General features: G+C 42.8%; 1 protein-coding gene across 1 annotated transcript; it reads right to left on the bottom strand.

The window, feature by feature from the left end:
• Nucleotides 1–82,999: 82,999 nt before the first annotated feature.
• On the bottom strand, nucleotides 83,000–126,493 carry SLC25A37 (solute carrier family 25 member 37). The gene is made up of 4 exons (XM_089692484.1): nucleotides 126,226–126,493; nucleotides 94,593–94,821; nucleotides 92,685–92,741; nucleotides 83,000–89,773 (listed from the first exon to the last, which is right to left on the bottom strand). The coding sequence occupies exons 1-4, from the start codon at nucleotides 126,403–126,405 to the stop codon at nucleotides 89,277–89,279; spliced, it is 963 nt and encodes a 320-aa protein (XP_089548610.1). The 5' UTR covers nucleotides 126,406–126,493; the 3' UTR covers nucleotides 83,000–89,276.
• Nucleotides 126,494–144,179: the final 17,686 nt, after the last annotated feature.

Below are 144,179 nucleotides of genomic sequence, written 5' to 3'. Positions count from 1 at the left end.
ATACTCAGGATACAAAAATAATCCGGGGTAAAATGTTCTGTGATGACCTCGCGAAAGCCCGCATAAAGGAGTGTAAACCTACATAAGCATATGCAAGTGTACAATTATTTTTCAGGCCCTATTCAGATCTCATGTAAGGGGAATGAGCATTCACACTCTTGATTTGTTAAGCCCGATTTACACACATTCCACGTGTCACACATTCACTTCAGTTGGCTGCCCTATGCGCAGTTGTCACTCAAGAGAAGCTCCTGAGTAGTAACATCTGTAAATTCTTACGTTGGTGTGCAACTGGCCTTTGAACTCTTGCACATAGAAGTAAGAAAACGCTACTTTTTTACTGATCTCGATATAGATGCATTGTTGTCTATGGAACCAAACACACAGCTGAGTAAAGTTTAGTACTAGAGCAATGAGTACAGAGCTATAAAACAAAAATTTTAAATTTAAAGTTTCAGTGCAGTACATTTCCAAAATTCGGGACTTTTTCTGCCATGAACTTGGGCCTTTAAGTCTTTGGGGAATCTAGCCTGCCTAGGGCACTGTACTCCTTTGCTTCTCCTCTTCACAAATGAGCCATACACACAGGTTTATTGTATAGTAGCATATGCCTGTGTAAAGTCTACTACACATGGGCAGAATATCAGGCAGCTGGTCCAACAGAAGCTTCTGTCAAAGGGGCATAACCGAAAAAGGTCTGCCGATCGGCTCAGCCGCGTTGAACAAAAAAAAAAAAACCTAGTAGTCTGTACCAGGCTTAAGTGCCTTAGTTTACATAGACGAACACCCCTGCATGGGTGTACCATTCTTTTTTTGTTATTGTCCTGTATTTCTAAAAGCCTTAATAAAAAGAATTTAAAAACAAATTGAAAAGTACAGTAAGCCATTCCCATCAATTAACATTATCCTTTCAAGTTTTAAAGGACAAATTCATGTGTATTTACAAAAAATAAAAATAAACAGTTCCCATTCCCTAGCCCCTAACGTAACAAAGAAAAGCATGGCATTGGTTAATTCCTACTCTGCTAATAAAGTTTGGGCAGCCAGAAATCATTCTGCAGATCATTATTCCTGCTGACATGTAAAGTCATTTAAGCCTTCATAAGCTGAAAATTGAAAACTAGCTACACATGTAGCAAATTTGCTTAGTTATCGGGCTTGTTGTCTACCTTCCACCTGCATTCATTAATTAAAAAAACCAAAGAGACCAAAAATTGTCTTCCAAAAAGTGCCTGCTTCCAAAATATGCAGGCAATGTCCAGGTATTTTTACCACTGGTGGGGCTAAAATATAATAGACACATTGGAAGAGTCATCAATTCATGCTATGTAGCGTGATCAGAGAAATCCGTTCGTTTTTTTCTGTTCATCCCACAGGGTAAACAGAAAAAATCTGTGTGTATGGTCAGCTTTAAGATGTACTTAAGGCGGCCAGAGATGGATCGAAACTCGGCCAGTTTAGCAGAGACAAGATGAGATTCGCTCCATCTATGGGCAAGCTGATTGTACACAAGTAGATCCAACCCATGACTGACTTGGGAACAACCGGCCTGTCAGATTTTTAGCTTGTGCTATAACCGCTAGCAGAAATCATTGTGTTCTCCTGGCAGGGACGGCTCCCAGTTGGAAGAACAAAATAGCTCTGCAGGAGGGATTACCCCATTAACCACTTGCCTACCAGGCACTTATACCCCCTTCCTTACCAGGCCAATTTTCAGCTTTCAGCGCTGCCGCACTTTGATTGACAATTGCGCGGTCATGCAACATTGTACCCATATGAAATTTTGATCATTTTTTTCTCACAAATAGAGCTTTCTTTTGGTGGTATTTAATCGCCACTGGGCGCTTTACTTTTTGCGCTATAAATTAAAAAAAGTGCAAAAAATTTGAAAAAAAAAAAAGTTTATTTGTTTCTTTTATAAAATTTTTCAAACAGGTATTTTTTCTCCTTCACTGATTTGCGTTGATGAGGCGGCACTGATGGGCACTGATAGGCGGCACTGATGGGCACTGATAGGCAGCACTAAAGGGCACTGATAGGCAGTACTAATGAGGTGGCACGGATAGGCGGCACTGATAGACAGCACTAATTAGGGGTCACGGATAGGCGGCACTGATATGCAGCACTGATAGGCGGCACTGATAGGTGACACTGATGATGGGTACTGATAGACGGCACTGACTGGCATCACTTCTGGGCACTGACTGGCGGCACTGACTGGCACAACCCCTGGGCACTGACTGGTGGCACTGACTGGCAGCACTGCTGGGCTGCACTGGTGGGTGGCACTGGTGGGCAGCACTGGTGGGTGGGCACAGGTGGGTGGCACTGGTGGGCACAGGTGGGTGGCACTGGTGGGTGGGCACAGGTGGGTGGCACTGCTGGGCACATGTAGGTGGCACTTCTGGGCACAGGTAGGTGGCACTGCAGAGTGGCACAGGTGGGGGCACTGCTGGGCACAGGTGGGGGCACTGCTGGGCACAGGTGGGGGCACTGCTGGGAACGGGTGGGCGGGGCTAGTGGGCGCACTGCTGGGCGGAACTTGCGGGTGTCACTGCTGGGCACCGATCATCAGGGCACTGATCATCAGTGCCCTGATGATCGGTGCCGATCCCCGCTCTGACAACTGCCGGTTCTCGGCAGTACTTTCCTCACGATCTGACAGCGTGAGGAAAGTGCAGCCGAGAACCGGCACTTGCATTTCCCTGTGATCAGCGTGTCATTGGACACCGCTGATCACGTGGTAAAAGGCTGGTGGGATCGGCCTTTCACCACATCACGTGATCAGCTGTGTCCGTAGGACACAGCGATCACGGAGATCGCCGGGTGCGCGCCCCCTGGGGCGCGCAGGAGAGCGCGTTCTGGGAGGACGTCATATGACGTCCACTCAGAACTGGCCGGCCGCGGTGAAGCCGTCATTCGGCTATGCGCGGTCGGCAAGAAGTTAACACTGACTGTGTTGATGGAGGAACAAGCAATTTTCTTTCTTGCAACCTGTGGCTGCAGGAAAGAGAATTGCATAATCTATGGCTTGCCTTAGTCTCACAGTAATATGTAGTATATACTGTATACAGTATATGTATACAGTATATATTACTACAGGGCAGGGGTGGACTGACCATTTGGAAACTCGGGGCACTGCCTGAGGGCCCGGGGTCAGTAGGGGGCCCCATGAGATGCCCCTGGTACCTTTTTTATAGGCTTTTTTGAGTTTGGGCAAGGATACAGGGGCCCCATGATCCCCTATTGCCCGGGGGCCCCATGAGTTGTCAGTCCGCACCTGCTACAGGGTCCTCTGTGTGTAGTTCATTAAAATGGTTGAGCCACTTTGTATAAATCTATAAGACATAGGCAAGCATGACCAAATCAGTGATTATTTTCAGGATCAACATCAAAGCTATATTAATTTATTAACATACTCTGATAAGATAATTTTCTGTAAATTGATTTCTTTCATATAATTAAAAAAATACTTTAAAATAATCATGTCTGTATATTATTTTGTTAACAATCAAACTATAACTGTAAAAGTAGACTGTAGATATGCATCTTTCCTGCTGCCTGCCCTGCTAAATGTGGATCAGCTCCTGAGAATTCTTTCCACAGGGAGACCAACACTACTGGGAATGTTGATCTCTTGGGTCCACCACAGCTCTCATTGGTCCCCCGATGACTTCCAAGTCATTGTTCTCTGCTGCAGTGACATGGCGATCCACAGAAGGAACCAATGACAGCTTTGGGAGACCTAGGACATTCCTGGAAGTGCCGAATTTCCTTCAGATTTCTGAGGAGCTGAGCAGCATTTTGGCAGTATGGGAAAAGGTGATTATTCACAGTCTTCTTATACAGGTCAAGTTTGCTTTGAAAATTGTATTACAGCTACAATGTAACTTTGAAGCCCAACTGCCGTACACATGCTGTGGCTACAATGCTTTACATCATGGCATGGCAATAATTATCTCCACATAAATGGGATTGCACTGCAACTGCAAGCCAAATGTTAGATTCATGGTTGTGGTGCAGTATTGTGGAAGTTTTTTTTAAAAAAGAAGACAGGTCCAGGAAGCCACAGTATCCACCAGACTGATGCAGGTGCAGGAGTCCTTTCTGGTTTCATCAACTAACTCTGAAACTCTGTAGCAAATGATCCAAGGTATCTACCTTCATTTTAATGCACTTGCACCAATTTTACAAACCAGAATACAGACTTTTTTTCCTGAAAAGGGACTTCACTTGAACTTGACTTTGGACAGACCTACGTGCTACATGTGCTCCATTCTCAGAAGTAGCAGATTTTCCTTGGAGGCTCTGGTGGCAGGTGATGGCACCAAAGAACTCAGGCAGAGGTTACAGCAGATACCCTAGGTTCCTGCAGTGGAGCCTGAAAAAATAAATTAGTTTACTAAACTCGAAACGGGTACAAGTTTATGTTAAACAGGCTGGAAGAGGTCATTTTAGGGCTTAGGTTAAGAGATCATGTAGCTGGGAACACTGTGTGCTGAGGCACACCAAAATTCAGTGTACAGGGAGATGAGTCCAAGAAAGGTAAGTCTCATGAAACAATAAGTCCCAAGTGAATATGGGTAATTCCTGCAGCTCTTGAATCTGGATCAGGGACAGATCCACTCAAGGACATGCAAAGAAAAGACAGCACCAGAGCACAGAGGTTAGAAAGCAGCAATGTTAACACTTTATTAAAAACAGGTACACTTACATCTAAGTTTCACAGTATACAGAAAGGAATGGAGAGGGAGGTCATTACACCAGTAAGACATGTCAGGATTGTATTATCCTGGAACCCTTGTGTGCAGAGAGCCAGGCCCGCCAAGAAGCATGGAATCACCAACATTCATGGCTGAACCATCTCTGCTCTCAGGCTGTGAATGGAAGGACGTCAGAGGAACATGACAGGACGTCATGTTTACAGTGCTCTCTTTGCCAAGCCAGAGGTTGCTTTCCAAGGGGAAGTTCTAAATGAAGTGGTTTTTTTTATATTTCAAGATGTGTAACAAGATGCACAGTATGACAAAAAGAATATTTCTACATTAAACACCTGCCAATGGTGGACTCATTTCAATAAAACATCATCTGGTTATGTGTCCATGTTTTCTCCATCAGAGGTGGACATACTGCCTACTGGAGGCACACAAAAGACCCAGAGTCTGAATAGGCTCATCAAGTCTACTATTAGAGGTAAAACCCCATTGGAAACCAGGCAGTGACTAAATGATCACCAATTGATGTGGATAAAGATGTTTGGGAGGGATGTGAGCATACAACTACAAATGATATGACAAATTGAGTCCAGAGAAGATATTTCTAAAAGCCTGCAAGTAATAATTAGACAGGTATGTGACAGGACCTATTATGGGTCATAGAAGTAAGTGTAATGATGACAGATGGAAAGATACAACTGACACAAAAACATTGCACTATATATATATAACTTCACTTATGGAACATGCAAATATCTCTAGGCCTGAATAGTCCACTGTGTCCTTTCGTCTCTTTCTGTCATGATAATTGTCACACAACTGATACAATCTAAAGCAGATAATTGGATAGAGATTAGCACACACCTTTCTGTTCTTTTCACATTAAATCTAGTTTATCTGATACGTAAAGTAAGGATTGCTTATGTGTCTCAATTGGATAGAGTGAAAATGCACCCTATAGATCGGGTATGGTTCTGTAGGAGGCATCCAAAAAGTGTGGTATTAGTACCATTGGAGTAAGCACATGTTAAGGGGTCCATAAGCAAACTAATTCCACCACTGAGACTTAAGTCTTTCTGAATAACAAAAGCTGCCATGGGGTACCTGTGTCTACAGCAACCCAACTATAAGGGCTTTACGAAATTTGATTAATGACATCAATAAAAAATGGAATTATCATGAATGGTGCAGTGGTGCTAATGTCATTGAATGTGAATAATGGTTAATCCAGTGCTTTTTTGTTTTAAAGTATACATAAACTCAACCACTAAAATAATATATTAGCTTTCTTTAAGATGTTAATGTCATTTCAAAATTCTGTTTAAATATTGTTAAAGCCCAGTTCCAGGAAACCTTAATACATTCCTATTGAAGTGGGGGTGCACCTAGACTGCTACGGTTAACTGCTTATTTAAGTCTAGGGGATGGAAATGCATTATTGCTTACTTGATCCTTCACTCCCCTGGCAGGCTTCCCCATGCTCTGACAGTGGACTGTCCTTCTGCGTCCTCATATCCAGTGCAGGGCTATGTTCCTTGCCTTGGTCTTGCTGATGTCAGAGAACCTTATACCACCAAAGCATAGGGAAAGAAAGGCTGCAGGGACTGATCCAGTGGTGCAAAGGAGCCTGCAGGAGTAAAGGATTGGATAAGTCAAACTGCTAAGTCACCTTGGACAAGTAGTGAGGATGCAGCTTTAGTCAGCTTTAAATGTGCAACTTCCATTAAAAAAATACAAGGCGATCTGGCCATGAGGGTCCTTGTTCAGGCACTTCTTAGGGTCACTGTCTTTGTCTTCCAGTTGTGCACCTGGGTTGTCAACCAAAGGACTTCCAATGGAGAAGACAACTGGCCATTTCATCACACATTACAGAGGTATGGTCTGCTGACTGACAATCAGGAAATCTGCCCTGAGAAATAACATGCAGTCATCTCTGGAGAATATGCTTAAGATTAAGAAGTGTCTGTTAAAAGGCTGAGAGGGATCAGCAGTAAAACAATCTAAACATCTTCAACATTTTCAACATCCAAAACGTAAAATGTGTGTTTAGGCTTATGGTGCAGGGTGAACACAAAACATATTTTATTTTGAATCCAGTAGGCAATGATCCGTTGGATAAATTCACCACTTTATTTGTCCTGGAGATCATTATCAACGTGAAAAACGCAATGGGAAAATCCAAAATTTTGAGTTGCTACTAGAGCAGTCTGACTGAGCAGTTTTCCTTCACTTCTTCTCTGTTCCCATTGTGGATACAGGACAGCAAGGGAAGGGAAAATCATCCTGATGAGGGTTTTAACTTTTCCCTGCTCTATCCAAAATGAGAAAAAAGAAATTTTTGGCTTTAGATATACTTTAGGTTTTCATTTTCTACAACTGAAAACAGGGGCAGACTAGGACTCTGGGGGCCCACCTTGCTAACCCATCAAAATTCTCATCACAACACAACTACAGTCTTCATCTAGCAACAATTATTTCTGATGCAACTTAACATAACTGAATAGTAGTTTTAATAGTATGTATAACGCTACTCTGACACTCACACATATGCGTGTTTGATGCGTTTTTGCCATGTTTTTCATGAATTTCAATAATAAGGTGTGTTTTTGGTGCATTATTTTTACCAAACCTGGACCAAAAATGCAGCAAGTAGGATTTTACTAAATGCAGCGGACTTGCAATGGATCAGTGTGAAGAGTTCCATAGGATTACATGACCATGTGTTTTCTTCATGCATAGAATGCATGAAGATAAAAAAGACCTTGAGCCTTTAGAATCACTTTAATGCATTTTGCCCACCTTATACTTACTTGAGCCTGATCTCGATCCAGCTCTGTGCCCGAGAGCAGCGGTGTTCTCGGCTATCTCCTTCCTCAAAGGCTCAGAGACAGCAGTGGGTGCCATTGGTTCCTACTGTTGTCAATCACAGTCAGCAATGAGGGAGTGGGGATGGGGCTGAGCCATGCTATGTGTGTCTATGGACACGCAGAGCATGGCACTAGCACAAGCCGACACAAGTGCCCTCATAACAAGCAGCTTGCTATAGGGTCACTCAGTGCAGGGGAGAAGCCAGGAGCACCAGTGGGGGACTTGAGAAGAGGAGGAACGAGGCTGCTCTGTGCAAAACCACTGCACAGAGCAAGTAAGTATGGCATGTTTGTTATTTTAATAATAAAAAAAAAATTATCAAACATTCACAATCACTTTAATGACACTGCAATGCCAAACATGCTCTGCCATGCAGCACAACGAACATACTGTATAAATATATACAGTGAGGAACAGAAGTATTTGAACACCCGGCGATTTTGCAAGTTCTCCCACTTAGAAATCATGGAGGGGTCTGAAATTCACATTGTAGGTGCATTCCCACTCTGAGAGACAGAATTAAAAAGAAAAATTCAGGAAATCACATTGTATGATTTTTAAAGAATTTATTTGTCTTGCACTACTGAACATAAGTATTTGAACACTTGAGAAAATCAGTGTTAATATTTGGTACAGAAGCCTTTGTTTGCAATTACAGAGGTCAAACGTTTCCTGTAGTTCTTGACCAGGTTTGCACACACTGCAACAGGGATTTTGGCCCACTCCTCCACACAGATCTCTTGATCTGTCAGGTTTCAAAGATGTTCTATTGGATTTAGGTTTGGAGACCAGCTAGACCACTCCAGAACCTTCATATGCTTCTTATGGAGCCACTCCTTGGTTATCCTGGCTGTGTAGTTCGGGTCGTTTTCAGGTTGGAAGACCCAGCCAGGACCCATCTTCAATGCTCTGACTGAGGGAAGGAGATTGTTGCTCAAAATCTCACAATTCATCCTCTCCTTAATACAGTGCAGTCGTCCTGTCCCCTTCGCAGAAAAGCACCCCCAAAGCATGATGTTACCACCCCCATGCTTCACAGTAGGGATGGTGTTCTTGGGATGCAACTCATCCTTCTTTTTCCTCCAAACACGACGAGTGACGTTTAAACCAAAAGTTCTACAGACCAGATAGTCATTGGCAAATTCAGACGGGCCTGGACATGTGATGACTTGAGCAGAGGAACCTTCCGTGCAATGCATGATTTGAAACCATGATGGCGTAGTGTTCTACCGACAGTGACCTTTGAAACTGTGGTCCCAGCTCTCTTCATGTCATTGACCAGCTCCTCCCTTGTAGTTCTGGGCTGATTACTCACCTTTCTTATCATCAGTGATACCCCACGAGGTGAGATCTTGCATGGAGCCCCAGTCCAAGAGAGACTGACAGTCGTCTTTAGCCTCTTCCATTTTCTAACAATTGCTCCAACAGTTGATCTATTTTCACCAAGTTGCTTGGCAATTGCCCTTTCTAGCCTTGTGGAGGTCCACAGTTTTGTCTCTGGTGTCTTTTGACAGCTCTTTGGTCTTGCCCATGGTAGTAGTTGGCGTCTGACTGACTGTGGGGTGGACAGGTGTCTTTAAAGAGCTCAGACAAGTGCTACTAAGTTAGATTAATGAGTGGAGTAGAGGTGGACTTTTTAAAGGCACAGTAACAGGTCTTTGAGAGCCAGAATTCTTGCTGTTTCTTAGGTGTTCAAATACTTATGTTCAGCAGTGCAAGACAAATAAATTCTTTAAAAATCATACAATGTGATTTCCTGAGTTTTTTTTTAAATTCTGTCTCCCAGAGTGGGACTGCACCTACAATGTGAATTTCACACCTCCATGATTTCTAAGTGGGAGAACTTGCAAAATTGCAGGATGTTCAAATACTTCTGTTCCTCACTGTATATATATATATATATATATATATATATTTTTTTTTTTTTTAAACTTCTCTTGATTAAATGAAAAGTATCTGAAACATTTTTTTTTTTAAATCATACTTACCTAGGTGGATGGAGCAACGGTCCAATGCTGTATCTGTCCCCCACTGGCTCTCACCGCCGCTGTCGCCGCACTGCTGTCTGCTCTGCGCCCCCTGCGCACTCACTGGAGCACTGAGGGGGAGGGAGCTGCTGTCTCAGGCTCTCAGCCGCTTGTTGCAACTGAATTGTTTTCAATTGAGTTATTCTCACAGGTGCATAAATGTAAGCTGCTTTCATACTGATGGTCCGATTGTGTTCGCTTGTTTTTCAGGCGGACCCGATCGGACCATCCATAGCTGTCTATGGAGCGGCAGGCATCCGATCGGCATCCAATCCTTTACGCTAAGAACAGATGTATGGGGATCTGTTCCCCATCTGTCCACTGGATCGGATGACATATGTAAATAGACAAGCGGTCTGTTTCCAGTCAATCACACCATAGAGAACAACAGGATGTTTCTGTGTCTGTTCTGCATAGCGGATCGGGCACAGTCCTGATATCCGCTTGCTCATCGGGGATCAGCAAAGAGATCCCTTGCTGAGCAGGCAGATCTGCTTGACAGAGACCGCCCCATCTGAAAGGGTCCTAACACAGAATCCAGAAATCTGTGTCTAAGAACATGCGAATTACGCACTTACGCATATAAACACATGTATACACATTTGTAAGTGCGTAAATCAAGTCTAAACAACATGGAAAAATAAATGATCATTATGTACACATACTCGTCTTTACACGTTTAACCCTTTTGCTGCCAGAGCCATTTTTGCGTTTGAAAAATTATTTTATTATGAAGATTGCGTATATATCCCCAAAACATTATATATTTTCTAAAAGCAGATACCCTAGAGAATAAAATAGTGGTAGATTCAATTTTTATGTCTTGTGATATTGTTGCAAAGGTCTAGGAAATGCAAACTTTCAGTAACAAAATACACTAAGTTAATTTCAGGGCACACAAATGCAATAAATGACACTTTTTTTTGTAAAATATGAAAGATGAATTTGCGCTGTGTAAATAGATACCCAGTATGTCAAACCTAAAATTTGTGTCTGCATCTTGAAATGGCAACATACTTCATTACCCTATATTTTGTAGAGGTGATAAGTCCCTTATATGTCATCAGTTTAGTTTTACAGAGGAGGTCTGGTACTAGAAATATTGCTCTCACTCCGGTTTGTGCAGTGATATGTAACATGTATCGTAATCGATGTTTTCATATGTAGGCTCCCCTGACATGTGTATTTACATTCATACATGTGTAAATGTGTGGGTGGGAAAGGGGGCCTCAAAAAATGTTTGTCTTTGGAGGGAATTTTTTATGGTTTGGTTTAAGTCTAAGTTTAATTATTTACAATTAAAAAAAAATTATTGAACTATCCACATAGAGGATAGAAAGCCCCCTATATGCTGATTATTTGATGACAGATTCTCTTTAATGATACATTCGGAGTCTAAAAGACCCTGGATGGCTCCCCTGTGCTGCACTGAATGTAATGCAATGCAGATCTGACTGGGGAATTGAGAGGGGGACCTAGAAGTGATGTTTTATATGCCACTTTTGGGTCAGCAACAAGAAGGGGAGGAGAGCAGATGTGTGTACGCTCAACTCCTACCCCCCTAACTGACGGCACCTGCTATGATGTACGGACCTGGCAATGAAAGAGTTAAATGCATCTATATGCAAGTATTTTACTGATTATTCAATATTTCACTGTTCTCCTAGAAAACAAGTGTAATAACATCAGTAACATTCTTGCCATGTCAATGAAGCCTTATACAGTCATGTATGTACATGACATTGTGTCAAGCAACACAAGCACTCGTTTTCACATGCGTACATTTTCCAGGATGCTTGAAAATCATTGTGAAACCGATTGTTATCAGTTCCACTGTGTCTGTGAAGAGAATCTCTTCTTTACCATTTCCTTCAGATGAATTTCACACCACATTTGTTGATTGGATTTTCATGTGGATTAGTATGCATGATGGCGTATTGCACATTATCCTTGTTTTTTGTACTGTGCACTACATTATTAAAGGATAAGTAAACCCTATCACTAAAACCTCATATAAGCTCTGAAGTAACCCTGTCAGGCTTTTAAAAAATCCTGTTGACAACTCCCTGCTAAAGAATAGGTTACAAGTATTATACTCTCTATGGTGACAAAAGAGAAAAGGGATGGGGAGAGAGACTCCAAGCCACCAATAGTGTAGCAGATTCTATTGAATAAAAAAGGGTATCAAATGCAAACATTATGCACTCACAGACATCGCTGGTAATGAGCATTGGATCAAGCTTCAAATGGAGACATCAGTCCAGAGCCCAGTTCACATCAGTGCCACTGGCAGGAGCACTGTAAAGCCAAAGTAGGGATCCAAGCAAGCCGTCCAGGGAGCCCCAGCTGGAGACCAGATCTGTTGGAGAGCTGTCCAAAGAGCTGTCAAACATCCAGGGTGCTGTGGCCAATCAGAACGTGTTCTGGGGGCAGGGGCGGACTGACCATTTGGAAACTCGGGCACTGCCCGAGGGCCCGGGGTCAGTAGGAGGCCCCATGAGATGCCCCTGATACCTTTTTCATAGGCTTTTTTGAGTTTGGGCAAGGACACAGGGGCCCCATGATCCCCTATTGCCCGGAGGCCCCATGAGTTGTCAGTCCGCCCCTGTCTGGAGGCCAAATCGCACCTTCTTCATCAGCCTGCACAGAAGGCAGCCTCTCCCAGCCAGCGGTGTTAGCAACATATTAATTAATTACAATCTTACCTTATATTGTATATATATATATATATATATATATATATATATATATATATATAAACAAAAAAGTGCACCGCTATACATTCAAAAGTACTGAGAACCATAAAAAATAATACATAAAAAATTATAATGTCCAATAATGTGCAAGATAAATATATAATAATAAACAAAAAGTCTTTAGTGTAAAATTAAAATTCAAATAATTCCAGAAAAAAAATGTGATTCCAAAAAAATACACATATGCAAATTATAAAAAAGAGACTCTCTTGAGGTTCCACGATCACCAGCACCTCAAAAAATACTGCCGCTTACCAGATATATATGACCCCACAATTAAGTGACGGTCAAGAAAAGCATAGCATGGATACAGCATGACGAACTCTGTTAATGCTGACTTTGAGGGGATGCGGTGCACTCCATACACTGGATGTAAATGGATGCCAATAGGATCACTCTCACTGGATTCCCAAACCAAGGCATAAGTTCTCAAACTGATACTTCAGATAAATTGCCAAATATAGACCTAAAATAATGAATTATCCTCAAACAGGACAAAATGATCCAAAAAGCAAAATAATTATCATGGTGTAGTAGAATAAGCAGGATTTATTGCCTTACAATGTAGTATTATACGTACATCAAGATAAACCTAAAACAGCATGTCACCATACAACGAAATGTTAAGTTTCTAACCAACAAGATGGCCTCCGTGCTCCGGTACGTGCTGACGTCACACGTTCTGACTCCTCCCAATGCATTTCGTTTTTAAATCTATTTATTTATTTATTATATGTGTATATTTTGAATGTATATACCATTGCACACAAATTGTTGATGGTTTTTATTTATATGCAGTCTTGTAGATCCACATGTTGATGATGATTTCGTTATTGGAAATGACATCAAGTTTTGAATGAGATCTAGCAAGTGCAAGAGTGTTGATGTTTGCTCTTGTATTACTCTCTATGATGGCCTGTGTTTCCTACCATTCCTGTGCTGCAGCCTTGTAAGACTTGTCATCAAGGAATGTCAGTTGTCTGTGTTCCCCGCTACACATCCTCCCCGTTCCCCGTTCCATCCTCCTATCCCAACTTCACTGCAATGTGCAACCATCCGACATTTCAGGACATACTGAAAAGTCTGACAGAGGTTGCAAGGAACTTCCAACAGATTTGTTTTTAACTTCCAGTAGTGTCACTTTAACAGGTTAACTTCATTTTTAAAACTGCAGCTTTCCCTAAAATAATACTATGTGATCCTGCCATGAAGGACCTTCATAAGACACTTCCTTATAAGATGACAACTCTGTTCCTGTCTCCCAGTTGTGCTCCTGCATTGTCACAAGGGCTCCAAATGAAGATTATAAGTGGCCAGTTCAACACACATTACACAGCCATGGTCTACTGTTATCCCAATCAGGAAGCCTGTGCTGACAAATACAGCAGTGATATGTATCAAAGGATGAAAAGAGTGAAAACAAATATATCTTTTTTTAATTGCTTTTTTATTATTATTACTATTAATATTATTATCATACAGGATTTATATAGCGCCATCAGTTTGCTCAGCGCTTTACAATATAACGGGAGACAATACAGCAACAATACAGTTCAATACAAGAGGGTTAGGAGGGCCCTGCTCCTTGGAGCTTACAATCTAAGAGGGAGGGGCTAGTGGTACAAAAGATAATAACTGTGGGGGATGGACTGGTAGGAGGAAGAGAAGATTCCATTATTAGCTGAGGGCAGGATAGGCTTCCCTGAAGAGATAGGTTTTCAGAGATCGCCTAAAAGAGAGCAGAGTAGGCGATGGTCTGATAAACTTGGGGTAGAGAGTTCCAGAGGATGGGGGAGGCTCTGGAGAAGTCCTGGAGACGAGCATGGGAGGAGAAGACAAGGGAGCTAGAGAGCAGAAGGTCGTGTGAGGAGTGGAGAGTACAGTTTGTGTGATATTTGGAGACAAGATTGGTGATGTAATTTGGGGTAGAGTTATAAATGGCTTTATATGTTATTGTTAATGTCTTGAATTTTATTCGTTGGGCAATGGGAAGCCAGTGGAGGGATTGGCAGAGAGGGATGGCAGATATGGAACAGTTAGTAAGGTGGATGAGTATGGCAGCAGCATTCATGATAGACTGAAGAGGGGATAGCCTGCGATGAGGTAGGCCAATGAGGAGGGAGTTACAATAGTCAAGGCGAGAGATAACAAGGGAGTGAATAAGTTGCTTAGTGGTTTTCCGAGGTTAGGAACGGGCGTATCTTGGAGTTGTTGCAGAAGTGAAGTCTGCAAGATTTGGACAGTGATTGGATTTGGGGCTGAAAGGACAGATGGGAGTCTAGGATTACACCTAGTACCCTGGTATGAGGGGAGGGACTGATGGTTGTATTATTGATCTTGATGGAGAAGTCGGGGGGGGGGGGGCACGGGCAGGAGGGAATACTAAGAGCTCAGTTTTGGAAAGACTGAGTTTGAAGAAGTGGAGTGACATCCATGCCGATATGTCACTTAGTAGGTTAGTAATGCGAGTTAGTTTATGACACACTTATTACTTTAGCAAAGTGGGGTTTACATCTACTTTAAGAAAATGTAGCACAGATATTCCCAGGGTTATGTAGTCTTCACTCCAAAAGCTTGAACACTTCTTCATCAGAAACATGAAAAGATGTGGGTTTAGGCTTATAGAGCAGGGTGAAAGAAAATTTTTTCTTTTTTTAAATGGCAATTATAGAGGATACACAGTTTTGTAGAACAATAAATGTAATTCAGTTAGGATTTAGATCTATTTTAACTGCTTCCTGACCACCCTATAGCAGAAATACTTTTGTGATATACTGTGCTTTTGCATTACTGGGTAGGGGGCATGCGTGCCCTACCCGTGCCACCATTTGCGGTTGTCAATCACCGGGTCCCAGACGGTAATTACTCGCTGGCGCCCGGTGATTGCCGAACATCACCAATGGGGAGGAAAACTGTTTGTAAACAATTCTCCTCCCTGTCAGCTTGTGTACATATTTTGGATGGCTGTGCACGGAACAGCCATACAAAGCAGTGTGTTTACAGTGAAGCACACGGACATAGCTTATATTAAAACAGCACACAGTTAACCATTTGATCACCCCTTATGTTAACCCCTTCCTGCCCAGTGCCATTAGTACAGTGTCAGTGCTTTTTTTTTTAGCACTGATCACTGTATTGGTGTCACTGGGGATGTCAGTGACACCAAGTCAGTTCCCCCCGTGTCAGAATGCCAGTCGCAGTCCCGTTATAAGTCGCTGATCGCTGCCATTACTAGTAAAAATTAAAAAAAAAATCCCAGTATATATATTGCCATTTGCAAACGCTATAACTCTCACATAAGCCAATTAGTTTACACATATTGGTTTTTTTTTTAGCAAAGACATGTCGCAGAATACATTTTGGCCTAAATTTATGACGAAATTTGATTTCTTAAATTTTTTTACTGGACATGTTTAATAGCAAAAAGTCAAAAATAGTGTTTTTTATCAAAATTGGTGGTCTTTTTTTTATATAGCGCAAAAAATTAAAAATGCACAGGTGATCAAATACCACCAGAAGAAAGCTCTATTCGTGGGGAAAAAAAGACGTATATTTCATTATATTTCATTTGGGTGCAGCGTTACATGACCACGCAACTGTCAGTTAAAATAATGCAGCGCCGTAAGGGGGGTAAATCCTCTGAAGGGCAAGTAGAATGGATTCTTTTGCTATATCTGATCTGATTTCTTTATTAATATTGAGCAGAACTAATATCAATACTATAAGTATATATATATATATATATATGTGTGTGTGTATATATATATATATATATATATATATATATACACATACACACACACTATATTGCCAAAAGTATTGGGACACCCCTCCAAATCATTGGATTCAAATGTTCCAGTCACCTCCATGGCCAAAGGTGTATAAAATCAAGCACCTAGGCATGCAGACTGCTTCTACAAACATTTGTGAAAAAATGGGTTGCTCTCAGGAGCTCAGTGAATTAAAGAGTTGCCACCTGTGCTACAAGTCCATCTGTGAAAATTCCTTGCTACTAAATATTCCACGGTCAACGGTTAGTGGGATTATTACAAAGTGGAAGCAACTGGGAACAACAGCAACTCCGCCACAAAGTCGTAGGCCATGCAAAATGACAGAGTGGGGTCAGCTCATGCTGAAGCACACAGTGCACAGAAGTCGCCAACTGTCTGCAGAGTCAATAGCTAAAGACCTCCAAACTTTGTGTGGCCTTCAGATTAGCACAACAACAGTGTGTAGAGAGCTTCATGGAATGGGTTTCCATTGCCGAGCAGCTGCATCCAAGCCTTACATCACTAAGCGCAAGGCAAAGTGTCGGATGCAGTGGAGACGTGTTCTCTGAAGTGACGAATCACGCTTCTCTGTCTGGCAATCCTATGGCGATGTGTGGGTTTGGTGGTTGCCAGGAGAGCGCTACTTTCCAGACTGCATTGTGCCAAGTGTAAAGTTTGGTGGAGGGGGAATTATGGTGTGGGGTTGTATATCAGGGGTTGGGCTTGGCCCCTTAGTTCCAGTGAAGGGAACTCTTAAGGTGTCAGCATACCAAGACATTTTGAACAATTTCATACTCCTAACTTTGTGGGAACAATTTGGGGATGGCCCCTTCCTGCTCCAACATGACTGCGCACCAGTGCACAAAGCAAGGTCCACAAAGACATGAATGAGTGAGTTTGGGGTGGAGGAACTTGACTGGCCTGCACAGAGTCCTGACCTCAACCCAATGGAACACCTTTGGGGTGAATTAGAGCAGAAACTGCCAGCCAGGCCTTCTCATCCGACATCAGTGCCTGACCTCACAATTGCTCTTCTGGAAGAATGGTCAAACATTCCCATAGACACACTCCTAAACCTTGTGGACAGCCTTCTCAGAAGAGTTGAAGCTGGTTTAGCTGCAAAGGGTGAGCCAACTCAATATTGAACCATACGGACTAGGACTGGGATGCCATTAAAGTTCATGTGTGTTTAAAGGCAGGCGTCCCAATACTTTTGACTTTTTTTATTAAATAAGGTAATAAATATTAAATATTCCCGTTATTAGTTCATAATTACCAAGTGCAGCCAGGAAGAGTAAATACAACCCAGCATTATTTCCAAACTACCTTGGATACACCTTGCATTGATTTGGTGTTTAAATGTAAAATAATATAAAAATAATACTTTATAATTAGTTACAGAAAATAATTTTAGACTTTTTAAAATTAAAATAAAATTATCTAAACTCCATTATACTTTCCCTTTAAACAATCCAGTTGGTCTCATGAATAGGAAGGTGACTCTTCTCTATCCTCTTGTCATTAAAGGAATCCAATACTGGAAAAAATATGTAAGTTGCAATTGCTGACCCCTCCATCTGAAAAAGATAGTTGCCTGGCTGTGGCAGCTTTCAGTATATTCAGTCATTGGTCCAGCAGAAAACTGCAGATCATGAGTTCTGACTTCATTTAATGCATGCTTGTTCTGGGTGAAGCCATAGAGGGCCAGGGAACTAGCATCTTCAGTAGGAAATCAGCTACCCGTGTATTTTTCCCAGTACAGTTTCCTTATCATTCATATATCTGCTATCCTACTGATGTTTCTGGGATGCCAGTTTGAGGTTGATAAGATTAACCCATCCTATGTGTGAGTTGTCAAAAGGAAATATTATGTTAACTGGAATTTCCCTCTTGGAGTATAGCGAGCCAATATTTGCCTTCGGGTTAATATTCAAATCCTATTTAATGTACAGTTGTGCTTGGCAGCATCTGCCGACTGAGTAATTCAACCCAAGAAAGTATGAATGTGCAATTAGCAGCCACATTTACCAGAGAATGACTTACTAATCCTCGAGACAGGGGGGTCAATATTTATTCCCTGCAGGAGATGTGATGATATTTACACAGGATATGTACTTATACCCTCTAATTAGGCCCTTGTAAGGCTATTACTACAATAGGATGCCATTAAGTTAACGCGGCAGTACTACAGGTCGGTTACCCATGACATATCCTGGACTTCAGGTACAGAACATTGCATAGTGACTGGGAACCAAAGAGTGTGTTGGCTTGTATTGCTCTGATGAGAAGAACATCCCTGAACATGTGAACAGAGATACACATAGCTCCCAACTGTGCCTCATTTCAAGGGACTGTCCCTCTCTTCAAATAAAATCCCTCTGTTCCTCTTTCCTTCTCATTTGTCCAGGAGTCTATAGGTACAGACCTGATTAAACAACATATTACTTAACCACTCCAAAGCCAATTCTGACATTTCTGTCATACATGTAAAAATCAGCATTTTTTTGCTAGAAAATTACTTAGAACCTCCATACACTACATATTTTTAAGCAGAGGTCCTAGAGAATAAAATGGTGTTTTTTGCCATTTTTTTTATATCATTCGGTATTTTCACATCGGTTTTTCAAATTTAAGTTTTTTTAAAAAAATAAACGTTAATGAATTTTAGTGAACACTAAACAGAATATAATAGCCAATTTTAGGGTAAAATATAAAAGATTATGTCCAAATAAGAGAGAATTATTGCTCTCAATCTGATGTTCGCAGTGATACCTCACGTGTGGTGCAATCTCTTTTTATATATACGTGTGGGCCCAATAAGTATATTCGTCTATGTATGCGAGCACTGGGGGACAGGGGCACTTTAATTTTTATTTTCTATACTGTACTTTGATTTTTTTTTTTTTTTGGGCCAGCATCCCTTGTGATAGCATGGGCCATGGTATGGTCTCTTTATGGATAGTTCTAGTGTATTTGATACCCAAGAGCTTTCCTTTGACCTGCAAAGCAGCAGATCAAACTGTAAACAGAGCCTGCAGAAAAAGTCTGTTCACCTCATTGGACTGAACAAAAAATAAAAAACTTACTGTGTGTACACTTACTGTGTGAGCGGTAAGTGTACGCTTACTGTGTGAGCGGTCGTAGACTAAACTCCTGGAGCGCTTAGTCTACGACCGCCTAAGCGCCCACCTAACTGACAACAACCTCCTTGATCCACTACAGTCCAGCTTCCGTCCCCTACACTCCACCGAAACCGCCCTCCTCAAAATCACCAACGACCTACTAACCGCCAAAGGCGACTACTCTGTTCTCCTCCTCCTGGACCTCTCCTTCGACACAGTTGACCACCCCCTCCTCCTTAATAAAGTACTCTCCCTTGGCATCAGAGACACCGCTCTCTCCTGGTTCTCCTCTTACCTATCCGACGCTCCTTCAGCGTTTCCTACAATGGTGCCACCTCCCCTTCCCTCCCCCTCTCTGTTGGGGTCCCCCAGGGCTCTGTCCTTGGACCCCTTCTCTTCTCCATCTACACCTCCTCCCTTGGCAAACTCATACACTCCCACGGCTTCAACTACCACCTCTACGCTGATGACACTCAAATTTACCTCTCCACCCCCCACCTCACCCCCACATTCTCCGCCCGCATCACTCACCTCCTAAACGACATCTCTGACTGGATGTTGCTCCATTTCCTCAAGCTCAACCTCTCCAAAACCGAGCTTCTCGTCTTCCCTCCTGCCCGCCCCCCCCCCATCCTATCCATCACTACTAACATCACCACCATCAATCCCGCCCCGCAAGCCAAAGTCCTTGGAGTCATTCTGGACTCTAACCTCTCCTTCCAACCTCATGTCAAATCACTTACAAACACATGCAGGCTCCACCTCCGGAACATCACCAAAATACGCACCTTCCTTACCCCAGACACCACTAAACTACTCGTACACTCCCTGATTATCTCACGCCTTGACTACTGCAACTCCCTCCTCACCGGCCTACCCCGGTGCAGGCTCTCCCCGCTTCAGACCATCCTGAACTCAGCGGCCAGACTCATCCACCTCACCACCCGCTCCACCTCTGCCACCCCCCTCTGCCTATCCCTCCACTGGCTCCCTATCGCCCAACGCATCAAATTCAAACTACTCACTCTGACCTACAAAGCCCTTCACAACACTGCCCCTAACTACCTCACCAACCTGATTCCCAAGTACCACCCTACCCGTACCCTTCGCTCTTCACAGGACCTCCTTCTATCTTGCTCCCTGGTCTCCTCCTCACACGCACGTCTGCAAGACTTCTCCAGGTCCTCCCCCATCCTCTGGAACTCACTACCCCAATCCATCAGACTGTCACCTTCCCTCCTCACCTTCAGGCGCTCCCTGAAAACCCACCTCTTCAGGGAAGCCTACCCCACCCTCACCTAACTGCTGCTCTCCTTCATTCCTCCTACCACTCCATCCCCCACAGCCACTTCCTCCTGTACCACTACCCCCTCCCTCCTAGATTGTAAGCTCGAAAGAGTAGGGCCCTATAACCCCTCGTGTGCTGCTTGTAGGTGCTGTAATGTTTCATGTATTGTCTACCCCTCTATTGTACAGCGCTGAGCAAACCCTTTGGCACTATATAAACTAGATGTAATGTAAATGTAATGTAATGTACCAGTCTTTAGTGGGAAAAAAGGACTTGTTGGTTTACCCATTTATTTTCTGCTTTTTTATTCTTTATGGCCTGTGGAGCTGGGGTTTGGTAAGGGTGTGTCCTTTACCTGCATACCTAATTCTATTTGAATTTCAGATTAAATTTTTGTTCCATTATTTCGGATTCGTTTAAATTCCTTACTATTGCAATTCAAAAATTTTGGATACCTCGAACTCTCCGAATGACAAAAATTTTGTTTGAATTTCGGTTTGGAGTGAAACAAACCACACGTCCAGAGAAAACATGGATTTCAAATCCCATGACCGCTGCACCAGCTGCCTGGGCACAGGCAGCTCAGCACCAACGAAGGTAAGCACAGCTGGGATGAGGGAGAATATGTGTAAGTGTAAGTTCACCTTTTAATTTTTTTGAACTAACCTTTTAACTTCAGGCCTACTTTACAGGGATATATTGTATTGTTTCATGATGCAATACAGTAACTTGCCTCTCTCATCTTATGTGTTCTACAAATTATCAAATTGGATAACAGTCAATGTTACTAGGGGGACGAAACAATTAAAGCGTCCCCACGCTGATGCACATTACTAACTACACAGTCTCCAGCCAAGCCATCAGCAGTAATTGCACCAAGCAAATGAGAGAAATGTTCTAATCTCAGGTAAAATCCATTGGGGCAGACTATGACTTCACCACCTAAACTTGATAGTAGGTGTTGGGTACTCCCATACACTTACAGGTCCCTGTAGCATTTGAAGTTTGACTGGCAGGTTTGGAGGGATACCTGTAAAGGACCACTTGAGCAAAAAAATATTGCATTTTGGTAACTGTATTTGGTTATTGCATGTAATGAGAGTATTCCGTATACATTTTTTTATACATACCTTTATTAATACATTTCTTCACATTTCAATGTCATGCAGACCAGTGGTGTTTACAATTGACACCTTTTATGCATGTGGTTTAAACAGTTTTTTCAAAAGCAACAAAAAACTTTGAACAAATGCTTAAAAAGTAGTTAATTTAAGTTAGATTCAAATTTGTTCTTTTACTTACTTAAGGGGGAATTTTATCCCCACCGTACCAGCTACCAGTCCAGACTAAAACTGCTGTGTTAAAGTGATTGTAAACTCCTACATATACCTAATGAAGTGACTGGCCACAGATGACATACAGAGATGAAACAAATCCTTCTACATAACTTGTACCTGTCTATCTGCAGTCTTCTCTACATCCATTCAAAGTGATGAATTTATAAAGCTTGTCTCATCATTCAGAAAAAAGGGAGCAGAGAGCTGACATTACACACTGCAGAGCTCATTGAGGAGAGCTCTGAGAGCTGATTGGAGGAAAGAGACCACCCCCTCCCATACCCCCCCCCCCCCACACACACACACACATACACACACACACACACACACAGTTCAAAGGAACAAAGCTGAGGCTGTCAACCTGCTGGAACTCCCTCCCCGTCTCCGTTTTTCTCTTGGTGTCAGGAAAACTTATTAGAAATGATTCATGCTGATAGCAGGAACGAAGTAGATAGAAATTACACTCACGGGTTGACTTACTAAAACCAGAGAGTGCAAAATTTGGTGCAAATCTGCATAGAAACCAATCAGTTTCCGATTTTTTTTATGTCAAAGCTTAATTGAACAAGCTAATATTAGAATCTGATTGGATACCATGCACAACTGCCCCAGATTTTGCACTCTCCAGTCTTAGTCAATAAACCCCGTAGTGCTCTTAAAGTGTTATTAAACCCACAATAGTAAAATCAGTCTGTAAATGCAGTAACTCATGCCTGTTATACTCACTTTGGAACCTAAGGGGTTAATCCTCTGCATTGTGTAAAAATGCTGTTTGATCCTGTCTTCTCTGATTCTCCCCCTCTTTTACTGTCAGTAATCCATCTGCTGATGGAACAGAGCCTTGTGGGCGAGCTGTACATGCTCAGTTTGGTGTGTATTGCTTAAGAGTTTTTTTTTCTTGGGAGAGTGCATGTGATCAGCACAGGGCCAATCAGCACTGTCCAGACAGAGGGTTATGCAGCCTCATAGGACAATCAGTGGAGAATGCAAACTCCTGCAAGCTTTAAAGAGGTTCTCTGTTGGACACTGATAGAAGTCATAAGACTGCTCTAACTGCTGATGAGAAAAGGTATTTAGCAGTTTATATTTACTAAAATAATTGCATTTCTATGTTCTGTGTACTGTGGGAGACCAGATATAGTGAATGCAGGGTCCTGGGTTTAGTCACACTTTAACTGAGCAAAGTGCACACTATAGAGGGACACTATAGACGCCCCTGACGATGTCATAGATGATGAAAAGCATAGGGAGGGTTACGGCTTGTGACATCATCACGCACGTGGATGTGGTGGCCATCTTGTCTGTGGAAACTACACTGGCTGTATACACCATTGTGGTATTATGTTGTGCCTGTGTATTGGTTTTAAAATGTGAGTTTATTTCTTGGATTAAATCCTACTTCTATTAATTTACTACACCATGAGATGGCTTCTTTTCTTTGACCATGTACTCTGGACTATTGCTACCTATCCAGTCGGAACTGATTTATCCATTGAGAGTGGTGCCAGTGAGATCAGAGTTGGAGATTCTGCGTTGGTATTTTTACTGTGTATTTTGACTGTTCCTGATGGGCGGTCAAACCATTTGGTAAGAGACAGCTAATTTGGTGTGGTGGCAGATTTATGTCTCCCCTTTTTTTCTCTTCTGTGAACACCATTTTTTCCAAGTCTATCTATTGGGGAACCTCTAAGGATCAGTGACATTTTTTTCCATCTCTACCATCTGATTGGACTAATGTAGTTAATTTGATGGACAAGCTTTACAATTTTGGAGTTAGAGCTGCACTTTTATTTTATATAGAGGAATATGCTTTGTTCATATTTCATGTCTGATGTTCACAACCACTTTAATGCTAGTGACAGTCTGCATCATATATCATTTTTGTTTTTTCAAAAACTTCAACCTTAACATTCCACTAACCCATCAATAGTCTAAAAATGACAGTTGCCTGAGTCACTGAAGTCTAATTATTATGTGCTCCTGGAGCAACATTTTTATTTTGTACAAAAAGTATTATTTGTAATCCCACGATGGGGCCTCCCTACTCTGATCCACTATGCTCATGTCAATCCTTCTTTCACATATCCGGTGGTGATCACTTGCCATCTTGATCATTCTTTATGTCTGATTAAATGGTCTCTAGACGGGAAGAACCAAGGATACCAGGTTCCCATTAAGTGTCCAACCCATGAATCACTGCGCTGGAAAGTACCCTACAATTCTCAGTAAAAATACCTTTATTTCAATGATAAAATACATATACTGTCAAGAGACAGGCCATATCGTTCTGCCGTGAAAAAGCCTAATTCCAGCTAAGCTTTTGAAAGGTCTCTGAGTTTCTCCTCTGGGCAGCAAATCAGAGGGATAAAATGTTGTTACACAACTGCTTTCTCTAATTGCCAGGCATCTGAACCATTTTAAGGACAAGCACCTCTGTGACCTATACTTGGCTTTGCCCACACCCCAAAACTCAAGAAGATTATTGCCGAAACTTGTCACAAGGAGGATCAGTGTCCCAGAGCCCCAGGACAGAAGATTGTACATCTAGAACTGTATGGAAGGGATAAGGTTTTGTTTGTCATAAGGGTGTCTGTACAGTACACTTACATATCCCACCACTCAACCCAACTACCTGCTACCAGATGTCAGTTTCAGGACAGGAGGATGAAGTACATGTTAATCATTACTACTCAACTGGAGCTCCTAATAATTATGTTTTACTGATATTGTTTTAAAACATTATTGTCTTCTGCTTTTTGGATCCAGTAGCCTGTATTTGCTCACTAAGGCCAATCTCATGAGGACGTTCCCCCGTATGTTTACAACCAACCTAAAAAAAACACATCTTAAAGTGTTACTAAACCCAGGGCCCTGCATCCACTATATCTGGTCTCCCACAGTACACAGAACATGGAAATGCAATTATTTTAGTAAATGTAAACTGTTAAATACCTTTTCTCATCAGCAGTTAGAGCAATCTTGTGACTTCTATCGGTATCAGCGCTAAAGCTTGTAGGAGGAGTTTTCTTTCTGCTCTAGGAGGATGCAAAACCCCTGACCTCTGTCTGGACAGTGCTGATTGGCCCTGTGCTGATCACATGCATTCTACCAAGAAAAATAAAAACCTCTCTAGCAATACACACCAACCTGAGCATGTGCAAATGCCTACGGTTCAGTCTGTCTTATCAGAAGATAAGAGTTGGTCGCTTGAAAAAGGGGGAGGAACGGAGAAGAAAGGATCAAACTGGCTTTTTACACAATGCAGAGGATTAACCCCTTAGGTTCCACAGTGAGCAGAGCCCGGGGTCAGTAGGGGGCCCCATGAGATGCCCCTGGTACCTTTTTCATAGGCTTTTTTGAGTTTGGGCAAGGAGACAGGGGCCCCATGATCCCCTATTGCCGGGGGGCCCCCTGACAGTGAGTATAACAAGCATGCTTTACTGCATATACAGACTGATTTTACTGTTGCGGGTTTAGTAACACTTTAACTGTGACAGATTTAACTGATTAATCCAAAAGCGTTTTACAAATGTCTGTAGATAAATATTCTGTTACATATATATGTGTTGAGTTATGAAAAGATCATCTACTCCAGCACCACAGACAGGGACTTTTGCATTGGCATGCTGCCTCAGAGAGGTACTATGTTGCACTCCTGATCTCCTCACCTTAGGAGGCAACAACTTCACTTTCGGACTTTTACTTGGCACTTTTCCAGCTGCAACACTTTTCTCTTAAGAACTTTGGTTTTATTGCAAAAAAAAAAAAACTTTGCCAAGGCACTCCTTTTAGGCTTGGTTCACACTACTGTGACCTGAAAGTCACGTGATTTACAGTGCGACTTTGTTAGGCGACTTCCTGGCGATTTGCTGGCAACTTCATGTGCCTTGAGTACTGCTTTGATGCAACTTTGAAGCGACTTTCATGCCATGTGGCTTTGCTTGTGGACAATGAAAATGTAAAGTCCAAATCACATCAATATAGATGAGGATTCGACTTGGAGGCAACTTCCATATGGGCACAAATTGGATAGAAGTCACCTTGAGGTAGTAGAGGAGCCTTTTCTAAAGTTGGAACAACTTTAGTAGTGCTAAGACCGCTCTAATTGACTAACATGGGATTTCACATGTCATGCGATTTGGGGTCTCACAAGTCGGATCCCAAGTCGCACCAGTGTGAACCGAGCCTAAATGTGTATTGTGGTAAATGGAGCATTCAAGGTACGCAATGTCTTTAATATTAAAAGAAACTTATTTTATAAGTATAAAACACCTTTTATGTGTTTCGTACTTCTCAAGCTATTTCATCAGGTATGGTGCTTAAGGATTCCTTTGCCTCCCTTTGCATGCTACTGAAAGAAATGCAGAGAAGTCTTGACCCACAATAGCTACAAAACTTGTTGAAAGTATTTTATGCTTACAAAATAAAGCCCTTCGATATGAAAATCACCGTGTTGTCCCAAATTGTACAACATACATCGATTGAAGTGCCTCAGGAAAAGTTCTTATCAATGAAACTAAAGTTCTATGTTCAACTAAGACTGCAAAAGACAACAGACAAGGTCTTAAGGCATCCCCATACCTAGAGAATGAACCATCGTAAAAGGTCTGCATGGAGACAAACATATTGTCTATGTCCATTATTAATGGTTGCCGTACAGCAAAGGTTTGAAGCAACTATACATATGCAAATATAGATACATCCCATTTTATGAGATACAAACTTTAATATTTTGAGACAACAATACTACATCATACATCCAAAAAAAGAATGAGGAGATGGAAAGAAAAAAAGGCGAGCTGTTTTTCTCTCCGTCCCCTCATTTTCCTCTTTTTTTGGGGAAAAAAAATTGTTAGTGTCTACTCCGTAGAGACTTTTCTCCAGTATTCTCAACCCAGAAACTACTAACCTAATTTTATCTGGAAGACAACATTTTCCAGGCCTTGTCTGTTGTTACAGATTGGCTGTTTTGCCCTTAAGGACATCACTTTTGTTTTTTGTTACATTTTCACCAAGATAATTACATTGTTCATTCTAGCCACTCATGTCAGCTATGTTTTGTCCCCTGAGCCATGTATCTGTGACACTAGAGCACTGTCAGAAGAGTGACCTCATGCCAATGACATGCTAAATGCTGTGCTTTTCAGCCACAAGGACTTGCTTCAAATGCCTTTGCTTTGAATGTGAGATTTGCACATTGTTTGTCTATTTCTTATGCTAAGCTGATTAATACTCCATAAACTGCTGTCATTTCCATTGCTCCATGACCTGTCTTGAGAGAAGCTTCATTCCACAAGTCATTAGGTGACCCGTGAAAAGGTTAAAAGAGATTTAAACTGCAAGAAGTCATATTGGTTTCTCAAAGCAAATTAGGAGATTAGTAAAAAATGATGACAACCTGTGCTTGGCCTGGAATGATACTTCAGAGGTTTTAAGGTATCTGTTTACGAGAGTCAAGAATATACTTACAGGCAGAGCATCTATTGCAATTATGGAGCCTATGGAAAAGAGAGTCCAACACGTGTTAAACTCAATTTATAAGATTTTATTTAAACATAAAATAGAAATACAATTTTAAAAAATGTAAATTGTTATTTAATTTTTTTAAAGTGTATGTCAGAGCAAAAAATATATGCAGTATAATTCTGCAGTGCATGCACATTTTCCATTGTTTTATCCCTTTACAATTGTAGCAAGTAAGAAAACATACTTGTTGATCTACCAGAAATCCAGTTAGCTAATACCTTCCTGTTTGCTGACAACACAGTACTATTGCTGCACTGAAATCCCAGCTGGTGTTGTCAGCTCTGCTCACTGGACTACAGAACTCAGCCTATAGAAACAAGTTGAACAGTGCTGCAACCTCTGCTACAATCTAAAAACGTGAGCCATGATTGAGACCTGAATGACCGACACGCGTTGGCATTTTTATGTCTGTATTTCACCTGTACACTATATTGCCAAAAGTATTGGGTGCCTTTACACACACATGAACTTTAAAGCGGAGTTTCAGCCATTTTTGTGTTTATTACAAGTCAGCAGCTACAGAAACTGTAGCTGCTGACTTTTAATAAACACACACTTACCTGTCCCAGGGTCCAGTGATGTACTCCCCTGCACTGTCCCTTCTCTCCTCTCTTCCACGGTGCCAGCATCTCAACTATGGGCACCAGGCTGTGACAGCCTGCGGCTTCATGGCCTGGTGCTCACTGCGCTATGCCTCTTGATTGGTCCAGCAGTCTTCTGGGACCTGTGAATTCATGAATTCTAATTCATCCCAAAGATGTTCAGGTCAGGACTCTGCAGGTCAGTCATGTTTCTCCACCCCAAACTCGCTCATCCATGTTTTTATGGACCTTGCTTTGTGCACTGGTGCGCAGTCATGTTGGAACAGGAAGGGGCCATCCCCAAACTGTTCCCACAAAGTTGGGAGCATGAAATTGTCCAAAATGTCTTGGTATGCTGACGCCTTAAGAGTTCCCTTCACTGGAACTAAGAGGCCAAGTCCAACCCATGAAAAACAAGCCCACACCATAACCCCCCCTCCTCCAAACTTTAAACTTGGCACAATGCAGTCAGGCAAGTACCGTTCTCCTGGCAACCGCCGAACCCAGACATGCCCATTGGATTGCCAGACAGAGAAGCGTGATTTGTCACTTCAGAGAACATGTCTCCACTGCTCTAGAGTCTAGTGGCGGCGTGCTTTACACCACTGCATCCAAAGCTTTGCATTGCACTTTATTATGTAAGGCTTGGATCCAGCTGCTCAGCCATGGAAACCCATTCCATGAAGCTCTCTATGCACCGTTGTTTTGCTAATCTGATGGCCACATCAAGTTTGGAGGTCTTTAGCTATTGACTGTGCACTTTAGCATGCACTGACCTCGCTCTGTCATTCTACGTGGCCTACCACTTCGTGACTGAGTTGCTGTTGTTCCCAGTTGCTTCCACTTTGTTATAATACCACTAACAGTTGACTGTGGAATATTTAGTAGCAAGATGGACATATTGCACAGGTGGCAACCTATCATGGTACCACGCTTGAATTCATTGAACTCCTGAGAGTGACCCATTCTTTTAAAAATGTTTGTAGAAGCAGTATGCATACCTAGGTGCTTGTTTTTATACACCTGTGGCCATGGAGTTGATTGGAACACCTGAATCCAATGATTTGGAGGGGTGTTCCAATACTTTTGGCAATATAGTGTATATAAAAGGATAACTTGCAGATTTGCACCAATGTGCTGGCTTTTCTCCATAGAACTCAACCTATCCCAGCTCTCTATTTCTCTCCTCATAGATACATTGATTTCTTTTTCAGCAAAAAATTATGTTATCTTCAACCTGTGAGACCTCTCCCAAGCTCCCTGTCAGCCCCACTTCTCCAGGAGCAGGTGCAATCACCAGCCCCTGCCTATGCCCACAAACCAGGGGTGGACTGACCATTTGGAAACTCGGGCACTGCCCGAGGGCCCGGGGTCAGTAGGGGGCCCCATGAGATACCCCTGGTACCTTTTTACATAGGCTTTTTTGAGTTTGGGCAAGGAAACAGGGGCCCCACGATTCCTTATTGCCCAGGGGCCCCATGAGTTGTCAGTCCGCCCCTGCCACAAACACATTGGTGTATTCCAAAAGAAGTGTCAAACTACGCTATTTCCACAATTCTTCCAAACTTCCAAGCAGAGGGAACACTCTGCTCCACTCCCTAATCCCACTGTTGCATTTCACCCCTCTTACTGGGGTACATATAGGGAGATGGGTGGCCAGAGTTTAAATACATTTATCTGAATCATAACAGTCAAAATTACCACATTTCAGGGAATAGGCGTATGGTGCCACATCCCAATGTTCTGAAGCCAAAAAAAAAGAGGGGAAAATCTTAAATTTTAAGGGGACTTTTAAGGCACTGTACTAAATACACAGCACATATAAATAAAAAAAAACTACATATTTAATAATTTACATTAACATTGGTGGGACATTACATACCCACCATGTGAAATTGTAAAATACAAATGTAAACTACATTGATGTACACATCAACCTTCATAAGACCATACAAATACATAGCTGGTATCGTGTCTGGTTGATACAGGCCGACACGTTTTGCAGTTCACAGCTGCTTCATCAGGGACATCACGGGACTGTTTAAAGAGTTGAACAAATATTTCACAATACAAATAACATTTTCATTAACAATATTACACAAATCAACATGATTTTAATTTACAGCTTACCGTAGTGCTAGTCAACAACTCAATTGCCACTGAGTTCTGAGAGGGTGCTATATTCGTTGTTTAAAGAATCCTTCTCCAAAGGTGGAAATAGGGGAGGGCCTGACAGACACTGGGTCAGATAGAGGGGAGGCAGGCAAGAGCCGTTACTGGCTGTACAATCTCAACTATAACAGAAAAAACAAACAAAATATACCTACAAGCCAGTCCGAAGATGGCAAGAAGAGAGAAGTATTTCAGTAAAATATGATGCAATAAGAAAGGGAGAGGAATAAAAGGAAGCATTCAAATCTAAAAGCAATATGGACCACAAGCTGGGAAATTGCATCTGCTCAAAAAACTTGTTCCTGACTATTGTATGCTCAAGAACAGGGGCCAACGCCTACATCCCTGTATCAGTAACAAGAGGGGATCCCACAGCCCTCCAGCCATTCCACAAAAAAACAAGGGCATGGCACTCAGTACAACCACTAAATTGCCAGCAAGCAGACAATACACATGTATAAGGAGGGCTTGTGTCTATCCTTGTATAATAGTAAAGTCAACGAGGGAGGCTGAAAAAAATCAACCCATCAGTTATATCACAACCAGAGCATCAAGATACACCCGCCATAACCTCCCATTGTCTCCACACAATACCAACCGCATCTTAAATTGTTTCAACTTAAGGTGAGGTTGCAGAAGTGGGGGCAGAGAAGCAGCAGTACACTGATCTTCCCAGTGAATGGTTGTGCAGCGAGGTGTGTCAGCACACTGACCACACTGGGATGCATGTGCTTCTATGGTTAGCATGGTCAGTTTTAAATAGAAGATCAGGGGGACTGGTAGGAGTTTTTTTTTTTACACAAAGGAAGCAACACTAAAAGAATTGGATACTTTTTCATATACCGTAAGTACATAGGACAGCAGGCACATATCAGTTTAGTGCTACCCCCTTAAGAGCCACTGAGTATTTTGGGTCCTCTGTTCACTCTGAGCCTGATTTGGAGCACAACCTCTGCTGACACCAATGTATACCCTTGACCAGGAGAACCCCATGGCTGTGAAACAAAATAATTACATAGTTTAAGGTGAACCAATGCTCTGATTGTATTGAGGTTAGATTAATATGATAGCAAGCACAAAAGAAACAATAGGAGGTGTGTACAAAAGATAATTACTCTGGAAAACGTAGTCAAAAGGAACATGCACAGTACCACTTTAAATAGACCCAATTGTCCTGTAGGACCAGAGTTTAAACATTAATTCCAGAACTGAGATGTTTTCTTTCCAAAAGTGAGCTGAAATAGAGTATAATGAAAAGTCAGGCTAACTCACTTGTGGGTTCTCAATGACTAGAAACAGGTTTAACTCTCAAGATGAATTCGTATGTAACAACATCCCCACTAACATTACTCCTATGTATAGATATAGACTCTTTTGCCTGCTTGATGGGTCCCTAGTTGGTGCACATTAGAGTTGAAGCCCTCTTAGGTGAGAACGTGATCTCCTAAAAAGGGTACGGTAGTAAAAGAAACTTTCCCTAGACTGATGGTAAAAAAAATAAATGAGGAAAGATCCCTTTAACAAAGTTAATGAATGCAAAAACTGTCAAAGTTGAGATAGGAGCAAAAGTAGACTCCAGTAGAATTGAATCCCTACAGCTGGTGAATTATCCTGATGGAGAAAGTTCCTTTGCAGCTGGAGGAGGTTTGAGATGAATTACTAACAGTATTTCTGCCTGCAGTGACACATGTGCAGTACAGTCCTGCAACCAAAGGAATGGGAAGACACAAAAACAGTAGGCCACAGCAGTGGCATCCCGAGGCAGGTGCGGGGGGTGCAGTCCGCACCAGGTGACACCGACCGCATGGGGTGACACCGCACCCGCTCCACAAAAAAGTAAGTTGTAAAGCAAGCCGACGATCCTCGTCAGCATGCAACCTATACGGGGTGACACCAGACCCACTCCAAGAAAAGGTAAGTTGTAAAGAAAGCTGATGATCCCCGCAGGATGCATCGGATCTGCGGATTGAGCATAATGGATCGGAGTCCGATCCATTATGCTCAATCCGCAGATCCGATCCATTCTGCGGAGATCGTCGGAGGGTGTGTCACCAAGTGTTACCACACCGGGTGACACCTATCCTAGGGACGCCTCTGGGCCACAGTACTGAATCGGCTAGGAAGTCTGTCTCTTGAGGGGCAAACTTGCGAAATGTGTACTGAAAAAATGGAATTGCTTGTAACTTTACAGTCTGGGTTATGGAACCCTCTCACCCTGGTCTGTAATCTTGGCAGGATGGTCTCACGGTTGAGGGGCTCCCTTGTTCTCTCGATCCCTCTGAGGAAGAAGTGATGCCAATGATGATACCACAATCCGCCTGCCTGCAGAGTCAACTCTCCTGCTTGTCACCTGCAATCTGTAGTCCATCTTTTCGGCTCTTTGGTGTGACCAAGTCCCGTAAAAGCTTCTCACACATGTCCTTACCCTCTCTCAGTCTCCTTCCTTCCTGTCCAGGCTTTTGAATGTATAGGCTCCCTCCCCTTTGCCAGCTCTTCTGGGAAATGTAGTCTGTTCCAGCTTGTCCAGGTACAGGAGTCCTGCTATCAGCACACAAGTTCAACAATGCATTGCTTTGCTGTATTAAAGTCTGTAATAACTAAACTGCACAACACTGCCATCTTGTGGTTAATTAACATCCTGCAATCAGTAACAGTGCAGCGTGTTACATCAGAAATGTGAAATGTTGGGGTAACATACTCTTTAACCTTGATAAACATCTGTAACATAGCAAATTTTCACTTTTTGAGTTCAGGTATGCTTTTAAGCAAAATATTGATATATTGCACATGTCAAATAGTTATATCGTTAGGTTGCAAAAAGACACACGTTCATCTAGTTCAAATAGTATAAAAAAACCTGCGTTCACAAAACCCAGAACCCACAGTGTATTCACAGGAGGGCTAAAAACACTTATAAAATGTGGTCCAATCTGCACCAACAGGGAAAACCCTTTCCTGGTCGCCACAGGATGCTGGATACTCTTTGGATCAACAATATCCAGCGTTTCTACTTATCACTATAGATAGCCAGTTAGATTCTGTGTATTTCAAAACACAGGCAGCCATTTTTTTTAAACAAAACTACAGAGCTGGCTAGAAGTAGCGCCTATGGAAATCAGTTCCACATTTTCACCGCTCTTACTGTAAAGAAGCCAGTTCATGTTTACCTTTATTGGAATTTTTTATTGGGTTTTAATAATATTAATGCAACTGAATCTAAAAATGTGAGAACTGCTGATTTTAAAGGGTACCTAAAACTAGAACATTTTCTTTTAGTTTCATATTGATTTGTGAGGAGTTATAACCCTTTTTAGGGTTTTAATTGATGTCTGTGCCCTCCTGGGGAAATTCTCACTCTCTATGTGTCCTGGTAACCATTATCACTTTAACAGAAAGTGAAGGAGAATCCAAAGTTTTTAGTTGTCACCTAAACAAGAATAAAAGGGAAATCTTACAATGGAGACCATTAGTCTGGTGACAGCCAAGAGGTCATTTCCTGCTCTGCCTACAGAACACGAAGCAAAGGGAAAACCCTGCAATGAGACAAAGATGGCAATGGTTTTACCATTCCCTGTTAAATCCAAAACTAAAAAAATTGTGGCTTTAGATGTACTATATTATACATACTATAGCTTAACAATCCTTGGATGTGGTGGTTGCGTTGTTTTTTTTCAGGACCTTGTTGATCTTGCCAGTAAGTCTGTTATTTTTCACCTTTCTCTAACAGACAAAGCTTTCCAGGAAAAGTGTCAGCTAGCGGGTTGAGACAAATCATTGACGGGTGCTTACAATGGTCAGTTTGTATTTAATTATGTAAAACCTTTATCCCAAAGGGAAAAAAAATGTTATTGTAACCCATTAAAAGTATTAAAGTATTATTGTCTAAAGTTGGCTATAGATGGGTCAGCTCTAGGCCTAACCCCCCCGTGGCCCGACCACCAACATTCCCCAGGGCCCACCCGTTCCACCAAATCTGGGCCCACCCGTTCCACCAAATCTGGGCCCACCTGTCCCACCAAATCTGCCCATAATATACACTGTTTTGGGTAGCAGTATACATTTTGGACTACATTTATGAAGAAAGATTTATTGGCAAAATGTTATAATGAGAACAAAAAAAAACGTGTTTTTTCCCCAAATTTTTCAACTTTTTCCATTTATTTAGCAAAGAATAATAAAAAAAAAGCCAGTGATGAGTAAATACCACGAAAGAAAAGCTCTATTTATGTGAAAAACATGGTGTAATGTTAATTTGTGTACAGCATTGCATGATCGCATTTGTCATTCAAAGTGTGACAGCCCTGAAAGCTGATAATTGGCCAGGGCAGGAAGGCGGTGAAAGTGTCTGGTACTGAAGTGGTTAATTTTTAAGGAACATAACTATACACTCATATATACATATTTATATACCATTTCATTGGGGAGGAGAGGGAGGATGATATGGCCATGTGAAGGAGGGAGTGGGGGAAATGAAATGGGCATGTAAAGGAAGGTAGGGTGAAATCCCCCCCCTCCCTCCCCTCCCCCGCCCTCCTTGTCCATGCCCATTTTATCTCTCTGTAATGAACCTAGTGGTGAAGCCTGACTTGTGGAGGTAGGCTTCTCTTACACCTCCGGCTCAGGAACCCTGGTAAAGTGACAGGAACGCCTGAGTACAGCCTGACTGGTCTTCCGTTGTGGGATGCTGGAAAGCAGTGCATGTGTTGCCGAGGAGCAGGCTGTGTGTTGCTGAAGAGCAGGCGGTATGTTGCCGAGGAGCAGGCAGTGCTTTGCTGAAGAGCAGGCTGTGCGGTGCCAAAGAGCAGGCTGTGCGGGTGGTAGACTGACACAGGAGGTAGGCATAGGTCAGCAGGTTCTGATGCAGGAGAGCTGGATCAGGCAGCCCAGGTAACTGAAGGGCGGATCAAGGTACAATGCAACAGGCAGAAGAATAGTCAATGTCGGGCTAGGGTCGGTAACAGTAGGCAGATGAGCGGATAAGCAGAAGGAGCAGGCAGAAATGAAATCCAAGGGCAAGCCAGGGGTCGGTACAGCCAGCATTCAGGCAGGGTCAAGAGCAGTCGGTAACAGGAAGTCAACACAGGAACAGGTATCAGATACCTCAGGAAATGGCAAGGACCTCAGTCCATAGTGCAGTTTAAATAGCCCGTCTGGTGTTTGTGCGCACTCCTGCAGCCGTTCCTGCTCTCACACACTCCAGCATGTTCCCGTGCACCCGTTCGCACACGAGCATGCGCACTTGTGAGCTGGCTGCAAATCAATGTTCTGTGCACCAAACTGCGCCTTTCCTGGCACTCTGTTTCACAGTGAAATGGGCATATAAAGGAAAGGTGGGGGATGAAATGGGCATGTAAAGGAAAGGGGAGGGGGTACAATTTTCACCCTACCATCTATTACATGCCCATTTCATTCCCCCCACTTCTTCCTTCACATGGCCATTTCATTACAATCCAGCAAAGAGATGGCCCAATCCAGCAAAGAGACATCCCCATCTAGTGAAGAGACAGCCTAAAACAGCCTAAAGAGGCAGTCCCAATCCAACAGACATCCCCATAAATCCAGCAAAGAGACTCCCCATGCAGCGAAGAGACAGTCCCACCCAGCAAAGAGATGGCCTAATCCAGCAAAGAAACGGTCTAATCCAGCAAAGAGTCCCAATTTAGCAGAGAAATGGCCTAATCCAGCAAACAGTCCCAATCCAGCAAAGAAACATCCCCATCCAGCAAAGAGACAGTCTCAATCAAGTAAAGAGGCATCCCCATCTACCAAAGAGACAGCTCCATCCAGCAAAAATACAGTCCCAATCCAGCAAAGAGATGGCCAAATCCAGCAAAGAGACAGTCCCAATCCAGAAAAGAGACATTCCCATCCAGCAAAGACACAGTCCCAATCCAGCAAAGAGACATCCCATCTAGCAAAGAGACAGCCCCATCCAGCAAAGAGATGGCCTAATCCAGCAAAGATATGGTCTAATCCAGCAAAGGGACAGTCTAATCCAGCAAAAAGACAGTCCCAATCCAGCAAAGAGACATTCCCATCCAGCAAAGACACAGTCTCAATCCAGCAAAGACACAGTCTCAATCCAGCAAAGACACAGTCCCAATCCAGCATAGAGACAGCCACATCCAGCAAAGAAATGGTCTAATCCAGCAAAAAGACAGTTCCAATCCAGCAAAGAGATGGGCTAAATTCAGCAAAGAGACAGTCCCAAACCAGCAAAGAGATGGCCTAATCCAGCAAAGATACAGTCCCATTCAACACCAGCAAAGAGACAGCCCAATCCAGCAAAGAGACATCTGCATCCAGCAAAGAGACAGTCCAAATCCAGCAAAGAGACAACTCCATCCATCAAAGAGACAGTCTCATTCCAGCAAAGAGACATCCCAATCCAGCAAAGATACAGTCTAATCCAGCAGAGACAGTCCCAATCCAGCAAAGAGATGGCCTAATCCAGAAAAGAGACAGCACCAATCTAGCATCAGCAAAGAGACAGCCCCATACAGCACAGAGATAGTCACAGGCAGGCTGGCAACACAGACCCACATCCACACATTTAGACCCTCAGCATACCTATAATTCCAGTCTGCAGGAATGTCAGCCTCTTTCTCTTCACCACCACGGCACCACCAACTAAGCTTCCTGAACCCACACTACTGCTCTGCTACTCTGCTTGCCTCTCTGTCTTTCTCTTCTGGTCTTATTTTGAGTGTACTGCACTCTCTTCCACTGGTCACTTGAGGACTGCCGCCCCACCCATCCGCCGACATGTATCCAAACCCAGCAAAGAAACATCCCCATCCAGCAAAGAGACAGTCCCAATCAAGCAAAGAGACATCCCAGTCTAGCAAAGAAACAGCCTCATCCAGCAAAAAGACAGTCCCAACCTAGCAAAGAGATGGTCTAATCCAGCAAAAGAGACAGTCCCAAATCAGCAAAGAGATGGCCTAATCCAGCAAAGATACAGTATCAGTATCCAGCACCAGCAAAGAGACGGTGCCATCCAGCAAGGAGACAATCCTGATCCAGCAAAGAGACATCCCCATCCAGCAAAGAGACAGTCCCAATCCAGCAAAGAGACATCCGCATCCATCAAAAAGACAGTTCTAATTCAGCAAAGAGACATCCCCATCCAGCAAAGAGACAGTCTAAACCAGCAAAGAGATAGTCCCAATCCAGCAAAGAGACGGCCTAATCCAGAAAAGAGACATCCCCATCAAGCAAAGAGATGGCCTAATCCAGAAAAGAGACAGTCCCAATCTAGCACCAGCAAAGAGACAGCCCATCCAGCAAATAGACAGTCACAGGCAGGCTGGAAGCACCGACCCACATCCACACATTTAGACCCTCAGCATCTCTATAATTCCAGTCTGCAGGAATGTCAGCTCAGCTAAAGGAATTGTGCAGCTGCAAGTACCTACATTCAATGGGCAGGCCACCTGTCCATGACAGCTCCCCCAGACCCCCCTTCCTCTTCACCACCACGGCGCCACCAACTAAGCTGCCTAAACACACTCTACCACTCTGCTTGCCTCTCTGTCTTTCTCTTCTGGTCTCATTTTGAGTGTACCGCGCTCTCTTCCACTGGTCACATGACCACTGCTGCCCGGCCCATCCACCATCAAAGAAAGGCATGTATGTCCACGGAGCTAAATTATCCCCTCTGAAACAAAACACAGCAGAGGGGGCAGCTCAGAAGGCTTGGCCATGGGCTTGGCTGCAGCCCAGGCGGCGGGTTCCCTGGGATTGCTGGCCCATCGGGATACCTGGGCCCTCTACGTGTGTATGGGCTGCCCCCCCTGATGGCGGCCCTGGCCACAGTGCCCATACATGGTTTGATATTCAACCGGTCACTGCTGAACCAGCCAAATTTTAATCCTTCTATGGACAGCTTAAATTTGCTAGCCAAACACTACCCTTACCCCAGATTGGCAATGCCAATTCAAAGCTGTCTCCATTGCTCCTCCATCCAGAGTGGAGACACCTTAACATAGAAAGTATGTTACTATCAAGATTACCAGATGAAAATAAAGGAAAAAAACATGAAAAGAAAATTAATTCAGTCATCAAATTAAAGCACTGTAAGCGGCAATATTTTACATTTCTGTTCTTGGGTTTATTATCACTTTAAATCTGATGCTAATAAATAATTTTTAATTTTAAAGTGATTGTAAACCCTTTTCTTGTAAAACAACCCAGTTTCAAATAGAAATGAAAGGCAAAACATTTGTGTATAGATATAAAAAACATGTACACAATTTTTCCCTTTTTTATAAGTGATCACATTCCCTCTGTTCTCAGCTGCAGAAGTGCTGGAGGAAAAAACAACAGTACACTGAACTTCCAAGTGAATGGCTGTGTAGTGGGGGAGTGCATGTCAGGACAAGTCTGATCATTGGAGGAGAGCAGACTGAGCTCACAGCTAGAGAACTGACCACGCTGTGCTCTTATGCTTAGTGTGGTCGGTTTTTAATAAGAAAGCAGAGGAACTAGCAGGAACACCAGGGATTTCATGCAAAGGAAGCAATACAAAAACAACAGGCTACTTTTTTATACAAGCACATGGTACAGCAGGAACATATCAGGAATATGAAATGTTGGATTTACATATTCTTTAGGGTGAACTAAAATCGCTCAGTCAACAATAACCATGTTTAATCATTATGCTGCTATATGCTATCATTAGTAAATAGATGAGAAGGTATGTTATATTTATTTGTTTTAAAACTGTTTTTACATTTCTTCATTTGCTTCCTGGTTTCTGGCCTAGGCCAAAATAATACCATACACCCCAGGAGTCTTGAGGGTCTTTTTTGTTTTTTTCATCGGGAGAAGGGCCTTTTTCTCAGCTACTACACCTTCCTGCATGCATGCCTGAGCTAAGGGCAGATGGATTCTGAGAAATAAATGATACATGAATCATCTGCTCTTCTTCAAGCTGGTTGTGACTAGAAATGCTATGGGTATTTTTCAAAGTGATTTCTCAACAAAATAAAGCATGGAGACATGGATGGATAGGTGAGTTTTCTTTGAATATTAAAAATAAATGAAACATGTTGGGGAGCTGGGGGAGAAATAACAGCACACTGAACTTCCAAGTCAATGGCTGTGTAGTGAGGGAGCCTGCATCAGGACAAGTCTGATCATTGGAGGAGAGCAGGCTGAGCTCCCAGCACAGCTAGAGAATTGACCACACTGTGTTCTTATGCTTAGTGTGGTCAGTTTTTAATAGGAAAGCAGAGGGACTGGCAGGAACACCAGGAATTGCACACAAACAAAGCAATACAAAGAGAACAGGAGACTTTCTCATACAAGTACATAGTACAGCAGGCACATATCAGGAATATGAAATGTTGGGTTTACATATTCTTTATTGTCCTTGTTTTGCATACAGCATGTGTGTTCTGTTTGGTGAACATTGATTTAGTTTTGCTTTTGGTTAATTAGAAGCAGAAGCGTCTGTCCTAATATTATTAGTTACCATCATTTTCTCTTTCATTTAAGCGTGTGCTGCACAAAAACCTTCTGATTGGGAGGAAGAGGGCAATTCACCCCGAGGGGGATGTTTATATTCCGAGAAGTGTTACTGTGATACAGCATCATTAAAATCTCCCCATCATAAACAAGTACTGTTTATTTACTTTTTGCCTGCCTGATGCCTAATTCCCAGCAATACGGAAAAAAAATCCCGTTATTTCTGTTAGCTGACAGGGCATGTGCCAAGTTGTACGTGGGGAAACTAATAGAAGACAAGAGTTTCCGGAAGATAAATTCAATGGTTCCAGCAATGAGCATTGCAGCAGAAGGAGGTTTTAGATTTCAGCACAATGCACCTGTAAAATTGCACGTCCCCTGCTATATGATCTCCATATGAGAGATGATATTATAGAACAGATCATATCTGCTGTAAATGGTTTGCTGTGATTAGGCTCTTCTTTTGTGTGTAAAACGGTTGATGGATATCAAAACATAAACAATAACGTTCTCCGCTGGTGGATCAAAGTTCAGACTGGCTGAGGTTCTTCTACAGCGGAGGTCATTTGACCTAAGGCCTAGACCAGTGGTTTCCAAACTGCGGCCCTTTGCATGCCTCTATCCAGCCCTTGGCGTACTATTCCTCCCATTGCAACCTCCCACTGACACCAATGATGGGGCACTATTCCTCCCACCAACACCAATCATGGGGCACTATTCCTCCCACCAACACCAATGATGGGGCACTATTCCTCCCACCGACACCAATCATGAGGCACTATTCCTCCTACTAACACCAATGATGGGGCACTATTCCTCCCACTGACACCAATGATGGGGCACTATTCCTCCTACTAACACCAAGGATGGGGCACTATTCCTCCCACTGCCACCAATAATGAGGCACTATTCCTCCCACTGACACCAATGATGGGGCACTATTCCTCCCACCAATGATGGGGCACTATTCCTTCCACGAATACCAATGATGGGGCACTATTCATCCTAGTAATACCAATGATAGGGTGCTGTTCCTCCAACTATTACCAATGATGGGGCACTTTCCTCCTAGTCATATCAATGATGGGGCATTGTTCCTCCCACTAATACTAATGATGGGGTGCTATTCCTCCTAGTAATACCAATGATGGGGCACTATTCCTCCCACTAATACCAATGATGGGGCACTATTCCTCCTAGTAATACCAATGATGGAGCACTATTCCTCCTAGTAATACCAATGATGGGGCACTATTCCTCCCACTAATACCAATGATGGGGCACTATTCCTCCTAGTAATACCAATGATGGGGCACTATTCCTCCCACTAATACCAATGATGGGGCACTATTCCTCCCACTAATAGCAATGATGGGGCACTATTCCTCCCACTAATACCAATGATGGGGCACTATTCCTCCTAGTAATACCAATGATGGGGCACTATTCCTCCTAGTAATACCAATGATGGGGCACTATTCCTCCTAGTAATACCAATGATGGGGCACTATTCCTCCTAGTAATACCAATGATGGGACACTATTCCTCCTAATAATACCAATGATGGGGCACTATTCCTCCCACTGATACCAATGATGGGGCACTATTCCTCCCACTGATACCAATGATGGGGCACTATTCCTCCCACTAATAGCAATGATGGGGCACTATTCCTCCCACAAATACCAATGACAGGCCACTATTCCTCTTTCCACTGACTACAAGCACTATCTCATATTTTTTACTCCTACTGACGCTGGGACATTTTCTACTCCCACTGGGCACTCCAGTCTCCCTACAGTCTGAAGGACAGTAAACTGGCCCTTTGTTTAGAAAGTTTGGAGACCCCTGGCCTAGACCTTCACATATGACTAAAAGTAGACTGGAGCAGCATTTTCTTCATGTAAAGGTACCGGTATATATTTTAGCACTTTTGCTATTCTTTATTCATCCAAGCAAATCTGTCAAAGTGGAGCTCAACTGTATCTGAGCACCACAAACCGAAAATGTGATTAATTTATTTTTAATATTCAAAGCAAACTCACCCATCTATCCATGTCTCCATGCTTTATTATGTTGAGAAATCACTTTGAAAAAAAAACCCTAGCATTTCTAGTCACGACCATTTTGAAGAAGAGCAGATGATTCATGTAGCATTTATCTCCCAGAATCCATCTGCCCTTAGCTCAGGCATGCAGACAGAAAGGTGTGGTTAGCTCAGGCATGCAGGCAGGAAGGTATAGTTAGCTGTGAAAGGCCCTTTTCCCGATTAAAGAAAAAAAAAAAGACTGGAAAGACTCCTGGGGTGTATGGCATTATTTTGGTCTAGGCCAGAAACCAGGAAGCAACAGAAGAAATGTAAAAAAAAGTTTTAAAACAAGTAAATATAACATACCTTCTCATCTATTTACTAATGATAGCAGCATAATGAGTAAACATGGTTATTGTTGACTGTGCGAGTTTAGTTCACTTTAAAAAATATGTAAAACCAACATTTCATATTCCTGATATGTGCCTGCTATACCATGTACCAATGATCAGACTTGTCTTGACATGGGCTCCCTCACTGACACCACCCCCTCCCCGCACAGCCGTTCACTGGGAAGATCAGTGTGCTGCCGTTTCTCCTCCCCCCAGCTCTTTTGCAGGTGAGAATAAAGGGAATGTGATCATTTACTGTATAAAAAGGGAGAAACAAAACTTTTATATAATGTTTTTAATATCTATACACAAATGTTCAGTGGCATTGCTATGGGGGTGTGGGGGTGTGCAAGCTGCACCCAGGTGACACCCAGCAGAAGGGTGAAACCAGGGCTTCTTTTCTGCTGGAACTCCCTGGTCACTTGCTCGCTGCTCAGCACTGTCACTGCACTGCTTCTGAATTTACAAGTGACAGCGCTCCTCTCCTGGTGAAAGCTCAGAACCTCCCTGCCCTGCTCATCTTTATATGAGAGGAGAGGAACAGCAGAACATCTATACAGCTGCTGTTATTATCACGATCACGGTGAAAGCTTTACCTGAAGCCTGGCAGCAGCCTGCACTAGCCTTTCTCCTTTTGTAAGTCATTGCTGCTTTTATGCAGCAGTCCCTCTCTCTGGTGCTTTCCAGGTTGGTGAGAGACAATTTTGGGGGGGAGGCGAGCCCTCTAATGGATGGGGAAAGGGGCTTGAGCTATATACTGGAATCTGGAGGGGAAAGAATTGTACTGGGGGGGGGGGCTTGGGGGTACACAGCACACCTCTCAACTCTGCACTCTGTACACAGCGCACCCCTCAACCCTGCACTCTGTACACAGGGCACCCCTCAACCATGCACTCTGTACACAGGGCACCCCTCAACCCTGCACTCTGTATGTAGTGCACCCCTCAACCCTCACTCTGTACACAGGGCACCCCTCATCCCTGCACTCTGTACACAGGGCACCCCTCAACCCTGCACTCTGTACATAACAAAATCTTCAATCCTGCACACTGTACGTAGCGCACTCTTCAACTTAGCACTCTGCACGTAGCACACTTCTGAACACCTGGTATGTAACAACACCCAGGGGCGGACTGACCCTTTGGGAACTCGGGCACTGTCCGAGGGCCCGGGGTCAGTAGGGGGCCCCATGAGATGCCCCTGGTAACTCTCATAGGCTTTTTTGGGTGTGATTTGAGTGTGGGCAAGGACACAGGGGCCCCATGATCCCCTATTGCCCGGGGGCCCCATGAGTTGTCAGTCCGCCCCTGACAACAACCCACTGTTAGTGCAATCCAGTCACACCCACACCCACAATTTGATGTAGAAGGATGGCCGTACTCAGCCCCCCCTACCCTGCAGAGTAGGGGGAGGTTGTGTTCCTGCACCTTTTCTCTGAGAAAGAAGTCCTGGGTGGCACCATCATGTAGCACTGTGGCAGACTAGGACGGGAGAGCCGCACCAATGCTCTAGCCTGCTCAGTGCCCTACTGCCTGTTCTGCTGATACTCCGCAGAGGCAGGACAGAGCACTGTAGTAGGCTTGGGGGGGGGGGGGTGACACCTGTTTTACCGCACCAGGTGCCACTAACCCTAGTGACACCACTGCAAATGTTTTGCCTTTCATTTCCATTTTAAGCTAAATGGGCTATTTTACAAGGTGAGGGTTTACAATCACTTTAACGTAGTTATCCAGCCCTTACGCTGCCAGGTCCATATATCGTACGGACCTGACAGCGGGGCATTTTACACACAATCCAGTGGCAGCAGCCACCGGAATTGTGTCTAAAACTGCCAGGCAGACTCCTGCCTATCAGGTGGAAGCAGTCGAGTGGCTCCGCTACCGCCCAAACCCTTCCACTTGCCCATCTGCAGGCCCGGGGCTCACATGCCGGGTGCTGGCAGATAGAGGGGAGAGAGGAGAGTGGACAAATGTCCTCCCGTTCTTACTGTGACCCAGAAAGCGATGTGTATCACGTCACTTCCAGGTCACCGCTATCACTTTCCCTAGCTAGAATAGCTAGAGAGAGATGTATTGAAATGCAATATGCCCAAAGGAGACATGCAGGGTCTAAAAGAGATCATTAAAGAGAACCTGTCATCTAAAAATGTGTGTCCTCTATGTGATAAAAAAAAAACTTAAGTGAAAAAAAAAAATGTTATTGCTAAAAAATAAAGTTACACCCAAGCACAAAACATCCGCCAGAAAAAAATGTTGAGTCCCTCCCCCCCCCACCCCCACGTATATGCACTTATGAATGTAAATGCACTTCTTGGAGTGAGATGTAATAATCCTAGCACAAGACCTCCTCTATAACACTAAACTGATGACTTGTAGGGGCTTTTGAAGCGTTTCCTATAGGAAATATAAGGCACTGAAGTTTGTCACCATTTCACAGGTGCACACAAATTTAAGGTTTGACATTTTGGGTATCTATTTACTTGGTGCAACCTCATCTTTTATAATTTATCACAAATTTGGGTAACTTATTGTGTTTGTTTGCCCTAAAATTCACTGTAGTGTGTTTTTTTACTGAAATGCTGTGTTTCCAAAATTGGAAATACCAATATTTTATTCTCTAGGGTATATGCTTTCATAAAATTTATACTGTTTGGGGGTTTTGTGTAATCCTCAGGCCTAAAATGATTTTTAAACACATGTGCAAAAAATTTAAAAATGGCTCTGGCAGCAATTAAACAATATCATTATTCTCCAAAAATAATTCATATACTGTACATCAGCTACATAATGGCCCTGTAATCCATTTTACATGAAATTGTTATTTTTGTTTTTCTACCTCCTTGTAATGTCCTCTTTGAGACCCTGAACCTCTCCTTTCCCCCACTCACTCATATTTGTTTGGAGCGAGAAGTGCATATTAGTTGCATTCAAGTGCACTGCTCTATGCAAACTACATATCCCATAGCCTGTAGTATCTAGTCCATCTCCAAGGAGTAGACAGAGGGTAGTCACATTCCTACACTCAGTGGGACCATGGAGAACAAATGTAGCCACCCTCGGGAAGTCAGATCACAGCATCAGCGAATTAAAAAAAAAAAAGAATTTGGAAACTTGAGAGGCTGAGAGCAATAAAAGGTACTTCACTGAGCTAGGAATACATACTTAACCACTTTACACCCCCCCCCCCCTCCTGACCAGTCCATTTTTTGTGTTACGGCACTGCATTACTTTAACTGACAATTGCGCGGTCATGCAACACTGAACCCAAATGAAATGTCTATGAACCATGTCCGGCATAAATGTAGGCCAAAATGTATTCTGCTACATGTCTTTGCTAAATAAAAACCCAATACGTGTAAATTAATTGGTTTACGTGAAAGTTATAGCGTTTATAAATGGTGGTATATATACTGGGATTTTTTTTTTTACTAGTAATGGCGGCGATCCACGACTTATAGCGGGACTGCAGCAGGCATTCTGACACTGGGGGAAACTGACTTGGTGTCACTGATATCCCCAGTGACACCAATACTGTGATCAGTGCTAATAAAAAGCACTGCCACTGTACTAATGAGACTGGGCAGGCAGGGGTTAACATGTGGGGCAATCAAAGGGTTAACTGTGTGTTGTGTGCTTTTTCACATTATGTGTTGTGTGTGTGCTTCACTGTAATCACACTGCTTTGTATGGCTCCGCTATGCCTCGAGTGCCGGTGAGTAATCACCGGCCGGGACCCGGTGATTGACAGCCGAGGCCGTGAATGGCGATGCAGGTAGGGCACGTGTGTGCCCCCTACCTGGAACTGCAAAATCATGTATATATATACGTGATTTTGAGCACCCGTGCTGCCCTGTAGCACTATTTCTGCTATAGAGCAGCACAGAACTGGTTAAATTTATTTTTTTTAAGTCACTTTATAGTCATAGCACAGTACTGGCATTTTAGAACATACAAGGAATGTGGTCGGTTTCCTGATGACCTATAGAAGATGTTTTTTTCACCCAATATGTACATTTATTATTAGCACATGTCAAAATTGTGTTTTAGAACTCAAGAGGTTCTCAGTTGCAGTTAATGTTATGCTATGTAGGATATTGCAACTTGAATACAGCTATTACAGGTTACTAGGTCAAAAGGCTAAATGGGACCCACACAGTTCTCTACACTAGTAATATTAAATGCAGGTAAAAGGTTGGCGCTCGGAGAACGGGCCACCAGACAAGAGAGGAAGGTACCTTAGCACATCATCTGTCATTCTACTTTGGCTAAAGTGATGTCATTGCTCCTGGACCCATAGCCATGCAACTAAACACTGCTGAGGGTAACCACCGAACAGGCTACATTGTATGGCCCACCATGGTGATGTTGGGTCAAATTGTTTCTGCAGTGATGCAACATCTTCTGGAATCTGGACCTATAACCACACAACAGAAGAGGAGCACACCATGACAATGTCATAAAACTGTGGCTGCAGTAATGTTATTGCTCCTGGACCCATAGCCACACAACAGAAAACACTGCACTGTGGGCCACCACTGCACAGGCTACACTGAGGGGACCACCATGGTGATATCATCACACTGTGGCTCCTGGACCTATAGCTACACACCAGAAGTAGCTACAATGAGCAGCACACCCTGATGATGTCACAGTACAATCATTTTATGGTTCATGGACCCACATCCAACAATGCACCCTCTATACTGACTGAAAAATTTTTATTTTTTATCTACCTGTATTATGTTCTGTACATGGCACTTACTGAAAATAAATCATAAAAACCTAAAGAACTGTAGCAGGAGAACCAAGCCACCCAAATGTAAATGCAGAATATGAATAGAAGCCCAGCAATCCCTACAGCTGAAAAAGAATAATAGCTAACAATGCAGATTCAGCAGCCTATATATGCCTGCATGTCCTATCTGTCTTCATGGGCTTTCCACCGGAATTGACAAAATTTTAGTACAATTTTTTTTTTTAAATTGAGACTAGATTTATCTAAATTAGTTACTCAAAATACATTATTTTAGAACCTTGATATATGTTATGGTTCCTTCTTAGTATGCTTAATAAGCTGGAAAATAAAACGTATTTTTTTAAATGTTGAAGCAAAACTTCAGGCAAAAACCTCTTTACATGTCCTTGTTGCTGATTTCCTACCTTCACTGAAAATGTCATGGATCTTCACTCACCATGGATGGTTCACTCATTAGTTGCTCTGAAATAGCCTATTAATTTTCAATCAAACTGGTAATTATCTTTGGTTTCCTATTTGTAAGACCACTGGCTGCTATGCCTCCTATTCGCCCAGTCACTGGCCTTGGCACATCCCTTCTGTAGTTCTTTCTCTAGGAAACAGATGCAATTCAGCCCCACTTGCAGTGGTGGGCAGAGCAAGACTCTCAGACACATTTAACATCTACAGGCCTAGTGTACCCACCTACATTCACCCTGTGGTTGATGGGAACTGTAGTTTCCTTTTACTGCAGAGAGAGAGGAGAGGATATGATGTAATCCCTGCTGTTACACCTCCTCCTTGGTACAGCAGATGCTGTTATCTTTTATATTACAGAGATGAGGTAATGAAAATTCAATTAGACTTTTCTCATAAATGGTAAGGATTTTCAAACTTGTATTAACTGTATGGTGTTTTGTGTAGGGGGTATACTAATAGGTGATTATTTTGCCTACACCGGAGTTCTTTAAGTAACCCTGTTTAAAAAAAAAACCCACATGAGAAAAATGACATTGTAACAGTGTAATCTAGACTGCCCACTCAGCTATATACAGTGAAATATGTAAAATCCCTAACTGAATTGTCTTCTGTAGCAATGCTTTTGAGAAGCTGCTGAACTGATAAAGCAGTGGTGAGAATTCCCAGCATGCTGGCAGTGCAATGTATGATGTCATCATTCCCTCTCCTCCCCGATCAGTTATGTCACATCACCAGATGAAAATAAAAGAAGGATAACCCTTAAAAGAAAACTAATACAGCCATCACATCTAAGAAACTGTAAGCTGCAATATAATAAATGAATGCTTTTGGGTTCAATACTGGTTTAACAAGACAAATGTCTAGAAGCTGGAAGCTGGGGCTATTATGACAAATTAAGTACAGTAGGCCATTATGATTCCCACACTGAACAAAGAGCAGATAGATCACTTACCACAAGAAAGCACCAGTGGGCCCATCAGAAACAAATTTTGTTTTTGTTATTATCTTTAGTATTATATGTTTTTAGGAGAGGAGTTGGAAATGTATGGAAGACAAGACTGAATTGAAGAGTACCTTTCTACTTCATCTTCCCATAGGAAGACAGCTAGAAAGGAGTGAAGTGTCAGGGAATAGCAGCACTGCCTTGGTAGGAGATCCATTACTGCATGTTGTGCAATGTAAACACAGAACAACGGGTGATGAGAGAATCCTGTTCATTGTTCTGCCAAGCATAAAATGAGAACAATGATCTAATCAGTGGTGTCACTCATCCAGATGGATTCTGAAAACCTGCCAGCTGCACAGCCTGTGAAGTTCAGCCCTTAGACTAAATATTCTTAGAAATAATACAGATGGAACACATGTTATTTCCAACCGTAATAATTGTCTGGGTCTAATAGGAAATCAGAGAGATCAACAATGGAAATACTCTGCAGTGAAACCCATGGAAACCAATCACATTGATGCAGAGTGCAGTCAGAACTACAATGCAAATGGAGAAGCAGCACGTAATAGCTAGGGGTGTGATATAAACATTCTCAGCCTGCAGAGAAATTTTCCATCTGGCTGGACAACAATCTTAGCAGCAGCATACTGAGGGTAGCTGTCACTCGGGTAGGTCAACTGAGCAACTGTTTTAACAGAAACAGCACCATTCACTAGGATTGCCCCAATACTGGTATCAGTGCCAATACTAAGCATTTGCACGAGTATCGGTACTCGTACAAATGCTGCAGTACCTAAAACCAGTACCTTCAGACTCGGCTTAGGGAATCCCTCTTACAGCTGAAATTTAAATTTTGAAAAATCTGTCAAAAACAAAAAAAAAACACTGGTTGTTAAGAAGCAGGACTGCTGAGTCCTTAATAACCGATGACTCATTCAACTGTCAGCAGGGTTCCCCTGCTGACAGCTGAATTGTAAACAAGTGCAGTCAATAGGACCTGTGAAAAAAAGCAACCTGACCATGTTTATTTTCAACACTGCTCAAAGAAACATTGTTCCATTTTATGTCTTTCTGTTTATTCATCTACAGATCAAAGGGACTACATCTACATCTGCAGATGAAGTCAGTTAAACACAACCTGTCAAGTAAAAAAAAATTTTTTTTCCTTGGTTGTTTTTTTTTTTAAATTAAATGTTCCCCTGTTTAATACCTTATTAACCCTTATTTTACTCTAATCAGCCCTAATTAACTCCTTATTCTCCTCCATTTAATTATGGTTTTCCTGCTGATGTTTTTTGTTCATTTCTATTTTATAAACTATAAATAATTAAACCTTTTTTTTTTTGTTTGTTTTGTTTGTTTATATTTATACACCTTTCGCATATATTTACACGTTTCACATTGAAAAACAGCACAAAATTGAAAAAAAAATTATTCAACGGTAACTTTTCAATGCTTTGGACCAGAATCATAATTTTAGTGTTATTTTAAAGAGAACAAAATACAGAATAAAATATACACTTTTATGTGCAGTAACACTATTTGATTTTAAACTAACACTGTTCAAAAAAAAAAAAAAAGTGTGTTTTTTAGCTTTGTTACATTTAATTGCCTAAGAAATGTATAAAAAAAAGTATCATTGTTGCAGGACAATATTCACAAAAAGAAAGCCTTGTATTTTCTTTAAAAAAAAGTATTGGCACTCGTACTCTCTGTAATAAACTGGTATTGGTGCAATCCTACCATTTACAGCATCCAGTTTTACTATTCTGACCTTTAAAAATGTCTATATCAGTTTCTGCCATGTCCAGACAGGAATGCACCACATTTTACATTAGAGTAGCTTCTTCAGTCCCTTAACCCCTTAACGCCAACCTCCCGGTCCTTTAAAGGGGTTTCTGATGTTGGGATCACTGTGATATTTGCTGTCTTACAAGTCTACATTCCTTGTGACAGCAATAAAAGTGAATAAAAAAAATTAAAGTGACAGTGTAAAAAGAAAAATTAAAGTTCCCCTGCTCCTCCAACCCCCGTGCTCGTGCGCAAAGGCGAATGCACGTGTTGGTCCTGCATGCACACAAACAGCTATAGCCCCACACATGTGATGTATCGCCACAAATGTCAGATCATGGGCAGTAATTCTAGCACTAGATCTCCTCTATAAGGGCTAGTTCACACCAGATGCAGTCCAGTGCATTTTCTTCTTCATTAAAAATGCATGCACAGTGTTTTCCATGTATTCCAATGGCCCTAGTTCACACCACTACAGTCAATTCCAGTCAGTTTCCAGTGAAGAAAAAAAGTAAAACATTCTGCATTTTTTCTGCAAAGAACTGTACTGGAACACAGCAAAACGCACCAGAATGGAATGTGGTGTGAACTGTAAGCATAAACTCATACGGAACACATCCAAAGTGTGTTTTTGTGGTGTGAACTGGCCCTAAACCTAAAGTGGTAACCTGTAAAGCATTGCCCGTGAATAGTAAAATTTATGCCGTTTGTCATTGTTGTACGGGCACGCACAATTTTAAAGCGTGACATGTTTGGTATCTATTTACTTGGCGTAACATCATCTTTTATATTTTACAAAAAATGGGTTATGTATTGTGTTTTTTTGCAATAAAATTCAAAAAAGTGTATTTTGTTTCCCAAAAATTGCGTTTGAAAAACTGCTGCGTAAATATCGTGTGACATAAAAAATGCAAAACCACCAATTTATTCACTATGGCCTCTGCTTTAAAAAAATATATATAATGTTTGGGGTTCTAAGACATTTTCTAGCATAAAAATTGGATTTTAAAATGTAACAAAAAATGGCTTGTTTAAAGCATTTCAGATAATCAACTTTTGACGATTTTTTAATACTATTTAATGAAAATAAATGATAAGTGATGCTAGAGATATTTACTGAAAGGATATTACAAAAATACCTAGCACCAAAAAAAAAAAAAAATAAACATTAAAAGTAAAAAGTACTTAAAGCTGAAGTTTAGGTATAAATATTTTTGAATGGTTACATGGACAAAATTGGACCATTGTAAGTATGCATGTTCCATACCTGCGGGATCCTTGTGGAAACTGAAGATCACTAAAGAAGGCGCCACTACTAGTGATCGTCGCTAGCTTCTGAGTCCCATGCCGAGTAACTACCCTGCTGGTTAGTGAGCTTAGGAGGTCAGTGGTTACCATTTTCTCAAGAATGTAAATAATTCTCTGATTGGATGAGATGAAGAGGCCAAACAAGCAACCTCCTTTGTTCACCAAGCAGCAGGGCAGCAGCAGTTTAGCACAAGACCCAGAAACTAGTGGAGATCACTGGAGTAGTGTCGCCTTCTACAGTGATTTCCATCTTCCATGCGGATTAACCATGTATGGCACATACATACTCATATTGGTTCAAGTTGGACCAATGTAACAATGCAAAAAGAGCCATACCGAAACATCAGCTGTAAACAGAGCACATCTGGTCTTTAGTACCAGGCTTCATATCACTGAAGATTGAAGCTAATGTGATGGTGAAAGAGTCATTAGTCCTCATAAAGTGATTCTCAGCAATCTCTGGCAGTTTTGTTGGTCAAACAAAAAGCCCAACTACTCGTGCAGCATTCTTTGCTTGTTGCCTGGGCAGTGTGATGCAGAGTTTTCCCACCCTATCAAAAGGTTTGTGGGGGGGTGTTGTAGGTTGCTAGAGTGTTTGATTTTGCCCAGTGAAACCCCCTCCTTAAAGTTTATTTTCACTTTTCCAGTCAAGTTTAAGAAAACTCCACTATATGTTTTTTTATGTGTTCCCATTCACACACCATATCTAAAAATAATTTTAAAAAAAATTACCTTTCTAGATGTTTGTTGAGAGCAGGCGTGGAGCAGACTAAAAGCTACTCCAAAAAGTGGAGGTGAGAGGAGACTCAGTCTGTCCCCAATGACAAAGAGGGACACATGAAGTTTCCCCTCGCTAAAATATGATGCAGAAGGCTAACTTCAGAGCCTTTGCATGTTGTTAGGACAGACAGTGTTCAAATCTAGTTTACAATGGATAATGAGATCTGCCAACACAGGGCAAGCATTGTTAATTATGGTACACATTAACTCTCCAGCGTGGAGGAAAATTTTAGTTTGAGTTTTCATAAAAAAACACGCAAAATGTAAGCAGCAAATTTTAATTATCTTAAGTTATGCGAATGAGATGTAAAGCAAAATAAAGTGTGTTATCCCACTTCGGTGGGAAAAGTGAAACTACCCTTTAATTCTAATTATCTTGGGTAAGTTTATACTTCCATAGGACAAGGCTTCACCATCTGTAAACAAGCACATAATTTATCAGAACGAAATTATGAGTTGCTAGAAACCAAACATGATGTGTGGAGTAAATTATGTGTGTTTCTCCTAAAAGGTCTAACATGTCTTACTAGCCTTCTAAACCTTGTAATATAGTCATATTTTGTGTCCAACTGAACTGTATCTTCTTCATTAATGTAACCACTTTTTAGGAAAGTAATTCCATTGCAGTAAAAAAAGATGGCATATGTATGAAAGTTGACTCTGGGGAGTCCAGTTATGCCAACAATACCCTATCCTCACATTTGTGCATTCTTAAACTGTACATCATACTCATTAGAAGTCATTTGAAGATGACTCTATATTCCTTTGCATGCTATGTGTAAAATGTGCTGACTTCCATGGCTGCACATAACTGAATTCCAGGAGTTACTGTATTTGTATTGTATATTTATAGTACATTGGTACAGTATAGGTATTTTTCTCTTATACCTGAGGGCCTGCTGGGGAAAGCTGACAATCACTGTAGTATTTGGCACTATTGTAGTGATAGGCGCAATTTTCTCTGTCCTGCTCAGATACTGCGTGAGCGGCTTTTCCTCTGTACATTGGACTTTTGAGGTTCGGTCACTTGGCCACTCAAATAATTCCTAGTATTTTTTTCCAAGAATACAAGGGATTCTCTAATCAGACACAGTTCTATAAATGGTGGCAGTGCCTAGAGATCGACTTCCCTGTTTAGTATGCGGAGGGGACCTGGAAGATCGTAGATATCACTGGAGTGGCACCGACTACTACAATGATTTCCAGCTGCCCCAGCAGTCCCTCAGGTATGACATATGTATACTTACATTAGACCAAGCTGGACAATGTAAGCTTGCAATACAAATAATTCCTGAAGTTCGGCTTTAAGCACAGACAGAAGATTTTAATCTGACTGTCTTGTTACTGACTTTTGGCTAGTGAAGTCTGAACTTCCATCCTACATATTTGTTCCAGTTCCACGACTTGCTCGATAGTAGAAGCCAGTAGATGATGGTCCCAGAGCATGGGTCTTTAAAATCATGTCAGCAATGGCAGCAACTATATTTCTAGCTGCACTGGTTTACCCAAACTGTTTAAATTAGTTATTGCATGAAGAAACCAGCACTAGTTGGGAGGGAGATGACCCTTTTTGGTGACAGCTACTGAAGACATCAGTTTTGGATTTAATTATCTGCCTTCTTCCTAAAACATTTGGAACTGCTCTCTTCTATGGTCCTTGTTTGGTCCCCTCCTCAATGCCTTTCTCAGACTACCTTCTAAGGAATGTTGAGAGCACATTTCCCCCCAATCCAGGCTGAGAATATCAATGCTCATCATATGCTCCAAGTGAGGACATAATCTTGAGGGAACTGCCACCAGGATGCACAAAAACTGGAGAATAGAGGACTTGCGTACTTTAAGCACCCCCATGAGTTCATATAAGACATATGGAGATACTGTTATTTAGTTATCTTTGTTGGAGCATCACAGTTCTACAGAAACATTTGTTTCAGCTTTCAAAAATATTACATAGATGCTAATGCATGGGTGCTAAGAAGTGACATTGCTTCTTTGCTATTTTATTTGGTCCAGGGGGCCTTACACTATTCCCTGGGAACATGATGTAAAATGTAATTGGTTTCAAAAGACTCAGGAGTATCCTTTGTGCAGAAAAAGTTCTGAAGCACAAGGGAAGGGAAGGGAAGCCAAGTATTAGAGATGAGTGAATCGAACATGGCGAAGTGGAATTAGTTTCGAAGATCAGGAAAAATTCGATTCGCGCCGAATCCGAAAATTAGCAAACTTCGGATGCACGAATCGAATTTTCCCAAAAATGGCGGTGACATGTGTGGCGACGGAGCGGGGATCTCTGGGAAGGCGCGCAGACAAGGCGCGCTGACCCATAATGCATTCATTCATGACATGTGATCGCATTAGCCAATCAGCAGCCAGCCAGCCAGCACTGTGTAATGGTGGAGCTATAAATTGCGGCCATCTTACAATTCTCCATTAGCCTCCGGTCATTCAAGAGAGACAGACCTGTCTGTATTAGGGACAGAGTTAGGGCCACAGAGACTTTAGGGCCACAGAATCGTTACTTAGGGACACAGAATCGTTACTCAGGGACACAGAATCGTTACTCAGGGACACAGAATTGTTACTCAGGGACACAGAATTGTTACTCAGGGACACAGAATCGTTACTCAGGGACAGACACAGAATTGTTACTCAGGGACACAGAATTGTTACTCATGGACACAGAATTGTTACTCAGGGACACAGAATTGTTACTCAGGGACACAGAATCGTTATTGAGGGACACAGAATCGTTATTGAGGGACACAGAATCGTTACTGAGGGACACAGAATCGTTACTCAGGGACACAGAATCGTTACTCAGGGACACAGAATTGTTACTCAGGGACACAGAATCGTTACTCAGGGACAGACACAGAATTGTTACTCAGGGACACAGAATTGTTACTCAGGGACACAGAATCGTTACTCAGGGACACAGAATCGTTACTCAGGGACACAGAATCGTTACTCAGGGACACAGAATCGTTACTCAGGGACACAGAATCGTTACTGAGGGACACAGAATCGTTACTGAGGGACACAGAATCGTTACTCAGGGACACAGAATTGTTACTCAGGCACACAGAATCGTTACTCAGGGACACAGAATCGTTACTGAGGGACACAGAATCGTTACTGAGGGACACAGAATCGTTACTCAGGGACACATAATCGTTACTCAGGGACACAGAATCGTTACTCAGGGACACAGAATTGTTACTCAGGGACACAGAATCGTTACTCAGGGACACAGAATCGTTACTCAGGGACACAGAATTGTTACTCAGGGACACAGAATTGTTACTCAGGGACACAGAATCGTTACTGAGGGACACAGAATCGTTACTCGGGGACACAGAATTGTTACTCAGGGACACAGAATCGTTACTCAGGGACACAGAATCGTTACTGAGGGACACAGAATCGTTACTCGGGGACACAGAATCGTTACTCAGAGACACAGAATTGTTACTCAGGGACACAGAATTGTTACTCGGGGACACAGAATCGTTACTCAGGGACACAGAATCGTTACTCAGGGACACAGAATCGTTACTGAGGGACACAGAATTGTTACTCGGGGACACAGAATTGTTACTCAAGGACACAGAATTGTTACTCAGGGACACAGAATCGTTACTCAGGGACACAGAATCGTTACTCGGGGACACAGAATTGTTACTCGGGGACACAGAATCGTTACTCGGGGACACAGAATTGTTACTCAGGGACACAGAGTCGTTACTTTCTGCTTCACAACCACTATTGAATTAAAGAGTATGTCAGACAACACGCAGAGGAGTGGCAGAGGAGGCAATGTTTCAGGAGCGAGCAGACGTGGCAGCAGAGGAAGGGGTCGAGGCAGCACTAGTCGCAGCCAGAGGCCAGTGCTCCCGGTGTCATCCAGCGGTCGTGTCTCCACCGACAACCCTGCCGTCATCGATTGGTTGACTCGGTCGTCTTCCTCTTCCCAGGTCACCTCTGACACCTACAGCCAACGGTCGGTGGGTACGTCAGACACAACCATTAGTTGGCATGGCCCGGGAGCAAGCCCACTGAAATCACGTGTCCTCTACCTGCCCCTGTCCTTTGGTGTTCCCTCACCAAGCGAAGTATCGCATGCTGTGGGCTCAGCCCCACTGTACAGTGAGGAAGAGCTAACAGAGGGCGGTCAGGAACGGGGGGAGACATCCGCCTCTTCAGCAGCCAGGCGAAGAAGTACTGGCGAGGAGAGTGGCTCGGTAGCCGGTCTAGAGACAGGTCTGTCTCCTGACCCACACGCAGCCGAGGGGGCTAGTAGTGAGGCGGAGACCCTAATTGATGATGATGAGGCTGATCGCACTTGGCAGCCTCGTCGTCATCAGGCTATTGCTTCCGCATCATCAGGAGAAGAGGGTGCCAGCTTGCCAGCGAGCAAAACAGTCAGTGGGTTGCCCAGGAGGCAGCAGGGTCGCAGCAGTGTCAGTGGAGGCAAACGGCCACGGAGTAGAGCACCAGCTCCACTGCAGCCTACCACCACGGCCAGTAGTGGTGCCGGTGTGCACGGAGGAAGTAGCAGTCAGCCAGTGAGGAGTAGCGGGGGCAAAGTTTCCTACTCGGCGGTGTGGCAATTTTTCGTCAAGCCGCCCGAGGAAGTAAACGTAGCCGTATGTCAACTATGTGGCCAGAAAGTCAAGCGTGGCCAGAGGGCCCATGTTGGGACTACAGCATTGCGTCAGCATATGCAGCGTCGCCATTCGGTGGCCTGGGAAAACCGTGATAAAGATACGGCGATTCTGCCTGCCCCAGCCCCCGCTCCATCACCCGCTCCGTTGCTTGCTCCGTCACCCGACATCAATCGCCCTCTATCAGCCAGTCAAGGCTCCAACACCTCTGCTGAGGGGAGTTGTCGCTCGTTGGCATCTTCCGCTCGTTCAGATGCTCCTTCTCCTGCTACTCCTCTTCACGGATTCCGTTAGCAGTCTTTCTTGGAATCCGTTTCCAAGAGACAACAGTTTGCGAGCACGCACCCGACGGTGCAGAAGCTGAACGTCCTCCTGTCCAAGTTGCTGGTGCTGCAGTCCCTCCCTTTCCAAGTGGTGGACTCAGCACCTTTCCGAGAAATGATGGCTTGTGCCGAGCCGCAGTGGAGAGTGCCAAGCCGGCATTTCTTCGCCAAAAAGGCAGTGCCAGCCCTGCATTCACATGTAGAAGAGATGGTGGACCAGTCTTTGAGCATGTCGGTCTCTGCCAAAGTGCACGGCAGCGCCGACGTGTGGAGCTGTAACTACGGTCAGGGACAGTACATGTCATTTACGGCCCACTGGGTGAACGTGGTGCCGGCACAGCCGCACCAGCAACTTGGACAGGTCACGCCGCTTTTGCCTCCACGTTTGCACGTCCTTGGTCCAGCAAAGATGTCCGCCTCTACCACCTCTTCTTCCACCGTGTCCTCAGCCGCCACCCCCGTGCCAAGTCCCATTACCCGACCGGCATATCACATGTGCAGGGCGCAACGGTGTCACGCTGTGCTGCACCTGGTATGCCTTGGCGAACGTAGTCACACAGGGGAGGAACTTCTGAGTGTAATGAACAGAGAAATCGACAGATGGCTGTCTCCGCGCAAACTGAAAATCGGAACCATGTTGACCGACAACGGAAAGAACATGGTGTCTGCTCTGCGTCAAGGAAGGTTGTGCCATGCGCCATGCATGGCTCACGTGTTCAATCTGGTTGTCAAGCAGTTCCTAAAATCCACCATCCCACTGCAAGACATCCTTAAAATGTCACGTAAACTTTGCATGCATTTCAGCCATTCCTACACCGCAAAGCACACCCTCCTTGAGCTGCAGCGGCAGAACGGAATTCCACAGCATCGCCTGATCTGCGACGTTGCAACAAGGTGGAATTCAACCCTACATATGTTAGACCGCCTTTACGAACAGCGAAAGGCCATCACCGATTTCCTGATGTTACAAGCGGATAAAGGTACTCCCCTGTGTAACTTAGATGTCAGCCATTGGCAGCTCATGCGTGACACCTGCCGCTTGCTCAGGCCCTTTGAGGAGGCCACGCTATTCGTGAGTCGGCAGGACTATGGGATGAACGACGTCATTCCTCTGTTGCACGTCCTGGAACAAATGCTGTTAACAATGGCTGGTCAGGGTGTGGTAGACGTGGCGCACAGATCTCAACGCCACATGACCCCTGTGGGGGCAGGACAGGAAGAAGAGGAGGAGGTAGAGGAGGACATTGGTGCTCAGGAATTATTGAGTGAAATGGGTGGTTTTTCCACTCAGCGGACAGGAGTGGAGGAGCAGGAGCATCTGGTAGAGGAGGAGGAGGAGGAGACAGAGGACCCAGACGCACCGTGGCAGTATGCTGTGGAGATGGAGGCAGGGAGTCCCTCGCATTCCTTGGCACAAATGGCCCATAGCATGCTCGGTTGCTTGCGTAGCGACAGCCGAATAATAACCATCAGACAGAGGGATGACTTTTGGCTGTCCACCTTGTTGGACCCTCGCTACCGTTCAAAAATGGTGGCCTTTTTCACACCTGCTGAGAGGGAGGCCAAAATAAAGTACTATAAAAACCACCTATGTAGTCAGTTGGTCTCTGCCTTTCTGCGCCAACGTCCATCCTCAGACACTGTGGGCCCTGTGCGCTCGCGTTCCGCTGCCATGGCAGCAGGGGAGGGGTGGGGTGGTAGGAGCAGTGGCAGCTCCACCAGCAGCGGCTGCCTCAGTCTGCAGTCGATGATGAGTAGCTTTCTTCACCAGCGCAGTGAGGAAACTACTAACCAGCCGCAGCAACAGCAGCATCAGGTGGACCTGGAGCAGGACCTCAAACAACAGGCTCAGGCCTACTTGGACAGCACCCTGCCAACCGAGGTAGACAATCCCCTTGACTACTGGGCAACGAAACTTGACCTTTGGCCCCAACTAGCTGAATTTGCCCTTGAAAGGCTGTCATGCCCGGCCAGTAGCGTGGCATCGGAGCGCGTGTTTAGTGCGGCAGGAGGTATTGTAACTCCGCGGAGGACACGACTGTCCACCCAAAGTGTGGAGAGACTCACGTTTGTGAAAATGAATCAGGCGTGGATTAGTCTGGATTTCAAACCACCAGTTCCTGACACAACTGACTAAATCCGCCATGAATCATGCCCTAAACATGTTATTATTTTTAACATAGGCCTCTGTATGGCCTTCAATTTAAGCTGCTTACGCTTCGCCACTCTGCCATGGGCCCCTGTACCGCCTCCTCTTGCTGCTGCCAGGTCCAGAGTGTGTCATGGGTCCCTGTACGGCCTCCCATTGCTGCTGACTTCATCGCCAGACTCTGCCATGTGCCACTTTCAGGTCTCCTTACACTGTTGGTGGGTTCCATTTTGTGATAGGGTGCTGTATGGCCTTCCATTGCTGCTGCCTCCACCGCCACCCTGCGCCATGTGCCTCTGTCGTCTGCTCACGCTGCTGACGGCTTCCGCTTTTTAACCGAGGCCTGTGTTTGGCTTCCGAATACTGCTGCATCCACCGCCACCCTGCGCCATGTGCCTCTGTCGTCTGCTCACGCTGCTGCCAGGTCCATACTGATTCATGGCCCCCTGTACCGGCTCCTCATGAACGTGGTTCAGCGGGTTTGCATCACTTAACGGCAAATCGTTGACAAACGCTGGGACGTTCAGTGTTGTGCGCATTAAGCCAGACACCAAAGGGCAGCACAGACCTGTTATTACTCGCTCAAGCATGGCTGAACAAAACCAGTCTCTACCACAAATTGGACCCAGACCTGCCCAGGGTCTCGTAAGTAGATTGCACGGAGGAGTAGAGTTCGTTATTGGAATTAACTGTGAGGGACTTTTAAACCTAGGCCTGTGTATGGCCTTCAATTGAAGCTGCTTCTGCTCCGCCACTCTGCCATTGGACTCTTGATAGTCGACGACTATTGTGGTAGAGACTGGTTTTGTTCAGCCATGCTTGAGCGAGTAATAACAGGTCTGTGCTGCCCTTTGGTGTCTGGCTTAATGCGCACAACACTGAACGTCCCAGCGTTTGTCAACGATTTGCCGTTAAGTGATGCAAACCCGCTGAACCACGTTCATGAGGAGCCGGTACAGGGGGCCATGAATCAGTATGGACCTGGCAGCAGCGTGAGCAGATGACAGAGGCACATGGCGCAGGGTGGCGGTGTAGGCAGCATTATTCTGAAGCCATACACAGGCCTAGGTTAAAAAGCGGAAGCCGTCAGCAGCATGAGCAGACGACAGAGGCACATGGCGCAGGGTGGCGGTGGATGCAGCAGTATTCGGAAGCCAAACACAGGCCTCGGTTAAAAAGCGGAAGCCGTCAGCAGCGTGAGCAGACGACAGAGGCACATGGTGCAGGGTGGCGGTGGAGGCAGCAGCAATGGAAGGCCATACAGCACCCTATCACAAAATGGAACCCACCAACAGTGTAAGGAGACCTGAAAGTGGCACATGGCAGAGTCTGGCGATGAAGTCAGCAGCAATGGGAGGCCGTACAGGGACCCATGACACACTCTGGACCTGGCAGCAGCAAGAGGAGGCGGTACAGGGGCCCATGGCAGAGTGGCGAAGCGTAAGCAGCTTAAATTGAAGGCCATACAGAGGCCTATGTTAAAAAGTCCCCCCAGCAGCAGCGTGGGGAGACGACTATTAGTCGTCTCCCCACGCTGCTGCTGGGGGGACTTTTTAACATAGGCCTCTGTATGGCCTTCAATTTTAGCTGCTTACGCTCCGCCACTCTGCCATGGGCCCCTGTACCGCCTCCTCATGCTGCTGCCAGGCCCGTAATCTGCCATGGGCCCCCGTACCGACTCCTCATGCTGCTGCCAGGCCCGTAATCTGTCATGGGCCCCTGTACCGCCTCCTCATGCTGCTGCCAGGTCCAGAGTGTGTCATGGGTCCCTGTACGGCCTCCCATTGCTGCTGTCTCCATCGCCACACTCTGCCATGTGCCACTTTCAGGTCTCCTCACACTGCTGGTGGGTTCCATTTTGTCATAGGGTGCTGTATGGCCTCCCATTGCTGCTGCCAGGCCCGTAATCTGCCATGGGCCCCCGTACCGACTCCTCATGCTGCTGCCAGGCCCGCAATCTGTCATGGGCCCCTGTACCGCCTCCTCATGCTGCTGCCAGGTCCAGAGTGTGTCATGGGTCCCTGTACGGCCTCCCATTGCTGCTGTCTCCATCGCCACACTCTGCCATGTGCCACTTTCAGGTCTCCTCACACTGCTGGTGGGTACCATTTTGTCATAGGGTGCTGTATGGCCTCCCATTGCTGCTGCCTCCACCGCCACACTGTGGCTCCACACTCTGGTTTTGGCCCCGTGACTGCCCAAATGAGTGAAGTGTGCGGTGATTCTAAGATCGACGGCACTCATCTGCATGTCATACTGACTGACAGTATTATTTCTCTTCCCCAGCAGACTCCAAGGGCATTTAAATTAAAGGTACAGTGTTCTGCACTAATATAAAGGCTCTCTGAAGCCTAGAAACACCCTTTTTATACGTTAAATTCGCAGCGAATATATTCGCCTCGAATCGAATTTATTCCGCGAATTCGGCGAATCAGCCGAATCGAATTTTTGAATAATTCGCTCATCTCTACCAAGTATGTTTGCTGCAAACAAAAGCACATATTAGGTTGACCATTAGACAAATGTTGGCCATACACTAGTAGATTAGTATGAAAATTCTCATCAGTACATTTGATGACCTGACAAATGTAATTTGAAAGTACTTCAAAGTTTCATTTGCTTCTAACAATTAATTTTGAAATTTCTGTAATTTACTAAATAAAAACCACATTCACTGTTAGAAATTAGTTCTTTCAAAAAAATGTTTAAATCTCGCTCCTTGAATTTTATTGTCACTGTGGTCAAAAATTATCCTTGATTTGACCCCACTAACAATTCAAAAATCAAATGAACAATACAGAAAGGAAACTTATTGAAAGATGTTCTTCTAGACCAGTGGTTCTCAACCTTCCTAATGCCGTGACCCTTTACTACAGTTCCTCGTGTTGTGGTGACCCCCAACCATAAAATTATTTTCGTTGCTACTTCATAATTGTAATTTTGCTACTATTATGAATTGTAATGTTAATATCTGATATGCAGAATGTATTTTCATTGTTACAAATTGAACATAATTAAAGCATAGTGATTAATCACAAAAATTATATATTAATTTATAAATTAATTATATATTGTGAAATATTTATTTCTAATTACAAATAAATTAAATTTTGTCTTGAAGCATGGTGTAGCATGGGTAACAGTTCTTAATACAACAACAAATTTTACAGTACATGATTTTACATTTACCCAGTAATTATAATTCATGAAGTGTCATTTTTACCTCCAATACTGCTGCTTTCTACACAGTAGCTGCTCTTTCAACATGTGTGACTGGTCCACATAAGTACATTATGGTGCCAACCCTGTCACATACACCTGTATTTGTACGGGGTGTATGTGATGGGGTTGGAGTGATGATGTCATCATGCCAGGTACTTGTATGTGGACGTATCTGCATGTGGGCGGACCCGCCTCGAGATGGACAGAGGAGCGGTGTCTCAGTTCCTAAGACCATCAAAAATATGTGTTTTACAATGGTCTTAGGAGACCCCTGTGAAAGGGTCGTTCGACCCCCAAAGGGGTCGTGACCCACAGGTTGAGAACCGCTGTTCTAGAGTATGGCCATCTTTAGCCACAGCATTTGATGCAAGAAGTTTAGGAGATACTCCTGTTAAGCTGATGTTGGAGGCACACCAGGGTGATCACCAAGGCCTTGAAGCAGCAGAGAGGGTAAAGCACTATTGGATTCTATCCATAGAATATTCTCTCCAAATGCTTGGGGATCAACTGAAAGACACACATTTAAGTTCTTCTTTGTCATTAAGGGCTTCTGTTTTGCTACTCTCCATTTGTCAAGTGTCTTTCTGACGGTCGAGTCAAGAACATTAACAATTGCTGAAGCAGAGATGGAAGTAGTTCTGAGATCTTTGTCAATTCAGTTGCATTATTGGAGACATTTTGGCTGATTGGCCAAACCTGGGAGGAATCACTGCTGTTCAAGTGTTTTCCATTTGGAGATTATGGTTCTCACTGTCATTAAGTGGTATTCCAGGTCCTTAGAAGTACCTTTTTAGCCATCTCCAGAATGATAGATCAACAGTTTTTTTTCTGATCTCTTCAGGAATTTCCTTTGGTCGTAGAATTATGTGCTTGTTGCATCTTGGTTCTGGCAACCTAGATCTGTTGTCAAGTTTCAAAATAAGTGAGGCTTATGATGAGAAGAGCTGGTTGTAAGTAAACTTGGTTGTGCCTATTTGACTTTCACAATTAAGATGATTTATTAAAACTCCAGCAAAATATTTTTATTTTATTTTACAGTGCTGCTGTCTATGTCCCCATTTGGAGCAAGGTGTGAGAGAAATGTCACCAAATGTTTTTCTAATTGAGTAGGGAAGGGATAGAACCTCTGTCATGTTTTTATTGCTGTCTGTATCCCTTCCCTTTCTGGCTAGATGTCAAACAGAATAGCAATGGGGAACAATCTTGGGGATAAAGACAGCATTTAAAACCTAATTCAAAAGGTAACAATGCATGAAGCTTTAGGTGTCTTCCAGAAAACTGCCAAAAGCAGTCAAAAGAAAGGACCAAGGAGGAAAAAACCTAACTGTCCATGTGGCAAAAATACCAAAATAAACAAATATTACCAAAATAACCAAAAGACTTTATTCAGATGACTGCAACTTTGTTCCCCAACACCAGAATGAAATCCTCAAATTAAAATATCCACCCTGGAAGGAAGCAATGAGAGATGGTATAACTATGCTATGACAATTTATGATTAATTAAATCCTATTAATCTATTAATTTGGGGCTTTTCCATTCCTTTGGGACCTTACTATGCATAAACATTAATTCTGTTGTGTTGCTATTATTGCATTATTGTTTGCCCAAATGTTTGTGATTCTGCATTGTTCATTACGTCTCTGCTTTAATAGCACTAGCCTAGTTACCATTTATAACATAGAAGGAACTAAAGCCTGTTTTTTTCATGCAATGACAATTTTTATAGGGATTAGCACTGATTGATTATTGATTGATCACATTTTGGATTTAGCATATTTAGTTGAACCGGGGGGTCATTGTCAAAGCTTAACTGACCAAGCTGAGGTTAGAAGCTGATTGGCTACAATGTCACAGCTGCACCAGATTCTGAGTTCTCCTGTTTTAGTAAATCTACTCCATATTGTCATAGCAGATATACCATTTCACATTGGTTCCCTCCAAGGGATATAGTGTATTATATTTTAATTTGAGGGTTTCATTCTGGGGTTACAATACAAGGGTACAGTCATTTTGCTTTTTGGGTTTTTTTTTATTTTTTTGGCACATGCACAGTTGTTTTTTTTTCTCCTTTGACAATTCTGTTGAATGGTTTTGGGAAACAAGTGAAGTTTCATACATTATTAACTCTTTGAATTAGTATTTCAAAGACAGGGTTGCTTCTTCCTAATTCTTCTGCTTGTTTTGAATTTTTTTTTTTATAGGGAAGATGGGATCTCTGTTTGAATCACTAACTCCCTTGTATTAAATAATTCAAAACCTACAAAAGTTTTATCAATTCCCCATTCTATCTAAAGTTTGGGCTGAATTTGAGACAATTACTTTCATTACATAGTGACAATTGGTTGGAAAATAGGCTCATTCAAAAAATTACATCAAGTTTGATTCAGAGGAGCACAATGTATTCAGTGTTTGATTGCATTATTTGCTACATTTAGAATACTACAATAGGAAAAATAAATATCACAGATTGATCTCAATGAAAGAACAGAAACAACATATATTTTAGTAGTCTTTTTATTTTCTATCACTTTATAAAAACCTGGTGCCAGTGCTTGTGATCTCTTTATACAACAGGGTGACAATGCTAATTCCCCCACAGTGAAATCACTACAGCATTGACACCTTGTTCAGAGGTGTCAATGCAGAGATTCAATTACAATCCGCACTGGCAAGCCTGTCTTCTCCCCCAGGAGTAGTAACTGGCAGCATAAAGCTGTCCACATCACCTGGGAGGAAGACCATCAAGAAGTGATGTAGGGTGCCTCCTTCAATTCCTCCTCCTGGCTCTGGCAACCAAAAGAGCAGTGACATCATCACAGGGACTACAAAAGGAAATACCATCATCCCTGGACAAGGTAAGTTTTAAAAAAAATAAATAAACAAAAATAGTGCAAATATATCTGGGACAGGGAAGCCAATGAAACAATGACTATAAATGTTCTTTAGTTTTTAATAGGCTTAGGGCCCATTCACAACAGTTGCCACAGGTCTAATGCAATAACAAGTCAAAATCCATTGTTTTCCGTATGCTCAATTCACACCAAAACATTGCATTGTGGAGCTCTAGGAAAAAAATGGAACATGCTCCATTTGAATGCAGCACAATGCATGTAAAGAAAACAAATTAAAACATATTTTGGCTACTGCTGTGAAAAAAAAAACCCTGCATATCAATACATGTTAAAAAAAGCATATCAATGCAATGCAATTTGTAAAAAATAAATAAATAAATAAAAAAAAATAAATAAAAAAAAAAGGATGTCAATGCACATTAATTAAAATGCATTTAACATGTGGCAATGTACATTAACCACTTTTCATCTGACATTTTATAAACGTGCTCAGATGGGAAGGGTGATATCTCGGTCATCACTGCATCTGCAGCAATGATTGAGATACCATTCTTTAGGGCCAGTGATTCTGCACAAAATAAAAGTAATCCAAGTGGCTAAAGAGCTGCTGGATTACTTTTACAGGCAGCGAAAGGAGGTCCCACCCCCTCTTGTCACCACCGTCTTTTCCTGTAGGATCGGAGAGCACAGGAAGGATACATACGGCAACATCCAGCTCTATGCACACAGATAGAGGAATGGATGTCATTCCTCGCACTGTGTGATGTCAGAAACAAAAAAGGGAAAAATGATTTTATCACTTCCGGTTTCGTTCTATTGTTTGCCTGGCCATTGCCAGCCAGGAAAGTAGCCGATCAGACCAATCTGTCTGATCAGCTGCATTGGAGGCCAGAGGAGAGATTTGGGGTCTAATAGAATCCTGATCCCTCCATAAAGAGAACCTGTCACGGCCCATGCTATTACAAGGGACCTTTTTCATCCCTTGCAATAGCACTAAAGTTGATTTAAAAAAAATTACAGTATTACAAAAAAAAAAAGTTTAAATAAAAAATAAAATTAAGAAAAAAACCCGCTGAAGCTCCCAGTTTCCTCCATGTTCATGCGCACGTAGGACCTTGACATATGTGTAAACAGTGATCGCACCACACATGTGAGGTATCGCCATGAATGCCAGGGTAAGAGCAATAATTTTAGCACCAAACATCATGTGTAACTCTAAACTAGTAACTTGTAAAGGCTTTCAAAATGTTGCCTATGGTGATTTTTAGATACCGTAATTTGGCACGGTTCCATGGGTAGACACAATTTTAAAGCATGACATGTTTGATATCTAGTTCCTCAGCGTAAAATCATCTTTTATATTCTACCAAACAATTGGGTATTATCTTGTGTTTTTGTGCACTAAAATTCATGAAAGTGTATTTTTTCCAAAGAATTTGCGTTTGAAAAACCGTCTTCTCACTGGGGTTTATTTGGAGGTTTGACTTGTCTAGAGGGAAATAAAAAAAAACAGTTTTAGGTGCACATAAAACAATAATCCATGGGAAACAAAGGCTTTTAACAGTAAAAAAAAAAAAAAAGGAGTATAAAAAAACTATTCCATGCCTAAGAGAAGTTTGTTACAATAACTCTGATCTGTTTCAGGTAAATGTTTTATTGGTGACTCATGGCCCCGTTTTCTAATATAAATGATAAGCTAGAAATAAAAACATATTTGGAAGTTACTGCACTTGCGTGGCCAGCTGGTTCTTGTTAACACTCCTGTTATAATGTCATGAAGCCAGGGCTGTTTTACAAGGCCAGCTAAAGGCCTGATAATATTCAGTGTGAAAGCTTTCCAATAGAGAAGCCATTTTAAAACCTTCACGAGTTACCCATGATGCCGTCTACAGATTAAACGGTATTGCTTTATACACATCATGCAATTCCAATTTAAAGAAAAGGACATTTATAGGTTATTTATAACAGCTAGGCATGTGTGATTTGTTTCGTTACAAATCAAAATTCTGATGACATTTTTGTTACTGATCCTAGATTGTAAGCTCCAAGAAGCAGGGCCCTCCTAACCCTCTTGTATTGAACTGTATTGTTGCTGTTTTGTCTCCCATTATATTGTAAAGTGCTGAGCAAACTGTTGGTGCTATATAAATCCTGTATAATAATAATAATACTTGAAAATTCATATGTATCCGATCTCTGAATCACAATGATAACGCATTTCAATGAACTTGATATTACTTATAATGAAGCAACAAAATATATTCCTATTTATTCATTTCATTTGGGCCTTATGTTAATGTTTGAAGCATCCAAAAAAATTAAACAGCAAAATTGGATTTGGAGCCATTTTGTTTTTATGTTGTATTAACATTTTTCATTATTATAAAAAAAATGCACTACATATGAAATGGAAACATATTGGAATAAATACAATAATACTGCTTTCATACTGCTCCATTGCAAAAATCGCAGCAAAACCCCATATGCGGTGCATTGCGGTTTTGATACATTTTTGCCACATTTTCATTTGTGTTTTTCCCCCACTTCAAACAGGTGCGTTGCATTTTTGATGCATTTTTGCCACATTCATTTAAATGGAGAGGTGTGTTTTTTTTTTTTTTCCTACTGCTCCAAACATCCCTACTTTTTTAACTGAAAAACTGATTTTAAACTGATCCGCGTGAAGGGACCCAAAGGTATGAAAGTGAAATAAGAATATGTTGATGATTCCTACTTGTCTATTGGTTGGATGGTGGTGGGTCCATCAGAATCTCTGAATCATTACATAACAAATTAATCCAAATTAATTTTGTTCCATTCCTTATGTTATGATTCTGAGATTCTGATGGATCCACCTCCAGCCAACCAAAACAGAGTGCATAAGTAATCTGAAAATAACGAATTAACACATTAAAACGAATATAGCCAATCTTTCGAAATAGCTTCCGAAATCTGAATTGATTTGGAAAAATTATTATACAAAATAAATCCACATATATGAAACAAATTCCAAAAACAAATCATTCTAACATAACAAATATGACAAAACCAAAATGATTAACTTAACTAAATTAAAACAAATTTTTTTTGGACGTGCACATCTTTAGTAACAGCATTGTTGATGTGATTATCCCCAGAGAATACTGGGCACTGTAACAATATTAAAATGTGTGCATATATACTATATACAGTCATGGCCAAAAATATTGGCAACCCTGCATTTCTGTCAGATAATTCACCACTTCGCCTAGAAAATTGTTGCAATTACAAATGTTTAGGCATTCTCATGTTTATTTCTTTTGTTTAAATTCATATGACACAAAAGTGGAGAAACAAAGACAAATCTGAAAATAATTGCATCCTAAGGCCGGCCATACATGGGTCAAAATTTGACCGATTTCGGGACCTAAGAATAATCATCCGATTTTCGCTTTGTTAGTGGGTCAATGGCACCGGACGATTTTTGTGGTTCCTCCCCTTTTTGGTTATCGGGCATGTTGGAACATTTGTGAAAAACGACTGATTTTCGACTCAATGATGGTCAAATCATACGATCGTTTTTCCAAAAAGAATATGCACGTGAGCTGTGATCTGGAAAGCACAGAAGTTTTGTCTTTTATATGGGGTGAACTTTATGATTTGGTTGGCCGGTTTTCGAAATCATTGATGGCACCATCGTATTATCGAGCGAACTATGTTTTTGATTATGGGACCAAAATCATTTGGAATTCAAACCAGTTTGTGGTGCTCCCAGGAGCGGACTGACCATTTGGGAACTCGGGCACTGCCCGAGGGCCTGGGGTCAGTAGGGGGCCCCATGAGATGCCCCTTGTACCTTTCATAGGCTTTTTTGGGTGTGGTTTGAGTGTGGGCGAGGATACAAGGGCCCCATGATCCCCTATTGCCCGGGGGCCCCCTGAGTTGTCAGTCCGCCCCTGGGTGCTCCTGTAAATTGTAATTAAACTCACCTGTATCAATTAACAGGTGCTGACAATATAGCAATCACATTGGCAACCAGTTAAAATGGTGAAAAATTGGCTCAACCTTTCTGTTGTGTGTCTCTGTGTGCCAGATGGAGCATGGAGAAGAGAAAAAGCAGCAAAGATTTGCCTGAGGATTTGAAAACAAAAATTGTGGGAAAGCATGGACACTCTCAAGGTTACAAGTCCATCTTCAGAGATCTTACAGTTCCTGTGTCCACTGTGCGCAAGATTGACAAGAAGTTTATAGTCCATGACACTGTAGCTAAGCTCCCTGAATGTGGACGAAAGAGAAAAACTGATCAAAGATTGTAACGAAGGACGCTTTGAATGGCGGTTAAAGAACCTCGATCAACTTCCAGACAAATTCTAGCTGACCTTCAGGCACAGGGTACAACTGTGGCAGCTTGCACTATATGTCGCCATCTTAATGAAAAGGGACATTATGGTACGAGACCCAGGAGGACCCCACTGCGGGCATAGAAACAAAAAGCCAGATTGGAATTTGCCAAAACTTACCTGAGGAAGCCAAAATCCTTTTGGGAGAATGTGCTGTGGACAGACAAAACAGAAAATTACAGCTTTTTGGTAAAGCCCATCATTCTAGAAAAAGAAAATGAAAAAATAAGGCCTTTAAAGAAAAAAATACAGTCCCTACAGTCAAACCTGGTGGAGGTTCACAGATGTTTGGGGTTGCTTTGCTGCTTCAGGCACTGGATGTCTTGACTGGGTGCATGGTATTATGAAATCTGACAACTACCAAAGAATTTAGGGGTGCAATGTAGGGCCAAGTGTCAGGAAGTTGGGTCTCAATCAGAGGTCATGGGTCTTACAGCAGGACAATGACCCAAAGCACATGTCAAAAAGCACCCAGAAATGGTTTCAGACGAAGCTCTGGAGAGTACTGAACTGGCCAGTAATGAGTCCAGATCTCAATCCCATAGAGCACCTGTGGAGAGATCTTAAAACAGCAGTTGGGAAAAGGAACCCTTCCAATCTGAGAGAGCTGGAGCAGTTGGCGAAAGAAGACTGGCCCAAAATTCCAGTAGAGAGGTATAAGATGGTTACAGGAAGCCATTGATTTCAGTTATTTTTTTCCAAGGGGTGTGCTACCAAATATTAAATTGGGGGTGCCAATATTTTTGGCCATGACTATAAATTATTATTAGTGTAATACAGGATTTATATAGCACCAACAGTTTGCTCAGCGCTTTACAATATAACGGGAGACAATACAGCAACAATACAGTTCAATACAAGAGGGTTAGGAGGGCCCTGCTCCTTGGAGCTTACAATCTAATATATATATATATATATATATATATATATATATATATATAAATAATTATATAATTTTTTTTCTCCTTATGAAAAAAAGAAACATGCAATATGGAAGCTGTGTCGCCATGCAGTGCCAGCCATTTCTAAATGCACTCTTTATTTTGACAAATCGCAGATAAGTAATTATTTAGATGAAGTTGATTTATTCCCACCTTGTACATATGCTCCATATGATGCACAACTCAGAAGGGTAGAGAGCGCCACCTAGTGGTTAGAGATAAAACATGAGCAATGGCTGCAAGACAAATAAACAGACATAATAATGGGAACCTCAGTTTCTGTCCTTTCCCAACAAATGGTGAACTTTCAGTATGCAAACAACCCCATGACATGTAAACAAGACATGGCACATTTTAGAACTCAAAGGAAACTCAGAGTTTTTATTTTGAAACTCAAGTGTCCTAGATGTAACAACATGTTATTTTAGTGGTAGTTAGCAATTCCATGATGACATTAAAGTGTATGTGTGGCCTGCATACTGAGGAAGTAGACATTTTGTGCTCTGATTTAGGATTCATGAGACTGTCACTATCAATTTGCTTTGGAGCAATCACTCCTCTGACATTCCACAAGTAGCACAGGAAAATATGCATCTTTAGCACTGCTGTTCATTTTCCTGTCCGTAACTCTTTATTTGTCCATTAAATGCCCCCCCATCCCCCACTGAGTATTAGCCGTTGATACTCTGGATCAATAAAGAGTACCCTCCCTTATGTGCCTTTGGAAGGTGTAGAAGTTTGGGGTCCAGCTGCTTCCTACTGGCATACGTGAAAGCAACCCTTTGATTCATTATGTTTTAAAAGTTTCGCAGCACATGTAAGGACATAATAATAATTCCTTCCTGAAGAAGCTGGCATTGTCCTGCGAAACGCATTGCAGAAGATTTAATTGAGCATTTCCCATGCAGATATGCTTCATGGGGGGTGATGGTATTTGTACAAAATTCATGCCATACTGTGATATGTGCATCTGTATTCATGCCAAGATGCATTCTTTGCCTTGATGTGGGACTACCTTTAACATGTTTATAAATATGTTTTTATGTGGATATGTACAAGAAAATGGAAATGTTTTATTTCCTGGTGTGCTATCAGTTAAAATTCTGCATAGTTTTCTTTTTTGTTAGGGTTTGTTTCTTTCTAAGCTTTTGTGAAGTCTTACCTGTAAGTACAACAAATATCTCCTAGACTTGCGTTGTGTAGGAGATACTCACATTGGCTCTAGCAGTGGATGTCACCATGCATGTGCACTGCTCTCTGTATTCAGGGAACTCAGGGCAGCCATCAGAAATTTCGGGGCCCCTTACACAGCTTTAAGTCTGGGGCCCCCCTGGGTCTGACCACCAACATTCCCCAGGGCCTGTCTACTGACCACCCCACCAAATCTGCCCACTGGCCATTCCACTGAGTCCCATTCCATGTCCTCCTCCTTCTCCATCCCATGTCCTCTTCCTCCTCCAGTCCCATCTCCTCCATCCCATGTCCTCTTCCTCCTCCAGTCCCATCTCCTCCATCCCATGTCCTCTTCCTCCTCCAGTCCCATCTCCTCCATCCCATGTTCCAGATATAATGCACTGACACAATCAGCAGTGTATGACGACAGCGTCGTAACCCAGGATGATACTCAGAAACCCATCATTTTAAGGGAAACTAAATCCACATTTTTATTTAATTTTGGATGGACCAGTGAAGGGTTAGAACCCCCCTCTCCATTTCCCTCGTCTTGTGACAACTCCATTTATTTTTTTTTCAGTCACCAGGACAAAGAGTTCCTTATTCCAATAACCCCATATGGAAAATCTAAAACGTTGAGTTGTCCCCAGAACACAAAAAGAAAGGAAACCTTCCAATGGGGACACTGGTTCTGGTGACAATTGTCTCAGAGGGCCTTTCCCTCTCACTTCCTGTTGTGTCTATGGGAGACAGATAGAGGGAAAAAAAAATCTGGTTTTAACTCTTCCTTAATTTAGCCAAAATGGGAAAAAGTGCTGGCTTTATATATACTATAATTTTATACATAAATAGAATATCTAACAGGGTTTTCTCATTGCAGGATATTTCCCCTCACTTCCTGGCTTGATGTCACCATTCCAGGAAGTGGGGGAATCTCTCTGTGGGGACATACACTATATTACCACAAGTTTTGGGACACCCCTCCAAATCATTGGATTCAGGTGTTCCGATCACCTCCATAGCCACAGCTGTATAAAACCAAGCACCTAGGCATGCAGACTGCTTCTACACAAATTTGTGAAAGAATGGGTCGCTCTCAGGAGCTCAGTGAATTCAAGCGTGGTACCGTGATAGGTTGCCACCTGTGCAATAAATCCATCTGTGAAATTTCCTTGCTACTAAATATTCCACAGTCAACTGTTAATGGTATTCTAACAAAGTGGAAGCAACTGGGAACAATAGCAACTCAGCCAAGTGGTAGGCCATGTAAAATGACAGAATGGGGTCAGCGCATACTGAAGCACACAGAAGTCGCCAACTGTCTGCAGAGTCAATACCTAAAGACCTCCAAACTTCGTGTGGCTTTCAGAACAGCACAACAACAGTACGTAGAGAGCTCCTAAATCTTGTGGACAGCCTTCCCAGAAGAGTTGAAGCTGTTATAGCTGCAAAGGATGGGCCAGCCTAAAACTGAACCCTACGGACTAAGACTGGGAGGCAGGCGTACCAATACTTTTGGCAATATAGTGTAGCTTGCAATTGTCCATATTATATTTAATATATATAAGGAAACAATTTCTGGCTATGTCCCCTCGAGGAGATTCCTCCACTTCCTGCCCTGGTAATACCAAGGAGTGAGGGGAAAAGTGAGGGGAAATCTTGTAATTGTTTTCTTATAATGTATTTATATATATTATATAATTGCGAGCGCACTATAAGCTGCTACGCACTAAGGTAACCAATAAAACCTCAAACAGACAAAATGTAATAAAGTGCAGCGCTATACATAAATAAAGAACATTTTAATAAAACAACTTAAAAATAGTTTATAAGGTGACTGGTGTCATGAACGGGAATCCTGTGTTCAACTAGAACTTGGTGCTTGTGCAGTCAAAAATGAGAAGAATGCGCACTCACCAGAGCGCATAATAAAATGCGCATTTGTGTATAAATATCCTGATGTCATCGAAGGTCATCCAGGTCTGGACAGAAATGAAGCGGAGCCCCTCACTGTATAAGCCTGGGTCCTGAAGTATCTGGTGTGTAATGGAAGGATACTAGAGGTCCCTTTAAGGGATAGGCATGTCAGCTCACCAGGTGTATAGGATTCCCTCTATGGGTCCAAGGAATCTGATCTGTGTTGGTAACAGCTTCTGCAATCAGTTTTGTAGTAGCTCTCAGACTGGGAGTGGAAGGGGTAGCATTAGAAGACAGACATTCTCTACTCCATGCGCATGTGCTGACAGGTACATGCGCGCTCAGGAGGAGACAACAGAGAAGTTCCCCGCTTTCACCTACCCAGCGTGGTCTGTGGGCGGGGCTCGGGGGGCGGAGCACACCAATTCTCATTTTTGACCGCACAAGCACCAAGTTCTAGTTGAACACAGGATTCCCGTTCACGACACCAGTCACCTTATGAACAATTTTTAAGTTGTTTTATTAAAATGTTCTTTATTTATGTATAGCGCTGCACTTTATTACATTATATATAGATGTGTGTGTGTATATAAATATATATATATATATCTTATATACTGGTGTGAATTTACAATATGTATGTAAAGAGCTGCGTAAATTGACGGCGCTATATAAGTACCTGAAATAAATAAATATAGGACATTATAAGGAAACAAGCACATGCTTTGTCCCCCACTGAGTTCCTCCACTTCCTGTTTTGGTGTCACCAGGACAAGAAATAAGGGAGTCTCCCTGTGGGGACAGAGCCAGCAATCATATCCTTATATACTGTATATTAATTATAATGTATAACATGGACATTATAAGGCAACAATTACAAGCTATGTCCCCACAGGGAGATTTTCCCACTTCCTGCCGTGGTGACACCAAGACAGAAAGTGAGGGGAAATCTCAGTGGGGACACAGCAATGGATTATATATGGATAATTCTACACAAATCCCACCCCCATTCCCAGCTCCTGCCTCCACATAACCTGCCCCCACCCCTTACAGCTCTCACCTCTGTACAATCTGCTCTTCAAAGTTTCCACCTTTGCACAAATATCCCCTTTCCCAGCTTTCACCTCCTCTGCACCAGACCCTCAACCTTCCCAGAGTTGTCTCTGTTCTGCTTTGAAACATTTGCATTTTACTGATCATGCTAATATACCTTGAGCTGCAGAAATAATCATTTCGAGACCTTAAGATGATGTCAAGGATTTCTCCAGGCTAAAAAATGGCTGAGAAAGGCTGGTCTTCAAAAAGAAGGCCTGGCTACATCCAGCTACTAGTGCATACATGTATTGCTCAGCTCATTCATTCCTGTGTCTGAAGCTGTACTACACTTGGATGACTGGGGGCTGTCATGAGTATGGAGCAGACATACTGTAGTAATGAATGTCTTATGCACAACTGTAAGTGAGATGTCACATGAGCTTTAGTTAACAGTGGTTATATTTTTGTCACTCTCTGATAACACTGCGATTAACAAAGCACTCCGACAACGGTCGTATGCATTGTCTTACCAATCTCAGCTACTCAGGCCATCGTTCTCTTGGTGGTTTCCATCACTAATCTCCTCCTTACATGATCACTCATTTTAAAGGATAACCCATTGGCAGGTTTACAGCTGTGCCATAACTTTCCGTTTCTTAATGATTAATTCAATTGTACTCCAATTGATATTTAACAAGTTGGAATTTATATTGTATCCATCCTGTCGCTCATGCTTATCAATCACCTTTTCATCATGAAGTAGGTTACATGCCACAATACTGACTCACCAGAAGTTGGACTTTCCATATACAGTCATGGCCAAAAATATTGGCACCCCTGCAGTTCTGTCAGATAATGCACCATTTCACCCTGAAAACTGTTGCAATTACCAATGTTTAGGCATTCATGTGTTTATTTCTTTTTTTTTTGTATTGGTACAGGGGCGGACCGACCATTTGGAAACTCGGGCACTGCCCGAGAGCCCGGGGTCAGTAGGGGGCCTCATGAGATGCCCTTTGTACCTTTTTCATAGGCTCTTTTGAGTTTGGGCAAGGACACAGGGGCCCCATGATCCCCTATCGCCCGGGGGCCCCATGAGTTGTCAGTCTGCCCCTGTATTGGTATGACAGAAGTAGAGACACAAAAAGCCAAATCTGACACATTCCACGCAAAACCACAAAAATGGACTGAATAAAATTATTGGCACCCTCAATTTAAAGCAACACAAAAGGCTTACCTTTTTTTTCTAAAAATAACAAACATGTCTGTATTTACTTGCTGCGTGGTGGTTTTGCACAGAGCAGCCTGCATCCTCCTCTTCACGGGTCCCCCACAGGCTCTCCTGGCCCCTCCCTCCTGTCAGGTGCCCCCACAGCAAGCAGCTTGCCTTGGGGGCACCCGCTGCTCTGTGTGTTCATTCACACACGGAGCCGCGGCTTGGCCCCACCCCCTCTCTCTTCTCATTGGCTCACTGGCTGTGATTGACAGCAGTGGGAGCCAATGGCTCCCGCTTCTGTCTTAGCCAATGAGGAGAGGGAGTCCCGAGATAGCCGAGACTCCAGTGTACGCTGGATCGAGAGTGGGCTTATGTAGGTATCAAGGTGGGCTGGGGGGGATGCAGCACAGAGAAGGTTTTTACCTTTATGCATAGAATACATGAAGGTAAAAAACCTTGAGCCTTTACAAGCACTTAAATATTTGGTAGCACACCCCTTGGAAAAAATACTGTAAATCAATGAGTTTCCTACACCTCTCTACTGGAATTTTGGGCCAGTCTTCTTTCGCCAACTACTCCAGCTCTCTCAGATTGGAAAGGTTCCTTTTGCCAACTGCTGTTTTGAGATCTCTCCACAAGTGCTCTAAGGGATTGAGATCTGGACTCATTGCCGGCCAGTTCAGTACTCTCCAGCGCTTGGTCTTACACCATTTCTGGGTGCTTTTGGATGTGTGCTTTGGGTCATGGTCCTGCTATAAGACCCATGACTTCTGACGGAGACCCAACTTCTGACAGAGACTCAACTTCCTGACACTTGGCCATACATTGCACCCTAGAATTTTTTGGTAGTCTTCAGATTTCATAATGCCATGCACATGGTCAAGACATCCAGTGCCTGAAGCAGCAAAGCAACCCCAAATATCAGTGAACCTCCACCATGTTTGACTGTAGGGACTGTATTCTTTTCTTTAAAGGCCTCATTCCTTTTTCTGAAAACAGTAGAATGATGGGCTTTACCAAAACGCTGTAATTTTGGTTTCATCCATCCACTGCAGATTCTCCCAAAAGGATTTTGGCTTCCTCAGGTAAGTTTTGTCAAACTCCAATATGGCTTTTTTTGTTTCTGTGTCTGCAATGGGGTCCTCCTGGGTCTCGTACCATAGCGTCCCTTTTCATTGAGATGGCGACATATAGTGCAAGCTGCCACAGTTGTACCCTGTGCCTGAAGGTCAGCTAGGATTTGTCTGGAAGTTGATCGAGGTTCTTTAACCACCATTCGAACAATCCTCTGTTGCAATCTGATCAGTTTTTCTCTTTTTTCCACGTCCAGGCAGATTACAGTGCCACGGGCTGTAAACTTCTTGACAATGTTGAGCACAGTGGACACATGAACATTAAGATCTCTGGAGATGGACTTGAGATTGTCCATGCTTTTCACAATTTTTGTTCTCAAATCCTCAGACAATTCTTTGTTCCTTTTTCTCTGCTCCATGCGGCACACAGACACACAACAAAAAGGTTGAGTTAATTTTTCACCAATTTTAATTGGTTGCCGATGTGATTTCTATAATGTCAGCACCTGTTGAAGCAGGCGAGTTTAATTACAGGAGCATCAAAAACTTGGAATGGAATTGTATCTTAAAATTTTCAGGTGTCAATGATTTTGTCTTGTCCATTTTTGGAGTTTTGCATGGAATGTGTCAGATTTTGCTTTCTGTTTCTCCACTTTTTTTGTATCATACCAATACAAACAAAAGAAATAAACTTGAGAATGCCTAAACATTTGTAATTGCAACAATTTTCTGGGCAGAGTGGTGCATTATCTGACAGAAATGCAGGGAGACAATATTTTTGGCCATGACTGTACATGTATATTTATGCTACAAACACTTGTAACCCATAAGCTATTCACAGGAGATCTCCATAAGTTGAAAGTAAACTATGGTAGGGTTGGCCAGCATCTGCCTAAATGTGAAAGTATGTACCCCTGCTTTTTTCCAACACGGTGAGATGGATGGAGAGTGATGCTCAATTTGTCTCTTCAGAATTCCCCAACGGTGTCTGATTGGGTTCAGATCAGGAGACATACTTGGCCACTGAATGACTTTCACCTTGCACTTCAGAAATGCAACAGTGGCCTTATGTGTATTTTGGATTATTGTCATGTTGGAAAAGAGCACAACGATTAAAGGCATGGAGTGATGGTAGCATCTTCTCTTTCAATATAGAGCAATACATCTGTGAATTCATGATACCATCAATGAAATGCAGCTCCCTAACACTAGCAGCACTCATGTGGCCCCACAGAAGGACATTTCCACCACGTTTCACTGTAGGCACCATGCGTTTTAATTTGTACTCCTCACCTTTGCTACTCCATACAGTTTTGAAGCCGTCAGTTCCAAAAACATTTATCTTGGTCTCATCCCTCCAGAGTCCCAGTAGCCTTCCTCTTTTTCAGCATGGGCCCTTGCAAATTCTAGGTGGGCTTTTTTGTGCATGGTCTTTAGGAGAGGCTTCCTTCATGCATGGCACCCATGCATGCCATTCCTCTACAGTGTACACCATATTGTGTCACGGAAAACAATCACCCCAGTATGGCCTTCTACTTCTTTAGCTAACTGCTGTGAACTTGCATAGTGATTTTTTTCCACCCATGCTCATCAGAAGACGCTACCATCAAGGTGTTAACTTCCATGTAGGGCCTAGACGTCTCTGTGAGATGGTTGTAGCCTTCAACTTTTTTGTCTCTCTCAGGCCTTGTGACATTTCTCTTCTATGTGGTACTATTGGTGCTGACAACATGAAATGGGAACGGATTTTTATTAAGTAATGCCCTTTTATAATCAGCTGTCTGCTGAACACCTGTTTAATGAATAATTCGACTCACCTGTAGTTGAGTTCTTGTTAATTAGGATTTTGTTGTCTAAAATTTAACTTTGGACCTAAGAATTTCATTGGGTGAATTAATTTTTGCAACATGGTCTTAAATGAATTAAATACTTTTGTGTATGAAATCAACAAATCATGTTTGCAATCAATGGTCTGCATTTATGGGAGTATTGTGTAGTGGTGTCCCACAGAAAATATTGATTCTGAAAAAAAGTAAAGGTTTTCTGACAAATGTGTTGGGGTTTACTCATTTATGCTGAGTATTGTATTATTTTCATTATAATTTATTTTGGATTTGTTAATATTGTGATTCAGATACATCCAAATCTCTGTGTAATATTTCATCTGAGTTTGGATTCATAACAAAATGAATCACGTCTGCCGCAGATACATTACAGAGCTGTTATCTTTTACTATTATGAATGAAAAAGCAGCGCTGATCAGAGTAACAGATCATTCAGAGCTGCAGTGCTGTGTGAGCTTTCCCATTTTATGAATGAATGTAGAACAATATCAGGACCAGTGCTATGTATCACACAGCCTGAGAGCCACTGTTGGATGAATACACAGCGCTGCAGAGTTTAATACTACTATAAATATACTTCAAGCATTCCAGATGGCATAGAATCAATCTTTGCTGCTTCATGTTGCATTACATTTTCCAGTTTCTGCAGGAGCTTACCCCCTAAGCACAGGATATGAAATCCACATTTAGGGTCCATTCACATAGACAATTAGCACATCCTGCATTTGCCAGCTGCAATGATCTGCAGATTCCTGTGTCTACACATGGCTGAAGCTGATCAGACCACACAATGCAATAACAGTGGCTATAGATCAGGGGTGGACTGACAACTCATGGGGCCCCCGGGTAAGAGGGGATCATGGGGCCCGTGTCCTTGCCCAAACTCAAAAAAGCCTATGAAAAAGGTACCAGGGGCATCTCATGGGGCCCCCTACTGACCCCGGGCACTGCCCGAGTTTCCAAATGGTCAGCCCGCCCCTGCTATAGATATTACCTGCAGTAATTGCGGCTATCCACACACCTGTCATTCCAGATGCAGTATTCTTGCCACTGGAAACCGCAGTGTATGCTAGTCGCCCATGTGAATAGACCATTTGGTCTCTTGCACACAGATGCTACTTAACATAAGTTTAGGCACTTTTGGCGTGTTATTTTTTTTTTTTTTTTTGCCAAAGCCCCTGAACTCAACTCAATGAAAGCCCACATGTCCATGCACACAAGCTTTTACAAGCGTTTCAGGAGCAGTAGAGTTTAGGGGCAGTTAAATGTTCCTCTCCTGAACGAATAAGAATCAAGTTCAGGAGAGGAACATTTTAGCCAAAAAAAACATGCCTAAGCATTTATTAATTTCAATGGCAAGTACTCTGGCCACCGAAATGAATGGCCAAGCACTCAAAACGGTACCGTATTTACATGCATTTTTATGCTGCCAGGAGAGTTGACATCTAGAAGTCCCAATGTACATGTAGCCTTAGGGTGGCTCCATTCTATTGCAGGGTTCTGGGGAGCCACCCTTGCTTGATTGTTCCTGGACATAACTAGAGCCATATCTTCCCACCACACGGGCATGAATTGAAAAAAAAAAAGCCAAGAACAGCAAGCCACTCCTCTGCTCCTCACTAATGAAGACTGTGTTGCTGTTAGCTCTTCCTTGTACACAATCCCTGAAGGGCAGTTTGGGAAATCCGTGCTGTGCAGGCGGCAGCAAGAAGTAAGCTTTGTGCTTGTGTGCATAAACACAGCATATAATTCCTTAGGGTATATTTTCCTACTTGCCAATAATGAATTCCATTAAAGAAAAACCATGGACCCTGGCATTCACAAGGACTGGCAGTCAGATTTTGCAAAAATGTCTTGTGTTCTGAATTTGGTGCCACATGAGCCAAATTCATGTACGTATCAACAACTCGTACTTGAATTTGGCACATGTTGCACCACTTTTAGAATGCTCATGAGGCACTTTGCAAAATCTGTCTACACCAGCTTCTGTCGCTACAATGTGGACACAACGCATTTTAGAACTACCCAAATTTGGTACACAAGCTGCTGTCAGAACCAAAAGTGTCACAGATGCTCCCCCCCTTTATTTAATATCCCTTGGAGTGTTTAATTCTATTTTAAAGTAATTGTCAGACTTCGGAAAAGAATCATTGAACAAGAGATGATTATAGGTGTGTCATATTAGAGGATGTAGACCTGTGCAGTCAATCATTTTGTGCTTCTTCTTTCTAAATAACTTTGAGATTAATTTTTACATTGGACCCCATCTATCAGGGATAGGATATACCACTATTCTTGGTCCCTATGGTGTCTACTCCATACTGCACCTGTATTTTACCAGTCATTTAGAAAATGCAGCCACCTTAAGTTTGGAGGCTGTTATGTCCTTTGCATAACACTCTGGTATAAGAGGAGAGCTTGGTCACATGAGCTAGGCAGGCCTATTTTTGTGTTAGGAGAGCTCAGGCATAGGACTGACAGGTCTATTTCTATTCTATTGCTTTGTTCATTGACCTATAGACTAGTGTTTACCTGTGTAAAGTCCAGGTATTGCATGCTGCATGAATGTGTGAGTGTAAAAAAGAAGAGTTTCAACACAGCAATTTTTCCCTGGGGGAAGGGGGGGGGGGGATGGGAAACCCACACAACACACACTGATGGCAACCACAGGTGGATCTGCACCAATATTTTGCAGCATTCATCAGTTCAGTTAGGAATCCACAGTATATGCTGCAATTCATCAGGGGGAGAAAAGAAAAAAAAAAAAAAAAAAAAACCACACACAAGTGTGACATTCACCATTATGACCCCAAAACTGGTCAAAGGTTTGTTTTACGCACCAAGAATAGTCAATATTTGTGTAACCTTCCTCTTTTAGCTATGGGACAGGAGGTGAAGGTAAATCTCTCCAATGGGACACAAAAGGTGCCAAAAAAAAAATTAAAAATCTGGACAGAGGTTTCTTACTCTATGCAAAATTTAAAAAAAAAAAAGTTTGCCCATAATTCTTCCTTAATGTCAACGCATAAAGTAGGACTATAGGGAAAACTTTTTGCCTGTGTCAGTTTATTTTTTTTGCCATCTCTGTCCCACTAGGGAGACATAGCCAAAAGAGGAAGTGAGAGAATCCCTGCAAATTAAGGAATTCCTTTGGGATCTCCAGGTCACCAGAACTAGCGTCCGCCTTTGGAAAACTTCCCCTCTATTATTATTTTGGGTCCTACCCAAAATTTGGGGTTTTTTTTCAATTTCAATAATGGTAAACAAGCCAAAATAGAGAAGGGGGAATCTCCAGGGGTACAGATAGCAATAAATAAAAAAAGAAAAGAGAAACCTAATAGGTGTTCTAATAATCCCTCTCAGCTCTTTCCAAGGCTAGAGGGAAAAAAAATAAATAAAGAAGGGTTTGCCTTTAGTTATACATTCATTGAACAAGCTGAAGTTAGGAGCTGGTTGGCTACCATACACAGATTGCATCAGAGTGCTCCAGTTTTAGTAAAATCTCCCCCACTGTATTCTGCAGCTCAAACAGCTCAATTGTTTTTTCAAACCCCTTGAATCTCACAAGTGTCCCTAGTAAGAACTTAGTGATATTTTAAGCCGTCCATACATGGATAAAATTTGATCCATGTATGTGCAGGCTGGTTGTACAAAAGTTACTCTACTGATCAACATCTGTACAACCAGCCTGTTGAAAAATTTCTGCATAGTGGACTAATGTATTGGTGGTCTTAGCAATTAAAAGGGGGCCTGAACTGTGGAAGTTGGACTACTCAGTATTGGCTGTGGTCTCCTTGAAGCTGATATTTTCCCCATACTGACTTACCACGTCTTGTCCTGCACTATATCTGAATGGGGATGGCTGTCTTCGTAGACCAATAAAGCTTTGTTCCTCATGTCAGAGCTGACCCCGATGACTAGGGAGGTAATGGTCAAGATGCAGCAGGGAGCATGGCGGAGGCACAGATTCATAGAATAAATAAAGCTAAAGCCAACTGCTTCAACAAAAGCAACAGGAAACCGGTTACCAAAAACAGAGCTGGCCAAAGCCATAGGCCAGGATGAAATATCTTTGTTCACCAAATGCTTGGTTACAAAAAACACAGACACAGTAATTAGCCATCCATTAAGCACATTTATTACCAAGTGTCATTTTGTTTGGCATAGTCTTTTAATCCAATATTAACCTCCCACAGCTCACAGCATGTCTTGGATTCTCTAAGGCATAGTACATTAACCAGCAGGTGGCAGCAGCATCACAAGCAAAATAATTATCAATAAATCACACAAATATAAAATTAGAGAAGACAAAAAAACGGGTTTACCACTTTTAGTGGATTGGAACTCTGTAACACCACTACTGTACACTGGAAAGCAGGGGTGAGATATCAATTCCCCTTTACATTGGCATGGAGAACTAAAACTGTACATGCCAACATTGCAGTGCTCAAAAGCATGGGTAGCCAGTTAATAGTAGACTTCAAAAGCCTCTAATAACTAGCAATGCAATCAGCAGCATAGGGGACTTTTGGCAAAGGTGCAGCCCCTTTCATTTTCTTGAGAGGTAAAGCTCTAGGCAGGGTTCTTTAAAAACTGGGGAAAAAACAATTTAACTGGTGGTGGGAGAATATGTATTTAAAAGGAGACACAGAGGCAAAGCAGCTCCTCCTGCACTCCTCTGACCCATTTTCAGCCGACAGCAGGCTTAAGCCTTATGATGGTTGACATCACTGAGTTGGTCCAGGCTCAGGAGAAATGCCAACTTTATTGTCAGGATCTACCCAGATGCCTGGACCAGCAGCTGGCTCAGCCTCACTGAGAGCAACTGAGAGTCTGAGCCAGCCGCTCCCGACCCTCACTGGAGGGGCAGCGCAGAAAGCAGGCGATTGACAGTCACCCACTCTCTGCTCAGTAAAGATTGTGAACTGAGCAATCAAAAGGGGTAGATCAATTAAACATGGAGCACTCAGAATTTGTTGCAGCTGTGCATGGTAGCCAATCAGCTACTAACTTCAGCTTGTTCAATTAAACTGACAAAAAAATCCTGGAAACCAATCGGTTTTTGTGCAGAGCTGCACCAGATTCTGCACTCTCCAGTTTCAGTAAATCTCCCCTACAGACTGCTGATCGCTCAGTTCACAGTCTTCACTGAGCAGAGACGGAGGGGTGGGGGGACTGATGCTGCATTCCACTGGCAAATACCTCCTCTGTATAACTTGAAGACCGGTTCTAAAAGCAGCCCCACAAACAGGGCTGTGAAAGTTATGTTAAGATCTCAAAGACTAGTAATATCAAGCAAGAGAATAGTGATTTGGGATACAGCGCCCGTCCCTGTACTGCATGAAGTTGCATTTTTAAAAAGGAACTTTGCAAAAAAAAAGAAAAAACATTTTGGGGGTAGTGTTGGATGTAATATGGCTGCTAATCTCCTTCCACCTCCCATATTTGCTGTGACAATCTGGTCTCCCTGCTCTACATCGTAGATCTTCTCAGACCACATTATCCACCTATCCCTACCACAATAAGGGCTAGAGAGAGAGAAGAGGAAGGGGCCTGGTTGTCACAGAATGCCTAGTGGATCAATTCCTGACAATTCTTCCCGAAATTAGAAAGTTTGATCTACTATTAAATTTTCCTAAGACAGCAGTGTCTAGATGTAGTCTTCAAACTGATTCATGCATCTCATTGGAGCTCCTCGCTTCCTAGACCCAAGTAGTGCACACAGCCTCAACTTTTGCGCACCTTAAGTGTATACCAAGCCCCACTTTGCTGAATGCCAGAATTTCAGTTGGCAGTAAAGGCTCTGGTATTTACCTATTGATTTCAGCCTGGTTCACCCCTATGCATTTTTCAGTTTTGCAGAAATACACTAGTCAATTTAAAGGTTTCCTATGGGTCACGTTCACATATCTGCATTTCCCCACAGCAGGTTGCTTTTTTTGGTTTCAGAGTGCTTGCTTGTGTTTCTGCTGATTGCTTCTGCAAGACAGACACCTCCAAAAAACAGAAATCGCAAAACAGAAAAAAAAAAAAAAAAAAAGCACAAGGAAAACTCATCAACTGCAACCTGCATGTGTGTGAACCAGGCCTTCATCTCAAACTGGGCAGCCTGGACCTCAGATCAAAGAGGTAGCTCCAGAGACTTTAGACCAATCCCCAAGTCCATAACAGTGTTACATTCTGGCTCACACCACAATGTCTCCATTTCAGATGGATTTCTACATGCACATTTTGAGGGTCGGTTCATACCACATATAGTCCAGTGTGTTTTTTTTTTTTTTTTTATGCATCAAAAACACATGGACAGTAGGTTACATGGATTCTAATGGCAAAGTTCACACTATTGCATGGCATTTGAATACAGTCAACAGAAGTAGAACATGATGTATTTTTTCTGCAAGGAACTGCAGTGGAACGCAGCAAAATGCATCAAAAACACATCAGAACACATCACAGTATATTAAAAAAAAAAACCACACATACCAAGAAAACGTTAGATAAAAAAGCAAGAGTATACAAAAAAAAAAAAATAAAAAACCCCCACACTGGAATGCATTGAAAACTTATCAAAAACGCATCAAAACTGCACATGCAAAAAAGCATCCGGAATGCATCCAGACTGCGTTTAAGTGGTGAGAACTGGCCCTCAATTCATTTTTCATGTTCCAGTGTTTTTTTCCTCCTTTTTCTTCATCTCAATTAAGCACATTTGCATTCTGGTGCGTTTTGCCACATTCCAGATAAGTTCCATACAGAAAAAATGCAGCAGGTTCTACTTTTGTCAACTGCACTGATGTCAACTAAGGACATTGGGTTCCATGCTAAACACTGTCCATGTTTTTTTGATGCACAATAAAAAAATGCACTGGACTACATCTGGTGTGAACCAGCCCTCAGGTATTACAAGCACTCTAAACATAGAAACATTTGAGGCCAGGCAAGATTCACTGTAAAGCAAAGTGTATATCTGAAAACCTACTGTTAGAGGGTTATTTGGTATAGGGTTATATTTGGTGTAAAAATATAGAGTTTGCAGACTTTGTCCACAAACTGTTTAAGCCCAAAAAATAAAATTATTAAACAAAAAAAAATCTACATCTGGCAGCAGTTAAAAAAAAAAAAAAAATTATCTAGTGTGTGCATTTAAGGCAAAACTTTCAAATACAATTCCTCTTCATGATGTCAAACAAAAAAAACAAAACAAAAAAAAAAAAAACTTACAGATAAAAGCTGAATTACCTTGTCTGCTTAATACATTCTACATAGAAAAATATGCCATAAAATTATTTACATTCACTCTAAAACATCCAAGTAAATAGAAACATTACAATATTAATATAATATATTCTCTAAAATAAAGATTTGTGCGTAGTCTTGACGTTTGTCCAGTATAGCAGTGAGAATACCATAAATAAATAAAGGAATCTTGGAGAGACTGACTGGGGTCAGTATTTGAGTGAACCTCTCCATAATCATTTATCTATATGCTGCTACAGCAAAACTACTATCCAGCATTGCTGGGCTCCAGTATACTCTACTCCCGCTCCAAGCGTTAAAGTCAAGCTCCACTTTGTGGAGCTTCTATAGATGTTCCACTGCAGAACAATTAAAGGAAACGGATTTTGTTTTTTTTTGTAGTGCAGGGGGGTGCGTTCTTACTCACTGCTCACTCCACCTCCTGTGAATACTTCCCTTAACATCTGAACGGCATTGGCATTTGATCTATACTGCTCAGTATGAAGACCTAGGGAGGAGAGAATAGGAAAGCAGACCTAAAATTGGCAGATACACCTCTTCCTTCCCCTGAAGACTATATACAGACATGCCCTGTATATACGGCACTAAAAAGTGCATACAAGAAACAATACATAATCAAAATTGTTATACTACTGAAAAATAGGCACTCTCGAGCGGTTCTTAAAATTTTAAAAAGGACTTTTCATTTGTCACAAGGCAACACTACAACGATGGTAAACACTTTTCTTGTTCTCAGTTATGAAAGTTTTAGTGTGGTATTAAAGTGTGACAGCTAAGCACTGTTCAAGCCCTCTCCATGCCTGTAGGTTTGAGAAGATCATGAGTCTTTAGCAGTGGTCTCCAAACTGTGGCTCTTTGCCAGCCTTTAGACAGTCCTTGGTGCACTGTTCGTTCCACTGATAGTATTGATGGGAGGAATAGTGCCTCCTAACAGTGAGGCACCATTCCTCCCACTGATACCAAGGATGGGACATTATTCCCTCCAATAATGGGGCACTATTCTTCCTCCTAGTGACCGCAGGTGCTATGTAAATTTTTCCCAAAGACCACCAAGCCCAAGACACTATCTAAGCCGCTGGCCATAGTTCAGCTCCCCTAAGTCCTAAGGGCAGTTTACTTACCCTTTGTTAAGAAAGTTTGGAGAGCCCTAGCTTTGACAGAATCACATTTTCAGTCATTACACATTTTGAGGTAAGGGTTGCCCAAACGGGTGCTGGATCTAGGGGTGGAAGTCAGCAGAAATATGCCCCCCCCCAAATCATGGTGGGAAGGAATAGTCCGTAAGCAGTTGCTGTCTAAAACCAGCTTGTAGCATTCAGGCTTCCACAATACACTTCCCATAGGTGCCAGGCTAACAGGGTCTGAACTTTACATCTAAAGTGTTGTCTTCAAGGCACTTAGAAGAGCTTGACCATCCACAAGGCAGCCTAGGCAGGTGCCTAGAGATGGCCAAGGTGTTCAACTACAACCTTCATGCTTCTGCAGTTAACCAGAAGGATAGTGCAACTGGTCAAAGCTGTGCACCTAACAGTCCCTTCACAAACTTTAAATTACTCTCATGAGGTAGGCCATGCCACTACGCACACTAAAAACTGGACAGTTTCTCAGTGCCTACTGCAATCCTCATCAATACCTATTAAAGAGTGCAAAGAAGCTACTTCACCTACTTCCTTAATCCATCTCTGCTAGGAAAGGGCTACAACCACCTGCCAAGAAACAATTTTGCCATCAACCTGAAAAAGACCTTATTATTGCAAACAAACTTACGTAAAGTTATTTCTTTACTTTTTATTTTTTTATATACACTAGATGCCGAGCGGCCGCACATTTTTGTGCAATTAAAAAAAACATATGTGCTGAGAGCGAGTGCCCTGTGCGCTCCCAGCACACATGTCAAGTACTCACGGAAAGGTCCTGATCTCCTCTTTCGATTGGGACCTTTCCCGATCATGTGACCGCCGTGACGGCGAATCACGGCAGTCACATGACCCTAAAACCCCGCCCTGCCTCCCGGCTTCTGAAACCCTAAAAGGGCCGGGAGGCGCCGGCGCCAAGGGGTTAAGGAAAGCCAAATATTCAATTTTCTTACCTGCAACCACAGGATGCAGGAAAGAAAAAAATTGCTCGATTTCCCAATCAAAACAGTCAATGTTGATGGGAGAATTTCTCCTGCGGACCTATTGAGTTGTCGCGGTGGGGAGCTGTCCCTGCTGGGAGAACACAACTAGGGCTAGCGGCTATAGCAGCACGCAGTAAACGCATGCTAATAATCCTACATGCTGGTTGTATCCAAATCAATCGATGGATCGACTTGGGTACACTTCAGCCTGACTATAGATGATTAAATCTTGGCCAGTTCAGCAGAGACCAGCTGATTCAATCCATCCATGGCTGACTTAATGCTTTCCTTTCAAATACAGATTTTTGCATAACCCCCCTAGTGGTTTCCTGTATAGCCAGGAATGCCCTTACCATACTTGCTTATCTGCTGCTGAGATAAGCTCATTTAGTATTATTGAAGGACATTTTTGGTAATGAGCCCATATTGCTGACACACACACTTTTGTTTTAGGTTAAATCATGGAAGGGTAGGCCAAGACTAGCTCCGCTATAAATTGGAGGACAAGCTAAAAAAGCTACTACTCAGGTGATCAGTCTCAAAAATGTTCTGTGTCACTTCGTCTATTGTACAAATGCTTGTAGAATATCTGCTTTGGACATCACACTTTAAAAACCAAACCTTCTTAACTGTAGGAAAGAAAAAAAAAAAAAAAAACAATTTAAAGCATTTACTTCTTCCCATATCCTGCATATAGGAATGCCATTACAAAGTGATTTAATTCTGTGTAAAAGTGAAATAACACTTTAAATACTAAAAAAGTAAATGGAAATGGTCTCCAGTCGGATGCATTTGGGAAAGTCACTTTCGGTGTGGCAACAAGTTTTTCCAAAATGGAATGGAATTTAAATATGAATAGAATTTTCAGATTAAAAATAAGTTAGGAATTCCATGTAGCTTCAGGTCTTCGGAGAGGTTTCACAAGGTGCCATATCACTGTTCTGAGTAACCCTAGGAGGAAAAGCTCTCCAAAGAGAACGGTGCCACTGCCACAAGGTCTGGCAGCCTGTACACGCTTAACGATTGGAAAGAAAGTACTTGAAGAATTCATATACAGACCAGGCAATGGCTGTAGAAGGCATTTGATAAATGACTCTGGCCTGCACTCCCTTGAAGTAGCCTCCTAGGCCTCCAATTTGGTATACCGTCCTTATGGCATTGGCCATACCAGACAGGTGTCCATTGATGTGAACAGAACTGAGGGCAGTGTTTTCTTGGGTGTTCAATAAGGTTTTGCACACGTCCAGTGGTGTGGTGGCAGCAGCTGCTACTGCTCCAGCAATGGCACCTGAGATGATATGCGAGCCTGGATGATACTGGCGCTGTGGGTTCAGCTGTTCCTGTGTGAATTCATAGGTGATGAAGTGAATGGCTTGGAAAGGGATGTTCATGAACAATTGGGTGGTGTAGCTGCGGTAGAAAGCTCCAACTCCTTCCGTCTTGTTTACAGAGTGAATGCAATGCAGCATGCTCCTGTAGGGGGAGTTGTACATTTGCATTCGTTGCTTGACCACTGTGGATGGAGAAAAATCCAAGATGTAATATAAGCAACAGCTAAAAACACAAGATTTACAAAAAGGCCAAAATAAAATAAATAAATGGACAGAAGAAACCGAATAACCCTATAAATCCACTTTTTTGGCAGGCAGCAAGGGAAGGCTTTGCTCTGTTCATGACCTGTACTTGCAACTGCTATCCAACATTTCAGGGAGTGTGTTGATAGTGCCCCTTACTGTATGCTGTGGTTGCTCCTTCCAACAGCTACATCACTACAGAACACAGTATTGACACAGGGGGTCAGCAGAAGGAACTAAAATGTGCAGCAGGGGATATATTATCAGACACACTGAGAACTGTCAGAGCAGAAATTTCCCTCGCTATCCACCAAAAGGAGTGTTCCACCTTTCTTTCTTTACAAGTTATTCTGCTCCAACATCTTCCAACTAGTGAAAGTCTCATTTTAATGTTTTGGACATATTTTTCCCAACATTTTTAATGGGTATAATAGATTTTCAATAATTATACGCAATTATTGTAATATTTACTTGAAAGTAACTTTTGTTGTGACAGTCACATTTTCACTTGCTATCCTTTATACTGTATACTAAATAATTTCCTACAAAAGGTTTGTAAAACCATCCATTTATAAGTGAATATGAATAGGAACTGTTGTGTAAACGCATTCATCCTTTTAGAGAGTGTTACCTGACCTGACCTACAGACCATCACAATGCGCATGACAAGTGAAGGACAGTCACTATCAAGCAGGAATGACAGCCTGCTTGACTAAAGTCTAAGCAATAAATAGAATATTATTTACATTAAGCTAACCAAACTAATATCTATATCAAAAAAGTACAGAAGAGAAAAAAGGCAGAAAGCCCAAATTGTCCATTAAGTCCCCCACCTTTTTTAAAATCACATTTTTTATATTTGTTTTTAAATTTTTTTTAGAAGTCTTTTTAACCACTTGACCTCCGGAAGGTTTCACCCCTCTTTATGACCAGGCCATTTTCAGCACTGTGCTACTTTAACCGGCAATTATCCAACACTGTACCCAAATGAAATGTAGAACTAACACACACACACACACACACACACACACCTTTGTTTTGGTGGTATTTGATCACTATTGGATTTTTATTATATAAAACGAACATTTTGAAGAAGAAAACACCACACCAGACAATATTTTCTACTTTCTATTATCAACACATCCAATAATATCAAATTTCTTCATAAATTACTAGTATAGTTCTGATCATGATCAAAATACTGATCATCACAGTGACCTATGGTGTGACTGTGATAGTGCAGTGGGCAATCTGGCGCTGACACTAATACAGTGATAATGCTGTACACGGTCACTGTACTAATGACACTGGCTGGGTGCCAGGGCAATTGAAGGGTTAACTATGGAGGGCAATCAAGGGTTTAAAATGTGCCTAATAAGTGTATATGCGCTGCTTGTATTTGCACAAAAATGTGGCTGGCTTCTCTCCCTGAATGAAAAAAAAAAAAAAAAAAAACTCAGACAGGATCAAACAGCCTTTTTACACAATGCAGAGGATTAATCCCTTAGGTTCCACAGTGAGTATAACAAGCATGCTTTACTGCATATACAGATTTTACCGTTGTGGGTTTTCGAACACTTTAATACTTCTGCTGCCTGCACCACTTAACATTGCTCTATTGTGCAAAAGTGGTCTGCTAAAGTCCGATGGATAACAGACACTTCCAGGAGTGTCAATTTCTGTCGTTCCCAGCAACATTTACAGCAAGATGCAGGGATAAACTCAAGTTTTTTTTAATTTATTTTAACTTTAAAACAGGCTAGCTGGTTAGTATGCTGGAAAATTTCTTGTATTGTGATTTGTCCTGTCCACATACACCCTACTTTAAAGCTGAACTTTGAGCAAAAGAACCCTCATTTAAAAGGCTAGATTTACCTTTCAAACAAACAAACAAAAAAAAAAAAAAAAAAGAGAAAAGCACATTTGCATTTTGGTTTTTTTTTTTCTTTACACACAGGCACGTACAAAGCATTGCACCCTCGATCATTAGACCAGGGGTGCAATGTCAGGCTTCTGCAAACTCTTCCTTCCTCTACTTGCACAAAAGACATTTCATGCTGGAAATATGTACAGATCTGGAAGAAATATACAATGGACATAATAACATACATGCCTCCTATATTTAGACAGTCTAAAAATAGGACTTAGTTTATACCAGAGTCCAGCTTTAAAAAGCGAGTTCTAAAATAACTAGAGCAGTTACCAATTTTGTTTTTATCTTAAAATAATAATAAAAAAAAAAAACTATATATTACAATCTACTTATTTTGTCAAGAATATTTACTCATCCATCAGTTGAATTGATTAAAATCCCTTTACAATCCCATTGCCAATACATTTATGTCTGCATAGGCTCAGGATGATGTAGGGCAGCCAATCATGGAATACTTTAGCTGGATAGACGGAGGCAGGCCATGGACGATGCATCTTTCTTTCCTGCAACCACGGGTTACTCGATTTCCCCTTCAACACAGTCGGTGTTTATGTGGGAATCCCCCCGCAGAACTACTGTGTTCTCGTGGCAGGGGGAGTTCAGGGAGCCATCACTGGCAGGAGAACATAGTAATTATTGCTATAGCCACTGACAATAAATCACAAGTAAAAATAGGATATGCTGGATCGACTTGGGTACAATCAGCCTACCCATACAAGGTTCGAATCTCGGCCAGTCCCTGCTGACCCAGCCAGTTTAAAACATTGAAGAAAAAAAAAAAAAAATTAAAATATTTAGACTTATTTCAGTCTTGTCTTAATAAACTATTACTTTTCAAATAGTTTCAGTAATGTAAACAACAGTGAGCAGTACTAATGGAAGACCAGGAAGATGAGAGCGTTAAAAATAAAAATTACCTTCAGCTGGGTTCATGACAGCATCATGCAGCACAGTTGCCAGACTTCCCGCCACCCCTGCAGGAAAACAAAGTGTTAATCAGTTCTGAATGACTGCATTGAGAAAGTCACCAGTATAAAGGATAGTCACAAGAAATGAATATAAGCATGTTAGTAAAATCACTTGTTGCCAAGTGTTGGTGTTCACTTCCAATCAGGTCATTGTCTGCATTTATCTCAATGCTGCGTTTCCTCCCTTGTCTCTTCTTAATCCAAAAGATATACAGTGAGGAAGAGAAGTATTTGAACACCCTGCGATTTTGCAAGTTCTCCCACTTAGAAATCATGGAGGGGTCTGAAATTTACATTGTAGGTGCATTCCTACTCAGAGAGAATTTAAAAAAAATTCAGGAAATCACATTGTATGATTTTTAAAGAATTTGTCTTGCACTGCTGAACATAAGTATGTGAACACCTGAGAAAATCAGTGTTAATATTTGGTACAGAAGCCTTTGTTTGCAATTACAGAGGTCAAACGTTTCCTGTAGTTCTTGACCAGGTTTGCACACACTGCAACAGGGATTTTGGCCCACTCAACACAGATCTACTCTAGATCTGTCAGGTTTCGGGGCTGTCGCTGAGCAAGACGGAGTTTCAGCTCCCTCCAAAGATGTTCTATTGGATTTAGGTCTGGAGACAGGCTAGGCCACTCCAGAACCTTGATATGCTTCTTACGGAGCCACTCCTTGGTTATCCTGGCTGTGGCCCCATTCATCCTCTCCTTAATACAGTGCAGTTGTTCTGTCCCCTTCGCAGAAAAGCACACCCAAAGCATGATGTTACCACCCCCATGCTTCACAGTAGGTATGGTGTTCTTGGGATGCAACTCATCCTTTTTCCTCCAAACACGACGAGTGAAGTTTAGACCAAAATGTTCTATTTTGGTCTCATCTGCCCACATGACTTTCTCCCATGCCTCCTCAGGATCATCCAGATGGTCATTGGCAAACTTCAGACGGGCCTGGACATGTGATGACTGGAGCAGGGGAACCTTCCGTGCAATGCATGATTTGAAACCATGACTGTGTAGTGTTCTACTGAAAGTGACTTTTGAAACGGTCGTCCCAGCTCTCTTCAGGTCATTGACCAGCTCCTCCCTTGTAGTTCTGGGCTGATTCCTCACCTTTCTTATCAGTGATACCCCACGAGGTGAGATCTTGCATGGAGCCCCAGTCCAAGGGAGAGACTGACAGTCGTCTTTAGCCTCTTCCATTTTCTAACAATTGCTCCAACAGTTGATCTATTTGCACCAAGCTACTTGGCAATTGCCCCATAGCCCTTTCCAGCCTTGTGGAGGTCCACAATTTTGTCTCTGGTGTCTTTTGACAGCTCTTTGGTCTTGCCCATGGTAGTAGTTGGCGTCTGACTGACTGTGGGGTGGACAGGTGTCTTTAAAGAGCTCAGACAGGTGCTACTAAGTTAGATTAATGAGTGGAGTAGAGGTGGACTTTTTAAAGGCACAGTAACAGGTCTTTGAGAGCCAGAATTCTTGCTGTTTCTCAGGTGTTCAAATACTTATGTTCAGCAGTGCAAGACAAATAAATTCTTTAAAAATCATACAATGTGATTTCCTGAATTTTTTTTTTAAATTCTGTCTCTCAGAGTGGGAATGCACCTACAATGTGAATTTCAGACCCCTCCATGATTTCTAAGTGGGAGAACTTGCAAAATCGCCGGGTGTTCAAATACTTCTGTTCCTCACTGTAAACAGATTAATATATAAAAATGTTTGTGGTGCTGATACAATGGAGAGCCAGTGACTGATGAGCTGTACATAGTGCTGGACCCTGCAAAACTAAAATCTGGATGGGGTCAGCAGATTTAGATTATCTAAGATTTCAGTCATGCAACAATTTATTAAGAAATTACCATTAGCCAAGTGACTGTTGCCAACATGGTTAATCATGGATCCTACAGTGGTTTTCATCTTCTCATAGCACGCAAAGTAGAGTGCATGTGCCGGTCCAGCTCCAAGCATGGTTACATTAATTCCCCTCAACGGGGTGAATAAGCCCTCTGTTCTGACCATCCTCTTCAGAGCCTCCATGACGCCTTTGTACTGAGCCTTGGGGTCTGGCTGCAAACTCTGCATTCTGGTCTGAAACAAGAAGGAACAATAATAAAATTAGTAAACTACTTTAAAACTACTGTAGTTCCGCATTAACGATTCAAGTTTTTAGAATTCAGGCACTCACCCGTATTTAGACAGTCAGGAAGGCTGTTAGTGCCAATAGACACTACAGTCCAGCCATGACAAGTATACATGCACATTTGGCCTGGTAAACATTTTCATGCAATGACCAATTATGCTGTTACCACTGGAAAAGAGGAAAGGGGCATGTTCAAAATAATAGCAGTGTGGAGTTCAATTAGTGAGGTCATTCATTCTTTGAAAAACAGGTGGCAATTATTGCCCTTATTTAAGGAAGGAAGGCAGCAAATGTTGTACATGCTGGTTACAGTGCATTTCTCTCTGAAATTCTGAGGAAAATGGGTTGTTCCAGACATTGTTCAGAAGAACAGCGTACCTTGATTAAAAAGTTGATTGGAGAGGGGAAAACATATAAAGAAGTGCAGAAAATGATAGGCTGCTCAGCTAAAATGATCGCAAATGCTTTAAACTGGCAACCAAAACCTGAAAGACGTGGGAAAAAGCGAAAAACTACCATTCGAATGGATAGAGGAATAGCCAAAATGGCAAGGACTCAGCCAACAATCAGCTCCAGGAAGATCAAAGAAGGTCTAAAGTTCCCTGTGAGTACTGTTACAATTAGAAGACGCTTATGTGAAGCCAAGCTATCTGCAAGAAGCCCCCGCAAAGTCCCACTGTTGAAAAAAAGACATGTGCTGAAGAGGTTACAATTTGCCAAAGAGCACATTGACTGGCCTAAAGAGAAATGGCGCAACATTTTGTGGACTGATGAAAGTAAGATTGTTCTTTTTGGGTCTAGTGGCCAGAGACAGCTTGTCAGACGACCCCCAAACACTGAATTCAAGCCACAGTACACTGTGAAGACAGTGAAGCATGGTTGTGCAAGCATCATGATATGGGGATGTTTCTCATACTACGGTGTTGGGCCTATTTATCGCATACCAGGGATCATGGATCAGTTTGAATACATCAGAATACTTGAAGAGGTCATGCTGCCTTATGCTGAAGAGGAAATGCCCTTGAAATGGGTGTTCCAACAAGACAACGACCCAAAACACACCAGTAAACGTGCAACATCTTGGTTCCAGACCAACAAGATTGACGTTATGGAGTGGCCAGCCCAATCCCCGGATCTTAATCCAATAGAAAACTTGTGGGGTGACATCAAAAATGCAGTTTCTGAGGCAAAACCAAGAAATAGAGAAGAACTGTGGAATGTAGTCCAATCATCCTGGGCTGGAATACCTGTTCACAGGTGCCAGAAGTTGGTTGACTCCATGCAACACAGATGTACAGCAGTTCTCAGAAACAGTGCTTATACAGCTAAATATTAATTAAGTGATTCAAAAGGAAAGCAAAATCTTCAAACATTTTTCAGTTTATATAGTGAATGTTTGAGTTTGTAAAGAAGAATACAAAACACTGCTATTTTTTTGAACAGTCTAATATTCACTTTTCTTCAGTTTGAACAACACAAATTTGATAAATGTTTCTTCATGTTTTGATTTGGAATAGAATGTGTAGTGTTCCCAATGCATTTGTGTGTGGAAATAAAAGCTATTAGAAGGATTTTGAGCTTTATTCACTTTTTTAACCACACTTATTTTGAACACAATTGTACTTCCCAAAGCCTGACTAAAAAAAAAAAAACTCAGAGATCGTGGTGTCCTGCTTTGTTTCTTGGACTTTTCTTTAGGACACTCCCAGCTTTTACTGTTCACCTCTACCAACAAAAAGAGTGAGCTCTTTCACAGATTCAAATTCTAGCACATGTGCTCTCTCTCTTTCTACGGCGTACGACGTCAGCAAGACAGTAATCACCTTGGATCAGAGCTGCAGTTTGTTTTTATCTACAGACACCCCTTACCTCTATAGGCAGTTTTTTTTTTTTCCGTAAAGGTGAACTATGCCTTTAGAATATGGTTACTCAACCAGGGTTCCATGAAACCCTGGAGTTCCGCCAGAGGTTGCTAGGTGTTCCTTGAGCAATAAGCAGTTTATGCCTCCTATATAAGTTCCCACAGACATCGTTGATCTTTTTAGCGATCCATAAGGGGGAATTCTTCCCAATGACTACAAGTGTAAGGAGCACTCCTTCCACCAATCACACGAATGTATCATGAGTTGCAGGGGTGTGGAAATTTTTTAAAAAACTACTTTTCCAGGGACAAAATTGTGTCCCAATCTACTTGTCCTATTCAAAAAAAACAAAAAAAGCAAATTTTAACCAAAACTGTATTTAAATCTGGGAGGTGCTGTTAGGAATGTCTGGGACTTTTAAAATCAAAATGGGCTTTATGGCGACTTAAACGTTTAATTTTTTTAACATTGCGCCGTTTTATCTCCTCCTCTGTCTCCAGCACCGCACTCGGGAACAGGGAGCAGAGAGACCTTGCAGTATAATGGAGCACCGATTGGGTGCTTGTCAGGATAGCGAAGTGTTGGGCTTATCCTTTGTCCCTTTCGCTGCCAGAGTCATTTCTGCGTTTTTTGCACACGCTTAAAAAAAGCATTTTAGGCTTGAAGATTACACAAAACCCCCAAACATTATATATTTTCTGAAATCAGAGAACCTAGAGAATAAAATAGCAGTAGTTCCAATTTATGTTGCATATTACTGTAAAGGTAAAATTTCAGTAAAAAATACACAATTTTAGGGCACAAAAAAAAAAAAAAGCAATAAAATTACCCTATTTTATTGTAAAATATAAAAGATGAGGTTCCACCGGGTAAATATATATCCAACATGTCAAACCTTAAATTTGCATGTGCTCGTGAAATGGCGACAAACTTCAGTGCCCTATATATTTTTTTTTTTTTTTTTTTTTTTTTTTATAGGCAACCCATTTAAAGCCCCTTATAGGTCATCAGTATAGTGTACAGAGGAGGTCTGGTGCTAGAATTATTGCTCTCATTCTGGCATGCGTGGCAATATGTAACATGTGTATCGCAGGGTGGATAAAAATCAATGATTGTTTAAAAAGAAAAAAAATAAATAAAAAAAAAATCTGATTTTTTTTATTTAAATCGGATTTTTTTAAATAAAATGCTTTTTGGAGGGAAATATATTACCATCCAAAGGTTATTCCATCATGAAATAAAGATTAGTTTTTTAATTATGTAGAATAAGGCTGTATATGTTTAATTTTTTTGGTAAATAAATTCCATTAATCCATTCACAATGTCATGCTCTTCCAGAGGTTTTTGTAAGATTATTGGGCAGTTTCTCTGCCTACAAGATATTATCACAGATGCTTGGTTTACTTTTGCAGTTCTCAAAACTGAATTTGACTCAGCGGAGATCACATGCCTCTTCTTCACAGCAAAAATGTTATAACATGAACAGAGTTAAGAAAAAGACCTTAATCCTAACTTCTACAAACCTATGAATACAGAATCAACCCCTTCAGTGCTAAGTTTCAAGAAGTTCAGTGAATAGATCTGCACAAGAAGAAAGTGAAACTAATGCAGGCCATAGATGGGGAGAAAAACGGCAGATTTTCGGCCGATTAACGAACTATCGGTCGGTCTAAAAAAAACTTACCTGACCACCAATTATTACGAAAATCGGCCGATTAATGAGTAACCTATAACGGGAAATGATGTCATTTTGTGGCCTTTGTGATCCTTTTTCGGAAAACGATCGTTCGTTTTTGACCATCAATGAGGATAAAGTCGAGCGTTTTTTGAAAATTTTCCAACATCACCGATAATCTGAAAGTCCAAAATACACGAAAAACGGCCGACAAAATCGTCCACTAACGATAAGATAATCGGCCGGTTTTATTTTCGGACGAAAAATCGGCCGTTTTTCTCCCCATCTATGGCCTGCATAAGTGTGAGGAGGAAGGGGCTGACAGTCTAAGTTTCTTAAAATATATATATTTTGTTTAGCCAAATTAGTTAACAAACATGGATGTTTGTTTAAGCAAATAACATATTCTGTAATGTTATTGTTTCAGTTGAATAAATCTATTTAAATTGTTATTATTAAAAAGGTAATTATTTTTCTCCTTCCCAAGTACAACAGAAAAGTTGTTCAAATACGAATGATTAACCTATTAAACTGGGGATAAAAAAAACTAATATGAAAAGTTGTTCTAAAAATCTTCATCTACTTGCATATTAAAGTTATACCAGCAAGAATTAGTCTTTATGTAGAAAACTATGATTTAAATCAAGCCTTACTGACTAGTGATTTAAATCAGTTTGATTTAAATCAAATCCACCCTGGTGTATCACATTCCACATCTTCATGCGTAGCAGTCCCGGTGTGTGCTTTTACTTTTATATGTGCTTATATGTGGGGGCCCAATTTTTTTTGAGGGGATGTTATATGCTTGGGTGCAACTTTGATTTTTTTAATAAAAAAAAAAAAAATTCTATTTAACAAAAAGTCCCCTATGTGATTATTTTTTGGTGATAGGGTTTTCTTTAATGAGACATGCAGTGTCTAAAAGACTCTGCATGTCTCCCCTGTGCATAGCTGAATGTAATGCAGTGCACATCGTACTGCATTACATCTTCGAGAATCTGTGAATGGGGACCTGAAAGTGACATGAGTTGTAGAAATGGTCATTGTTAGCAGGGGTTCCCGGAGGCTGTAAAGTTATTTCAAGGGTTCTTCTGTGTTGAAAAGGTTGAGAAAGGCTGCTTTAGAGTAATAGGCTGGATCAAGCAATGATCACTAAACATTTATACAATAGATACCTTCAGCTAAACTCATATACAGTTAGGTCCATATATATTTGGACACAGGCCCAATTTTTGTTTTTTCAGGTATTTACGAAAACATATTCAAGCTATAGATGTATAATGGATATGGGCTGAAAGTGTACACTCAGGTTTAATTTAAGGGTATGTACATCCAAAATTGGAAGAAGGGTTTAGGAATTACAGCTCTTAAGAGAAGCCATCCCCCCTTTTTCAAGGGACCAAAAAGTAACTGAAAAATTGAATATAGTGATAAATAAAAATGTTCATTAATATTTTGTTGAGAATCCTTTACTGGCAATGACTTCCTGAAGTCTGGAACCCATGGACATTACCAAAGACTGGGGTTCCTCCTTTCTGATGCTTTGCCAGGCTCTAACTGCAGCTGTCTTCAGTTCTATGTTTGTGGGTCTTTCTGCCTTTAGTCTTGCCTTCAGCAAGTGAAATACATGCTCAATTGGGTTGAGATCAGGTGATTGATTTGGCCATTGCAGAATATTCCACTTTTCCTTCAAAAGCTCCTGTGTTGCTTTTGCAGTGTATTTTGGATCATTGTCCATCTGTACTGTCAACTTTGCTGCATTTGGCTGAATCTGGGCTGACAGTATCTCTAAACACTGCAGAACGCATCTGGCTGCTTCTGTCACATCATCAATAAACACCAATGACCCAGTGCCACTGGAAGCCATGCATGTCCATGCCATCATACTGCCTCCACCATGTTTTACAGATGACGTTGTGTGCTTTGGATCATGAGCTGTTCCAAGCCTTCTCCACACTTTTTTTCTTCCCGTCATTCTTAGTTTCATCCATCCAAAGAATGCTTTTCCAGAACTGGTCTGACTTTTTTAGATGATGTTTTTGGCAAAGTCTAATCTGGCTTTTCTATTCTTCAGGCTTATGAATGGTTTGAACCTTGTGGTGAACCCTCTGTATTTGCTCTCATGAAGTCTTCTCTTGATTGCAGACTGACAATGATACACCCACCTCCTGGAGAGTGTCCTTCACTTGTCTGGATGTTGTGAATGGGTTTTTCTTTACCATAGAGAGGATCCTGCGATCATCCACCACTGTTGTCTTCCGTGGACGTCCATGCCTTTTTATGTTGCTAAACTTACTAGTGCGTTCTTTCCTCATAATGTACCAGACTGTTGATTTGGCCACTCCTAATGTTGCTGCTATCTCTCTGATGGATTGGTTTCATTTTTGAAGCCTTACAATGGCCTATTTCACTTGCATGGACAGCTCTTTTGAGCGCATGATGTAGGTTCACAGCAATAAATTCCAAATGCAAATACCACACTTAGAATCAACTCCAGACCGGTTACCTTCTTAATTGATGAAGAAATAATGAAGGAATAGCCCATACCTGGCCATGAAACAGCTTTTGATTCAATTGTCCAATTACTTTTGGATCCAGGAAAAAAAGGGGGGGGGGGGGTGACTAATCTTAACCACTTCCTGTCCGGACACTTTTACCCCCTTCCTGTCCAGGCCAATTTTCAGCTTTCGGCGCTCTCACATTGTGAATGACAATTACTCAGGCATACAACACTGTATCTAAATGAAATTATCATCATTTTTTTCAAACAAATAGAGCTTTAATTTGGTGGTATTTAATCATCACTGGGGTTTTTATTTTTTGCTAGAAAAATGAAAAAAAAGACTGAATTTTGAAAAAAAACATGTTTTTCTTAGTATTTGATACTAAATTTTGCAAATAAATATACTTTCTTCATAAATTTAGGCCAAAAGCCATTGTGCTACATTTTGTTGGTAGACATAACCCAAATCAGTGTGTATTATTTAGTCTTTGTGAAAGTTATAGAGTCCACAGACCACGGTATACATATTTGATATATTTGAAAATGTATCAATCCTGATGCACGGACTACCTATATAATTTCTTGGGGCCCTAAAATGCCAGGACAGTACAAATACCCCCCAAACGACCCCTTTTTGGAAAGTAGACAGTCTGAGGTATTTAATGAGAGGCATGGGGAGTTTTTTGAAGTTGTCATTTTTTGCCAATTTTTTAAGGAAATTATGAAAGTAAAAAAAAATTATTTTTTTTTCCCACAAAGTTGTCATTTAACAAGTTCTTTCTCTCACACAGCATAGGCATACTTGCAGTTACACCCAAAAACACATTCTGCTACTCATCCTGAGTATGGCGATACCACATGTGTAAAACTTTTTCACAGCCTAACCACATAGAAGGGCCCCACATCCAATAAGCACCCTTAGGCGTTCTAGGGGCAAAAATTACACATCTAATTTCTTGACTGTCTATCACAGTTTTGGAGGTCCTGGAGCACCAGGACAATTGAATTACCCACAAAATTACCCCATTTTCGAAAGAAAACACCTCAAGGTATGTTTTAAGAGGCATGGGGAGTCCTCTGAAGACTTCATTTTTTGCCACGTTTTTGGAAAATGTGAAAAGAAAATGAAAATGTATTTTTTTTTTACGCAAAGTTGTCAATCTATGAGATATTTCTATTACACAGCATAGGCATACTTAAAATGATACCTCAAAACGCATTCTTTAACTCCTGCTGAATATGGCGATACCAAATGTGTGAGACTTTTTCACAGTCTGGCCACATAGAGGGGTTCCACATCCAATAAGCACCTGTTAGCGTTCTAAGGGCAAAGATCGCACATCTAATTTCTTAACTACCTATTGCTGTTTTGGAGGTCCTGGAGCATCAGGACAATGGAATTATCCACAAAAGACCCCATTTTGGAAAGCAAACACCCCAAGGTATGTTTTAAGTTCTCCGTCACTCTCATCTGTCATACTCAGAATTTGAAATGCCTCCTCGCTTGTATATGATCTTTTGGCCATATTTTTGACACTGATCAGGACCCACTGGTATGGCAGTGATCAGGATGGTGTTGCAGTGAGGGACAGATATCTGGCTGCAGTTGGTTTACACTAGTCACTGTTGGGCAAAAATCAGAGATACAGTGAGGTGGCTGGCAATGTTTTGTGAGTGTGTGTAAACTCTGTGCAAAGGCTGAAAATTACTCACAGTTAGCTGTACTGGATCTCTCTCCTCACAGACGATGGCAGTGAACAGGATCCACTGGTGTGGCAGAGATCAGGGACACTTTATGAACAGGCACACTGTAAGGTGATCAGGGACACTGATTGGGCCACTGTATGGTGATCAGGGACACTGCTGGGCCACTGTATGGTGATCAGGGACACTGCTGGGCCTCTTGTGTGGCGACCATGGACACTGCTGGGCCACTGCGGTGATCAGGGACACTGCTGGCCACTTGTGTGGCGATCAGGGACACTGCTGGGCCACTTGTGTGGTGATCAGGGACACTGCTGGGCCACTGCGATGATCAGGGACACTGCTGGGCCACTTGTGTGGCGATCAGGGACACTGCTGGGCCACTGCGATGATCAGGGACACTGCTGGGCCACTTGTGTGGCGATCAGGGACACTGCTGGGCCACTGCGATGATCAGGGACACTGCTGGGCCACTTGTGTGGCGATCAGGGACACTGCTGGGCCACTGCGGCGATCAGGGACACTGCGGCAATCGGGGACACTGCTGGGCCACTTGTGCGGCGATCGGGGACACTGCGGCAATCGGGGACACTGCTGGGCCACTTGTGCGGCGATCGGGGACACTGCGGCAATCGGGGACACTGCTGGGCCACTTGTGCGGCGATCGGGGACACTGCGGCAATCGGGGACACTGCTGGGCCACTTGTGCGGCGATCGGGGACACTGCGGCAATCGGGGACACTGCTGGGCCACTTGTGCGGCGATCGGGGACACTTGTGCGGCAATCGGGGACACTGCTGGGCCACTTGTGCGGCGATCGGGGACACTTGTGCGGCAATCGGGGACACTGCTGGGCCACTTGTGCGGCGATCGGGGACACTTGTGCGGCAATCGGGGACACTGCTGGGCCACTTGTGCGGCGATCGGGGACACTTGTGCGGCAATCCGGGACACTGCTGGGCCACTTGTGCGGCAATCCGGGACACTGCTGGGCCACTTGTGCGGCAATCAGGGACACTTGTGCGGCAATCAGGGACACTTGTGCGGCAATCAGGGACACTTGTGCGGCAATCAGGGACACTTGTGCGGCAATCAGGGACACTTGTGCGGCAATCAGGGACACTTGTGCGGCAATCAGGGACACTTGTGCGGCAATCAGGGACACTTGTGCGGCAATCAGGGACACTTGTGCGGCAATCAGGGACACTTGTGCGGCAATCAGGGACACTTGTGCGGCAATCAGGGACACCTGTGCGGCAATCAGGGACACTTGTGCGGCAATCAGGGACACCTGTGCGGCAATCAGGGACACCTGTGCGGCAATCAGGGACACCTGTGCGGCAATCAGGGACACTTGTGCGGCAATCAGGGACACTTGTGCGGCAATCAGGGACACTTGTGCGGCAATCAGGGACACTTGTGCGGCAATCAGGGACACTGCTGGGCCACTATGTGGCGATCAGGAACACTGCTGGGCCACTATGTGGCGATCAGGGACACTGACAATCAGGAACACTGCTGGGCCACTATGTGGCGATCAGGGACACTGACAATCAGGAACACTGCTGGGCCACTATTTGGCGATCAGGGACACTGACAATCAGGAACACTGCTGGGCCACTATGTGGCGATCAGGGACACTGACAATCAGGAACACTGCTGGGCCACTATGTGGCGATCAGGGACACTGACAATCAGGAACACTGCTGGGCCACTATGTGGCGGCGATCAGGGACACTGACAATCAGGAACACTGCTGGGACACTTGTGGGGGCGATCAGGGACACTTGTGGGGGCGATCAGGGACACTTGTGGGGGCGATCAGGGACACTTGTGGGGGCGATCAGGTGTCACTGAGGTGGAGGGCAGTTAGCTACAACCTCTTCTTCGCTGTTTCTCCTCTCACAGACAACTCCGTGTGAGGAGAAGGAGGCGGAAGCCGCACCATGCGGCTTTTGCTTACACTTAAGCTGTGTCCTTATTGGACACAGCTGATCACATGGTATGGGACCGATTTCATTGGTCCCATACCATGTCACGTAATCCGTGTCCGTCGGACTCGGCGATCATCGGGCTCGCGGGTGCGCACTCTAGGAGCCGCGCACGAGCCTCAGATACAAGGTGCCGTTTAGAGACAGCAACCCGCTCCTGTAGGTGTCCCGTCCTGCCGTTTATAAACAGCGGCCGGACGGGAAGTGGTTAAGAGCTATAATTCCTAAACCCTTCCTCCAATTTGGATGTACATACCCTCAAATTAAACCCGAGTGCACTTTCTGCCCATATCCATTATAGAACTATAACTTGAATATGTTTTGGTCAATACCTTACTGTATTTTTTTCATCAAACTGGATTGTACCAACTAAATTATTTGATTTAATTCTTCTTTCACACATCCTTATTTTTTCTGTTATGGCCATTCTTTTCTTTTTGTGCTTTTTCCCTCTCTTTTTCCTGCAATAATTTATTATGGATCTTTCCCAGTTTAAATGTCAAATATGGTGCCAGTACTTTTTTTTTTTTTTAAGGGCTGTAGGAAGCACAAACTACAATGGCAATGATCTCTAGCAGTTTCTTGTAACATGCCCCTAGTCTAGAGCAGCCTTTTTCAACCAGTGTGCCTTCAGGTATCTTCAGGGGTGCCTTAGCAAAATGCCTAAAAGTTGCCCAAAACTTGTATAGAAGCCAGCAGTCATCAGTTGATAGGAAAGACATCGGCATTGGGGTCACAGCTGACAGAGAGAGAAAATGAGGAAGAGAAGATAAACAATGGAATATTTTGAGTACCAGTGTGCAAAGGTATATTTGCTTTGGAAGAATAAATCACCTCTGACGTTGGGTGTCTCGCATGTGCAGATGTTGCTGCGTTCTGTAAAACTATTAAATTTAGATTTTTGTAATGGGTGCAAAATTTTAAAGAGTGCCTTGAGATTGTGCAGAAGGATGCCTTAACAGAAAAATGGTTGAGAAACACTGGTCTAGAGACATCTCCTGTAGCATGTTTACAGTCTCTGACCATCTACTGTAGTATGCCCAGTGTGACCATTTTCTGCAGTGTTACATACACTGTACATTACCATACTTGCCCCTTGCATCAAATGAACTGACCACTACTGTGCTGAGCCATTCAATTGTAAAATAATGCAAATGTACAGAACAATAAACTCTGGAGGGTCAACAACAAAACCTGTAAAACTTGCTATGTGTGCAAACAAGATTACACTAAGCTGAGCCAGGAATCCTGTGTTCCAAATTGAACTTGCATTTGGAAGCAATTCATATAGTCTGTGCACATCCCAGGAGCCTTTGAGGCCCTTCCTCCTTCCTTAATGAATACAAAAGAGCTCAGCGGCCATAATGCCCTGCTAGCTGTCCTGCCAGTTAATAAGGGAGGGAATGGAACACTAGACCATGTTAGGTCCAGTATCACATATCAGGATCACCCACTGCAAGCCAGAGAAGTCTCATTTTGAAACATTATACAGGTTTCCCATATGGGGGCTTGCTTAGAAGCCTTTAATAGGAGCTCCCAACTGCATAATTCTGTTCAGTATGGAAGGAATACAAGCTTTAGGACATCAACATCTTCCAGAGACACATCGAACAAAAAACAGAGCAGCAGGGAAGACTTCCTGTTGGGTTTGCCCATTCTGAATAAAGTATACTGCTACTGAATTACGTAACCTAAAAGAGTAGAATAACTGCATTACAGAAAGTTTCTCCCAAGCACAGAATGCAACAGAAGAGAAGACCCACCTAGCACACACAGACATGGCCTTTTTGCGCTGCATAGCTGGTGGTGTGTCATTGGGGTTATTTGGAATCATGCAATGCAGGGATACTAAAAAAAACAAACAAAAAAACAAAACAAAAAAAAAAAAAAACCACACAACTCACTTGGCAAAATGCAGCTTACATAAAGCTTAAGTAAAAATGATAATTGTCCACAGTTCCCAATTGGAGTTGTACTGTAAAACACATTAAGGGACATATAAAAACAAGACACTTTCTGTACTTTAAAAGATTGTCTTCAGACTCCCTGGGCAGCATTTTTTTTCACATATGCGAGGGCAAGGTGTTGTGTTGGCACCCCACAAGGGGATGGGTCTATGAAGCCCTGCACTCAAAGGATGTCCTTAGCCTTCCAGGCTGAATAATGCTCATCACTGACACAAGAAAGGGTCACTTTAAGAAATTTTAAAGTGTTATTTTGCATGTGCACGGTTTCTTTAAATAAGTGGTCTCCAAACTGCAGCCCTTTACTAGCTTTTATCGGCTCCTTGGGGCACGATTCCTCCCACTGGCACCAATGATGAGGCACTATTCCTCCCATTAATGCCAACGATAGGGCACTATTCCTCCTAGTGATACCAATGATGGGGAACTACTCCTCCTCCTACCGACCAGAGGTGCAACTTACCACCAAGCCGGAGGCATTGTTTATCATCACTGATGCTGGGCCCGGGACATTATTCTACCCCCAGTGGCCTCAGTTCAGCCCCCCTAAAGTCTGAAGGACAGTAAACTGTCCCTTTGTTTAGAAAGTTTGGAGACCCCTGTTCGAAAGAATAATATTGATGGAAACCTGTCATGATATAAATGCTAGCCTTTTGTTTTCAGAATGTCATTTATCCGGTTTTTATACTGATGCTGTACTTTTAAAGTCGCTGACCTGGAGCAAGCATAGTACTAAATCAGTGGTTCCAAACTTCAGTCCTCGTATTCCCAACATGTCATGTTTTTAGGATTTCCTTCACCTTGCACAGGAGTTTCAAAAAGCAAGGTCAATGGCTTGGTATTTACAATAGCTATATTATCGAAGGAAAATTCCCAAAACATGGCCTATTGGTAGTACTTAAGGAATGAGGTTGGAAACCACTAACAAGTCTGAGTTTTATGGATCTGTACGAAACAAGTTATACTCTTTAGGCCTGTATGCACATAATGTAAGCAGATCATAAAAAGGCATGCACTAGTTTGTTGTGAAATTTGTCCTGCATTTTAACTGTTATGCAAGCAACCTATCAACAAACTGACAATATTGCAGCAGCTCCTTCCTTATTCAGGCCTATTGCAAAAAAAAAAAAAAAAAAAAAAAAAAGGGTAAGGAGTGGGTGAATATTACCCAAAAATGAGTAGAAATCCCTCCCATCACAACTGTAACCAGTACAATTGTCCCCGTTGGTAGGTTTCCCCTCTGCTCTAGTGATAACCATCCAAATATTATTATTATACAGTATTTATATAGTGCCAAAGGATATGCTCAGCGCTGTACAGTAGCAAGGGGGACAGAACATGAGACAAGACAGTAACAACAGTACACGAGGGGTTCGAGGGCCCTGCTCTTTCGAGCTTACAATCTAGGATGTCCAATACAAACCTTTTCACAAATCTTTCATAATGTTCCATCTGAAATTAAAGCACTGCACAAACTGTTGGTGCCATATAAATCCTGTATTATTATTATTATTATTATTATTATTATTATTAAGCACTGAAGGAAGGACAGGGATTGCATTCTGCACCTTCAAAAAAAAAAAAAAAAAAAAAACAAAAACGTCAGCAATGGCTAACACCAAATTTCAATCTTGATGGGTTTCTTTTAATAACCAACAGGAAATTCTAGTGCAATAGGTCAGGACACAGCCAGTATTAATGAACAACCTTGGAGGACTTCTATCCGACATTCTTGCAGAGCTGTAGAAGTTGCAATATTCAGGCTAGCAAGAGCAGCAGCAACCTGTCCTGCTGTCCCAGGCCGATATCATTTCACAATGCACATCAGCACACAACAGCTATGACGAGGCATTTTTACATTGAGCGTTCAGCCAGAAAGATTGGGCGGGGAATTAAATAGGCATTTAGGGAGATCACAGCGATACTGAAGTACTTATGAAAACAAAGTGCAGCCTTGAGAATGCCGCTAAGCCATTTATCTCCTGCATAAACTCAGTGTTTTATGAACTCACCGTAAACACATCTAACCACTAACAAAGGCTCCAGCCAAGAGGAATTTATTTTACCCATGCCTGACACATGCTCGCTGCTTCGTAAGCCAATTTAAACTGTAATTTGGGAAATCCTCTAGGTTTCAAAACAGGAGCTGCTTACAATATTTCTACAGTTTGAATTCCAGGGATTTTGTAAGACCCTTTGGTCGGCTTTTTTGTATTACTACTGAACAAGGAAGCCAAGGTATTGCAGCATGCTTAAAGGGCCACTATCAGACAAAAAGATTAAACTCTCATATGTTACATCATGTTAAAATCATTCAGGTGAGCAAATATGGACACAGATGGGCCCTAAAAATACAATCTGCTGTCTAAAGATTCTGAGAGTGAAGATCAAAAAGACAGCGTCAAGGTGTTTACTTTATAGTAGGGTCCTGGTTGCCTAACCTAAAGTCCTTTGGTCTTTGCTGTGTGGCAGTAGGGTCCTAGCAGTCACTAGTCAGCATTTTCCTAGCTTAGGTCACTACATAGGAACAGTTAAATTAAATAAAATTAAAAAACTATTAAACTGGTTTCTACTAGCTAAAAGGATTTAGTCTCTCTCTTTTACACTTCATTTTCTGTGCTGAATATTCTAGTTTTCCATATCCCCCCCCAGCCCTGGTTTACACTGGATCAGACTTTGAAATCATGCGATTTCAAGTGAAGGTGCACAATTCTAAAGTCGCATGTGAGGTGAAACTTTAAAAGTCCATGCAAGTTACACCTGAAACTTAAAAAGTAGTGCTGGAACTACTTTCAAAATCGGTGCAACTACGACAGAGTCGCACCGATTTGAACAGTTTCATTTCAGACAATAGGGTTCGACTTGTCGTGTGATTTGAAACCGTCAAATCGCATTGGTGTGAATCAGGGATCAGGGAGTATTTTTTTCCTCTCTCTGACCTTTTATAGCAGATCTTGCTAAAAAGGGAATATCAAATGGTGGCAGCAATTTTTCAAGACAACTGTAGGAAACGCTATATGTACTATAAAACGGCAATGATCTCTAGTAGTCCCTTGTGATGTGTCCACAGTCTCTGGCAATCTCCTGCATCAGGTCCCTGGTCCTCAACCACATTTGTAGCACTTATTTCAGTCTACTGACAATCTCCTGTAATATTCCCACAGCCTCTGACCATTTTCTGTGTCAAAGGAATGAACAGAATGTGCATATCATATGCCACACTTTAGATTCCTATATCAAGTAAGTTTTCATCAGTACAGTAGAGTATATAAAATGGAAATGTGCGCATTCTAAAACATATCTTGATTAGCCAATGTTAAAAAGCATGAAACCCTCACAAAAATAACGCACATTAAAAATGTACACAGATGCATCAAAGCAAGAATCTATTCTAACAGTGGGTGCACAACTACTGACATAAGCACTGTTCTTTCGTAAAACATGATGAGGGAATTAAAGAGTCGTGCATCACCCATCAACATAAAAAAAAATGGAGCAGATACTGCTGCTGTTAATAGAAGGGGTGCAACCCACTTTGTTCTCCGTGTATGTAACAGGCAGCACAGGGAACAGAAAGCTGGAACTGCATGCGCCAATCTTGCGGTCATCCCCACCTCTAATACAACACACACACACACACACACACACACACACACACACACACACACACACACACACACACACACACACACACACACACACACACACACACACACACACACACACACACACACACACACACACACACACACACACACACACACACACACACACACACACACACACACACACTAAATTACTAAAAAAGGTGCAGGCACCAGAGCTGTTCCCCCGATCCCAGCTTCCCTCCTGGGTTCTGCAACAAGCGTGCAAACAAACATATTCAGACTTCACTGGCTGCATGTTTGTTTTTTTTTTTACAGGTCAGTGACTCAATGGGCAATGAAACCAGCCCTTTCAAACTGCATCTTTATTTCAGGTTGAAATCCAGTGGTAGCTTTGAGCAACATCTTCCCAGGGACAGATACAAGCCCATGTGGGAAATGCTAGAACAATGTTTCTCAATCTTTTTTCAGTCAAGGCACTCATAAAAATTATGGACAGTCCCGAGGCACCCTTTAAAATTATGGACAGTCCCGAGGCACCCCATTCTAAAATGTGAAAAACTATTCTAATAGTTTAATATAACGCAGAAAAACCCACACATGTAGGACACCCAACATTAGAGGTGATCATTTCTTACAAAGCAAATACCCTTTTGCACACTGGTACTGACTAGTATGCCACCGTTTCTCTTCTCCCTCAGTTTTTCTCCATCACTGAGCTAATGTGACCCCAACACTGATGAAGAGGGGTGGGGGAGGGTAAAACTAAGATGCTGTGCAGGTAGCTGACATCCTCCTGATCAACTGATTATGTCATTGGTTGTCAGGATGGCTAGAAGGTCGTATAGGTGCACAATGAAAACTTGTGGCTTGGTTTAACTAAAAGGCGGGCTTATTCTACCCTCTGGCTTGTATACAGGTTTTGGGCAATTTTAGACATTTTGCCAAGGCACCCCTGAAGAAACCTCAAGGCACCCTGGTTGAGAAAGGCTGTGCTATAATGAAAATAGCACATAGCAGTCCCCAGGCCTGGTAATCAGACTTGATGTACACTCCAGAACTGTACCTTTTGGGCCAACAAGAAAAAACAATGCTACAATATAAGATAGTGCTTTTTTTTTCCTGTTGGAATTAATGGATAGATTTTAGGGACATGCTGTCTATCTGGTTAGGTGGCTTTTACCAGCAGAATGTAAGGGACCCGGTCACCTATATTGCAATATAAGATGGAGAGAAACGTCACAGGGTGTGGTACAAGCTGCTTTCATCAGCATTTATGCTCCATGACACCTGGAAACTTAAACATTTCTGTACATACTAGTCACATGTGTCACAGCACAAGACTCTACACGAAGGAGACCATTGCTGGGGTGAATGCAGAAGCCAGGGGCAGACTGACAACTCATGGGGCCCGTGTCCTTGCCCAAACTCAAAAAAGCCTATTGAAAAAACAAAAATCCTGAAATGTATTATTTTAAATGCATGAAGTGCAAGTAGTGAAAAAAACATAACCTTGTATCAATCTATTGTAATCCCCTGTAAGATCGATTCACACTGCCGCGACTTGGGTTCAGACTTGTGAGACCCCAAGTTGCACTACTGAAGTCGCTCCAACTTTAGAAAAAGGTTCCTGTACTACTTCAAGGCGACTTCTATATGACTTGTGCCCATAGATTTAATGGAAGTCACCTCTAAGTCGGATCCTCATCTATATTGATGCAATTTGGATCCAACATTACAGAAAGATTACCCAGGCATTCCCTGTAAGTTGCTTCAGAGTAGTACTCAAGTTGCCTGGCAAAGTTGCACTGTAAGTTGTACATCATGCAGGTTGTAGTAGAGGGAACAGAGACTTAGGCAGAGCTCAAACTGTTAGAGACTGAAGCAGATGTGATGCAGTTCTCACAAGGAGCATGCTGATAGAGGGTGAGAGCACAGTGACAGGAATGAGCTCAGTCTGTTACTGCTCCTGTACTGTCCAGTCAGAGTGACATAACCTGTAAGCGTTAGTGGATTAAGGCAGAAAAAAAATGCCCTGCCAGGAGTGGATAACTCAGGAGTGGATGGACAGAAATACAAATCCTTTGGCAGGAAAAGGCTCCCATGTATTTCATCTGTGTTTTTATCTGCCTGCCTTTAGTTCAATTTTACGCAGAACCCAACACAGCATTAGTAAAGGATAAGGTCACCTTCGGGAACATGTTACACGTTCCACCCATTTTTAGGGAGGAACCTGTCACGTTTTCGCTTCTGCAGCCGCTCACTGATCCCCTCTCTCCCTGTGATAGTAGTACAAGGAGAAGTTCCCTGTACCAGCTGTCACTTTTTGACAAGAGTAAGGCAGTACAGGACTCCACCCACCCAGTCGCATCATTCATTCACAGAGTTCTGTGTATGTGAAAATTACAAGTACCTTCACAACTTAAACCCTTCTCTTTTCCACTCTGCAACTGACCGCCTCTATTACAGAACCTCTCCCCTGTCCTGCCCTGACCTGGCCACTGCTGTCTACAACAGTTCACTTTCATCCACACTAGACTCACTTGCTCCTCTAACTAAATGAAGTATCAGGCCCCGACAATTACAACCGTGACAGACTGACGACACCAGAAATCTGAACATAATCGTGCACTGGAGCAATTGTGGCGTAAAACCAAATCTCAGCAAGCAATCACTCTATATAAATCTGCTTTCTTAACATACAATTCCTCCCTCCATGCTGCCAAACAAGCCTACTTTGTCACTCTTAATACCTTGTCATCCAGTCCTCATCTTCTCTACTTTTGACTCTCTACTTTCTCCACCTCCACCCAGTACCTCACCTAGTGCTTACGAGATTGTAAATAAATTCAAAAACAAGGATTTATGCAATTCGTAGGGGCATTCCACTGCACAGACATCTATCCCACTTAGCATACCTTATACTAAATCTCCCGCTACACTTTTCTCTTTTGACCTTGACCTTTCTCTTTTGGCTACTAACGAAGAGGTCACTAAAGTTCTCAGAAGCCCGTCTCACTACCTGTCCCCTCACACCTACTACGGTCACCCTCTTCTTCTATCCCATGCTGCCATCTTCAATCTCTCCCGCTCTAATGGTGCCTTCCCCTCCCCTCTAAAGCATGCGCACATCACTCCCATACTTAAAAAGCCCTCCCTGGACCCCACCAACCTGAACAACTTAAGACCTATCTCCCTGCTCCAATTTACCTCTAAACTCTTGGAACACTTAGTCTACAATCGCCCGAGTTCCTAAATCACTGACAACAACCTTCTTGACCCTTTACAGTCTGGCTTTCACTCACTACACTCCACTAAAACTGCCCTACTAAAAAACTCACTAATGATCTACTAACTGCTAAAACCAATGGCCACTACTCCACACTCTTACTACTTGACCTCTCTGCAGCTTTTGATACTGTTGACCATCCCCTCCTTCTCAAAAGCTCCATTCTCTTGGCCTCCGAGACTCTGTTCTCTCCTGGTTCTCCTCCTACCTATTGCAGCACTCCTTCAAAGTTACCTAGAACTCGGTCTCCTCCTTTCAGTAGGGGTCCCCCTGAAGGTTCTGTCTTTGAACCCCTTCTCCATCTACACCTCCTCCCTTGGTCACTTGATAAACTCCAATGGCTTTAAACTACCATCTCTATGTTGATTACACACAAATCTATCTTTCTACTCCTTACCTCACCCCTTAAGTCTCCGCTTGTATTACTAACCTACCAAGTGACATATCAACATGGATGTCACTCCACTTCCTCAAACTCAATCTTTCTAAAACTGAGCGCACACTATTCCCTCCAGCCTGTGCCCCCCCCCCCCCCCTCACGTCTCCATCAAGATCAATAATACAAACATCAGTCCCTCCCCTCATGCCAGGGTACTAGGTGTAATCTTGGACTCCCATCTGTCCTTTCAGCCCCAAATGCAATCACTGTCCAAATCTTGTAGACTTCCTCTCCACAGCATCTCTAAGATACGCCTGTTCTTAACAAGGGAGTGAATAAGTTGCTCAGTGGTTTCAGAGGTTCTCTCTCTCCTTGACTATTGTAACTCCCTCCTCATCGGCCTACCTCATCGCAGGCTATCCCCTCTTCACTCTATCTTGAATGCTGCTGCCAGACTCATCCACCTTATTAACCATTCCATATCTGCCACCGCTCTCTGCCAATCCCTCCACTGGCTTCTCATTGCCCAACGAATAAAATTCAAAACATTAACAAGAACATATAAAACCATTTACAACTCTGCCCCAAATTACATCACCAAACCTGTCTCCAAATATCAGCCAAACCATCCTCTCATGACCTCCTGCTCTCTAGCTCCCTTGTCTCATCCTCCCATGCTAGTCTCCAGGACTTCTCCAGAGCCTCCGTCATCCTCTGGAACTCTCTACCCCAATATATAAGACTATCGCCTACCCTGCCCACTTTTAGGCATTCTCTGAAAACCCATCTTGCCTTCAGCTAATAACTGAATCTTCTATTCCTCCTACCAGTCCATCCCCCACAGTTATTGCCTTTTGTACCACCAGCCCTTCCCTCTTAAATTGTAAGCTCCAAGGAGCAGGGCCCTCCTGACCCTCTTGTATTGAACTGTATTGTCTCTCTTTATATTGTAAAAGCGCTGAGCAAACTGTTGGCGCTATATAATTCCTGTATAATAATAATAATAGAATGTTTGTTCTTTTTTAAAAATAAAAAAGCTTTTATGATCACTTTAAATCTTAGTAAAAAAGAGGGCTAATTTTCCCATCAGTTCACTTCAAGTGGATGATTTGTACCAATACAGGAATAGAAACAGAATTACACAAGATTATGAGACTGTTTAAAAAGATAGCAGATTTATATTCCAAAACCCTGTAAAACAAACAACTAGCTATGACTGCTTAGCGGTATAGCACAATATGCATGTTAGGTAATACTAAAGTAGTAACTGGACAAAGGTCAGCACAGAAAATGGGAGGACACACGAAGTTGCCAGCTATAACTGTGAACTATTACCTGAAAACCCAACTCTACAGGAGGAAAATGCAGATGGATACAGAGTGCAGAGTCACAATCCAATATGACAGAGTTCTGCAATAGAATCTTTATAGCTAAATTAATAGCACAGTTGACAAAAGTTCAGACATCATTTTGACATACACATACATGTAACTTGTGAGTCAATCTAGAGTCAATGATTTATTCCAATTTGAGAACAGCAATCATCTTAGATAACGGTGTTGAAAATTTATTAAAGTGGTATTAGCCCTGGATCACACTAGATCCAATTTTTAAATCATGCGAATTCGTACGTACGGCACTGCAATTTCAGGTGTGACTTGGATGGCATCTGTGCAACGTAAGTGACAGTTCCATTGCCAACAAGAGAGTGCGACTTGTCATGCGATTTGAAAACTGTCAAATTGCAAGACAAGTCGCACCGGTGTGAACCAGGGCTTAAAGTAAAAAAAAAAAAAAAATGTAATAAATTGAAGCATACCAGTGGCTGTCTTTTCCCCCCTTTATTTGGTGATCCAGCCAGTAAGCCTGTTGCCCTTCAACTTCCTTTAGCAGGCCAAGTTGTCCAGCAAAAGTGGCAATTAGAGGGACAAGAGAAACCATTTACCACTGACAGGGGTGCTTACAAGGTTTTCCAAGAATGATATTGAATGATCCACGTGGCATTTCAGAGCTCTTTCCGTGTCCGCAAACAAGAGTAGGTCATCCAGGTCATCCGTTTATCCCTTCTAGCCTCAAGGCCTGCAGAGGTTCCGCTAGAATTTTCATAAATATCTTTGCTGCTGAAGACAGACTGAAAGAGTGCATTGAATTGGAACAAGATAGTTCTGTTCTTGCTCTTTAGTGCGAACCTTAGGAACTTTCTTGACTTCTCCCTTATCGGGATGTGAAGGTATGCGTCCTTTGGTCTATTGATGACATGAATACTCCGGGCACGAGGATTTCTTTTGTCATGTAGATCGTCTCCATGTGGAATTTTTTGGGGTTTTACAAATTGGTTCACTTTATTTAGGTTGAGTCACATTCTGTATTTCCCAGATGTCTTCCTTCTGAGAAAAAAAAAATGGGAGTAGAACCCTCTTCCCATCTCTTCTTCCTCCCAGCTGACTGACCACGGTCTTTTGGAGCATTTCTTCCAGGAGGTTCACGAGTGCGTCCGCCTTTCCCTCCTCCCTTGGCAGTGGGGTCACAAAGAACCTGTGGGGGGGGGGGGGGGTAGTAATGAAAATGCTATTCTGTAGCGGTTTCAAATTGTGTCTAGGATGAATGCATTCTGGGTGGTCTGTAGCCATTGCGTGTGGAAGTGTCCCAGTCTTCCCCCCACCTCATATTTTGTAGAAAATCTTTGAAGTGGGACCCCGACTCTTTCTTGATCAGCTTATCGATGCACTCCTGGCACAGTTCCTTTTTCCAAGTGCTAGCAAGTTTCTTTTTGCAGGTATTGCACTTTCTCTTCTATCCTCCTCCTGTGGGTCCATCTAAGGACCGAGATACACAAGGTATAGGCCTCCTTTAAGCCGAGGGCCCTGGGGGACAACCCCCAACGTGCACCCACTGGCAGACCCGAGATCCCCGAGGTGCTGGAAAGAGAAAAAGGAGGAGGGGGGCCTCGTACCCCTCCTCCCTGAGATTCAGCAGATAGGAGGAAGTATGAGGGGTATGGGGTCATGGCAGCTGACAGGCTCCTACCTTGTTGCTGGCCTCCCCCAACTCGGACAGATATGCCTCCATTCTGGCCGTATCCCGCCCCGTTTTTAGGGTGGGGGGCCATCCTCCCCTCACGGCCGCAGTAGATGGGGCGGCCATGGCGTGGGGCAAACTTGTGGATCGATGGCCATAACCAAGAATGCGACGGTCCGCTTCCTGTTCCTTGGGCTCCCGAAGGGACGTCATTGACCCACTCCTCCCGGGTCATGGCCTCAGAGATGGCGTGTAGCGTAGGAAAGGTAGGGCTTGCCCCACAGGGTAGCGGTTCCTTATCCGATAGGTCGGTGGAGCGGGCTCTAGACCCCCTGGACCACAGGAGGGGGTTCTATCTCCCCCAAGCCGAAGGGAACCCTGAGTGAGGCTACCCTGCAAGGCCCCTGCCTTGCTGAAGAGAGGGGTAGCCCCATCCAGGAGGCCTCTGTACCCCGCCAGACAGCCATAGATATAACAAAAAAAAAAAAACCCACATGGGAGTCGTTCCTGCCAGAGGAAACACTAATACTGAGGGTGCCCTGTGGAGAGGCGCTAATTATGGGGAATAAATGGATCAGGTGTTTCCTGGTGGGAGGAGCCTATCCCATGTGAAGCTGTCCTGGAAGATGACTTGGGAAAAAATTGTTTATTGTAACTGATTATAAAGTGTAAGCTGGGGTTAGTTTTATTTGGTTAAACCAGGTCGATTTATATCTACTAGTCTAATGCCTGGTACACAGGATGAGAAAATTGGTCGAAAAGTACCGCTGTCAGAAGGATCATCTGATCCTTATAAGGGTCCTTTCACACAGGTGTTCCGTATGTCCATTTTCGAATGAAAAACATACTCATGTATTTATATGAACTAGTGGATGTAAACAGATTAAAAAAAAAATGGATCTAAAAACAGACAGACATACGGTCCATAAAAAACAATTCAGCCGATAAACGGCCCGTCTATGGCCAGCCTAACACAGCTTTCAAGAGCCGATCTCTTGTCTCGTAAGATACAAGAACAAATTTCATATAATTAGTATAGTATTTATAAGAAAAAAAAAAAAAAAAAAAAAAATCGAGTGACCAAGACCACGGATGCTCAGAAACAAAATACTCTCTCTGACTGGCCAAGGAGGAGAGGTGGGTAGATCATCTCACAATTTACACCTTGCAGTGGGGCCCCCTCCACACTTCAAAAGGTTAATTCAGGTTTTGTCTAGGGCCCTGGTGCCCAACCTATAGCACTTTGTGTTGCCCTTAAGGCCCCTGCAGATACTAATCTAAGTTTCCTATTGCTCTGTTATAGCAGTGATAGTCTGTCTGCAATCTCTGACCATCTCCTGTATTATGCCCACAGTCGGTCCATCTTATCATATCCATAGTCAGATTTTATCTTGTGTGTCTTGTCTCTGACCATGAACAAATTAACTAAAATTTATGTGTGCCCCTTGACAATGTCACAGACCATATCAACAAAAAAAAAAAAAAAAAGTGTAACTTAACGTATTTCCTCACTTTCCCAAATGCCAGTGTTCCCAGGATATAAAGGGGGGATCATCAATCTCTTCACATACAATAGAAGACTACAGGTCCTGCATTGTGTACTGTAGGACGACGCTAGAGAGCTGCTTCCGCCTGGTAGTACTAGGCATTGGTTCGAATCCCAACCACAGCACCACCTGCCTGGAGTTTGCATGTTCCCCCTGTGCCTGTGTGGGTTTCCTCTGGATACTCCGGTTTCCTCCCACACTCCAAAGACATGCTGGTAGGTTAATTGGATCCTGTCCAAATTGTCGCTAGTATGTGTATGTATGAATACAAGTTAGGGACCTTGGATTGTACACCCCTTGAGGGTTAGGGACTGATGTGAATGTACAACATATTTGTAAAGTGCTGCGTATATTGGCAGCGCTATACAAGTACCTGAAATAAATAAAATAAAACCAGGTAGCAAAAAGGAAGTTGCTTCAGGAGGACTGGTTTTATGATGAGGAGAAAGCCTGAGGGATACGATGCCATGAACAAGCCCAGTATGTCACCTTATTCCCATCTCCCTAGACAAAACATGCATTTAAGCCTTGCAGTGCAGAGAAGGACCCAATTTTATCTCCAGCCTGGATTTCAGTTTAGAAGAACAAAAGCATCTAAAGTGTTATGACAGTCAGCGTGATACATTCATCATGCGTGCAGCTTATGAAATCGGCTCTTTTACATGCACCTGGCACTTCATAGATACAAGGTTCTGTATCATGGATACCTTGGTGACCAACCTGCAGGCCAATAACATGACCCTTTTGGTACCATCTCTCCCACCCCACACGCCAAAGTCCTGGGTCTCACCCTGGACTCCCACCTCTCCTTCCTACCCCACATCCAACTGCTATCTAGATCTTGCAGGCTCCACCTCCGCAACATCTCCAAGATACGCACATTCCTCACCCCAGACACCACCAAACAACTCGTACACTCCCTCATCATCTCATGCCTGGACTATTGCAATTCCCTTCTCACTGGCCTACCCAAACGAACGCTATCCCCACTCCAGTCGATCCTAAACTCAGCAGCTATACTCATCCACCTCACCAACCGCTCCACATCTGCATCCCCCCTTTGCCAATCCCTCCATTTGCTCCCGATTGCCCAACACAACAAATTCAAACTGCTAACTCTGACCTACAAAGCCATTCACAAAGCCGCCCCAAACTACATAACCGACCTGATACCCAAAATACTACCCTACCTGTGCCCTCCGCTCCTCACAGGACCTCCTGCTCTCTAGCTCCCTGGTCTCCTCCTCCCACGCCTGATTGCAGGACTTCTCTAGGACTTCCCACACCCTCTGGAACTCCCTACCCCAATCCATCAGACTGTCACCTACCCTCCTCAACTTCAGGCGCACCCTGAAAACCCTCCTCTTCAGGGAAGCCTACCCCAACAACTAACCTCCTCCACTCCAACCCCCACAGCCATTTCCTCCTGTACCACCTTCCCCTCCCTCCTAGACTGTAAGCTCGAAAGAGCAGGGCCCTCGAACCCCTCGTGTATTGTATTGTTACTGTCTTGTCTCATGTTCTGTCCCCCTTGCTACTGTACAGCGCTGAGCATACCCTTTGGCGCTATATAAATACTGTATAATAATAATACTTGTGCAGCCCTCAGACCCCAACAGTCGGTATTGGGAGTATTGATTAGTGCAGAAACTATAATGGCAGTAATCTCCAGAAGTCTCTTTCCCAGACTTTGTCTCTGTCCTGCACAAGGTCTCCAACCACACATGTAGCATGTTCTCCTTCTTATAGTACGTTTATAAATAGTCCCTGGCCATTCCCTATGGCATGTCCACAGTCTTCTGTAATAAAACATAAGCTAAACATTACCTGTGACCCTTTGGTAATGTCAGGGGCTGCAGTTGTGGCCCCCCATACCTGGTAAGCTGATTATGTAAGACAAAGCCATGCTTAGAAAGTGAGAAACATTCCTTCCGTACATACAGGGAGGATTTAACACACAAGATGAGGATTGCGTCATGTATCCGTTTCTTCTTCAACATCCACCGAAGCTTCTGCATTTGTCAGGGAGGTGCACACTTCTATAGTAACAGCTATAATGTGGTATAACTTCTTGGGGGCTGAAAGCCATACAACACAAGATCCTGTGATCTCTCAAAGCCTAGCCCCTCCACAAGAACTTTCATTTATACCATGTCTGCACACAGAAACCACGAGGATAACCCCAAATCTGCACACAGAAGCCACAAGGATAACACTACCCTCATTTAACACTTCAAACATTTGGAAGATTAAGAAAAAAAAAAAAAAAGCCAATTTGAATAAATTCACTGTGATCTACCATGGCTTAACCCCTCCACCAGAACTTTCATTTATACCCAGTCTGCACACAGAAACCAGGAGGCTAACCAGGAGGCCCACCCCAATTCTGCTCCATGACACCTTCCTCATTTGACACTTCAGACAGTGGATTAAAAGCAAGCCTAATTTAAATATGACATACAGATCCAATTTAATCTAACATGTCCAGACACTTCCACAAGACTGCATTGCAAAAGTCATAATTAAAGGCCTCTTGGCTCTATAAGCAACACATAAAAATAAGCTTTGCTTGCTGAGCTCAGGTAAAAAAAAAATCAAATGGTTGTCTGATTACCAGACTTGACAGAAAACATTTTGAGAAAGCTGCAAGGTTGCTGTAAAAAAATTTAAAAAATGTTATCCGAATTATTTTAGTGATAAACTCTGTGTATATTTTATAGGCAGAAGACCTTTGCAGTGGGTAACAAATCCAGCAACTAATGCAATTAGTCATGAAGTCTGCCTGGACCCCCGTCCCCCATTTTGAATAGAGTAAGGGAGGGGCATAACCCCTGTAAGGTATATTTTTGCCATCGGTGTCCCATTGAGGAGATTTACCTTCACTTCCTGTTCCATAACCATATAGGAAGTGAAAGGAAAATCCATACACATTAAACAAATCTCTTGGGGACCCACAGGTCACCAGAACTATTGCCCCCATTGGAAGATTTTTCCTCTATTACTTTTTTTGGGAAAACCCAAAATTTGGGGGTTTCTTTACTTTCACTTTTGATTATAAAGGAAAATAGGACACACAAATGGTGAGGGTAGGAGGACAACTTCCGTTTCCGATCGCCTAGGCAATACCAGCGGAAGTGGGAACGGGTACCTGTCAAATTCGGGTACTTGTTCCCCAAAAGGTGCCAATCCTTAATGGGGAGCGGGGGACCAATCTAAAGCAGAACTTCCCCTTTTGGGTGGAACTCTGCTTTAAGTGGGAATAGCGCCATTTTAATATCGAAAACTCTTCACACAGAGTGTTCCCACACTGTAAAGAACCGCTTCCCTTTTTTTTCTTAATTTGAAGGTTTGGAACGGAGCTCCTGGATGTTACATATTACCTAAACTCAGCAATACTGACCTACCTTCAAAAGTCTGCCATTTCTTGCCGGCATCTTCTACCTGGCTTCTTCCGGATGCCAGGCTGCATCTGTGCTCATTGGCTGATGCAGGGTGACGTCACACCGGTGCATGTACAGGAGTGCAATCATCCCAGTACACACGTGCGGTGCCGGAACACAGATTGAGCTGCACTTGCATAGCTCAGTGTACAACCCACAGAAGACTATGAGCAGGCAGGAAGGTTTTCTTTTTGCAATGTCTCTTCTGTAAAAAAAAGAGCTTGCCTTCTTGCAGTTTTCAAGCAATCACGCGACTCTTCAGCAAAAAAAAAAAAAAAAAAAAAAAGGAAACCTACCTGCCTGCCTGCTCACAGTCTTCTTTGGAAAGCACACTGAGCAGTTTACCTTTGATACTCTACCTCACAACACAGCAAATAAATTGCCAACTTCAGTCACAGAGGCACCAGCTAAGCAGCACCAACAATTTGTCATCTTTGAAGCTCAGTAAGCTCTGCCATGACTCCGCATTACTAGCAGCGCACACAGTGACAACTTGCGGCTTCACAGCTGGGTGCCCACTGTGCATGCACGACCTGTCACGTGTCCCACAAGACTTCGGGGAGGGAGGGTAGGAGGACAACGTCAGTTTCCGATCGCCTAGGCAATCGCAGCGGCAGTGGGAGTGGGTACCTGTCAAATTCGGATACCCGTTCCCCCCCGCTCCCCAAAGGTGCCAATCCTTAATGGGGAGCGGGGACCAATCTAAAGCAGAACTTCCCCTTTTGGGTGGAACTCTGCTTTAAGTGGGAATAGCGCCATTTTAATATTGAAAACTTTTCACACAGAGTGTTTCCACACTGTAAAGAACCGCTTCCCTTTTTTTCTTAATTTGAAGGTTTGGAACAGAGCTCCTGGGTGTTACATAATACCTAAACTCAGCAATACTGACCTGTCTTCAAAAGTCTGCCATTTCTTGCTGGAATCTTCTACCCGACTTCTTCCGGATGCCAGGCTGCATCTGTGCTCATTGGCTGATGCAGGGTGACGTCACACCGGTGCATGCACAGGAGTGCAATCATCCCAGTACACACGTGTGGTGCCGGAACACAGATTGAGCTGCACTTGCATAGCTCAGTGTACATCCCACAGAAGACTATGAGCAGGCAGGAAGGTTTTCTTTTTGCAATATCTCTTCTGTAAAAAAAAGAGCTTGCCTTCTCCCAGTTCTAAAGCAATCACGCGACTCTTTGGCAAAAAAAAAAAAAAAAAAAAAAAAAAAAAAAACGACACCTACCTGCCTGCTCGCAGTCTTCTTTGGAAAGCACACTAAGCAGTTTACATCCCAGCACACCGCCTGTGTACTAGGATGACTGCACTCCTGGGTATGCACAAGAGTAACGTCATACTGCGCCTGCCAAGTAAGTCTGCCACAGTCCGGCACCTGGAGGAAGCCGGGTAAAAGATGCTGACACCAGAGAGGGGCAACAGACCACTGAAGGCTGGGCAAGTATCGCGGGCTTTAGCTCTGCTTTATACTGCGAAGGCAGCTATTTGGGGTTATACACATACAATGGCCACAGCAACAATTAAACCGCATATTGCGCTCAACGGGCAGCACAGCCGCCAAACATAACCCACTCAAGTGAATAGAGACTCGCCACAAACATATTAAATGCAGGTGGCTGCAACATGGAGGTATGTCTTTTAAAGGGTTAAAACTAGCGGCAAGGAGCAACATAGAAGAAATCAATGCAGCAAAGAAATGTAAACTTAGCCTAAACAATAACATACAACCAGTTGGGGGTGCATACATAGATTTAGCCCCATTCATACCTAGTGTTTTGGAAAGGTGAGGTCTTTTGTTTTTGTGGGAGTTTTCACAAGACATGCAAAGGGAAGTCTATTCATTTTAATAGGCAGCCTTATACATGGCAAAGTAACTCCTGTAGCTTTTTGTCATGTTGAACCTTGTGCATTTTGTTGCATTCTTTGCTTATTATTCTGTGTGAAAAGAAAAACAAACAAACAAACAATGAATGGCACCAAAAACATGGCACTCACCTGCAAAGGCATATTGCTTTGCTGGTCAAACTCTCATCAACTCAATGGGGCTGTGCTACAACCACACAGCATTCAATAGGTGGCAGGATGGCTGCCTGGAAGCCGCCCTGTGAAAAGTGACCCACCACCGTTATCTTTTCACAGTGCGCTGCAGTGTGAACTTAACCTTGGGGTTTCTATCCTTCTGTGCATCCACCCCTTGAAGGATTAGCTCATCTTCTTCAAAGGTCAGAGGGTCAGTGTACAGTTGTTTGTATGAATATTTTTAGCCATGCGCAACCCCCATGCATTTCCTCCACTAGTACAATGTAACAATTACTGTACATGCTGACATTAAAGTGGTATTAAACCCAAAAGAAAATATTTCCTATACTGCGGCTTACCAATTCTTGATGCGATGGCTGCATTTGTTTTCTTTTTTTTAGGCCCTGTTCATGCTGGCATTAGAAAAAAGATGTTTGAGGCACATTTTTGCTGCTCTCTGAATGCCCAACAAGGCATAGATAAATACCGACAGATCTGTTGATATTTTTTTTTAAAATGTAGCATTTGCGTTGCTCTGTGGCAAGAATTAAACTACATGTTGAGTCGGGGAGTTGAAGCTTGTCAACTCCTTCCAATCATGGATATGGTAACCCTCTGTGAATGTGCCTGTAACTATTACACCATGTTTGACAAATATTTAGCAATGATCAGTGAGGTGGGGGAAAAAAAAAAAAGGATTACCTAACCCCTTCCCACCAGCGCCTCCCGGCCCTTTAGGAGTTTAAGAAGTCCGGAGGTGGGACGGGCGGGGTTTAGGGATCATGTGACCGCCGTGGCGCGTCATCATGGCAGTCACATGATCGGGAAAGGTCCCTATCGAAAGAGCAGACCGGGACCTTTCCGCGAGTACTGGACATGTGTGCTGGGAGCACGCAGGGCGCGCGCTCTCAGCACATATGTTTTTTGTTAATTGCACGCAAATGTGCAGCCGCTCGGCGTCTAGGCCCAGACACCGGGAGGCCGCACATTTGTATGCGGCCGGCGAAGAGGTTAAGATGGCGTCTGGGGTATCACAAACACACATTACTGCTATAGGTTTTATTGCACTAAAGTACAGCCAAAGCTCTTTTGGCTGTACTTCTCGTGTGGATCACAGGAGTGCAGTTTGTTCTGCAGTCCTGTGACCCATTTTCAGCCTACAAATCACCGATCTCTGCTCAGAGCGACTGTGAGAACTCAGCGATCATGTGATTGCCGAGTTATCACTCTAAGGGCCATTTCACACTATAGAAACACAGTCCTGATGCGTTCCTGCATGCACGTTTTTGATGAGTTTTTAGCACATTACGGTTCATTTTTTCCCCTCTCTTTTTCTTCAATTTAAACAGGGACATGTGCGTTCCAGCATGTTCTGGTGCATTTTCATGTGTTTTAGTGCATTCCAGTAGAGTTCTGTGCAGGAAAGATGCAGTCTGTCCTACTTTTTTTTTCTGCAACCAGAACTGCAAGCACTGATGTGAACTATGACATTGACAACCATATAACCTACTTTCTGTGCGTTTTGGATACAGAAAAAAAAAAAGAAAAAAGCTACTGAAACGCCTGTAGTGTGAACTGGTCCTTAGAGCCAGCAGGGGACAGATGCAGCATCAGACCGATCAGATACTGCATCCACCCAAGTATGATTTTTTTTTTTTTTAAATGAAATCTCCTTCAATAAACAGATTTCTCACACAAAAAATGAAATCTCATACTTCTCTTTTAATTGGTTTGCGTTAATATGAGCAATAGGATTTTTTGCAAGTTTGAACTTCTTTCCAGAACAAGCTCTCCCGCAGATGACAAACCATTCAACGCTGACAGGGAAACTTACAAACAACCAACTTTCATTTCAGTAAAACTTTTATCCCAAAAGACAAAAACTGTTTGCTGTAACTGCTTATAAAAAGGTGTGGACTGGCGTTTGGCTTCAGCTTGTTAGTGTAATTAAATCTGCTAGTACATCTAAACACTCCCCCAGAATGACAATGCTGCTATCCAAATGTGCCCCCTGTGCTCCTTCATCCAGAGTGGGGGAACTCACAATACAGGAAGTGTGTTACTGACCAGATCACCACCTGAAAACAGTGGGGGAAAAAAAAGCAAAAACAATAGAAAACTACGGCAGCCACCACATCTAAAGATTGTGAACTTGCACTATATCGCTATATTACATTTTAGCGTTTAATACTGCTTTATCCCTGCGCTGTACCAGATTTTGTCCTGTTCCTCTCCGTTTATAGGGATGATGATAAACACACACATAGAGAAGCCATGCCCATGCCATGCCCGGGCTGTGCACAGCGCCATGACACCTGTCAGCCGGCCCCGCCCCCTCCCCAACTCTCACCTTGACAGAGTCCACCGGATACATCACTGTATGTTCCAGGATGCCAGCCACGGCCCCTGCCGTCATATGGGTAAGCGGGGACACTCCTTCCGGCAGGCTTTCGTAATCCTCCCCCTCGCCAGGAAGGGCGGCCACGCCGTCCCTTGCCTCCATTGCAAGCCCGGCGCTTCGTAGCTCCATGGAGCAGCCGGGACGCGCGGCGATACCACCCCTTCTCTCAGTGAAGCGAGCAGGCCACGCTCTGCCCGCTGAATGAAGCCAAATCGCCACACACCATCCCTACACAGTCCGGGGTGACGTCAGGACAAGAGGCGTGGTCCCCTGCACTACACGGCAACAACCACGGCGTCCCTTCTACCTTGGAGACAGGAGTGGCGATGATTGGCTGGACACAAAAAAAAGCTATTACAACTAACGGACGCCACGCCCTTTGTAGGTTTACTTGGCTTCAATGGGTCACGTGGCTCCAGGGCGGGAAAGAGGTGGGATGGGAAGCTGGAGAGTTCAGAAAAGTTTCGGTGACGTCCTTGTTAATAGTAAAGGAGAGTCAGAGAAGCCAAGAATGTACTGGAGCTGTGAGGGCCAGAGCTCTCAGAGGGCACTGCAGACATGGCTCCAGTGTAGGTTTAGCTATGGCAAAAAGAATGTCATTTCCTGTACAGATCCTCCTTACAATGTGTGAGGTAATGTATGTATGAACACTGGCCCAAAAATGCAAGGTGTGGTCCACCTCATGTAAGAATTAAAAGCTCCCACTGCCCTGTGAAGACTGAGATTGAGCTCTGCGGTCACTTTTGCAGCAGTTGTTTTCATATTCTGAGTCACAATCCTGCACAATGTCCTTTTGTATCTTTCAGTCAGTTGACCATGTCTACCGCACTTATGCTTATCAGATGATGTCTTCCCGGAAACTGTATATGGCGTCATAACCTTTGATACTGTACCTCACAACACAGCAAATACATTGCCAACTTCAGTCACAGAGGCACCAGCTAAGCAGCACCAACAATTTGTCATCTTTGAAGCTCAGTAAGCTCTGCCATGACTCAGTATTACTAGCAGCACACGCAGTGACAACTTGCGGCTTCACAGCTGGGTGCCCACTGCGCATCGCACCGATCGCCCTAGGTCAGTGGTGGGCAACCTTTTTTTTCAACTGAGCCAAATCTCACCAAAACCACGATTGAAATTTATTTTGAGAGTCACATTTTTAAAACTGAAAATACATCCCCCATATAGTAATTCATCCCCCATAGTAATTCATCCCCCATAGTAATTCATCCCCCATATAGTAATTCATCCCCCATAGTAATTCATCCCCCATATAGTAATTCATCCCCCATAGTAATTCATCCCCCATATAGTAATTCATCCCCCATAGTAATTCATCCCCTATATAGTAATTCATCCCCCATATAGTAATTCATCCCCCATAGTAATTCATCCCCCATATAGTAATACATCCCCCCTATAGTAATTCATCCCCCTTATAGTAATTCATTCCCCATATTGTGTCAATTCACTTACCTTTGCTCCGCGCGTTCCTCTCGCCGTGTTCCCGCGCCGTTCCTTGCTTCAGGGCGGACTGTGAGAGGAGAGGAGTTCGTCACGCTGCCCCGCCTACATCCTGACAGCCAATGTTTGCCACGCTCCGCGGGCCAGATTAAAAGGTCCGCCGGGCCGTAGTTTGCCCATTGCTGGGCTAGCTGCAGAGTCCTGACTTTTGGGGCAGCCGCCCGAGAGGAGGGAGGGGAGCGGGCGCCCGGCACACAGAAGAGCCGCATTAAAGTGTGTAAAGAGCCGCGGCTTGCCGACCAGTGCCCTAGGTGATCGCAGTGGGAGCAGGTACCTGTCAAATTTGGGTACCTGTTCCCCGCTCCCCAAAGATGCCAATCCTTAATGGGGAGCGGGGGACCAATCTTTAAAGCGGAACTTCCCCTTTTGGGTGGAACTCTGCTTTAAGTGGGAATAGCGCCATTTTAATATTGAAAACTTTTCACACACAGTGTTTCCACACTGTAAAGAGCCGCTTCCCTTTTTTTCTTAATTTGAAGGTTTGGAACGGAGCTCCTGGGTTTTACATATTACCTAAACTCAGCAATACTGACCCGTCTTCAAAAGTCTGCCATTTCTTGCCGGCATCTTCTACCAGGCTTCTTCCGGATGCCAGGCTGCATCTGTGCTCATTGGCTGATGCAGGGTGACATCACACCGGTGCATGCACAGGAGTGCAATCATCCCAGTACACACGTGCGGTGCCGGAACAAAGATTGAGCTGCACTTGCATAGCTCAGTGTACAACCCACAGAAGACTATGAGCAGGCAGGAAGGTTTTCTTTTTGCAATGTCTCTTCTGTAAAAAAAGAGCTTGCCTTCTTGCAGTTTTCAAGCGATCACTCTTTGGCAAAAAAAAAAGAAACCTACCTGCCTGTGTGCTTTCTTTGGAAAGCACACTGAGCAGTTTACATCCCAGCACACCGCCTGTGTACTAGGATGACTGCACTCCTGGGTATGCACAAGAGTAACGTCATACTGCACCTGCCAAGTAAGTCTGCCACAGTCCAGCACCTGGAGGAAGCCGGGTAAAAGATGCTGACACCAGAGAGGGGCAACAGACCACTGAAGGCTAGGCAAGTATTGTGGGCTTTAGCTCTGCTTTATACTGCAAAGGCAGCCATTTGGGGTTGTACACATACAATGAGTGATGAAAGTGAGACTTCCCACCTGTTAGCTAGGTGTCTCATCACACAGCAGAATGTTACATCACTTTTCAGTGCAAAACGTGTCATCACTTTCACACCTGCAAATCATTGGGACGCCCCTCCAAATCATTGGATTCAGGCGTTCCAATCACCTCCACGGTCACAGGTATATAAAATCAAGCACCTAGGCATGCAGACTGCTTCTACAAACATTTGTGAAAGAATGGGTTGCTTTCAGGTGCTCAGTGAATTCCAGCGTGCTTCCGTGATAGGTTGTCACTTGTACAATAAGTCCATCCATGAAATTTCCTTGCTAGTAAATATTTCACGGTCAGCTGTTTCTGGTATTATGACAAAGTGGAAGTAACTGGGAACAACAGCAACTCAGCCACGAAGTGGTAGGCCACATAAAATGACAGAGCGGGGTCAGCATATGCTGAAGCACACAGTGCACAGAAGTCGCCAACTGTCTGCAGAGTCAATAGCTAAAGACCTCCAAACTTTGTGAGGCTTTCAGATTAGCACAACAACAGTGTGTAGAGAGCTTCATGGAATGGGTTTCCATGGCCAAGCAGCTGCATCCAAGCCTTACATCACCAAGTGCATTGCAAAGCGTCGGATGCAGTGGTGTAAAACATGCCACCACTGGACTCTAGAGCAGTGGAGACATGTTCTCTGGAGTGACGAATCATGCTTCTCTGGCAATCTGATGGACGTGTCTGGGTTTGGTGGTTGCCAGCTGTACAACCAAATCAAGACATCAAAAAGTGTCAGACACTCAAAAGGAATCTTCAATATTTCCAGAGCATACAGCTGCACCTCCAGTAATGTTGTATACCCTATCCAGTGCAGAAAATGCAGCAAAGGATCTTGGCGAAACAGGACAGAAGTTGCAAACAAGGATGAATTTGCACAGACATACCATCAAGGAACATAAAGAAGATGACCTCTGCACAACTGTAGGACACCATTTCACACAACCAGACCTCAATATTTTAGTTCTGAAAAGAAAATTCAAATCCATCCAGGAAAGAAAAACATTTGAACTAAGAATGATAATTCTATTTGACACAAAAGATAACGGCCCTAACTTGGACATGGGATTCCTCAACCATTATCCCACAGCTTTATGACTATCTATTAGCTAAAGCTTGACCCCCTCTGTGTGAGTGTAGTACCCCTCCCCCCTCACTTTTGATGTATCTTATCTGTAGCCTTTTTTTTTTTTTCAATCCCTTCTAACATTCTGCTTAAACTTTGTGATTTGTAATAGTACTGCTTAGACCTTGAAGAAGGGGACATACCCCGAAAGCTTGTCCTCAAAATTGTATGTTAGTGCAAATAAAAAAAGTATCATGGACAGTACTCAATTGTGGTTGCCAGGAAAATGGTACTTGCCTGACTGCATTGTGCCAAGTGTAAAGTTTGGTGGAGGGGGGATTATGGTGTGGGGTTGTTTTTCAGGGGTTGGGCTTGGCCCCTTAGTTCCAGTGATGGGGAACTCTTAAGGCATCAACATACCAAGATATTTTGGACAATTTCATGCTCCCAACTTTGTGGGAACAGTTTGGGGATGGCCCCTTCCTGTTCCAACATGACTTCGCACCAGTGCACAAAGCAAGGTCCATAAAGACATGGATGAGCGAGTTTGGGGTGGAGGAACTTGACTGGCCTGCAGAGTCCTGACCGCAACCTGATAGAACACCTTTGGGATGAATTAGAGCGGAGACTGCGAGCCAGGCCTTCCCATCCGACATCAGTGCCTGACCTCACAAATGTGCTTCTGGAAGAATGGTCAAACATTCCCAAAGACACACTCCTAAACCTTGTGGACAGCCTTCCCAGAAGAGTTGAAGCTGTTATAGTTGCAAAGGGTGGGTCAGCTCAATATTGAACCCTATGGACTAAGACTGGGATGCCATTAAAGTTCAATACTAACAACAACTTACAAAGCCATCCACAACTCGGCCCCCAGCTACATCACTAACCAAGTCTCAAAATGCAACCAAATCACACTCTTCATTCCTCCCAAGACCTCCTGCTCTCTAGTTCCCTTGTCACCTCCTCCCATGCTCTTCTGCAGGATTCCTCCTGAGCCTCTCCCATCCTATGGAATTCCCTACCGCAATCTGTCCGACTATCTCCTACTCTGTCCACTTTTAGGCGATCCCTGAAAACTTTTCAGAGAAGCCTATCCTGCCTCCACCGAACAACTGTACATGTATCTTCTCCATAGCCTCATCCCCTACAGTTATTACCTTTTGTATCACTTGACCCTCCCCTTTTAGATTGTAAGCTCTAAGGAGCAGGGCCCTGTAACTCCTCCTGTATTTAATTGTATTGTAACTGTACTGTTTGCCCTCACATTGTAAAGCACTGCACAAACTGTTGGCACCATATATCTCCCCTCAATACCTGGGGAATTCCAGCCTGGGATCTGTCAAGAGTGTGGATCCATCATCCTCCACTCACTGCAACTGTCACCCAGCCACTGCCGGCCACAGATACAGTCTGTCCGTGACATGGTTTCGTCTTTAATATTGGTGCTGGTGGCATCTTATGGCACTTGTTTTTGCAAATTAAAATACATTTACCAGTTTCATGTTTTGTTGATTGAATATTTTCTGTTTTTAAAAAAAATATATTTTTTTTGGGGGGGGGGGGGGGGCAAGTAGTTGGTCTTGCCTAGGGCATAAAATAGTCTACTAATAATAATAATACATTAACAAATTGAAGTCAAACTCCAGCTAACACTTTATAAGCAGTTACAGCAACAGTTTTGTTCTCTTTGGGATAACAGTCACTGTTAAATGGTTTGTCTCAAAGAAGGCCCGAAAAAGAAAACTATTACAGCCAACACATCTAAGAACTGGTAAGCTGAAGCATAACATTTGTTTTTTGGCTTTAACCACTTCCAGTCCGGACACTTTCACCCCTTCCTGTCCAGGCCAATTTTCAGCTTTCAGTGCTATCACACTTTGAATGACAATTGCGCGGTCATGCAACACTGTACCCATATGACATCTTGCTTACTACTTTGCATGTGATCACTGATTGGCCAATCAGCGATCACATGATCGGGACCTCGTACAGAGGTCCCGTCTGACGATCGGTGTTTCACTGTGTCCGGAGGACACATCGGGCACCAGATCGCGGTGCTGCGCGCTCCCAGGGAGCGCGCACAAGCAGAGTGCGGGGAGGCCGTTTATAAATGGCTACCCGACCCTGCACTGCCACCCTCCGGCCGTTTATATACAACGGCCGGACGGGAGGTGGTTAATGTTGCTTTGTGTTCTGGTGTGTTATCTTAAAGCATGGTATGCCATACATTAGTGTAGACAGTTCATTTAAATGGGCTACCAACACATCAAAATGCACAAGCATCATTTTTTGAATGAAGCACACTGCAACAGACGGTAGTGCATTGTAGAGCCTTTCAAAATGAATGACACTGCAATGTACCAATGCAGTGTTATAGTAATGTTTGTGCTATTACAGTACAATTTTTTCTCAGACTACGCCTGGCCATACATTATATAATTTCCTTAAGGATTTTTCTTTAGATTTACCAAAAACCATATAATATGAGGTCAAACCTAAACAACACTTTCAATTGTATCCAATTAGGCAGGCCGTTGCACTACAAAGTTGAAGGTAAATCTAAAGGAAATTGGACAGAAAATTGTATAGTGTATGGCCAGCCTAAGAAAGGCAGAAGCAACACAAAGAGTCTATCAGTTGTGTTGCAGTGCTCACAACATGGAACATACGGATGAGAGAGCAGAGAGATGAGCTCATTAGTGTGCTGTTTCTCTTTTACTGTCCAAACAAAATGGCAGGGGAGGAATAAGACCTGTATGTGTTATTTGAGATGTTACTTAACCCAGGACCCTGCATTCACTATATCTGGCCTCCCACAGTACACATAACATGGAAATGCAATTATTTTAGTAAATATAAACTGCTAAATACCCTTTTTTCATTAGCAGTATATAGCAGCCTTGTGACTTCTACCAGTGTCCAGCTGTGCACTGGGTAAAGCTTGTAGAATGAGTTTTCATTCTGCTCTGACTGTCCTATAAGGCTGCATGACCCCTGACCCTCTGTCTGGACAGTGCTGATTGGGCAAGTATTGATCACATACACCCTCCTAAAGACAAAAAGCTCTCTAGCAATACACACTAAACTGAGCATGTGCAGAGTGACTACTAGGGCTCTGTACTATCAGCAGATTAATTGGGGACAGTAGAAGAAGGGGAGGATCAGAGAAGACAGTCTTTTTACACAATGCAGAAGATTAATCCCTTAGGTTCCACAGTGGGTATAACAAGCATGCTTTACTGCATATACAGACTGATTTTACTGTTGTGGGTTTAGTAAGGTAGAAAAAATACCTCAGCTCTGCTGCCCTTTCAGACTAGACTGTGCTGGAGGTATCTCGATACTGGATGGTCATGAATACAATTAAACCAGTAACTTCATCATATATATTTGTAGCATCCTCTAGTGTGCTACTAGAATAGTGTAGCTAATTATACATAAAATCATTATGTGCGACTCATGGTCAGGGGCGGACTGACCATTTGGAAACTCAGGCACTGCCCGAGGGCCTGGGGTCAGTAGGGGGCCCCATGAGATGCCCCTGGTACCTTTTTCATAGGCTTTTTTGAGTTGAGGAAAGGACACAGGGGCCCCATGATCCCCTATTGCCCGGGGGCCCCATGAGTTGTCAGTCCGCCCCTGCTCATGTGTGAGTCATGTAACTGCGGTTGGATTATTGCACGTCAGCTGGATGACTCAGCAGGTTGTGGCTCTATCACCTCCTCCTGACCCTGGAGGACTATAGAACCTTCCTGGAGCCAGTAAGCAGGAAGGGGTGGAGGCCTAATCTGCATATTTATGGGGTCCGGCCAATTCCATGTTTGGAAGCCCCGGTAGATTGGTGGACTGGCCTATAAGTATGGGAGAGTCAAGCTGACAGAGGAGTCGGGTGGAAGATGGAGTGCTGAGGAGACTACCAGTGTCTAGTAGGGGTCCCCTAGGTCTGGGGGGGTGGCCTCTAGGCTGGGCATGGGCTGGCTCAGGAGGATACATTCTGTGGAGAGGCACAGATGGGATCAAGGCCTGGAGCATCAGGGAGCAAAGAGGTGTGAGTACAGCAGCACAGTTTGGGATCTATAAGGGGAAAGACTGCCACACGTAACAAGCTTTCTTAAGGACAGCATTGAGCTCAATCTTTTATCCTTGTCCCAGGAGATCTTCTGAGAAGCCAGGAGGTCTGGTAGTGCTTGCGGGCTACAAGCAGCTCTACAGGGGAGAGAAGATATCTCTGCATGTAGCTACAAGAAGTAAAGGGAATTTGGAGGGGCTGCTAGTTCCTCACCCGTAAAGGGCAGCTGCTACTGATCCGCTATGGCTTTCAGGAAAAGAACAGTCCAGGATCTGCCTTTGTGCATCGAAGGGAAGAGTCCCCCTTCCATTGTTTCAAGCTAAGTTGGGCATCCCATAATCTCTATTTCGCTATCCAAGTTGAATTCCCCTAATAAAACAAAGTTTATGGACTGGTCACTGTCTTTGGATGCAAGTCTGTGTGGAAAAACACTTGTTGCCTGGCTGTGCGTTGTGAGGCTTAGAGATACCCACAACTCTGCAGCCCCCACAGGAATAGCGCTACATATTTAACCACCTCCCACCCGCCATATAAGGAAATGATGGGTGGGCGGCAGTTCTCTCGTTCTGAGAGGACGTCATATGATATCCTCCCACTCTAACTGCGCATGCGCGCCGTGATCAGTGGTGCACTGTGTCCCTGGGACACAGCAGATCACCGATCAGAGTAAGAGCTGATGACGTCGGCTCTGTCATGTGGTCAGATGTGTCCAATCACAGGTGATCGCATGTAAGCTAGGAAATGTCAGTTATCGGCAGTCCTCTCCTCACGCTGAGCTTGTAGAGAGCCGGTAAGCGGCATTCCTCATAGGGGACGTCTACACTGATGATCAGTGTAGCCCCATCAGTGCCACCTTTCAGTGCCCATCAATGGCAGCTGTCAGTGCCCATCAATGCCACATACCAGTGCCCATCAGTGCACATCAATGCCACATATCAGTGCCCATCAGAGCTACCTTTCGGTGCCAACTATAAGTACCAGTCAGTGCCGTCTATCAGTGCCAGTCTGTGTCACCTATCACTGCCACCAATCAGTGCCACCTAACAGTTCCAATCAGTGCTCCCTATCAGTGCCATATATGTGTGCTGCCTTTCAGTGCCCATCAGTGATGCCTGCCAATGCCTACAAGTGATGCCTGTCAATGCCCATCAGTGCCACCTACCAGTGCCACCTATCAGTGCCCATCAATGCAGCCTATCAGTGCCCATCACTGCAGCCTCATTAGCGCACATCAGGGAAGGAGAAAGTATTACTTATTTACAAAATGTTATAACAGACACTAAGGAAAACCTTTTTTTTTCAAAATTTTTAGTCTTTTTTAGTTTGTTTAGCAAAAAATTAAAAACCCAGCAGTGCTTAAATACCACTAAAAGAAAGCTCTATCTGTCTAAAAAAAATGATAAAAATTCAGTTTGGGTACAGTGTTGCATGACCACGCAATTGTCATTCAAAGTGCGACAGCGCTAAAAGCTGAAATTTGGCCTGGGCAGGAAGGGGGTACAAGTGCCCGGTAGGCAAATAGTTAATATGTGTATTTGGTTGGTTGCAAGCAAATTAATTTAAAGTGTGAATACAGTACTTGAAATAATAGTTTTAGTTTTATGCTCATGGTAACAAATTGGCCAAAGTCTTCCATCTCCTGTGATTGGTGGCTATTGCTCCCTTATATATATTGTTCCCTCTTCAATGGATGCTGCATATCCTCTATCTGAACTGCATCTGGCAGGTAATGTGTTTTCATGGCAGTAGGAAATAACAAATACTCTCCACCAGCATTGTGTGCTATAAAACAATTGCAATGTCATGTTTTATAAAAGACTCCTTGATTTATATAACATACAAACAGCAGCTGTGCCTGAAAACCTGTTTTCCTCTTACATGGTAATATTTCATTCTGCCTGAATTAGTGTGTAATCCAGTCGATTGGAAGTAAGGCCACTCCTAGACGCAGTGGTGTGCAAATTACTTTATGATGTTATACAAGGAGGCATTTTTCAGATGAATTGATTGATAGTGATATGACCACAAGATGCACTCCACATAAACCTGGCACTTCAATTAGGAGTGGATTGTGGTAGGAAAAAACACTCACTAGTTTCTTTTTTCTCCAGGTTAGCAATTATTCGTTATATTCCTTCTTACCCTATGCTTTGCATACTTACTACCTCCATGTCACCCTTTCGTGTATGTATCTTTAAAAACTTCCCCCCCCCCTACCAGGGGCAGACTGAAAATTTGGAAACTCGGGCACTGCCCGAGGGCCCAGGGTCAGTAGGGGGCCCCATGAGATGCCCCTGGTACCTTTTTCATAGGCTTTTTTTGAGTTTGGGCAAGGACACAGGGGCCCCATGATCCCCTATTGCCTGGGGGCCCCATGAGTTGTCAGTCCGCCCCTGCCCCCTACACACATACCTATAACGCTCCTGGATCTTCCCTTTGGCCAAAGCCAATGTCATTACTGAGCTGCATTTGAGTTAAAAACAGACTGACTCTCTAATAAAAAAAAAATTATTTTTTCCTCCGAAATGTATCCAGCCTCCATTGAGAATTTTGTTAGTTACATAGTAATTTTTGTTTATTATAATTCAGGTATTCATGTAGTTACTGACCCTAAAATGGCCTCGCAGCTCTGATCAGACCTTATTCGTATATCTTCTGCTTAAAGCAGCCCATAGATTATGCCTAGTAGACATGGTCAGAAAATCGCGTAAGGCGGGCTCATACGATAATCTGATCGTTAGTGCACCCCACATGGAAGAAAAATATATTTGAAATATTTTTAAAAAATATTCTTCCCAAATATATTGCCATATATTTAAAATACTACAATTTTGGCCATATTCAATATATTTCAATAAATATATAAATATATATATATATTGCATGTTGAAATGCGTTTTTATTACAAAATATATGAAAAAATATTTTTAAAAATACATTTCAAATATACTGTATGTCTTTAAAAAAAACAAATCTACATTTTTGGAATGCATTTACAAACATATGTAAAAATATATGCTAAAATGACTTTTTAATATGTCAATCACAGCAGTTCATGCGACAATATCCGAAGGGACCAGCACAAACATTTTTCTTGTACAATAATAGATCCAACAATTTTCATCTAATCAATACAGTATTTGTCTGAAAAAAATCAAGACACCAAGACCACACATGTTTAGAAATGAAAGAATACATTACAATACAATACAATACATTACATCACTTTAGTAACCTCTTCATTTTTGTATGAGACTAGCATGCAAAAAAAAAAACAGACGACCATTTGTCTGATATTCTCATTGTGTGTACCAGGCAATAGTCATTATTTTTGTTCAACCATTGAATGTGTAGATGGGGGAATCCTCTCTGCTGAGCTATTGTATTCTGATAAGCAGGGGACTTCGCTGCCATTGGAATACACTGATCAGCATTGCAAGCTATAGCTGGCAGTGGAAAATCCAACATACCGGTTGTACAGAAGTTGATCAATAGATCAGCATGCCCATACATGGATTGAAATATGTCCGGTCCCAGTTGAACAGGCCAAATTAACCTCTTCACGCCGAACGCACACAAATGTGCAGCCTCCCGGCGTCTGGGCCTACACATTTGTGTGCAATTAAGAAAAACATACAGTTGTGTTCAAAATAATAGCAGTCAGACATCACTAACCTGATCAATCACTGTTTTTTGGTAGAAATGATATTTCTACATGGCAAATAATTTACTAGCAGGTGTAGTAGAGTAATAGAAATCCAACAGACCCAACAGTCATGACATGCATGCTGCTGATTCTGTGTAATTGAATCACTAATTGATAGGGGCATGTTCAAAATAATAGCAGTGTGAAGTTCTATTAGTGAGGTCATTCATTCTTTGAAAAACAGGTGGCAATCATTGCCCTTATTTAAGGAAGGAAGGCAGCAAATGTTGTACATGCTGGTTACAGTGCATTTCTCTCTGAAATTCTGAGGAAAATAGGTGGTTCCAGACATTGTTCAGAAGAACAGCGTACCTTGATTAAAAAATTGATTGGAGAGGGGAAAATATATAAAGAAGTGCAGAAAATGATAGGCTGCTCAGCTAAAATAATCGCAAATGCTTTAAAATGGCAACCAAAACCTGAAGGACGTGGAAAAAAGCGAAAAACTACCATTCGAATGGATAGAACAGCCAAAATGGCAAGGACTCAGCCAACAATCAGCTCCAGGAAGATCAAAGAAGGTGTAAAGTTACCTGTGAGTACTGTTACAATTAGAAGACGCCTATGTGAAGCCAAGCTATCTGCAAGAAGCCCCCGCAAAGTCCCACTGTTGAAAAAAAGACACGTGCTGAAGAGGTTACAATTTGCCAAAGAGCACATTGACTGGCCTAAAGAGAAATGGCGCAACATTTTATGGACTGATGAAAGTAAGATTGTTCTTTTTGGGTCTAGTGGCTGGAAACAGTTTGTCAGACGACCCCCAAACACTGAATTCAAGCCACAGTACACTGTGAAGACAGTGAAGCATGGTGGTGCAAGCATCATGATATGGGGATGTTTCTCATACTACGATGTTGGGCCTATTTATCGCTTACCAGGGATCATGGATCAGTTTGAATACATCAGAATACTTGAAGAGGTCATGCTGCCTTATGCTGAAGAGGAAATGCCCTTGAAATGGGTGTTCCAACAAGACAACGACCCTAAACACACCAGTAAACGTGCAACATCTTGGTTCCAGACCAACAAGATTGACATTATGGAGTGGCCAGCCCAATCCCAGGATCTTAATCCAATAGAAAACTTGTGGGGTGACATCAAAAATACAGTTTCTGAGGCAAAACCAAGAAATAGAGAAGAACTGTGGAATGTAGTCCAATCACCCTGGGCTGGAATACCTGTTCACAGGTGCCAGAAGTTGGTTGACTCCATGCAACACAGATGTACAGCAGTTCTCAGAAACAATGCTTATACAACTAAATATTAAGTGATTCAAAGGAAAGCAAAATCTTCAAATATTTTTCAGTTTATATAGTGAATGTTTGAGTTTGTAAAGAAGAATACAAACACTGCTATTTTTTTGAACAGTCAAATATTCACTTTTCTTCAATTTTTTTAGAGGAACAACACAAATTTGATATATTTTTCTTCATGTTTTGATTTAGAATAGAATATGTAGTGTTCCCAATGCATTTGTGTATATGGAAATAAAAGCTATTAGAAGAATTTTGAGCTTTATTCACTTTTTTCAACACACTGCTATTATTTTGATCACAACTGTATGTGCTGAGAGCGCGCGCCCTGCACATTCCCAGCACACATGTCACTCACGGAAAAGTCCCGATCTCCTCTTTCGATCGGGACCTTTCCCGATCATATGACCACCGTGACTGAAAATCATGGTGGTCACATGACCCTAAAACCCTGCCCTGCCTCCCAACTTCTGAAACCCTTAAAGGGCCGGGAGGCACTGTCGCCAAGGGGTTAAGATCCAAGTATGACCAGCTTAAGCTAGCCATGCACATTCCGATTTCTCTTGTTCAGCCCAGTCCCCACCCCCCACCCTCCTCCTACTAAAAAGCATGGATGATGGAATCATGCTGCCAGCTATTGTGGGATGCAGTCACTTCATCTGATTTTCCTCCTTCCATGTTTCAGTCATTATCAAGCCTGGTGGTGCCAACACAGCCATTGGCCGAATTTTGGCCAACTCAGCAGAATTTGTCTGAAATTCCGGCCATAGTGTATGGCCAGTCTATGTGTAAAGGGAATGATAGACTGGACCAGGTACATCTTGAATAGAACTGGGCTCAGATGTCCTCTGAACTCATCTCTAACCTGAACTCATAATTTCCATCTTTTTGTCCTTCAATGAGCTGTGAGCCGGTTCATTCCCTGACCTGCAGCTCACATATGAGTATGCAGCAGGAAGGATCTTGCAACAACTGCAAAGAACATACTAGAGGTGCCAAGTCAAGAAACCTCATCACCAAGGAGAAATTTCAAGTCATTTCCACAAAAAACCCAGTAGCATTTTAGTATAGTGAATAAGGGTTAGAATTTTTGATAAAAAAATGTTTCTGTTTCTGTACCTTTACTTATTCCTTGTCCTGGTGTCAAAGTGAGGGGGACATCTCCTCTATAGTGTCACAGACAGTACTCTCTCTCAAGATAAAAAAATATATGTTTTGCCTCTGGGCTTATGCTAAAAAAAAATAGCTAATGGTAAACACCCTACCCCAAATACCCCCCATACCTCCCTATGCATAATATATTGCTTGTTTAGTCTGTGGCATTTAATATGGACTAATACTAATCTTACATCTTGGTCCCCTGGCAGCAGTTGCTCCAGTCTTCTCCTCTCTCAGGTCAGAATGTGGGGGGGTCCTCAGTGTCAGCACCACTGATCCTTTATTATATGTGATGACATTGAATTTGGGAGCGACCACACAACCAGAAAACAGTAGCTTTTTGTGGGATTTGTGGTCTGATGGGGAGGAAGGCTGCAGAACTGTGGAGGACATTGGCGCCTCTATAAGTATATCTAGTATAAGTGGGGATAGCGAATACCAGTATTTCTTTTTTTCCTGCTCAGATTTCCATTTTAGGTGGTTTGGGTGTACAACTTGAAATTCTTTCATTTTCATTCTTAAAATGTTACTAACCCCACAACAGTAAAATCAGTCTGTATATGCAGTAAAGCATGCTTGCTATACTCACTGTGGAACCTAAGGGGTTAGTTCTGCATTGTGTAAAAAGGATGTTTAATCCTGTCTTCTCTGATCCTCCCCTTCTTCTACTGCCCCCAATCCAGCTGCTGATTGACCAGAGCCTTGGGGGTAAGCTGCACATACTCATGTTTGGTGTGTATTGCTAGTGAATTTTTTTTTCTTAGAAGAGTGCATGTGATCAGCACAGGGCCAATCAACTCTGTCCAGACAGAAGTCAGGGGTTATGCTGCCTCATAGGACAATCAGGGGAGAGTGAAAACTCCTCCTACAAGTTTTAACCAGTGGTCTGCTAGATACAGATAGAAGTCACAAGACTGCTCTAACTGCTGATGAGAAAAGCTTTTAGCAGTTTATATTTACTAAAATAATTGTATTTCTATGTTCTGTGTACTGTGGGAGACCAGATATAGTGAATACAGGGTCCTGGGTTTAGTAACACTTTAACTGAGACAAGTGCACACTATAAAGGGACACTATAGAAGCCACTGACAATGTCATAGATGATGAAAAGCGTAGGGAGAGTTACGGCATGTGACATCATCACGCACGTGGATGTGGTGGCCATCTTGTCAGTTGGAAACAAAACTGGCTGTATACACCATTGTGGTATTATGTTGTGCCTGTGTATTGGTTTTAAAATGTGAGTTTATTTCTTGGATTAAATCCTTCTTCTATTAATTTACTACACCATGAGATGGCTTCTTTTCTTTGACCATGTACTCTGGACTATTGCTACCTATCCAGTCGGATCTGATTTATCCATTGAGAGTGGTGCCAGTGAGATCAGAGTTGGAGATTCTGCGTTGGTATTTTTACTGCGTATTTTGACTGTTCCTGATGGGCGGTCAAACCATTTGGTAAGAGACAGCTAATTTGGTGTGGTGGCGGATTTATGTCTCCCCTTTTTTTCCACTTCTGTGAACACCATTTTTTCCAAGTCCATCTACTGGGGAACCTCTAAGGATCAGTCACATTTTTTTCCATCTCTACCATCTGATTGGACTAATGTAGTTAATTTGATGAACAAGCTTTACAATTTTTGGAGTTAGCGCTGCACTTTTATTTTATATAGAGGAATATTCTTTGTTCATATTTCATGTCTGATGTTTACAACCACTTTAATGCTAGTGACAGTCTGCATCTCTTAGATTGTAAGCTCCAAGGAGCAGGGCCCTCCTAACCCTCTTGTATTGAACTGTATTGTTGCTGTATCGTCTCCCGTTATATTGTAAAGCGCTGAGCAAACTGTTGGCGCTTTATAAATCCTGAATAATAATAATAATATATCATTTTTGTTTTTTCAAAAAGTTCAACTTTCCACTGACCCATCAATAGTCTAAAAATTACAGTTGCCTGAGTCACTGAAGTCTAGTAATTGCACTAAATATTATGTGCTCCTGGAGAAACATTTTTATTTTGTACAAAAAGTATTATTTGTAATCCTACGATGGGACCTCCCTACTCCAATCCACTATGCTCATGTCAATCCTTCTTTCACATGTCTGGTGGCGATCATTTGCCATCTTTATCATTCTTCATGTGGGAGACCAGAAATAGTGCATGCAGGGTCCTGGGTTTAGTAACCCTTTAAATGTTGTTAGAAAAAAATCACACTCTGGTTTTACCCTCCTGACTTGCTGGGTGAAATAGGAAGCTTACATGGGACATAACCGATAATCAGTTAAAAGCTGTCAAGCCAAAAGCCCAAATGTGGGATTCAAGCCTTCATATTTTAATTAAAGGTGGTCCATGAAAAATAAGCGATCTCATATCTACTTATTATGTCACCTTTTATTAAGATGTTACAAGACGTAGATTTTCAGACCCATGTTATGAAAACAGGAATTCTCCTTTAATTTATACATCCATTCTCAGAGAGGTCAGTAAAGACATTCATTCTTTTAAATGCTGTGCAGGTCACAAGACCTGCTCACATGTCTACCCCTGTAAAGGAGGATGAGGATAGATTATTATAGGGCCTGCTGCATTCCATCCTATGAGAGAGTGTTAATGGAGAAATGCCCTTTTGTTTGTGAACTTGTAAGCAGGTTAACATAACATTCAATGGTGAAAGGCCATCAGAAGGGCTTATTCAGGTTGATTTTGGTGCCTTGTATTATTGAAACCTATTTAAACCAAAACCTAGAATCTAAATTTTCAGTCTAAAGCTATCAGCCCTAACTGGAGAACACTGAGTGTGTTAATATTCATATAAAATTGTCATGCCTTTTTATTTATAAAATTCTGCTTTCACTTTTTTTAAGCCCTTTTTTTCATCTCAGTGCTGCTGATCTCCTCTGGCTTCTTCCTGTCTGCATGCATTTGCTCTACCGGTGACTACACATAATTGCTCTGGACCTAGGTTTCCAGATTTTTTTAAAAATGAAATCTGGGGACATCCTACTGACCATGCCCACTATTTAACCACACCCACAAAACCACACACTCCCCATGTGTAGCCACACCCACAAATAGAATCTGTAGAATGAAATGCAGAGTGAAGAGGTTAGTAGCAATGCAGAGTACAGGGGTCAGTAGTATGTACCGCAGATTTCAAGGGGCAGCAGTATGAAACGCAGAGTTAAGAGGTCAGTAATTTGTAATGCAGAGTTCAGTGGTCAGGAGTAAGTAACGAGGTACAGGAATCAGGAGTCACACAGTGTTTAGAACCCAGTAGTAAGTAACACAAAGTGCAGTGGTCAGTAGTAAGCATCACAGAGTGCAGGGCTCAGTAGCAAGTAACACAGTGCAGAGGTCAGTAGTGCATAATGCCTCAGAGGTCAGTAGTGATGCAAAGTGCAGCAGTCATTAGTATGTAATGCAAAGTACAGAGGTCAGTAGTAAGTAACACAGAGTACAGAGGTCAGTAGTATGTAATGCAGTGTGTTGAGATCAGGATTATATAATGTAGATTTCAGAGGTCAGTAGTATGTAACACAGTGTGCAGGGGTTAGGAGTAAGTAATGCAGAAAAAAGTGGGAGGTAACACACAGTTCAGAGGTCAAAAATAAAAGGCAACGTGCAGGGGTCTGTAGCACTGTATGTAACGCAGAGTTCAGAGGTCAGTAGTAAACAACAGAGTGCAGGGGTTAGTAACAAGTAATGCAGAGTTCTGGGGTCAATATCAATTCAGAATGCAGAGGTCAGTAGTAAGTAACAAAGAGTTTTGGGGTCATAAGTCAGTAAGTATTTTGCAGAACTCAGTCATAACACAGAGTTCAGAGATCTTTAATATGTCAAGCAAAGTGCAGGGGTCAATAGTATGTAATGCAGAGGTCAGTAGTAACGCAGAGTTCAGAGGTCAGCATTATGTAACAGTGTGCAGGAGTCAGTAGTATGTAATGCAGAGTACAGAGATCAGTAGT

The sequence above is a fragment of the Staurois parvus genome, unplaced genomic scaffold, assembly GCF_062004578.1.
Source record: "Staurois parvus isolate SC_StPar_1 unplaced genomic scaffold, SC_StPar_1.0 ptg000586l, whole genome shotgun sequence".
NCBI classification, from domain to species: Eukaryota; Metazoa; Chordata; class Amphibia; order Anura; family Ranidae; genus Staurois; species Staurois parvus.
The sequence above is the reverse complement of the archived record's forward strand: the minus strand, read 5'-3'. Positions and strand labels throughout refer to the sequence as shown.

What these genes read in the sequence shown, in the direction of transcription:
- SLC25A37 (XM_089692484.1), bottom strand. Translation starts at nt 126,405, where the DNA reads ATGGAGCTACGAAGCGCCGGGCTTGCAATGGAGGCAAGGGACGGCGTG. An exon ending in ATCCGGTGGACTCTGTCAAG is followed by an intron (nt 94,822 to 126,225) that starts GTGAGAGTTGGG and finishes TTCTTGTTTCAG; the next exon opens with ACCAGAATGCAGAGTTTGCA. An exon ending in CAACAGTCACTTGGCTAATG is followed by an intron (nt 92,742 to 94,592) that starts GTAATTTCTTAA and finishes GTTTTCCTGCAG; the next exon opens with GGGTGGCGGGAAGTCTGGCA.